The 144,179-nt window shown below is 41.6% G+C and overlaps 2 protein-coding genes across 8 annotated transcripts; both read right to left on the reverse strand.

The window, feature by feature from the left end:
* Positions 1-4,344: 4,344 nt before the first annotated feature.
* RNF146 (ring finger protein 146) lies at positions 4,345-15,445 on the reverse strand. 7 transcript variants are annotated; one of them, XM_059842133.1, is made up of 3 exons: positions 15,315-15,445; positions 9,678-9,834; positions 4,345-6,125 (listed from the first exon to the last, which is right to left on the reverse strand). In XM_059842133.1, the coding sequence occupies exon 3, from the start codon at positions 6,122-6,124 to the stop codon at positions 5,066-5,068; it is 1,059 nt and encodes a 352-aa protein (XP_059698116.1). In that variant the 5' UTR covers position 6,125; positions 9,678-9,834; positions 15,315-15,445; the 3' UTR covers positions 4,345-5,065. The 7 variants fall into 7 exon arrangements, with proteins under 7 accessions (XP_059698116.1, XP_059698117.1, XP_059698120.1 ...); XM_059842134.1 differs by lacking the exon at positions 15,315-15,445 and adding an exon at positions 15,149-15,303; XM_059842137.1 differs by lacking the exon at positions 15,315-15,445 and adding an exon at positions 14,829-14,987.
* Positions 15,446-37,813: 22,368 nt separating this feature from the next.
* On the reverse strand, positions 37,814-96,411 carry RSPO3 (R-spondin 3). The gene is made up of 5 exons (XM_059842163.1): positions 95,799-96,411; positions 64,498-64,689; positions 62,806-62,952; positions 60,383-60,580; positions 37,814-38,873 (listed from the first exon to the last, which is right to left on the reverse strand). The coding sequence occupies exons 1-5, from the start codon at positions 95,893-95,895 to the stop codon at positions 38,680-38,682; spliced, it is 828 nt and encodes a 275-aa protein (XP_059698146.1). The 5' UTR covers positions 95,896-96,411; the 3' UTR covers positions 37,814-38,679.
* Positions 96,412-144,179: the final 47,768 nt, after the last annotated feature.

A 144,179-nucleotide genomic window follows, 5' to 3' on the forward strand; every position in this document is an offset into this window, starting at 1 on the left:
GGTGCTTTTACAGGAGAAGCTTTGAGCTGCTGAGAAGCTTCTAGCATTCATTCACTATCACTGATTCAGGCTTTTAAATGTATTTTCGTGTCTTCTCACTGCTCGAGGAATCAACTACCCACACATGCATCTGCACATTCCCATATTCTGTACCTGTGCAAAGCTGCTGGCCTGGTTCTTTACACAGAATCTGGTTGAAATCTTGGAAGGCTATGATGTATCATACCCCTAAAAGGTTTGTCCTTAGGTGACTGGGTGATGTGAGTTCATCATTCTGGTAAGATGTGAGTGGATATGTCTATGTCTTTCTTCAATGCATTTTTACTGGTAGGGTATATTTGGGCTGATAAGAAGGTTTGGAACTCAGTCTCCCCTTCATGCCAGTGACTTATGCAGGTAATTGGATAACTTAGTGGGGAAAGTTTTCCCTTTAGAAATTAGAAACAGGCACAGAGTGCCTGCTTTAAAAATAAACATCTATGAGAGCAAAACCATACAGACATATCTGTGACTGAGAGTTTCCTGTGCTGTTGGTTAGGATGCACTTGTCTCTAAAACCAGCAGGGACTGAGATCTGAGCCAAAGAACTCTGTGGGAGCATGTAAAGAAGGAAGCTCTGGGCTTTGTGCCACTGACATGCCTTTTTGCTCTGACCAGGCATAACTAGCTCAAGATCATGGAACAAGCTCCCTTAAGAAAATAAGGCAGTATCTTGGATGGAAATCCATGTTATGACTTCTAGTGTGTCAGGAGTCCTGAGTTTTAGACAGTGAGGTTACTACATATATTTGAGGACTTGGGACAAATCAATGTTGGCAATTAGGCTTGGATTGCCTATTAAGATTCTGCAAGTTTCAAGCAATTTCTGTGATCTGCTGGGAATGTTTTGCAGTGTGGTTTTCACAGCAATGAATATAGCATGAAGCAACCAAGAGAAATGCTGAGGAAAGGGATGTGTTTTGAGTTGGCATCTCAGAGAAGATAAGGAACTTACCTCCACCCTGTTGATCCTGCACCTTTGCCTTAATATCTGGAGCACTAATGGAGGAAGATTTCAAATCTCTCTTCCCCAAAAATAAAGTTCAATTTTTCCTTTCAGGTTAGAGAAGAGACAGGAATGAGAACATGGGGAAGAGAGTAGTGTTTTGGTTTGTGCCTTTCTTTCCCCAGCTCCTTTTTATCCAGAAGCCCAGTGGTTACTCCTGTGTAGCTGGATTCTTTCCCATGCCCTAAAGAACTTCAAAACTATTACTTCAGAAGAGCAAATGCTTTAGTATAATCAGACAGCACTTGACTGTTTAGTAGTGAAGCTGTTCTGCTTTTCCTGAAGTTTCTCAAGACTCATGAGGGATTCCAGACTGCAGCATCACTGAACCTTCAAGGCACACTCCAGTCTATACTCATCCAGCTTTTTGAAGCAATAGCACATAATGTTGTTGTGAGTAAAAACAAAAAATGTTTTAAAGGGCAACTGATTATGTTGCAAGAATGTGCCATTACTAATACTATTATTGTTTTTAAAATTGATGTGAAAATTACTTAGAACCTGAGTAAGACCCTTGAATCTTTTTTTCTTTGGCATATTAGGCTCCTAAGTGTATTCTGTGTACCAGGTTATAGAAATTTGAGAGGGAAGAAATTGTAGGACAAAGGCAGAATCTGGTTTCTTTCACATTTTGAACCAGATCTGTGCTGGCAGTTAGTGAATGGTAAGTACACCTCTGGAGGATCTCTTTCCATTTTGATTTATAGACAATGAGCTTAATTCTCATTTCAGCAAATGTATTTCCCCAGCCACCCTCTCTGATTTGTATCAAAGGCTAATGTTTGCTTCTAAGAAAACAGGACAAATAATTAACTATTACACACCAAGACAAATTCAGAACAGTTTCAGAGAGGGTTATGGAAACCCATATTGCTGGTATCATAAATATACCAAGCATAGGTACAGGACATTCTGAAGAACATTACAGGTTGTGATCAAGGATTTAGTGAGTAGTCTTAAACCATATTCTCTTACTCTAAAAGTAAGTAGAGCCCTTCACACAAAAACCAGCCCAGCTAAATTGCTATGAGTGCTAGGATGAAAGTTCTAGACTGAGATGAAAACAAATCCCATTTTACCCATTTGAAAGCTAAATGCTTTATTTCACAGAATACTTTCTTATCATCTTAAAGTGACAAATATCTTTAACCAGCAGTTGATAAATGTTTGTATCTTCTTTACAACTATTAAAGATGTCAAGCTTCATCTCAGGGGTTTTTTTTCCCTTCTGAAGTGGTTTAAAAACAAACAAACACTAAATGCGCAAAATAAATTAGAAACATCAAAATTGATAGTCCCAGTCTCCTAATTAAATAGCATGCCAGCTTTTGTATTTCCTAGGGGCTACTTTGCCAGCTTCCTCCTCAGCAAACTAAGTTGCCTATTACATTGTGAAATGTCTGTCTTGTTTTTCTTCTGTGTACTGGGACAACCCAAGGGTTTAATGGGAGTATGGGTTCTGTACCAAGCCTGTGAAGGTTGGATACTGGAGATCACTTTTAGCAACACAGATACTTCTATCTTATTTGCTGCTGATAGAAATATATTTACCAGATGGTCAATCTAGATAAGCAAGGTGTTCTTGAAGAATGCTTGGGTCCCTATCTGATTTATATTTTTTTAGCCATGAAATAGGATTCCTGTATCTGTGGTTATCTGTTCTGGAAATGATGAAATGCTGTCGATTTTATAGTATTTAAATTTCCTTTCTCATTTTCCCTTCTGCTGCACTGTGCATTTCTCTGGCTATGTTGCACAAGTTGAAAATCATTTAGTGCATGGAATTACAGTCAACCACATAATGCACAGCCACTGAGTGGCTGTGGCTTTGCTAAAATGGACAGAGAACACATTTCCTACTGAAAGTAATGGTTTAAATATAAGATGGGAATTATCAGTTACTACTTTTCCCTAGCTTGATCTGGGGAGTGCATTTGCTACTCTGATGGCTGGCTATTAAGCTCTCACCAGCCTTACTTTAATTTTAGTGTTTCACAGCTGCAGTCAGCCAGCAGGAGCCAAAAGCAGCATCATGGGTGTGAGGCTGAACTCTCTACTTGGGTCAAAAACCCCAAGGATAATCACTGATAGAATTATTTGCAGACTGTTACAGCTGTAAATCCCAAAGCATATAGTGAGTCCTGTTCCTCTGTTTTCTTTCTTGCTTTTTTCAACCCATACTCTCACAAGAAAAGTTTGTGCACATAGCTGAAGTGTTCTTAGTAAAGGCTTTTGCAGTACAAAGCCATACTTTGGTTAGAGCCACTGTATACTAACTCAAATCAGAGAAGACAGCTAACAACTAACAGAGAAAAAAGCATTCGATCTGGTTTCCTTCCTGAAGTCCATGTAATTGGCATATTTCCTTATGGGACTGGAAGATGATAGTGAAAATCTGTGATCAAGAGCATTTATTCCTAACTGAGAATGGAGGAAATCCATTCTCACCTGCACTTTTGTGACCCACTGATCTCACCTGTAGGCAGCAGAGGAGGGGCACAACTTTGCCCAAGGTCAGACATGCTATCCATCATTACAGTAAGAAGAATGTTATAGATGTTTAAGTCTACCATTTTCAAAAGTCAGCCTTTTAATTCCCTTCAAATGGTTGTTTCCTTAAAGCAACTTTTGTCTTAATATCAGTAGTACTTATGTATCAGCTACTGTACCTTTCTATTCTGAGATACAGAACTAAGAATCGGAGTTTAATTAGCTTTATTTTAAAATAAAGTCCAGAATCAACTAATGCTGTTTCTCAATCTGAAAAAAAAAAAAGTTAAAGAACTGCCAGAGAGATGAATGACAAGCTGTGTTTCTCAAGATCTGGCTTCTAACATTCAGAAGTCTTTTGAAATGCAGCTCCTACACTGCTAATACAAGCACAAAGCTACAATTTCTGTACTGCCACCATAGTTTTTTCTATGAACAGATGAACAGCACCACAGTCCATAATATCCATGTCCTTTGTTACAGGGTCAACTTTGATAACTTACCCTCTTTTATCAACATTTTTGATGTTAAAATAAGGCTGTGTGTGATAATTCTGCCTGCCATCAACAGTGAAGTGAGTTAATCAGCTCTGTGGATGTCTGTGTGAGTATTAAGCTTGCAACTCAAGATTTTTCAGTAAAAGATGAGACGCCTACAGTGTTGTGTTTGAGAGACAGCCAGTGAGGGATGCAAGAATGTCAGGATGCCACTCAGAACTAGTCCTCCCTTCTGGTAAACATGGAAAGCTGTTTTATGATCGTTTTCTTTGAAATTCCTTCAGTGAAGTTCAATTAAACTGGAAACATATCTGAGATTGTTACTGATAAAATGTAGTTTTATTAAATTATAAATTCTGTAACAAAAACAAGACAGATCAAGAAAGATCTCAATAAACAAAACTACAAGGACTAGATGGCAAAGCCAGTGAAAAAGCCATGGAAGAATGCAAAGGTAAGGATTTGCAACACAAGTTAACAGCATTTTTACATTTCCATTGAAAGAAGGTAAATGATTGCTCTTGTCTAGTAAAAACACATTTTAACTCCAAACTCACATCTATTTTCTCACATTAAATTAAGCATCCTGCTCACACCCAACACCTTGCCTGATTCCACATAGCTTTAGTGTTCTTTTCGTACATCAATCCATGCAGAAAGTAGTAAGACACTTAATGCAACAGTCAGATAATGAAGACAATTCAAGTTGTACAGTAGATATACATTGGCCAAAAAGGGATAGAGTATCTTCAAGGGGAAAATGCTACAAAATAAACACAAGACATTTTCAAGAAAACTGGGCATTGCTAAACAGCTTTCAAACCATTAACAGGACAACCCAGTTTCCTAGAGTTAAAGAGTCTTCCAGCTGAGACATGTTAAAAGACTTAAGTTAAAACAGGCCAAATCTGTTTTCTCCCCTTCACCCCACCCACCCACCAAACACGCTGCTAGGTTTGAGTGCAATGCCAATGTGGACAGAAAATTTACAGAAAATTACAACTGAGTATTTTTTCTTCGCATGGCTCTAGATTTAAACTTCAGTGACTGTGCACTGTCCATCTGGCCTTCTAGATCTTACACTTGTGTTTGCCACCCCACCCCCTGCCCCTGGTCTGTCTGCTCCTGCCTGGCTTGCACCAGCACTCAAGTGTCTCTGCTGACCAGAGGACAGGTGTTGCTGAAGGTGGGCAGAAACATCCTCGCTGTCGCTGCTGGCATCCGATTCGGTCTCCTCAACAGAGGTGTCAGGGGCTGGCACCCTACCAGAAGATGATGATTCGTGGTCTTCTTCTCCCTCTCCCCTGTGACTCCTTTCAGCCATACTGTCTCCATTTATTTGCAACTGGGCAAAAGAGTTCTCTAGAGAATTGCTTGCATCAGGTGATGGCGTTGAAGGGCTCACGAGCTGGCCATCTAGTGCTGGTAGGGGCCTCACAGAAATGGATGCAAGAGGCTGCACAGCTGCAGCCCCTGGAGTCAGTGTGCTGTCCGCGCCGTCAGCAGAGCTCTCTCGTGCCAGGTTGACAGTGCTGGTGTCACAGTCCAGCCTCAGCCCAGCCACTCCCTTCTTTGGTATATCTATTATGTCCCGTTTTATTTTTCTGCGACGTCCATGCTCATTTCTCCTGTACTGAACCATATTTTCAAGGTCTGCCACGTATAAAAAACCAGCAATTAGCATTTCAGTGCTCTTTTTACCCTTGGAAAAGGCATCTTCCAACTCTCTGCTGGTACGTTCATCATACTGCCACCAGCCATTTCTACCTTCATAGTACCAAGCATATTCTCCATTGCCTCTGCTTGCTGCTTTGAGTTCTTCGGGTGACAATAAGGTTGGCTTGTCAAGGAAATCCTCAGGAATCTCCTGCCGGCAGAGTGCACATCGTTTCCCAAGCCAAGAAGCGCCCTTAACACACAGATAGCAGAAAACATGTTTACAGGGCAGACTTACTGGATGAACACACGTTTGCAGACAGATAGCACATTCAGGGACTTGCAGGGAAGGTGCTGAATTGGTACACGACTCATTTGTCTTCCTGTTTGTGGGAAGCATGTTGATTGAATGATCTATTTCACCACAGCCAGCCATCCTGCAGAGGATCAAAGAAATTTAAATCAGTTTATTTATTATGTCAACTTAAACTAGCACCTTGCACCACATTTCACCTCAACATCCACACAGTGAGATGTTTACTTCAAATTAAGGTAAGTTACTGTTTCCTGAGATGATGGACTACATTGAGTACTGGGAGGATTTCTTTTGCTGGTCACCAACCTTTTATCTGTTTAATCTGCAGCATGTTAACATACCAAGTCAGAAAACAAATTTTGGAATTCTCTCTGTTCATTGCCTGAAGTAGGGTTGATTAATGAACCTTCAGCCAGCCAGTTACTTTGGTACTTCCTCAGAAAATTTTAAGAAATTATGGTTCTTTCCTCAAGAGGTGATGTAGCTGCAAATTGAACTTAAACAATCTCTCTTCAGACTATAGGTGACCATCTGTTTGATTAAGGGACTTCCTGAACAGTATCTCAGACTAGGTTTATACAATAGAAAATAAGCATGACAGCAGTACCCAGCTGAAGAGTTCCCCCACTGTTTCTCAGTTCCCATGCACCATGGTACACTACCCTCAAACTGAGCTCAGAACAACCCCAGGGATGCAGAAAGAACCAGATTTGAAAACTGAGGTGGCCTTTCAGAAGATACCTTGGGCTCCTTTTTCTTAAACATCAAGTGAACTCCCTGAGATATGTGACTACCTCTCAAAAGGAATCACTGCAGACCAGCAGAAGCAACGGTGTATTGCAGAAGACACACAACTCTGATTTGACTGGCTTGTGAAGTAATTGCCTTTACTTTTTCTGGCCATATCTTATTTATGTTATTAAAGATGATTTTGTAACTGTAAGAGAATGGGGAATGCAAAACTGCATCACTTTGGCATCATGTAGGATTTAAGCAGTTGAAAAATTCTAGCTTAAATATGCAAATGCCTTCTCAACTACATTTTTGCCATGGCAATCTTTCACGGTCTGTTTCATGGCATTTTTTTTTTTTCTTTATTAACAATCAAAACCAAATACCAGATACCAAATGAGGGAGGAGAACAGGCCTTGGGGAATGGGGCCTAAAAAGGTGCCTTTTTTTATTTAAAATCCCCAAGAAACTTCAAGACTGATATTCAACAAAACAGCCTTTCAGTGAAAGTAGTCTTTGTTGTATGGGCAGCTAGGAATAGTTAATACAAAACTACCACAAGCATGTAGGCCAAAAGGGACCTTTAGAGTCACCTAGTCCAGTCTCCTACTCCACATGGCACTAACACCAATACTAGATGAGACAACTGTGGCTTTGTCTAGCTGAGTTTTTTTGAAATCTGCAAGGATGGAAATACCACAGGCTCCCTGGACAGCCTGTTCTAATGTTATACACATTTCTAACCAAACGTGTTACCTCAAGAGAAAATGCCTACTACTACTGTTAAAGCTTCCACTGTTTTAAAAATCTTATAACTATATGCTGGGATTAAACAAAAACCTATGCTTCAGTATCTATATTTATCTTTACAATAACATATCATGTGCTATTTACTTAAAACATTTTTCTGTATGCTGTCTGTTCCCTTCTATCACTAAAATTTCCTCTTCAAAGACCAATGCCTCTTTAATCCTTTTTTTATCAAATAATTCTTTTAAAAGCTCTAGAGCTCAAATACTTTTTCCTGAAGCAGCACAAAATTGTATCCATCTACGTTTCAGTTTCTTATCTGAATTTCTTTTTCTGAGATTAATGACCAATCTGCATAACAGTCCTTAAATCAGCATGCCAGATACACATAGAGCATTACTACCAGCTGGCAACTGTGATTTTACTGCACAGCACACACCTGTGAGAACCTGTGAGATCCATTCTAACCATGTTGTGAACAAATTGCTTTTTGGAAGCCTCACACTTCTGAGGACATATTTTGCGACAGATTTTTATAGCAAATGTAGGGGTTTATACCAAGAAACTTATTAGAAAAAGGGGAGAAGAAAGTCTGCTGAGATTTCAGAATACCACAAACACAACCCAACCATCATTTCACAACAGAAGAGCTGAAAGAGAAATCCATTTATTGATTAATTTGTGCTAACCACGGCTGAGGGAAAAGATCTTACTTTTCAAGTGCCCCCACAATGAGATAATACAATGCAAAAAAGCACAGCATCCGAGATTTTGACTTCCATGCTATAGTTTTACAAAAGGATGCTTCTCCCTGAATATCCTTTATAAAATTATCCTTTTCAGAGTGAAAGATTAAAACAACCTGTAGGTAAGTAGCTTCTACACCAGTCACCTATCATAATTAAGATTTTGGAGGTGATTAAAACGCAATGCAGGGATCAAAAAGGCAATGCACTTTGACAAACCAAATTGTGACATGAGCTAAACAAAAGAGAGTTTACCCTGAGGTAAACTAAAAGAAGAATTAAAAGTTCTCACCTGTTCATTGAAAGCAAAAAATGCTAACATTTGAACTGTGCTCAATAGGTCACCCATTAATTTGAGAGATCTTTGGGGTCCCTTACTAGACCAAGATAATAATGCAGGATATTAAAAAGGAATAAATGCTCTCTCTTGAAATTCCTATTTGATTTTTAATGATTCTAAGGAAAATGTTATGTATAAAACAAATAGAGCTGGAGGAGCAAAGCCTTATCTCTAAAAGCGCTACGCAGGAACATAAAACTCTGATATGATAAGCACAACTGCAGTTGCATGTGCTCAGAATGCAGGACAATTATGCACTTGAAGATTTATATCAACTACACGGATTCTGTCTCCCTTTTTGTTTTTAAAGCATGATGCTAATTTTTTTTTTTTTTAATTTACCTTCTTAGTACCAAATCTAGGTCATGGAGTTTGTTTATAAACTGGTAGAAGGATGTACATGTAGGTTTTTACTGAAGAGGTAATCCTTCAGAACCAAGGACAAACATCTTGGAATGCTATTCTGCTATGTTGTGGAAGCAACTTCATGGTACTAAGAATTAAACAAAACTGACCACACAGTATTTTTCCTAAAATTAAAAGTAATATATTGTAACAAGGTTCAATCGAAACAGGCTTTATATCAGAACTGTTATCAAATAAGAAAGCTCAATTTTTTGGGGATAGGGTTCCCTTTAAAACACTCCTGGCATCATGGAAAAATCATATTCTTGACTAAGAATAACTAAACTCAAGGAATAATTCTAAAAATAATTTTATTTTAAGTATTTAGATCCTCAATTCAGGTATAAATAAAGGACCAAAAAGAACCTGAACCCTGCATTTTAACAAGTCCAGCCTAAAACCGACTGAGACAGTATGGAATTAGTCCAAAATCTTGCAAGATCCCACCTCTTGTGGTTTTTACTGGTAATATTAAATAATACAGTTAATTTCTAAGTTATGGGGCGTTCATCAATACATAAAGTATGGAAGAGGTGATGTGTAACAACTACATGAAAAGACCCCAGGTCTTCTTGTACTCTAATGGAAGAAAATGTAAATTCACACAAAACCACTTCAAATTCCAGGTCAAATTATAACTGCAACTAAGCAGACCATTAAGGAGCTGACATACAAGTTCATTAACAAAACAACAGCTTACTTTTTCTTAGTAATTTCTACTGCAGCATGCCACAAGACTGATATGTCCTCTTTTCAGATGTCTCCAGCTAGGATGGCAGGTCCTCCTTCCCAAGTCTGGCTCATTCCTGACTTGTCCTGCTCAGTGGTACACTACAGCGTTTCAGCTTCTCTGCAAACTAACAGAAAGCAAATAATACCACCATTACAATGCTGTCCAGAGGTACAAGCAAGCAAAGTACAGTGCCACAGTTCTCTTACAGAAAGGAAATTACAATGCTTTTATTTACTTGATGTATGTTATTTTCAATAAAACTATCACTGGACTTCTGTTTCATTTTTTGTAACCATTAATTTTGATCCACAGTTTTTATTTTGATGTCTGGCTCAAAAAATAAATTCTTTCTTAAGCATTATAAAAGGAAATTATTTTTTACTACAGTAAGCTGATTGCTCATTTCCATATAGTGTGACCTCACAAAAGGAGTAAAAAACCAAAGTTGGGAGCATGTTATGTTTATGCAAATTTAATAAATGATAAATGATCTAATAAATGATCCCTTATATTTAGAAGTCACAATGGCTCCCTAAAGCTTTTTATAAAACTATCTATCTGTACGATACCATCCCAAAGGACCATCTAGCTATGCGTGTTGTCCTGACACAGACTAGTATCAGATGCTTAAGGAAAAAGCAGTGCGCACGAACAGCTGATTTCCCCCAGGTCTTCTCCGTATTTCAATGAGAAATTTGCCTCTTCATATTTCAAGGCTCAGAGCCTTGAATCCTCATCCTCTTTTACAGACATCATTGCATCCATTTAATGAATGAACCTCAGAACATTCAGCACTTTCTTCCTTATAAACCTACATTTGTATGCCCTCATACCAGCAGCTTATAAACAAATTCTATGACCTATATTTGATTACCAAGGTAAATAAACAACAAAAATTAATTAGGATCTTCCTCTGTTTCTTTAAAATGTCCTGATGGGCTCCAAGGTTCAACAATAGAAAGAGTGCATATGGTCTCTAAAAAAGAGGACAAGGATGGAACTCAGCCTCCACACCTCAGAGGTACTATACCCCACTTCAGGCTAGCAGATGATGTCAGTCGCAATATATGTGGTGAATGCCACCAACCAGAATCTGAGCCAAGTCACTTCACACAAACATAATAATCACTAAGTGCCACTAAGTGCCTAACAAATACCTTAAAAGTTCCTACAGCAGGGAAGTAGGAATCTGCAAACTCAGAAGGGGAAGAGAGACTATAACTCTTGCATTCTCACAACCTAATCATGAAAGTCTTGACCTAAGAGAACCACCTTCAGTGAATCCTCTGTAAAAAGCCAGATAAGCCACAGAATCACGTCTTCCTTTTGGTCTGTAGCTTTCTGGATGATTCTCAAACATCCTGAACTACAGTTTCCAGTTTCCTGTATATTCCTTATATATAGGAATGATTTGAAGTAGACCTGAGAATGTCACCTCTTTGATTTCAATTTGTTCAAGGAAAGAATAATTTCAGCATAAATACAGTGCAGAGAAGACATAAGAGTCAAGTAAAGTCAAGGAGTGATAAGTCCCTGAAAGAAGATGGAGCATTACAGTGTTCTGTGATATAGCCCTTTATCATATGATCGAATATTTATCATTAATATCAGAGAGCTCAGATGACTTCAGTGCATGAAGCATTACTCAAATATGATATTTTCTTTATAGCTGAGCTCCATGTAACATTTTGTACAGCTATTTTTAGAATGAGCTCCAAAGGAAAAATGCAAAAATTAACAAGCCTATCCCCACCTTTTCTCCCCTCATAGTTCTAGCAGATTTCCTTTATTCACACATCAATCTGCAAACAAGAGTGGCAACTGCGTTAGAATTGTGGCTCTACTAATCCACTGAGACAAGATACTATACTTTCTATGATCAAAGAGACAGCTGCAACAAGCTTGATGCTCTGGGTGTGGTATTCAGTCCTTCATCTTGGGAACTGGCATTCTGTTACTTCAATAGGTATCACCTGAAGCCTTTTATCTACTCCCTGTCATAATGCACTACTAGAGGCAGCACATCATAGAACCAAATGCTGTGTGGAGATAGCAGAAAAAGGCTGGGTCAGTTCTGAGAGATTTCTTAGTAAATAAAAATGCATACTTAGAAGAATCCAAGGAAGGCATAATTACACGATTGTGATAAGGCAACTTCCCAACTGCAGCAAAGGTCCTGAAAAGAACTAGTTCACACACACTGACATAAAATAAGCTCTATATTTCATGTCATTGCTACTTACTTAATAAGCCAGTCTTGAAAATTCTACTAAATAGACTGACAAACACTTGTGGTTACACACACACCCCTTCTTGGATGATGACTCCTCCTTTGAAGTCACCTGGGTAAGGGCTGCGTTCTATACTTAGCAATTAATTTCCTCTCTTTCCCGTACTATGAGGAGTTATGCTATCTGCAGCAACCTGCAGATATCCTTTCCTAAATGCCTGGATCCTACCACGTACTGATTTTGAAACTTTAAGATGCAACAGACAGAAGGACAGTGTCACTGATCAGGACCATTCCCATCCAAACTGGCTCTCAGCCAGCATGGAACTGTTCTCTTTGTCCCCTTGAAAGTCTCTCAGGATGCTTACTGGGAGAAGTCATGTCCACTACTTCCATGCTTTAAGAATTTGAAGTGGTGGACTTCCCACCAGACCCATCTCCCAAAATGACTTCAGGCTCTCCTTAAGAGTAATGTTAAGCTTTTACTAGATCAAGATAGAATGAAACAATTTCTAGTCAGCTCAGCCAACTGTGCTTGTTAAATTATGAGACCCAGTAAATTATCAGGCCCAGCACAATGTTTCCACCTTTATTCCTCTGGGGGAAAAAAACCCAGCAACAATTACAAACCCTTGCCCCAACTAACAACTAACCAACCCACCAAAACCAAAATCAGAAGCACACATATTTAGGAAGCCAGCTCCTATACATTGATGAAGAGTTATTCATAGTCTTAAGCTTCCTCTCTAAGTAAAATCTTAGCTTTCTAAAAACACACAAGTGCAACACTGGTGAATTCAACAAACATCAGCCTATTATATGAGTCCTACTTCAAATAACAGAAATCTAGGAATACTGCAACTCCATACAGATCATTTTAAAATACCTGTCACAAATTCATCATTTCCTCCCTTGAAAACTCAGCAGAGTTACAGTATTATTTCACAAGAATAAATGCTCTTCTGTAATTAAATACTTGGATTTTTTTTCCATCAAGCTCCCCAATTTTTAACTCAATTGGTGGGTAGGAGAGGAAAATGATCCCCTGAATTTTGCCCTTCCCACAAGTAACCATGAGTCAGACAGTGGGGGGAGAAAGAAGGTAGCTGTTTTATTTAATAGGAAAAATCACTCTCCCGTCTGACGGTCTGCTAGTGTCAATACACTACCAGCTCAAGGTACTGAGTCTCATCAGATATGTTTAAAACTGTCCCTGGTACTGGATAGCACAATGGATAAATAACTTCACTGTTTCCTGTGCTTGCCTACTTTTTTCTAGCTGTTTCTTAAACTTAGAATATTCTCAGGAATTGCTGATTGCGATGAGGCTTCAGGTTGCCTGTAATTCCTTATCACTGGCTATTGCATATTAGTAACCCCCAACATTTATGTCTACACTTGGAATTGAATCATAGAAGAATAGTCAAGTGCAGAACAGTCAGCCATTTCAGAATTAAAATGCTACATGTATTGAAAATGAGGTTGTTCCCTATGCTACAATTGGAGCACTGACCTTGAATTTTGAGCATATATCCTATTTCAATCTACTTAACCAAGAAAAATGTTAATTTCTCATTTAAAAGCAAAAGTGCACAAAAAAATGAAGCAGAAACCGGTTCAACTTAAGTCACCAATGCTTCAGAAGCTCAAATATGTACAGGGACATCTCTTTGTATATATAGATATAGACTTGATTAAGATGCACAGAAGAGAGGAAAAAAAAATCAATTTCAATATGAGGACTTTTCCAGGGGCTCACTATTCAATGGGCTATAAAAATACTGCAGTTCCAGCTCTTTAAATAAATGACAATTCAATTACTTCTAAATTGATGCAATATATTTTGAAGGAAAAAGGAACAAACTTTTTTTCCCACTCTGTAGAGATTTTGTATTATAGCAATTTAAACAGCTGGCACTTCGTCAGACTTGGAAAGAAACTACAGTATTAAACACACGAGACTATAAAGCAAGTTCTTGCAAAAACATTCTATATTTAAGATTTATTCAAAATTGCCAAATGAAGATTCAGATTTCAACGTGTCTTCAATACTATTTCACACTGTAATTTTTGGTACCACACTTCTAGAGATGCTTGAGAATCTATTTTTGAGTAGCCCACCATCCAGAGGCAGCAGCTAACAAAGCAAGAAGGATGTGATTTTTAGTATTACAAACCTGACAGAGGCAAAACGTTTTAAAGCTCTGCTCCCTACACCTCCTTGTAATTGTTAATACAAAACTGCATATTACAGACCAGTAACAAAACCTACAGTGTTTGTCAGGCATATCACCGAAAAGCTGTACTAAGATTAAAACCCCCCACAGTTTCAGTTTAAGTATTCCACCATTCCGATCGTCTTATTCGTACAAAACCCTCGCATTCAGTTAATGTTTTTCAGTGGCGGCAACACGTACCGCGCCAAAAACGGGACCCGTTTTCACATTTCACGCCCCCTTTCAACATTCCGAAGGGATGCAAAGCAAACACTTAAGCCGAGGCGGTCAAGCACAAAGAAACAAAAGCACTTCCATTAGGAACACTTAGTTACTTCTGTCTGGGTGCCCCGCGCTGCGCTCCCGTGACCGCCCGTGCCGCTCGGCTCACGCCGCCGGCGGCAGTGACCGAGGCCGGCCGGGCTCAGCGGGGACATCCGCAGGGGCGAAGCCACACACTGAAGCGCTGCACATCGCCCTGGGAATTAGAGCGCTGCGCCGGCTCGGACAGGGGATTCCGCCACGCGTGACGCCGCCACGGCTCACGCTCCTGACCTATTTTACTGCCCAGCACAACGAAACCCCCGACTCACAGAACCAATACGGTTGGAAAAGACCTCCGGCCATCGAGTCCAGCCTAAGCTCGGGCCCGGTCAGGCACTCTGCGCGCACCTCGCTCAGCACCGGTCGGGGCGCCGCCTCCTGCAAGGACACGGCTCCGCGGAAGGGGGCCTGGCCGGCAGGAGGGACCAGGAGGCTTTGCCGGCGGTCCCGGCTCTCCCTCCCAGCCTCTCGGTGCGGGGCCTTGGGAAGGGCTCCCGACAGGGCTCCGCCGCCGCGGCCCCGACACCCGGCACGTGACCCCGCGGGCGGGGCGGCGCCGGGCGACAACCCCCACACGCCCCGCCGCCAAAACAATACCGGGCAGGGCTCTGCCCGCCGGGCGGCCGCCCCTCGCTCGGCTCAGCCGGCCTTTTGTTCAGGGCACTCACCCGCGCGGGAAGGCCGCGGCGCCCGCTCCACCTCGGCCGGCGGCGGAGGGGCGAGGGGCGGCCGCGCAGGGGGCGCTGTCGAAGCAGCCTTTGGTGGCCGAGGCCGCCACCGCCGCCTTCCCGACCGCTCCAGCTCGGGCACGCCCGCGGCGGCGCGGGGACTCACCCGCCGGGCCGGCCCGCGCCGCTCGGCTCAGCTCCGCTCGGGGCCGCTCCGCCCGCCGCCACCTGCCGCTCCCTCCGGCCCCGCCGCCGGGACCGCGGGACGCGCCGACGTCACGCGCGGGCCGGGGCGGCCTAACGCGCCACTGTGACGCCGCCGCGGCGGGGGCGGGGCCAAGGGCGGGGCCGCGCGCGTGGTGCCGCGGGGAGGCCACGCCCGAGCCCCGCGGCGGTGCCATGGCGGTGTCATGGCGGCCCCGCGCGGCTGGGGCCCCACCCGGGCTGAGGGAAAGTGGAAGGGTCCGGCGGCTGCGACCCCGGCGGGTGCCCTGTGGGGAGAGGTGCCAGGCGCTCGGGAGTGCCCCGACTCCACACATAGGGGTCCCTTTCCCGGATCCCCTGCCCAGGTCGTGCTGCCTTGTGACGGGCTGACCGTGGCTGGACGCCAAATGCCCTCTAAAGCCGCCCTGGCACTGCCCTCCGCAGCTGGCTCGCAGAGGCTCGTAAGACGAGATCACTCACGAATTGCCGTCATGGGCAAAGGAATCTTGACGTGGGCAAATGATTTTAATACCAGTCAAATGAGAACGGGATCATGAGAAATAAACCCAAATCTAAAAACACTACCCTTGCCTTCCTTTCTTTCCAAGCTCATTTTTGGCTACCCACTCTTGATTTTTGGGACGCCGTGCTTCAGGAACAGCCTGCTCCAGCGGGTGCCCCCTCAGGGTCACGAGTCCTGCCAGCAAACCTGCTCTGCTGTGGGCTCCTCTCGCCACGGGGCCACAGATCCTTGCAGGAGCCTGCTCCAGCACAGGCTTCCCACAGGGTCACAGCCTCCTTTGGGCACCCACCTGCTCTGCCCTGGGATCCTCCATGGCTGGGGTGGATCTCTGCTGCCCCAAGGACCTCCCTGGGCTGCAGGGGCACAGCTGCCTCACCACGCTCTGCACCAGGGGCTGCAGGGGGATCTCTGCTCCAGCACCCCCTGGAGTAGCTCCTCCTCCTTCGTTGGGGGTCTACAAAGTTCTTGCTCTCACTCCCATTCTACTCTTCAGCTGAAGTCGAGCAGATTTTTTCCCCTTCTTAAATCCCACAGGCACTATCTCTGTCACTGATAGACTGAGCCTTGGCCAGCAGTGGGTCCCTCTTGGAGCTGTCTGGCATTGGCTCTGTCAGACACAGGGGAGCCTTCTGGGAGCTTCTCGCTGTAGCCCCCTCCCCAAGCCCCTGCCACTACCAAAACTTTGCCACACAATCCAAATACACCAGAGATGAAAGGGAGCCACAGTGTGTGTATTCCCTGGAGCTTTCTGACCAGAATAGTAGCCAGGCACACTTTCTTGGGATTCATTCCGGGTGGCAGTGCTGGGGGAGATGAACTTGCCCAACTCTGTCATGCTTGATTAATGTGAAGGCAGGTTGCAGTTGCCCTTGTTCCCACCGATGAGGCCAGATAGTGGATTCAGTGAGAGGTACAAAGAGTTGCTGGCCTTTCCAGGAGCATATTCTGCATCTCAGAGAAACTGTAGCTCATTTTTTGCCTGAAAATTTAGGTGGTTTGATAGTCAAGCATGTGTCTCATGCTTCTGTGCATTGCTCAGCCACGCTTGGGTGGCTGCAGAGGTTTGGCTGTTTTGGCAGTCACCAATAGGTGGAGATGGGCCTCAGCAACACCCAGATGTAATTTTGGGGGGTCAGACTATCCCAAAGCTGAGCTGCTCCTGTAGGTGAGGTGCAGGGAAGAGACCTATGCAACCTGCTGTTGTTAACTGAGAAACCTGTTGTACTAATATTTTAATAAAGCAGGATGGGAAACAACAATCCGCACATCATTTAGGCTGGAATGGTATTTAGATGGGGAAAGGGACTGCGTGTCCAGGTACTCATTGCACCTAAATGGAAAACTAAATGCTTCAAGGTGCAGACTGCCAACCCAAGGGCTTGTTAAAACTAAAGCTACTGTTTAGCTGCTCTTTTTGATTTTTAAACCCATGGAAATCACAAGTATCAGAAAACATAAGAGATGACAACTCTAAAAATACTAAATTATAAGTGTAGTCAGGATCACCAAAAGAAATGTTGCAGCCACAATACACAGAGTATCATGATATAATTTCAGAAGGCTTTAAGAGTAACACCATACTAAATGAGACAGTTTCACATGCCTGCCCATGAAGCATAACATCATCTCACCTCAGAAGGCTCCAACTATCTGCCCTTCTTGTTCTTTAGCCCAACATTTTATACCCCTCATGTTCATGCATTGCACCTGTGTGCTCTCTGTTCCCTTTAGTGATTGGTCAGCACACCTGGGCCCTCCATTTCTCATTGCTTTCAATGCTGTTCACCTGCCTTTCACAGATGTAGCCCACTGGGGATGAGGCTCGGCCACAGCCCCACTCCCAATTACCACAAACTGTGTACCTACAAAAAAATGCATTTCATTAAATCACTTATTATTTTCTAAAAGTTCAGAAAAGCCTGCCCAAAATTTGCGCTGGTTTTAACAAATGTGGCGTATTTGCATCCAAGGACAAGCATTTACCTGGTAACTTATGTTCTCTTTAGATAGTTCTGTGTGAGGCTGAGTCAAAGAATAGAGATTAGGGAAACAGAAAGGTCTCTTACTGGCAGTGTGTGCTCAGCAACAATAGCCTTAATCCTTTACTGAACCAGACCTTGATCCTTTGGAAGCTATTGAGGCCAAATTCCTGTCGGTTTCTGTTAGAACATGACCTAAAAAAAGAAAGCAGGCTTGTGCTCTTAAGGGATCTAAAGAGTTCACGCAAAGCTACTCTGATTCTGTGCAGCTTTGTAAGAAAGGCAACACCTTGAGAAGACTGTACTTAATAAAAAAGAAGTCTGTGACTATGTATGGAAAGGCTTGTGAGTTTCACTGGAGCTGCAGGTGGACTGAGAAAATGTGCTTGTGAATGAAAGATTTTAGTTTAGAGTCCATGAGTTACAGAGCAAGCATGGCAATCAAAGGAATGTCAGTGCCAAAGATAGTAACCAAAGAATTAAATGCATTGCACCTCACTAGACTAAGGGAATAAGGAGCATGAAGAAGTATCTAGTTGAATAGATTACAATAAGGGGATCAGTTCTAGTAATATACCTTCTAAAATGTTCACTACATGGTTATCAATCCATATTACCAGCTCCTGTTTCAGTCAGAACGGGTATTATTTAAACATCTTTTTTTGTGTTTCTGTTTTTGGCATGGACACAACTTATTCATTTCACTGGTGGCATTCTTTATGCCTATTACTTTGTACCTGTCTCTTACAATCAAAGCCACCTCAATTGTATCTTTTCTACATCTACTTGCTTCACATTTCTGTTGTCTGCTGTGTTTCTCCTTGTGTATTTTTATTGTGATCTATAACATCATCACTGTGAAATTTTTGTCTTTTGCTCACTACTAAATTATTAATTAATACAGTGGTTTGAATAGTAAAGATTCACCAGACTATTTCTTAAAGAACACCACTTTCTCTGCTAAGTGTCTGCAGTACCACTATTAATATTTTGCTGTGATGGTGGAGAACTATTAATCCACATGTGAAACATTTTTTCTGCTTCTTCAGATCTATATGATACTATATAAAACCTTTGCAGATGTGCCAACATCTTACATTCCTCAAGAGCTCAATCCTTGCTGCATTTGGTGCAGCTGAGATGAGAGGGGAAAAAAGCAGTTTCCTTCTGCTCTGGTTTTGAGTCAGTTTATATCAAAGCAGTTTGAGAAGTTGGTGTGGAGAACCTCTAAGCTGCTGCGAGTTAACACTATTGGCAGAAGAGTGGATGGTGTGTGGTATCGTGCCAGTTCCATGCTCCTGCATCTTCAGCAAACCCTCTGTAAAGTCCAGAGAAGGTGTTAAGTTGGCAGTGCACTGCACTTGTCTGGTCTTTGCAAGGGGCCAGAGAGGGGCTGAGAATCAAGTTACAATGTGTAAAAGTAGTAAAGACAAATCTTGATTATGCTTGACTGGCACATTGCTTTCTGAACCCCCTGTTGCTTATCACTCTCTGTATTCCTTTTCCCTTAAGCTGTCCTACAGCAGAAGATCCCCATGTTGCAGTGCCATTTTCATTGAAGTAATAAATGTCATACTGTCATCAAAAACTAAGATACACAAATTTTCCAGGATTACTTCTTTTTACAAATGATATTTATAGTTTTTCACAGTCCAAGACACAAGCTTATCCCTTGTGCTACGAGTGTTTTAAGATGGTGTCAGTGAGACAAAATGACATTCACTTGAACTCTCTTGAAATGCAATTGTGGTTGTGCCAATGATGTATGAAATGCAAGTTGATTGATGGAAATCCAAAGCCCCATTGGGTTTGCAAGTGTTTTTTTTCATTTTGACTCTCTAGAAACTGCTGAGGTTTATGCCTGTTTCAGCAATCTGCATTTACAGTCCTGCTGCACTGTAGCTAAACTGATTTACAGTTGCTCTTTGTAGATTCAGAACAAAGTGTCAGTTAAAGGCCAAATTAGTGTATGGAAATGCAACTACTATACCTCATGGAATATCTGTATTTTGCTTACACAATCTAGATATGTAGTAACTTCTGCCAAAAATGCTGTTATTTAACAGTTTTGGAAGGATTGTGCTGGTTAGTCATGAGAACAATCCCATTTTGCTTTAAAAACAGGAAGCTGAATGATGCTGAGGAGGAGGAGTGGGAGAAGAGGAGCTCAGGGCGAGTTCTTTTTCTCAGCTCTCTCAATCTGTTACTTTTGCTGTATCTGTACCCATTCTGTCTGTGAACTCCCAAGGAGAGATCCTGATTCTTTTGTTTTCATTTAGTGGCATTAAAAAATTCCACACAGCATACAAAACAAATTTATTTTATTGCCCCAGTTGGCAGGCAAGGTAACATTTTCTTCTGCCAATAAGTAAACATTGACTTTTTCCATTATCCCAGCTGTCAAAATCATATCACAGTATATGTTGCTGTGGAATTGAAGTCATCCATATGGTGATGCAGACAAGCAGAAAAATCCCACCACAAAACAGTTATTGCATTACAATACACTGTGTTTCAATCTTTTAGTTTTCCAGTCAGCGAGTTTGCAGGATTAAAGCCTCTTTTCCCAAAAGTAAATCTTGTGCCTCAGTCTCATCATCACTTGAATCCCTTTCTCTTTGACTTCTTCCCTATCAACCAGGGGAGCAACTAAACTCATTAAAAAGAAAAGTATTTTGGGATCTTCAAATAATGATGTTTACAAAACTTACAAGGTTAGATTTTGGTTTGTTTGTTTTTTTTTTTTTTTTTAATTTGGCCACAAGTTTTACATTTGTAGGACTTAAGTTATTTAAGTAACTTAAAACTGCACATAAAATGTCTGTCTGTACCTATAAGGCAGGCTTCATTTTGACTTTATTGAAGCTGAAATTTTTGCAGAATCATACATCTTCAGGAATGAAATCCTGAAAACTAGCTGGAGTCACAAGATTCTTGATATATGGAAAAACAGTTAATTGCAAGGTGCAGGTAGTGCACTAATGCTATATTTTAGTGAAAGCAAACTATAAAAAAAAATGTTGTTGTCATCTTCATCTTTAATTTTAAAAAATAGTGAATGAACAGTTGCAATTTCCTTTTGTATCACTAGATGGTATATGGTAACTGTGGGGAAGCTGAGCTCTTAAAAAAAATTGATGTAGTATAGGTACTGCTGTCTCTCCTGATCCAGATGTTGCACTGACCAGACTCCTTGCTTACAGAGGGAATGCCTGCAAAGCTATTCCTGACACCTAAAACTACTCCTTGTAGTTCCAAACCATGGCTCGGTTGTAGACAATGGCAAAACTTACTGAGTGATTTGGTGCTCATGTTTTCTGGGAAACTGCACAGTGCTTAGGCCTCAAACTCAGAATTACATTTTTGAAAAGGGGAACTCTATATTAAAATGCTTGAAAACACCCGTGCTTTATTGGAAAGTTCATAAAGTCTTCAAACATTGTGGATCTGACCCTCTGAACTACCTGCTGGTGAGTGCTCAGTAGGTGTAAAAGTCCATGAGGAAACAGAATCAGTGAAAGTTTAGGTTTGTAATTTTAGTTATAACAATATGAACTACCATATAGTTTCCATGCAAGGACCTACTTTTACACTAGAGGGCATATTTTTATTTTCTCAGGTAATATTTTTGAATGCTACATTATCACAATCAAACCAGCACCTCCTATAGTAATTATATATATATTTAAAAATATGCTAGTATAAAATGTTTGCTAGAATTTATAAAAGAACCAAGAACATTTTATGCTGTTCCATTTGGATTAACAGTTCAGCAGCTTAAATGGAACTATTTCCATGTAGATGCTATAGTAGTCCATGACACTGTAGTTTGAAAATTATCAGTTCAAAATTAAAACTTTCCTGGATGACTCTGTCCTCTGGGCTTTAGTTGTGTGAAAAATAAAATTTATAGACACAATTCCACAGTTAAATTCTATTTCTCCTGTTCTATAGGACCCAAAAATTTCTTAGTGCTTTTAAGAAAAAATGGTGTCCAGTTTTCAGAAAAAAAAGGTATCCAGCTACTTTGCTATTTGGTGGCTTGTACTTTTTGCTTTCCCTTGGTCTCTCATATGCTTAGACTCTGTGGCTTTCTGGGTGAGAGACCCATTATGATGGGCAGTATCATCTGAAGCTTTCATAGCCATTTCTTGCAGTGTCACCAGATTCCCCAGCAGCAGGAAATGCTGTGGAGAAGGACTCAGAGTGCAGGGTTCTGTTCTTCACAGCCTGACCCTGCTGGGCCCTTGCTCCCCTTGGTCTTCTCCACAGTGTGTGGCAGGTTCCTCGGGAGGGAAGGGAGTGAGGGACAGAGCCGTGTTGTGTGGTGTGTAATCCCCCAGCACTGCACCAAGGCAGTGAATGAGGAGAGAGTGTCTTTCTATGGCTTCACCAGACTTTTCTCCAAGAGCAAAAAGAAGATGGAGTTGTTATGGTAAAATCTGGGAAAGAAAGTAGTTTTAATCAATGCTTAAATAATTTTTCTAATTGCAGTTTTTATGACTGTCACCTTTTGGAGCCATAGAGTGAGACAGTTAATGCAAAGGTAATATTGCAGATGAAAGAAACAGTATCACTTGCTGTTGCATCTGTCTAATAAAGTGTTCTGAGACAGCATGACAGCATCACAGAAATTTCTTAGTGGCGTGAAACTTTGAGCTGACAGGAGTTCGTTGAGGATTTGATGCATGCATTAATCTGTAATGCTGTACTGCCTGTTGTATCTTAGTGCTTAACAAATTAATTAACAAATTCTGTAAGGGAAAATAACGTCCATAAGCTGTTAAAGGGACCTTCAGCATAGATTGTAAAATAAATAATACAGTCAAAAATTAATAATTTTGATAACCCACATAACCCCCAGGCCAGTACTTACACACCTTACATTTTGCAAGTTAGTTTCATTAGATCCATCAGCATAGACTGCCCATATGTCTGTGAATATCAGTGTGTGTTTAGCTGCCTGCTACCTGCAACCCGCTTGGGTTGGCCTGGGGTGCATGTGGAAAGTTTTTTCCCTTCTCCTGTAGAATGGAATGGTTTGAAAACATGACAGTGCAATTACCCCTCTGTAGATCTTCTCTGAGGGGCTGAGAGTGACAAATTTACATCCTGGTTTAATTTGCTGCCAGACTGGTTTAGAAATGGCATGAGCAAGCTGCCCTGATAGCACCATTTATCAGAAAGAGGTGCTCCAAGAGAAGATAAATTACTTGTAATCTCAAAAGAGAAGGGTGCATTTTCTACAGCCTAGAGTGCAAAGCCCTTTCCTTCTGTATGCTTAATCCCTTAACTTCAGCCATTTCCTGCTCATTTGATTAGCTCTAATAGTCCTAGCTGTGCTGATTGAGTTCATATCAGTTCTGTGGATTTCATAGGATGGCAAAAATTAGCTGCAGCAATACTATATTCTCTCTCTGGACCCAAATGAAGAGACCAAGCAAAGGAAAATGGAAGGCATGAAAGAAAAATTCACAAAATGATCACAGGACTTTTGGGATCCCAAATTTTCCAGATCAGTAGTCATTTTAACTAGCTATGAAATGAACTATAATACTGACCTGTTTCACTGAGATCTTATCAGGATTCATTAGATATAGTCATTTGAAGATGGAAACTACAAAGTGGTAGTATTCTGCTGACCCCAAAATCCTCTCCAGGTTCCTAAGTGTCAGTAGGCAATTCTCTGGGTAAAGCAGCTGTTTTCAATCTGCAGTTACATATCATTTATTGTGCATACAATAAATTATTGTATCTATTATGTATGCTTGAGTTTATATCTGCTTGGGTTTTCTTTGATGCATTTTTTCCTTCTCTTTGGTTTGGTTGATAGGATCTCAAGATGAAATTAATTTCTTCAGCTCATGGTGAGGCTACCCTGGGGATGACTCACTTGAGCCGTTGTGTGCACCGGTGCATAATTACTGATCTCACTGGAATTTTAAAAAGTGCTGTTCCAGGGCTTCTTGTTATGTGAATTAGGTCTCTTGGTACATCTGTAATGTTAGCTTGGAGTTTGTTTGTGGCTTAGGTTTGTTTTGTAATCCTGAAAAGCTTCTGATGTATTAATGCATCATTAATTTTCAAGAATATGTACTCTTTTAAAGGGCTAAGGTAAGGAGAGCAGGCATTTTGTTATTTCACTTGAAGTCTTCACATGACCTGCATTTCTAGAAGTGTTCTAATTTTGGAGGGCATTGAAAAGCAATGGAGGGAAAAGCAATGGAGTAAGATGTTCTTGCTTCTTGGCTTCTCACAGTGCTGATAAAAGCACATGAGAGGTTCATATTAGAAACAGATGAAGAGTCTCAGTTCCACCACTCTGTTTTTGGGTAGGATGCCACTTTGGGCTCAGTTCTGCCCATTTTTCTTGCTGAGTAGCACTTAACTCTAGAATTATTTTCACTGATTTCAATTAAGTTATTCAGTTGTATGATGATCACTTCTTTCCATGTTGTCTCTGCAGGGAATTTCTGTTAGGCTTTTAAAAACACATGTAAAGGAAATGGCTACACTATTTCCAGTGACTTTGAAACAAGCTCTGAAAAATCTCACTTTTGCATTTCTCCATTTTGTGGCACCATTGATCACCACTGCCTTTAGCTGTGTATTGCCTAATGTCACAGGAACTCACAGCCAGCAGAGCTCAGTGCCATTCCATGGAAGCTACTCACATCAGCAATGAGTAATGTGTAGCTTTTAAAGTACACACGTGTGTGATCAGCAAGATTAGTAGGTTGTATCTTCTAATTATATGAATTCCTGGATTTGTATGAGGGCTGAATTTATGGCATCTATTTACCTGGAGCATCAAGGCTGCCCCCATTATTCATTTTTACCAGGATGCTGCAACTATGTTATTCCATTGATCCTGGATTGAATTCCCTGCTGTTGTAAGAGGATATAACTAACTCCTTGAGTTCCAGTGAAGTGACACTGATTTACACCATCCACAGACTCACTTGTATGATTTCATCCAAGATTCCAACACAGTTGGATAGTGAAACAAAGTTGAAGTATAATGTAATGGCTTAAAGAATGAGCAGTAAGGCTAGAAAAGGTGACCAGATATGTATGAATGAGTGAATGGATGAATGAATGAATGAGTTAATTAATTAATAAACTTAATTGTGATTCATATTAAAGACTTGGCAAGGCTATAGATTTCAAAGATGAGGCTGTACATTTTACAGGAGGCATAATGCTCGGTTTGAGTTGAGATAATGAATGAATCTGTACTTCCATTTGAATTTCCATGGCGTGAAAGGTATGTGATTTTAATGAATGTGTGCAGTTGTGTACATCTTCACATATGCAGTTGACAATACATTATGCTTTGTGTTGTGTGGCAAATTTCTGTGATGCTTAGACCCAGCAAAGTAGATATTCTTTGTAGATTCAGGTTAATTAGTGCTGGTGCTTTTGGTTCCGCTTGATGTGATATCAACTAATTATGTTGATGGAGCGATTATTTGCACCATGTAGCTTACTACACCTCATTGCTTTCACCTCAGTTTCTAGTTTGCTGTAAAATAACAGCAGGAGGGATAAATTACAGAATTCTGCAGGAGAAGCAGAAGGCTTTGCAAGGTCTGCAGAGGAATATTCAGAACTCAGGGTATCTGGGTATGTGTGGTGGACAGTTAGCGATTGCCGAGTGTGTGCAGAAGCTGCATATTTCTGCTGAAAATGTTAGCAGTGATATGATTATTCCTTCTATAGTTCCAGTCTCTGATATTATCAGGCTTCATTCTTCAGTGAGGTGCATAGTCTCTATCATTGTTCCTCTTTGGTTAGCTGAAGAGCTGCTGAATCTTCTTCAGGAGCCCAGATTCTGTGGCATTGTTTTTTCATTATCTTCAACAATGGGATAGAAAGTTCTTGTAACTAAAATAAGACTGGGAGAAAACTTACAGCTTTACACAGAACAAGAACTTATACAGCAACATTCTTTGACTGATCACCCAGCTAAAATGCAGTAGCAGTCAAGATCTCTCAGGAAAAAATGAAAGCCCATATTGGAGAGGCGCCTGGGGTGATAGTAGACTGAAAAGGGCAAAGAACAGAGGACTCATATTTTAAACTCATTTAAAGTTGTTAACTTTGTTTAGAATAGAAAAACGATCCAGTTATGACAACTTAAGAACTGATGCTCTTAGTTGAGTGCCCTTAACTGTCTTTGTATAAACTTTTAAACCAAAAGGAGCAGGTCAAATCTGGGTCACATTGGGAGATTCAATATGAGTATTAAATACACTTCAGCCTCTCTGAGTGTCTATAGATGTGCCACCCATTTAAATTTGTGGAAATGTAGGTAGGCTTCAGATGTCTATGTGCATGTCTCTTGGACCTCTTGAGATACTGCAGAGTTCCTGAGACACCCACTGGGGGCTGGTACATCTAACACAGTGCCTTTGGGACACCCAGGTCTGCAGTGGTGTCTGAACTCCAGGCAGGCTGTCCCAGGGCATCTCGGATGGCAATCCGTGAGCTGTTCAGGAAGCTGCACTGAGCTCCTGGGCAGTACAGTCAGAAGAGCCACTGGATCAACTCACTGGATCAACTCAGTTTGCCCTGAAGTGACTTAGAAGGCAAGTGACAGCCATGTATCATTTCAGATATGACACAAGTTTTACAGGAGATATGCCCTTTTTAACATTCTGTTTGGAAGTCAGCACAGGCTTGATAGAGAATGTAAAATGGCCCCGGGCACCTACCTTTGGACAACTGCATTATTCTCCAGCCTCCACTACTCTGTTCACCAATTTAATGTTGACAAAATCAGGATTTTAGACATCTTATGTGTGCAGACACCTCCATGGAAACAGTGAAAATTGGGCATGGTAGTCTCAGTGTGAACCTTGTCCTTTGCCTCAGCCCTGAAACAGAGAGGTGAGAGAGGATGATTTGGCCAATGAGTTGTGCTCCAGCAGGTCACTGACTCCTGCACCAGAAGCTGCTCTTTTTTTCTGGGGATTGCTCTTGCCTGTACCCAAGCATCCATGTGTTGGTAGAAGCCAAGGGTTTTAAGGGCAGCTGTGAGCAAAAGAGAGGCTGTTGCACTGGTCAAAGCTGCAAAGGCTTTTGTGTCCTGATGGCAGATGATGAAGAATTGGATCCCAAGAGCTTGCACTTGTGTTCTTTCTAAAATATGAGATATACATAGAGATTCCCACTGTGTGATGGCAGCAAAGAGACAATGTATTCAAGGGGCACCAAAGTTTTCATCTTTCCACTGTCCATCTGTGAGCAGCAAGATGGAGTAATGCCATAATAGAATAATTACCATTGTATTCTTTAACAATGGGAGTCTCACTGATAGCTGAGCATATTTAAGTTATGTCATTTCTCATGATGCAGTGAAAGGCAGTACCATTGTCTGTCAGTATCCATAACTTTACAGGTAATTGTAGCTATGTATGAGCCGTGCTCTTGGTTGATTAAATTTGTTTACCCAATAATTGAAGGCTTATTGTAGTATAATTGTAATTGTAGTATACTGTGTTATTTCTGAACAATGGAAAAGTAAAGGCTAAAGGGTATCCAGTGGAACAGACTACCTCCTGCATGCAAATAAATTGTCCAGTTGCTGTTATAAACAAGAAGCATTGTGTTCTGCCAGACTTGCAACAAAGAAATCATTATATGTCTGGCCTGTGTGTTGAAGAACAATGATCTCTATTTCCAAAATTAAAACCATAATTAACCTATTATTATGAGTCCACAACACAAGAATGAAGAAAATGATAGTGTTAGGCCCCTCTGAGTCTCAGATCCCCAATTAGCAACCCCTGAATCAGTGGTTCAGACTTTTCCCACATGAAGATTGCTTCATGCCTGACTCTCTGTTGGTTATGGAGGCATCACCCCATGGTCTGAGTCACTGAAATTCTTCTCTCATTACCTACCTGCTCTGCAGAACATTGCCAAGAAAGGCAAAGTCTCATAGGGATGTACCTCAAACACCTTAGGAAGCAACTTAGGCTTTGTTAGTTACTGGAAAGCAGAAAATTATATAGGAGGTCTCACACTGGTAAATAGTTGTCACAGAAATTTTTTTAAGCTAATAAAAATAAGCTGAAATCCCTTCTTATGCCCTTTTTCAGACCTGCTTTTCACTTTCCTTTGGGTTGTGCTGGGAGTCTTGGTCTTGATCATTCTGTCTTAATAGAAATGTGGAAAATAGAGTTAAAAAAAGACAAAGGTAGCATTTCAATATTTCTGCCACAAAACAAGTTCTCCAAATTGCATCTGAGAATATACTGACGTGTGTGTACGCAAGTATTTTTTCACATCCTTATTACTTTCAGATGTTAAGGCCAAGATCTTCATAAGTCTTATGTTTCGTATGTGTTGTTAATGTGTCATTGAATTTAAAATTAAGACATTGTTCAGGTCATCTGGACACAGTGACAAATAATAAAAGTCAGTAAACAGTCTCCGGCTAGATCTTCAGTATCGCCTAAGCTTCTGTGGAAAATGAGTGAAAATATTGCAGCTAAAGAATTTGCTACATTATTTAAACTGGCCAACAGTGCAAAAGCGACTTCAAATTTTGAAATACAAAACTGCAGTGAGTCAGAAAAGAAAGAGAACAATTTTAATGTGACTCACCCACTCACATCCTATCTCCAGGTTTAAGGCTGCAACCAGCTGTGCATTCTGGAATACCCTGCATGAGTAGGGTAAAAACTAAAGCCAGATGACTAGGTCTTTTCTTTTTGTAATGAAAACTTTGAGGAAAAAACATGATCCAGAGCTAGAAATCAAGAAGTTCCAGGTAAAATAGGTTTTACTGACTTAATATTATGGTCAGATTTCCTATTCCATCAGTTGTTCATGTAGCTTCATTGTTCCTCTACACTTCTGTTTTTCTGCCTCGTGTAGTGCCTTTGGAGGGACTCCTTAAACCACTGCTTTCCTCAAACAGATCTTCCTTGTGCTCACATCAGTTCAGCAGCCACATCACTTTCTGCCCTGCACACCCATGTTTTGCTGGTGAGCAGATATAACTCTGCTCAGCCACTGAGGCTGGTGTCAGAGATCCCAAAACAAGTCTTCTTTTAGTAGGTGTTGCTTTGCTTCCTGGCCATGTGATCCTAGCTGCCTTAGTGTGCATGGCCTGAGTTGGAACTGTCACACAGTAGGAACACTGCTCTGCTAGGATGTCTGCTCCGAAGTGGGACACTCAGCTGTGAGCTCACCTGTCTACTAGTCCAGTGAAATGTCACTGTCCTGGATCTGGGCATTTGGAGTATAGGACTCTCCCTGTCCCTTTGTATGTGCTTGTTTTACTTGCAGGTCACAGCATATGCATGAAATAAATCACTTGCTTGGGTAGACAAAGACATTGATGCACACACCTGGAGATTCAGTGCAAGAATTCACTTTTTAATTCTGACTACATTAGATAGCTCTTTGCTCTGATTTCTGATGAAAGCTGCATTGGATCTTTGTTTTCAGGATGCACTTGGAGTGGGAGGACTTATTTTGATATCAGGAAGTCTGCACATGCTGACTGGTAGCTCAGGACCTGTCTGTTGAATGCCTGCTTTGCACACACACCTAATTTTTTTTTTTCTCTCCAAATTAAGGTGAAACTGGCCATCAAGGTGGAAATTTGCTAGGCCAGCTCACTACCAGTTTTACAGCAAGGTAGCACAAGTTTTTTTCCTGTAATAAAGATGGTAACATTTATGTTTTGCATTTTTCTTCCAAATTAGGAGGCTCCAGTGTTTCTTTGAATCACTGGGAAATAAGAAGAGTAAATTTTATTTGGAAAAGAGTAGGAAAGGTGTTATTCTTTTCTAAAATAATGAATGAGGGAGCTAGGAATGCAAACACGCACATCCTGAGAAAGGGTAAAATTAGATACTGGCTACAGATGGGATGGAAGAGATATGTTAGTTTTAGTGCTGGGAGTCTTGTGTTTTGCTTTCTCTTTTGCTAAATGCTCTCAGTGAGTTATATTGTTTAGTATATCCAGAAAGGGAGAAATTTGTACAGATAAAGAATTATTTATTTCTGTTTCCTTCAGCTGATTCCCATATGTAGCCATATCCCTTTCATCCTTGGCAGTGCTGCTGTATGGCTATTATCTCCTTCATAGGTAGGTAGGTGTGGGAACATTTTCTGAAGCTATTTTTTTTTTTTTAAGCTTTGATCATTCTCAATGTTTTTGCCTGAACAATTTCTAGTTATACCACTTCTTTCTTCAACTGTAGTACCTTAAGGGGACATTGTAGTTCAGCTGATTCTTCTGAGTAGAACAGAATTGTTTCATATATATTTCAGGAGGCTGTATTTCTGTATGTGTATCCCAATATGATGCTTGCTTTCTTTGTGATATGACCCTATTTGCATTCAGCTGTGAATTACCACTGCTGCCTAAGGGGCCTTTTCTTCTTACTCTCTGCATTTGTATGCTCCTACCTTCATGTGGTGCTCTGCATTCTCGCCTTTGATTTTCATCTTGCTGCTTTACAGAAGCCCACAGGAACCTTTTCAGCCTTTGGCCACAGTCTTCTGAGAGATTTCTTCTTGTGCTTAGCTGAGGAAAGAGACTGTTGGAGCTTCAGACCAGCTTCAGCAGAGCTTGTGCAAGGGAACTCATGTTTGTACAGACAGCTTTATAGAGGATTGTAAGTCACTGTTACTGCTTGCACAAATCGCATGCAAAGACACCTTGACTACAGATCTATGTCACTATATTAAAAAATCAAGGTAAAAACTGTTTAAAGCAATACACAGTGCTGTCAATGCATGCTTTAAGTAATCCTCTGAGTGCTTTGCATCGCCTGTTGCCTTATAGCAAGCACAGAATGTCCACTTTTCAAATTAATACAGAAATTCCTTTTGATACTGTCAACTGTTCTTCAAAACATGGCAGTTATTGCTCTCCTGCAGGGGGAGATGGCTGAACCATGAGGAGGATGCTTCTGCAGCTCCCCCTTGCAGCAATAAATAATACAGTGCATGGTGCTGCTACTGTGATTTTTTATGAAGTAACATTTCAGTAAAACTGGTTATAAAACACATAAAGTATGATTTATAGGCCTGAAATGATGACTATCCAGCATTCCTGAGTGATGGATTATTTATTCTTGTAGTCAGAAGACAAAGCTTTCTATATTGAAAAATAGCTGATACCTCTTTAATTACAGCCTAGGTACAATGTGCACATTGTGCTTCTTAACCACCCACTGACAGACACTAAAGTGCAGTGGACCTGCATTTCTTAATGTAAGAAATTGCTCCTAGGATCCTGCAGGACCCATGAGAAAATTGCAAAGAATTCTTACTTATCCCTGAGCAAGTCTGTCTCAGCTGAATAAAACTTCTAAGTCTTTCTAAAACCTTCATTCTTAAGATCTTATATTGAGATGGCCCCCTAATGGTGCACCAGAATTTCAGCTTAAGGTGCCCAGCTGACTTTCAAATAGTTACTTTTAATTATCATTCTTTTCTTTCCCCTGGGATTAATTTTGAACATATAAGTTTCTGGGTGCGTATGCTTAAGAAAATTTCTTGTGTTGGCATTTTTGTCTTGTATAAAAAAAGGAAAGCAAACCAAAACAAGAATTTGATATTTCAAGCAAGATTTCTACTGCCATGAGAATACTTGGTTTTCTTTTTCTTTTCCTCTAAGCAGCAAGTACAATATGTCTAGACTTTAGTAATGCATTTGGCACAGCAAATGTAAGGTTGTAGGAAACAGGCTGTGAAAAGAAACCACAGATGAGGGATGCTAATTACATCGTTTGATGCACTACTGGAGCTCAGATAATGCCAGCAAGGTAAAAGGATTCAAAAGGAGTAGAATATGTGCTCTTGCTCAAGATTATCTGGGAAGCTATCACCAAAAGGTACTCCAAAGAGGATTTGTCAGGATGGAGTAGCAGGTGGCTCAGCCCTCACTATTCATTAACCATAATGTAAACAACTTAATTAACATTCAAGAAGACTGTTCATTTGTTACAAATCTCATTAGGAAGTGAGCTGAGCATCCATAGTGAGGTGAATAATACATAAATAGCACAGTGTATTCCAAAGGTGTAGGAATGGGCCAAAGCTGTAGCCCATGAAGTCAGCCTCTACCCTTGGGATTCATCTCAAGTATGACTGCAAGAGACTAAAATGTGTGAATGGTCTCCCACAGGCTTTCAAGGTGTTCTAAACTATAATTTTGGCACATCTAATATGCTCCCTCTTTTAGATGTGTTCGATCCAAAGTGCAGTCTCCACCAGTCCTTCCGTCCCTGACTCCAGTCACACACATGGGCACATGAGACATCCAAACCACTCAGTCTTGTTCTCAGCAGAACTGGGTTAGTTATCCCACATGAGGAACATCTACAGAACAGAAGGCAGGGGCTGGTGGGTAGGAAAATGTTTTAGAGAGAAGTAACTAGCATCTGGAAAAAATATAAGCTCCTCACACTCTGTGAATGGTCAAAGTCACTCTTTAATGGAAGTAACAGACTTGAAGAGATGTTAGGTATTAATAATATCTCAGGTCTTATTACTGAACAGAGTGACAGCAGGACATAAACCTCTGACATGGGAGACATCACCAAACATGACCGAACTGTGCTCTTCAGCCACTGTTCAAAAAATTTCCTGGTTTAAAAACAGGCTGACACCTCCTTGCTCTTTATTTGGTCTCTGGCTTGCAAAACCAGATGCTTTTTTATCAGCTAGTTCAGGAGTAATGGGGGGGGCTTGGTGGGGGGAAAGGGCTGATAAAAGGATGACCATGAGTTTATTATTTTGGATATTACTTTTCCAGTAACTAGCAGGAATATGCGGTTATCCATCAGTGTCTCGTGGACATAGTTTACTCATTTTTAGTTCCCTCCTGCTGTGTGAAACTGTCAGAGAACAAAATTATTAGAGTAGCTATAGGACAGATTCTGTTGTAATTTACTCACTGGAGGTTTATTTTATGAACAAAGCATCACAGTGAAAAATAACCTCCTTTATTATTTGGAATTGTGCTTTTTGCCATGAGATGTTTTTCAGTTTCTACCATTGTTCAACTTTGACAGCAGACTAAACCAATACATCATTTCTTATGAAAAAAGAACACAGCCCTGAGCTTATGATGCTGATTTCCATAAGAAATATTAACCACATTTTCCTTTCTCATGGCAGCCTCCTTTATGAACTGCTATGTATTTAAACAGTACATAGATGATATAGTAAGGATTGAATCATTTGTAAAACCAGGTATTTCATGCTATAGCCTAAAGTAGGAATGGAACTACCCTTCTGTTTTTCAGTCACAAAAATTACCTCAAAATCACAAAAGCAGTTCCTTAATATCATGTTCTGGGGAAACACCGGAGTTTTACTAGAGCAAGGTATTAGTTCCTGTACTGCTTCTCCCTGGACAATGTCTGTATGAACATCTGTAGAACTTTAATAACCTGTTAAGACACAGGAGTACTGGAGTAGGCTGTAAATGAGTAGAGATTACTTAATGCATAGATTAAATAATAGTGACAACATGTTTTTCATCTTCCTGCTTATCTGCAGCCAGCCAGCACTCTGTTCCCTTCTCTGCATTAATTAGTCTCATCTGTGGTTTCCTTCTATATGCACATGGAGAACTAAATTAATTTAATCCCATTGCTTTCATTCTGGGATCATTTATCCTAGTGCTTTATTCCAATAACATGTGGTAGCTGTTACTAGTTGAATTTTGTTCACATCATCCTTTTAAAGGTGGCAGACCAACTTTTTTCTCTCCTGTCCTTGCTATATGGCCTCATATTTCGGTGGCACCTGCAGAATTTGTTCTGCTTCCACAGTAGGGACTACAGAAGAAGTTGTGCTGCTGATTTTATCCAAGAGAGCCTGCTTACCCTACCCTTCTTTCCCCTGGCTGATATTCCATGATTACAGGTGAGTCTGCTAGTAAGACTGTTTGGTTTCACTTTAATTTATATGGACATTATTAGCACTCTGAAACACTGTATAGAACACTATCAATAAGAATTTCCACATGAAAACACAGAAATTTCTGTGTCAAACCAATAAATGGGTACTCTTACTTCTTAAATGCAATTATCATTCCAGATCTGAAAAGGCAGGCCTAACCCACTAGTAGTATCACAGTGAAGTTAGGAAATGAAGATGTAATGCGCAGATGGATTATTAAAATGGTGAGTGAACAAATATGCTGACTTCACTTCTCTTTAAATTATGCCAAATTATTGCAAAATACTAGGAAAAATACAAACCCCCATTAACAAGAGGCCACATGAGAAAATTATTTGTGGATATGTAACAACAGAGTGTGCTTGCTTGTAAGAGTGCAAGGTCTTTAATGAGCAAGTTTTGTGCTAAATAACAGCAGTGGAGTCGCAGATCTGAGGCTGCAAATGTGACCAAGCCCTTGCTGATGGACTTAGGAAAGACTGAAGCTGCAGCTGATGCTTGCAGATTGTCACTTTGAAGAGTAGCTCCCATGATCAGCTGTTATGTCATCCTATGCAGAGGTTTTTGTTTGAATTTGTGCCACTTCATGTGAACTATGCAAACTGAACCCAGTGCTGTCTCTGCAAATAACAATGCATAGCAAGTAAGTACAAGTGTCATGGTAAATTCGTGCTGCGTCAGAAAGTTCAGCCTTCAATAAGTTGCGGATCCTAAAACCACAGAAAGAAAAAATAATTATAGTGACTCATGAAGGCTATAGAGGAATTCTTCTGAATTAATAACAATATTCATGTGCTGCTTTCCCGTCAGCACATCAACCACAAGTACACAGAGGCTGTTGGTAGCGACGCAAAACCTTCATTGTGGCGATGATGGTGATGATGATGGTCCCATTCTGCTGATAGGTTCTTTTGCTGCCACTTTGCTACAGGGTACAACAAAACCTGTCATTTATTTAGTGCATTGGTCAGCCTGACAACTCTGCTGTGGTGGCTCAGAATAAAGCTACTGGGACAAATTCAGTGAAGGGCTCAGGAGTTCAGTGCTTAAACTCTTTAACATTGGATTCCTGTATTCAGATCTTCAGGTGAGAGAACAAGCTACAGCTTGGTCAGACAGATCTGAAGTCTGGGACATGACAGTTGTTTGGTTTTCTCTGTCTGTTTGTTACTGATGACAATTCCTTGAGCAGCTTAACTGTCAGAAATAGCACTCGATGTATGTTTATCTACTGGCCTTAACTAATATTTAGTATTTTATTTCAGATATATTCTTTAATAATTAGCACACTATGAATTTGGCTTATAATTAATGTCCATTCAATTTAGGTTCCATTTTAAGAAAAGCTGTTCATAGTTCTCTGGGAATCACTTCAGATCAACTCTTAAGGTAATTTTGAGGTATTTTTTAACTGGAAAGCAATTGTCAGAGAAGAAGTTTTGCACAGATTGGGTCAAAGCTACTCCTATTACCTAATCAAATCTTCTCCAGTAAGGTCCTATGAGTTCTCACTAGCTCTTACTAGCATGTAAGATCATTGACTCTTGATTTTACACATTTATTACTGGATGGGCAAAAGGTGTTACTGCAATACACTTAGCCTACAAAAGTAAAAGGTGTTATTGCAATACACTTAGCCTACAAAGGTCCATATTCTCCTTCAGTTTCTTGGGAGTCCCAATTGAGTAGTTCACCTACCAGCAGGGTGGTCTACATTCTGTGCAAGGACTTGAGAAAATTTTAGTTGCCCAAGTGACTGGGACTTACTTCTTAGTGTTTCACCATGGCTATAGGCAATATTATCAAACATTTTTCTGTGTGGGAGGAAGCAATATGACAGCAACTTCCTTGTTCATTTCCAGGAAAGAGGTAGCATGTTTTTTCAGGTACTAATGCTATAAATTATTACTGGCATGGGCCAAATTCTGTTTACATTTTTATTTCTTGCTGAAAGGTAACAGCATTCGAAGTTCTGCTCTTGGTAAAACAGACTTGTCACTGCCTCTTGTGTAAGCAGAGGATTTATAATAAAGGTTTTTGTGACAGTGTATAACAGAGCTCACATTTGTATCCTAAATTACTTTCTTTTCCTTCCTCCCTCTTTCTTTTTCCTCAGTCTGTAATTCTTGAACTACTTGATACTGCTTTTCCAGTCTTCTGTTTATCTTTGCCAGATAAATGGCATTCCTTTGACTCCTCCAACTGTTGTAGTAGAGAATAACTGAGATCAGGGACATTTTGGGTATAGTATCTAGTTTTGCTTTTTCATTTTTTTTTAATTCCTCTCTGAACACTCTTGTTCATTTTTATAGATGTATCTAGTTTTGCTTTTTCCTTTTTTTTTTTAATTCCTCTCTGAACACTCTTGTTCATTTTTATAGATTTTGTTTGTGCTTCTATCAGAAGCTATTCTTCCATATAAACACCCTTGCCATTTAGCTCCTATATTTAATCAAAGCAGGGAAAAAACAATCCTACTGGTTAGTTTTAAGAGTTGCAGACAAATCTTCCCTGAGTGCAACTATTCATGTGGTCCAGCTGCTGACCTAGTTTGCTGAATCCAAGTAGGGATGCTTCATCTGGCCAAAAACCTGTCTTTGGAGGAAGTAAATTGAACAGTAAATTCTTTCTGAGCAGCTGAACATCCCTGTTTGCCCACCAGCACTGCAGACAGATGGATGACTGCAGCTGTAGGAGAGCGTTTGAAGCACTGGGTTCCCCTTTCTGTTGTGATACCAGCACCTCTCAGCCCAGAACTGCTACTTGCACATCCTCTGGTGCCAGCTTCTGAGTCTGGCAGCATGAGGATTTCTCCTTTCCTCTCTCTACTTCAGCATCACCCAGAGCCTCAGTGGTGCACACAGGTTCTGCACCTTCCTCTACTCTAAGACCAGCTCCTCCTCAGCTGCTGCCAACAAGGTGGGAAGATGCTGGTGGAGGGATTTGACTGCTGCTGCTTGGGTCAGTAGTGGGAGACTGAGACCAGACCACTCTGGAGGAGGGTATAACGTTATGCAATGGAGCTGGGAGCTCACAAATAGTCACCCCTGTTCCAGCCTCCCACTGCTAGGTGCCCCTCACAGGCATTCAGCACACCCTGCTTTGCTCTCTTACCCATTCAGACTCCATTGTGTGTGTGAGGAGTGTTACATGATGCTCATCTCTGTAAAATTTAGCTTTTCAGTCTTCTGAAAGACTGAAAAAAATATAATAAATGCATAAAATCAGGGACTGGTTACAGAAAGTTTTAATTAATTCTCATGAATGTAGGAGGCAAACTGTGGAAGCCTTAAACACCATGTGGTTAGACTACTGCATCTACATGTATCATTAGAGAAAAAGCTCTTACAAAGCAAACTGTAGGAGACCATCCTACATTGCTGTCTGGATGATTAGGATATTACTTGGAAAGTCACTGGCACCTGTCACTCAGGTGTCCTCAGCCTGAGAGACAGGCTGCAGTGTAGGACAGGGTCTTTTTTTAAAGTCAAACTCACTGTGAGAAACAGAAATCGTGAACAGGGAGGGGAACTGACTCCTGCCACCTGTTCTGGTCCACGCTCCACAGTGGGTGGGCTGCTACCCCCCGTGACGGCTGTCATTGGGCAAAACATGGCAACAGAACACAAATTGTGAGGCATGTTGGTTCCTCGACATGTTTCTGGAAAGGGTAAGTCCATTTCTGAGCAGCAACTCAGTGTATAGCATAACCTGTGTTTCACTGATGGGCTGCTCTAGCCTCTAACAAACCTGAATGGTACCACAGGATTTGGTTTGTCCTCTGAGCAGTGGAGATTTTCACTTCTGCTGTGTCAGAGAGAAGAACCAGAGTAGGAATTTAAGTAAAATTGGACAGAGGTTTGTAATTTGTATACATTTGTAAATTTATTTTCATGGATACTCTTTTGTTAGATGCACAGTGTAGGTGTAAGTTGTGTCCTCTTCTATCTGTGAAGCTACGAAATTATTCCCTTCCCCAGCAGAAAAAGTGACACCATCACTGTGAAAAACACATACTTACATGATCTATTTTTCTGGTTTTTATTAACTCAACGTTGTCTCCTACAAATACGATTTGTCATTCACCAGAAGATTTGAAATGTAGACTTAAGTTACACATAGGTATAAAAAGCATAAAACAGCACACGGTACCACTGTTTAGACCAGAAAACATTGTGTTGTCCACAGATAACAGCGTTATTCAAGCTCAGCTCAGTTTCCTTCTGCCTTAGGGATTCAGTCTTCAAAGCTGCAGATGCTTCTGCTTCTTATCCCTCAGCAGCTGAAGCCCTGCTGGCTTTCTCCTGATGTTTCTCACCCATGTCTGGAGCATGGACCGGGAAAACACGGGGCAATCCCATCCTGCTCCACCAGAGGTTGTAAAACCTTGGGCTCCTACTGGCTCTTCAGAAATGTTTTCCTCCTTCTCTTAATTATGTACAGTATATGAAGGGATACGATTTTCATCTTTGATTTAGACATATCTCTTGCCTCATACTTAAACAATAACTTGAAAAATATTTTACAAAGAAAAAGAACATTGTTCATCTGAAAGTCATTCATTATTATATTGCTATATTTTATACCCTATTATTATTATTATTATATACAAAATTTCTTAATTGCCTTTTACAGATGCATGGAAGCATATAATATAACAGTTTTAAAGGATCCCATCTTTAGATTTTTTTTTCCTTGGCTCATGTCAATCTCTTTAATAAACTATGGTTGCTTGGAGAATATAGGAAGTATTTGGAATGTTGTTTAAAGTTTAGCAATAACTGGTAGCATTGTCCATTTGCAGCCTGAATGGTTGGAACACCTGTCAGGGCGATCTGGTAGAGATAGCAGCATCATAAGACTTAAACAATCATGGAGGGCCATTAATGTGCAGTGTCAGCGGGTGCCAGGTCCTGTTCTTTGTTTGGGGCTTTCCTTTTCTTCGGCTGCGTTTTGTTGTTGCTTTCCCTCTGTTCTCGGTTTTGTCTTCGGGCTGCTCGCCCTTTGCTTTCCTGTCTTGTCTCCTTGCTTTCATCTTTGTTGGATTTTTTTCTCTTCTCCTCCCTATTTTTTTTCCCTGAAAAGAAATGATGGCACATTAGAAGATTTGCTCAGATTATTGAAATTTCTGAGTCCCTCACTTTGCCATAATCTGTGAAACCAGCCCTGTTTAGCACCTCCCATTAGGAGATGGACGCTAGTATTTGGAAATGTCTGATCACCACACCCACATCCCAGGGGATTCTTGGTATTGCAACATGAATCCCATGGAGTGTCTGCTCCAGCACAGGTGTGTGATGGTCTTCAGACTAAAATGTTTCTCAAATCAAACTCTAGATCATTGTCACAAAATTAGGCATTCAACTACTTTATTGCTTTAAATCAGGTGAGATGTTGAGGAATTTTTGGCTGCTACAGACCTCTCCAATAAAGCATCCTGTCCCCTTAGGAACATTAAAACTTTGTATATTGGCTGTGGAGATGATATACTAGAGTGCCTTTATACATGCACATGAGGAAGAAATTTTTTATGCTGAGTGTGGTGCAGCACTGGAACAGGCTGCCCACAGAAGCTGTGGATACCTCATCATTGGATCTGCTCAAGGTCAGGCTGGATTGGGCTCTGAGCAACCTGATCTAGTGAAAGATGTCGCTACCCATGGCAGAGGTGATCTTCAAATGCCCCTTCCAACCAAAACATTTCTGTGATTCTATGATTCTGTTTCTTAGCTTTACAAACTAGTGCAGGAATGACATTGGCTTGAACTTGTAAGTCCACACGAGCCTGAAACAGATTAGATTTTTGTCTGTGTGGAACTACTGAGCTGTGGAGCTGAAATTCACCTGCAGTTAGATGAATCCCAATGACATCTTCAAAGGAAACCTCTCTGGAGACTTTCCTGACAGAATATCATACTGGGCCCTATGCCTCCTTACATGGAGAAATTTCTGGACAAGTATTGAAAAACATCTGGCTAAACTCTCTTTTATGATATCTCAATAGTGATACTAATAAAAGTAATCTATCCTTCTTTGTTACAGAGAGAATACTTTTTGGTTTTAAATTTTAACAGAGATAATCCAGGCTTTCTTACACCAGTGAAGGGAGAGTTACACAAACCTGGCAGTAGCTCTTGCTGTTGAGGGTGCTAAATTTTTATAAATTTTGCCCATTCCTGCCTCAAAACCAAAGACAGTGGTTTTTGATGCTTCACTGAGCTCTGTGGGAGTATGTCACAATGAGGGAGTAGTTGCAGGGGAGGTGGCTTTGTTCTGAGAACAGAAGACCATCCAAGGAGGTTCAGGGTGTAGGTCAGATAAAGGAAGAGAGATTCAGAGGAGGTGAAGTGAATGCAGAAAGCAATGAGCAAGATCAAAATGTCAGAATATGCTCTTCTTGCTGTGTAGTTCTATAGGAATATTTTACACTTTCTCCATTCTTTACCACCACTGCCTAGGATTGGAGAGCAAGGGAAAGTTTAGATATGCACATTAAGTAGTGACCAATATCTGCCTTTATCATTTGTTATTTCTAGGACAGTAAAACTTTAAATGTAAAATGACACCTTAAATTTCAGGGAACCAGTTAGAGATTACCTGAATACACACCCACAAACCTGCTGAATCCCTCTCTGAATTTGTAAATGCCGGCTAAGATGCCCAGAGGTGAGCAGGGGAGACCTGCAGAACTGGTGTGGGAGGCTCAGAAAGAGCTGCTACCTCTGTGAGAACTGGGAGACCTCCATGCAGAAGTAAGGCTGCATTGTACCCAGCTGTAATGCTCTCTCTTACTAATGGATAAATGACAGTATGGGATTTCATTCCAGTGGTTTGTAAATACTATTGGCCCAAGATGAAATGTTATTTGAATGGAAACTGTCCAGACATTCAGTGTTTGACGTTACTCACTTGGTGATTAGCCAAAATCATTCAGCTGTGACTTCCCAGCCACAGTTCTTTAAGTATGTTGGAATGACATGTAATGGTTTCCCATTCAGTCATGGATATATGTATTTATATGTGTGTGGATATACTAAGAATAAGATATCTTTGTCTAGCTAGAGACTTATCTAAGCACAGCTTTACTGTTTCTGTTTTAATCAAACTGGTATCTTTACAAATTAAAAGGAAAACTGATCTCTGGAAAATACTTAAAACCGAGTCGTAATTCTCTTCTGCTCTGAGGATAGCTAGTTTGGAGTCCTCTGTGCAGCTTTGTACATGGTTTAATGTTACCACCTCCATTCTGCTGCCATTTGGGAAAAGATCTGCCCTCTAGATCCAAACTGTTATGGTAAAGCTGTTATCATAGAAGGGTCATCTTTGCTGGTTCTTTTGTTCCTTTCACTACTATTTTTAAAAATGAAAATTTTTATGTGACAGTGTAATGTTACTCCTAGTCAGTTTGTGTTTCAGTTTAGACCCAAGAGAAGATTCTACCAGCAGTTCTCTGCTAGCATTGGGATATAGCTGGAGCCCCATTTTTGTGTACATCGCCCTCTCTGTTCATATCCCTTCTCTCTTCTTCCCAGAGATTTGTTCCTGAATATTTTTTCTTCTTTCTTCTACTTGCTGAAACTCTTCATAGCAGCACATTGAACTGGATACCAGGTATCATGGAAATTCATTGAAAATTTGGGTATTTGGCTATCTGTGAAATGAAAAGTGCAAAAATTACATGGGCCATTATGTTTACAAGTTCATCTCTGAATAAGAGTTGGCCTTTCTGTACTTAAAGATAGCTTATAAAAAAAGATGGAGAATGATTCTTTGTTGGACAAATAGTGATAGTACAAGAGGGAGATGTTTTAAAGTAAAAGAGAAGAGATTTAGATAAGATGTTAGGAGGAAATTCTTTATCGTGAGGGTGGTGAGACACTGAAACAAGTTGTCCAGAGAAGCTGTGGCTGCCCCATCCCTGGAAGTGTTCGTGGCCAGTTTGGATGGGGCTTGGAGCAACCTGGTCTTGTGGAAGGTGTTCCTGCCCATGGCAGGGGTGATGGAACTAGATGACGTTTAAGGCCCCTTCCAACCCAAACCATTCTGTATTTCTATGATCTACTTTGCCTTTGAAGAAGATGACAAGGCAAGGCCATAATTAAAACTGGAATTCAGCGAAGAAATAAGCGATGCAATAATATGACCTGGAGGAATATTATTTCTCCTGGAATTTAAATTCCATTTACCAAGAATGTTCTTCTTAGAACGTTCTCCCGTGCCGCAGCCGGTATCATTTTAGGAGCAGGAGTCTCGCTGCAGTCTTTGCCCGTTCCCCGGCAGTGCTGCAGTGCCCGTGGCGCCCGCGCGGGGGCGCCGCGGCTCCGCGCCAGGCGGGGCTGGGGCGGGGGCGGCTGCGGCTCGGCAGCCGCAGGTTCCCTTTCCCGTCCCCTCCGGTCGTGTCCTAAAGTTCCCGCCCGTGCCCTTCCTGCCGCTCTGCCCTCTGTCTTTGCTTTATTTTGCCTGCGGGTGAACTTTCCCGATGAGTCACGGAATTCTTGCTATGATGCACTAACGTTATTAAGGTTTATTTCTTCTTATAGATTCAATGCAACCGATCAAAATTAAAAGTAGAAAAAAAATAGCCTAAGTATTTTTCGAGAGGAGATGAAAAATTTTCCAATAGAGTGTTTTGCTTATGAAGAGAATATATATAATATCAGAGAAGTATCCGTGAGAATCTAATACATCTCTGATATTATTGTACTATTGTATTACAAATGTAATACATTAATAACTATTGTATTACGAATGTATAATACTTGCAATATATATTCCAATAAAGTAATTAATTGGTGTTAAAATAGCTTTTATGTTGGAACTAAAGCTTTGTACAGACAACTCTACTGGAAGAATTGATCTGCAGGCAGTGTGAGTTTTCTGGTACACAGGAGATACCTTGCTGCTTCTAATAATAGCAAATTCCTATATTGATGAAAATCTAGTGACTTGCTATAATTTTGAGAAGTACAGTAGTTCAAATAAAATGCAGACATTAAATTAGTTTGGATAACAATAGAATTACATGTCTAATCAGATTCAAGGTGCTGAGTTCTTGTTAATATATTTTATAGCCCCAGGTCAAAGAAATTCCTGAGTCTGTATTTACACAATCCATGTCTGAATACATCTATTTAAACAAGCCAGGGTATTTCAGAGAAGCCTGTGCATTATCTCATCAGATGTGGTATTTCCACTAGATCTGTAGCAGTATTTTATGGATTAGCGGGAGGACGCTTTGGCCATGACTTGGGAGGCCTTGGTACTCAGAAGCACTGTATGACAGACAGTTACTTAGAAAATCATGGCTGGCATGGATTAACTAACACAGGTGACAGATTTCTTATGCTTTAAGCATTGTCACTTAGTCCCACCTATTATATTCAGCTGAAATTATTACAGGGGACTTAGGTGCTAAAATCCCAAAACACCATAGGAAGACATAAAAGCTGATTGTGCAAACTGCTTCACTTTGATGGGGAGGAAGTATTACAGGGTAGGCTTCATGGAAATCCCAGAGGGATGAGAATCTGGCCTCAGACATTTGTGATGATTGTATTTCTTTCATCACTCCCACGAAGACATTTACTATGGGAGAGCAAAAGGAGCAAGAGGGTCATGGCACTGCTCCTGTTGGGATTGCAGGCACTGATGTAACAGGCCCCTCTCTGGAAGGGTCCCACTGCTTCTACTGTGACTGTCACCACGGACCACAAATCCTCCCCACTACACTGTAATAAGCTGAAGAGCTGCAATAAAAGACCACAAGCCACTGCTGTAACGTGCCACAGTGTTCTTTCACACCCCCCACAGCCTTGTCTGACCTCTTGGTGCTTCCTGGCTACTGGAGCACTGTCAGCACTGATGCTGCTGCACCAGTGCCCCAATCCCTCTGTACCCATGAGGCACAGGGACAAAACCTAAAGGTTAAGTGCCGCTACACTGTGTTGCTCTCCTTCCCACCTGTCCACACCCTTCTCAGAGGCATTTTTAGTCCTTAGACTAAAAGTCTGTCGCACTTTCCCATCATGTGTCCTGGACAACAGCAGCATGTCGCAAAGAAACCATGCTGAGCAAAGAAACCAGGAAGATAAGCATGCCCCAGGCTCTGAACTCCCTTACTCTAGCTCTGTCAACAATACAGTCATGACATATTATGCAAATGAGTAGATCATTCTCATTTTCAAGAAAAGTGACACATTTTTTTCTGGAACATGGCCTGTAGCGTGTACTCACACTACTTGCCAAGATAAGATCTCTCCAAACCCCCGGCTGCCCAGTGATGCAATGGACTTTCTCCTTTCATTCCCAAGCCACAAGTGGCTGATTCATCTGGTATGTCTTTTTGAAGTTTAAACAGCATAACTGCATAACTTTTTTCACAGCAGTCTTTTTTTTTCCTTTTCTTCTTTAGCTATTGTGGCCCAGTTTTATAATCACTGGATTTCTGGGTAACCAGAGTGTGAGGGTCAACAACTTCAGAACAATCTAGATGCTACATGACTTAGTGCATTTCCTGGCCTGCCTTACTGCTGCAGCTGTTCCAAATGCTGAAGAGAATATAGGTAAAACATTTAACAGAGCTAAGGTCCAAAGACATTCAAGGAGCAAGTAACTTGGCCAAACCTTGGGTCTCCTGCTGTTGAGATGCGTAACAGTAGCCTACCTGGTTTCCATACCAGTCTAGATGGATACAGATCTTAAGGCATGTGTCATATCCATAGTTCTATGTAGTGATCTTTGATAATCCAAGATACCTGGACAAGATCAAAAAGTGGGCCCTTGGGAATCTCATGAGGTTTAACAAGACCAAGTTCAAGGTGCTGCACCTGTGTTGGGACAACTCTCAGTGCCAGTACACGCTGGGCAGTGAACAGATGGAGAGCAGCCCTGCTGAGAAGGACTTGGGAGTGCTGATGGATGAGGCTGGGCATAACCCAGACATGTGCTCCTGCAGCTCAGAAAGAGAGTGGTATCCTGGATTGCATCCAAAGCAACATGGCCAGCAGGGCGAGGAGGGGATTCTGCCCCTTCTCTCTTGTAAGACCTCGCCTGGAACACTGCATCCATCTCTGGGGTCCCAGGCACAGGAAGGACACAGACTTTTTAGAGCAAGTCCAGGGGAGGGATGCCAGGATGATTAGAGGGATGAAGGCCCTCTCCTATGAGGACAGACTGAGAGAATTGGGATTGTTCAGCCTGGAAAAGAGGTGGCTTTGGTGAGACCTAATTGTGGCCTTATAGTACCTAAAGGGAGCCTACAAGAAAAATGGAAAGGGACTTTTAAAGACAAAGGCAGGTAGTGACAGGACAAGGAAGAATGTCTTTAAAATGAAAAACAGTAAGTTAACAGAAGATCTGAGGAAGAAATTCTAGAACTGGTTGCCCAGAGAAGCTGTAGCTGTCCCATTCCTGGAAATGTCCAAGACAAGGTTGGATAGAGCTTCAAAAAAAACTTGGTCTAGTGGATGGTGTCCCTGCCCATGGCAGGGGATTGGAATTAGATTATCTTTATGGTCCATTCTAATCCAAACCATCCTGTGATTCTATGATGATGCTATACCTCAAAATCTATTGAAACATATGGTTGAGCAACTGTATTATGGGACTTGGTGACTAACTTGTTCTTACATGTCCTATCTCCTCTGAAGAGTGGAAATACTTCTCTAGATGTAGACTTTAAGTGTCTTTGTATGAGGATCCTTAAAGTTTGTTTGCCTCTGAAAATAGGATCTGGACTACCAGATTGCATTCACTTGAAAAATGTTCTTATTTACATTGTGTGTGCTAGCTTGTCCTTGCAAGAACAGTGCTGAAGGAGGCACATTAGCAGGAATGAGAGTGTTGTTTCCAAATACAAAAATAGCTGGGGCCTGCACCACAGCTGTTGGCATGAAGCAGGCAGAGAGAAATGGGAGGAGGCTGACCTGATTAGTTACACCAAGACATGATGTCGAGTTTTTCACTGCTGTGGGAGATAAGGAGAAAGTTGTATCCTGTTAGGTGTATGGGAAGTCAGGAGATATAATTTCTTCTGTGGATGGTTGGGAAATGACACTTCTACACTCATGAGCTCATAAGCAAGGTTTATGGAAAGTCCCTGGCTTGTGATGACCTCTTGCAATAGAAACTGGTTGGATGTGCCTTTCCAGTGCCATAGAAAAGATATTGCCAGTGCCTGAAAATAGAATATCCTCCAGTCAAAGAAGCAGCCAGAGAAGGAGGATTCCTATAATGAGTTCTGTTTGCTGTTTGTGGAGACATTTACTGCTGCCTCTTCAAACAAATGCTTGTGGGGATTTATTCCCTTCATGCTTGTCTGTTGGGACCAAGGGAATTTGCTAGCAGCCTTGTTTTAATCAGGATTAACTGCTAACAACACCAATTTTGTAATTACATAACAGTTTTCATCTTATAAGAACCTGCAGCTTATTAAGTCTGAACACAGCTTCCAAAGACAGGAAAGTAATGGCAATTTAGCAGACCAGAAAATCGCTCCTCATTCCTTAGGACAGGAAATGACCTAGACCATCCTGGTGTTTAGGAAACTGACATTTTCTTCTTTTGAGACTTTTAATGGCGACTTCTGAATGGGATTGGGTTTTTACAGCTCTCCTAAAAGAGGGAAAAAGGTCCATGAGTATCCAAATTCACTTGATGGACCTCTTTTAAGATTAGGAGAATCAGGAACCAGTACAAATATTGGGAATAATAGTGATCGGTACCAAAAGCCCTTACCCTGTTGTTAGAGCATCAGGATATTGAGTAAAATCTCTAATAGCCTGTTTTCCTTTTAGTCACCAATAATCTAAGCCCTCCTGTTAGCTTGGATTGAGGTCATAAATAAAGTCCTTTTTAGAGACTTATTTCAGCTGGAGCAGTCTTTTGAACAAACCAGAAATAAAAATGTGATGCTGCATTATGTCAGAGCTGCATGTTTAGTCTGCCACTCTAGAAATAATCAAGAAAAGTTATACATGATAAGAGACAGATGCTAGTGCCTCAGCAGACATTTAAACTCTTTCTAGTATAATAGTAACATGGAGAAAACCCCCAAAGAAACTTGTTTCTTTGGTACTCAGATTTGTGCTCAGTGTGCTCTGAAGGGGGGGATAAGTGAGGAAAGATGTTTTCCTCAACTTTACTTAAACTGATTGCCTCAATGGAACCTGGTAATTCAGGTGATATTTATATGACCCCAATACCTGGGTGCATCTCCAAGGAATGCCTTTTTGCATTATCGACCATGGCTCAGAGCTGGGCTGTACTGGTGATTAGGTACAGATCCTGGACGCATTTAGCAAATGCTGAACCCAGCACTTGAATCAGGCCAGCACTTCCTGCCCTGGTACTGTACACCAGGAGCAGGGAGCCTGGGCATCTTCCACCATTTCATTTGCTGGTATAGGTGTACCTTCCCCCTGGAGTCCTCTCCTTACATTTTCTTAAGTTTTCTGATATGCCAGGAAGGTAAAGGAAGATGAGGAGTCAACAGGATGCCCCTCTGGCCCCTCTCAGCACGGTTCACTTGTCCCCTCCACTCTGAGCATCGTTTGTTTGCGTTTCTGCCTGGGGTGATGCTTGTGCTGACAGGTAGACAGGAGTCCCTGTACACCCCAGGCCAGCTGAACAGCTGGACCAGCCTGTCAGCAGCAGGTAACACACAGGGGGACGGCAGCTCCTGATGGATCCTCTCAGCAAATCCATCAGCACAGAAGCGGGCTGTTTTTACCAAAATTCACCAGAGGCCTGATTCTGACCTCTGTGTTGTACTTGCTCGAACACACAGGGGTCACTGAGGTTGGTGTTTGGTGTAACTGAAGGGAGAATTTGCTTTCAAGGATACTTTTCAAGCCAAGGTGTTGAAAATTGACTGTCCCTTTCTGTTTTGTGTCTCCAGTGTGTGTGTGCTATTTCAGCTGGCCAAAACATTGATCCTCCCCTCTCTAAGTAGTGTCAATATTTCCAAATACATTTTCACATTGATTAAAGTGACAGGTCAGACTTCTAAATTTCATATGGATCAGAGACTTCAAAAATTCCCCCTCTGAAAGGGTGACATGAAATTTAACTTTGGCCATCTCCATATGTTTCTGAAGGATTTTTCTTACCTATTGAGAGAACACCTGGCAGTTTATCGGGTGGAGAGAAGGACATTGGGATCACCAAGACTCATGGTCTGCCTCTGAAAAAGGCTTAGGGAATTTATATGCCAGAAGGATTCAGAATTGAGCTCAATGAAGCCTAGGAATCTTGGACCAAGTTGCCAAAGGGATCTCAGGTTTTCAGGCTGTTGAGTCTTTGTCAGCCTGCCAGGTGGGCTGCCAGAGGCCAACCCAATGGACAAGCTGAAAGGATACTAGGCAGAAACCTAACACAAAGGCAAGGTTGTTTCAAAAAACTGCCTGCTTTCAACTGGGGCTTCATTGAAATCAGCAAGTTTCTGGGAAATGTGATGACTCTGGTAATCTGGTATTTTCCATTTCTTTGGAAAATCAATGCCTATAAAATATTTTAAAAAGTATTTCTGAGTGGGGTTTGTGATGGATATGCACAAAAGGAACTTGAATGCAAATATTTTAACATTGCCCATAATTCTTCAGTTTAACATGAATCACAGATAGGAGTTGTCCATGTGAATTTTATCCAGGCTATCTTGCCTTCTTTTATTTTTTTTTTCCTTCACCAAGAATGTGATAAGTTTATTCTTTTTAAATTCCTCTGAGGATGATCTTTGCATTTAGAGCTTTTTGTAGTAACACAGCTTTGCGCACTGAAGTGAGCAGCCAGCTTTATGAGTAGCTGGAAGTGGAATGTGAAGAATGATTTTGCCATGTGACAGTGCATCACTTAGAATACTTCACTAACTGACTGCCATGCCCTTGAGATGGATGCAGGCAAGCCCCTGTGGCCCAAAGGCTGGAGGAGATGCAGCCCCCACTGAGATGAGAATGCAGCCTCTCATGAAAGAGCACCCCCAAGTGCTAAGGAAGCTCTGGAATCCCTGATCCACCTCTACCAGGAGATCTGCCCCATGTCCTGTCTCACACAGATCCTGCCATCAGTGCACAGTGGCCATTCAGCACAACTTGCGTGTTTTATTTTTCGACTTGGCAGGTGCCTTGAGAGTGTTACAGCAGTGCTGGTAAAATGGTAACACCCCTAGGTGTTCCTCTGGTGTGTGTGCAGCCTGAACAGCAGGGCTGGTTACAGGAGCTGAACTGCTGGAATGCAAGAAAGGTTCTAAGGAACCTGGTGCAAAAGTTCAGCAAGTGATATTTTCAGTACAACGATGTATTGCACAGAGTCAGGATTCTCTGGAAGAAATTGGGACTGTGGGGATCAGCAGCCTCTCTCTCCAGCTGCCTCCTGCCTCCAGGTGAAGAAGCCCACTGTACAGTAGTCACCAAATATGTTCATGTTTCTCTTTCAAACTCAGTAACTAATAATTTTCTTGCCTGCTCCAAGAAATTCTGCTTCAGCCAAAAGCAGAAATTGCTCACTATTTCTACAGATTTAAGCACCACCTGCTTTTGTTAGCAATTCATTTGACATTGTTTTAAGAACTGAGACCAACCCTGTAGCCACTAAACCAAATAATATTTTGCAAGGGTCTGGAATGGCATACTCAAAAACAGTTTACAGACACTGTAAAGATCTCAGGAGCAAGAAAACAGCAAATAATTGGTGCACACATACTGTAGCAAGATACTATAAGGAGCAGGATGCTTTGTCCAAGGGATTCAGAACAAACAGACTCTTACTCCAGCCTCAACCAGAAACTCTAAGAAATTACTTGAAATTGTTGTTGTTGTACTTTTGAAAATGTTATCCAAGATGTCTCTATGTCCAGGAAGTTAATTTATGTGCTATAAGAGTTTCTTTCAGATCAAAACCAGAGATTCCATCAGCCTTAAGTATTCACAGAGACAAGACTCTTCCATCTCCATGTTACATCTTCCATTGTGTCACATTTAAACTTGAAAGATTTATGTATCATAGCTTTAGTTTAATTTAAGACCACTATGGAAAAAAAAATCCAGCAACAAAAAATATACTGTGTCTGGGAATGCAATTCTTTTTCTCAGTGACAAAGACTATTTTTTCTTTATAATACTACTTTTAAATTACTTTCTCAGGTTCCACAGGTGTAAAACAGAGGTAAGAGTTCCTTAATTTTAGTGTTTTAGACTCGATGGATAAAAGCCACTACTGCTGCAAATCAGAGCTGCCAAAGTGCACAGAGAGTTCTCCTTACTTCAGTTAATGTTTTGGACCAAATGTCATGCTTCAAATAGAGAGCTCAGGATTCTTTTTAAAAAAAATTATTGTTTCCATGCTCATGCTTAAAGGTAGCAAGGGCTGGATCACCCACTGGAATTCCCCACCACCACTCCACATCCATACAAGAAATAAAGTCAGTTCTTCTGGATTTAAACTAAATACTTCTGGTTTAGCAATGCACGTTTCTGCTTAGGCAATAAACATCTGTCATCTGCCATTCATTAATATTAATTATAAATGGTCACTCGCTCATGGGATCCAAGTCCACCAGCTGAGATTTTTCCAACTCTGACCTTGTGAGGGTTTGTATAAAAAGTGCTCAGAAGGGTTCTTCAACGCTCGAGGCCAGCAATAAGTGCAATTTGCAGAGTGTAGCATTTAGATTGTGCACTTAGAAAAAGGGCAGTCACAAGGGGTGATGGGGAGTGGGGGAGGGAGGGGAGGAGGGAGTACAGAGCCTGAAATGGAGCTCCTTTAAATGCTTAAGAGTTTTAGCCCTTTCTGCAGGCTAATGACAGGGAGAGGCATTGTCCATAATGAAACCAGCCCATCCATTAAACATTACTGTAAATGAAAGGTTGCATGAATTAAAGGTTGTTCATCTCATGTTTCAGGAATGTAGCTGTGTTTCATGTCTGAAGCCTGTTTTCCTTTTAAATGGAGTTCTTCAGATGACAAATGAGAGAGAATTTCAGAAAGCAAATGGGCAGAAGTAAATACACGCTCAAGAACAAAGCAGAGACATAACTGTAGCTGTAAATCTTTACACTGGGGCTACTGTTTGCTGTAGATATTGGGGAGGATTAGATTAGAATTGAGAAATTTCATTACTGGGTCATTTTGCTTGTAAAACAAAACAACAATAGAAAATCCCCACAGTTAATTGTCTCATTCTGACCCTAATGTTAGCTGTATACGTTTCTCTCATGGAACACCAGTTAATTTTTTAGCTACCATTTTGAATTTCAACAAACTAAAAATAGAAAATTTAGAAAATGCTTTTTCTGAATCTTGCATGGCCACCACATTTTTAAATGTGGTTGGGTTTTTGAGTTTTTTCTTCCGTTAATTTTTTGTTAGTGCAAAATTACTTCAACAAAGTAATTTCAATTACTTCAATTACTGAAAAATAATATTTGTTTGCATCTGTCCTCGTTTTATTTTTTTTCAGGCCTAATCATAGAGCAATATGCCCCTCATGGACCATATCTGCATCTGCTCTCAAAATAGACACGTTTCCATTGGCAGAGAGTTCCTACCTTCTATCTCTTGTAAATTAGCAAGAAAATCCAGCCCTCTACTCTTCCTGTAACAATTATTCAAAGCTGGTGAATGCAAGAGAAACATGAACAGATATCTCTGCAATGCAAGTGACTAAACAGGACAAAAATGATGAAAAGTTGATTTCAGTTCTTTGACTCAGGCCCAAATGAAAGTCTGAGCTTGGTAAATGACAGCAGGAGGCCTTATACTGATGTCAGTGGATAGAGATTCTTGGATTTGTGCTCTGCAAATAGGCAGTATGCTGTCTTTTTGTGGGAGTTTTGCAGAAAGCAACAGGCAAGAAAAAGTTTTATGGAAATTTTGCCATTTTATAAATGCTTATCAAAGAATTATCTAGTCCCTTACTGGTCTATGAAGCTGAGCTGCTATACTTAGGCTGGCTCTGATGATTGTTTGTCTAACCTCTTTAAAAATCTTCCATAGAGATTCCCACAACCTCTCTCCCGATCTTTAGGATCTCTGAGAATAACACTGGGTGTTATCATCTCATTGGGAATGTTCTAAAGCTTCCTTGGACCTTTACAACACCAGGTTATCGCAGCAAGTGTTTAACTTCATAACTTAACTTCATACCCTTTTCAAAGTGATGAAGGTGAAAGGGAGCTGGGAGGTGGCAGCCGAAGCAGACCAAAGGCTACATCAGGTGTCAGAGCTGGCTGGGAGAGTGAGCTGAGAAGAGACAATGAGACTGGAGATGCAGAGATCTGGGTGGGGAAAAACAAACAGAGCTTCCTGGGTGGGGAAGAAAAGGCAAATATCCAGAGAGATGAGGAGAAACAGCAGCCAAAAAAGTGCTCCTTTGTTTTCACTTTGTTACAAAGGAATGCTGAAAATCCCTGCTTTATGGTTAGATCCACAGTACTCTGAAGTCAATGGGATTTCAGTGGGTCTTGGATCAGGCCCTTTAAAATGAGGGCAGCTGTAACACAATAATGAATGAGTGCCATGCTGCCCATGACTGCAGTGTTATAACAGCATTGCTATACATGGAAGTGTTCCATAGCCCAGGATTTAGCTGATTAAACAGTGCTGGATGTGTCGCCATTAGACTTGAAACATCCACAGCCTGATTTACTCTGTAGCTCACATACCCCAAATGTTTTGCATTCTTGGACTAAATTTGATAGATGCCCTATCAAACTTCTCTCTTGCATTTGTTCCTCTTTCCAGGATGCTCAGGTCAAAGCAGTGAAGAGTTTAGGTCTCCAGGTGGTCAGAGCCAGGCGGGCCCTGCTCCCAGCAGCCACGTCCCTTCACATTTGCTTTGGAGCAATATTGTCCAAATGTGAGAAAACAGCTTGATGTGGGGTCTGCTGAAGCGTCAACAGAAAGAAGTTGTGATGGTATCCCACTGTGGCACACATCCTGGAAGCGCCTCATTTCCTCTCCCAGCGGTGACAAACGTGTCCCTTCCTCAGAAAGTGCTCCTTACGTCACTAGGAGTTAGGGGAAGGACTTCAGTAGCATCAGCTCTGAGCTGTGATAGAAGGCCAGGGGGGTATGTGAGGACGTTCTGGCAGAGGAAGGAAGGGATGAGGCATAGGAGAGAATGGTGAAAATAGGAGAACGCTGCTCTTTTGCACATTGCCTCTGCCCTGCAGCCCTGCAGAGAGGGGAGAGTGGTTGCAGTGGTTTCCTGTGTGCCTCTCCCTAAAACGATGGGAAGCCACCGAAGGTGAAGGTGCCATGAATAAGTTGTGCCACAGTTGTTTCCAGCTGTGCCAGGGAGGAAGATCAGAGACTAGGCAGACTCCTGCCAGTCTGCATAACACAACTGGGAGTTTGTTTAAGGGCTCTGTTTGACCTGCCCTCTTCCCCAGTCGTATCTGCTATGGAGGGAATAGCCCCAGCTGGTTTGGTGGCAAGCCAGAAGGTGGGCCTGGACTTTGTGGGCAAGGAGCAGACCTCTGCCTTCTTTTCTTTCACAGAATAGACACAGATGTGGGTTTCACTTTCTGAAACTGGAGCTTTCAATCCCAAACATTTTTATTCAAGAGGGAATAGTTTAGGCAGGTGCTAGAAATTTAGTGCTGAATGAATACCTGATGGATACTTTGCAAGGGGGAGGAGGAAGGGTTCTTGAGGGGCTTGTATTCCCTTCAGATTTTCCTACAAAGCTCAGGCATCTAAAATATAGTTAGCTAGCCAATTCTGGAGCACAAGGAGGCACCAAAAGGGAAGATTAGAAGAGAAAAAGAGCTGATTTCTCTCCCTTATTTGGTTTAGTGATCTGAGGAGGACAGCTTTCACATTGTTCACATTTTAATAAAAGAATGCAATCAGCTTTTTTCTGATTCACTTCCCTTACAAGAACAATTGACCACATACTTCTGTCTCAGCTTTGACACTATTCCTGTTAATATGAGGTTGATGCTTTTTATCAACAGCATGTCCAGCACCTTTTTTATAGCATGCTCCAGAGGAGCTCAGGGCATCTGAGTTGCTTCCCCACTGCTCCCAGGCTCCCCAAGATAGGGAGGAGGCAGAAGGTGGCAAGAGAGGAGCTAGTAGCAGGAAAGGAGAACATATTCCAAGGAGCACAGAGACAGTATCAGCCCAGCACCCAGCAGGGCTTGAACTAATTTTGATGTCTGAGGGCACAACCATTTTCACCTGACTGTTCATCAAGATGCATATTATTCAGAGATCACAACCTTGGCATGGTGCATGTGTACAGAGGGTGTGCATTCATGTGTAGTACCATATACACAGGGGCACACAGTATGGATGTACTACCTGCTTGTGTGGTTCATGTGTGTCTGTCAGAACTGGGAGGTTTGATGAGAATTTAATGTTCACAGTAGCACAAACAAAATAACTTGTCATTAAATTACACATTACTGCTAATTAGTTCAGATTTGAATGTCTCTGTTTGCAGGTAGTAGCGTAGTAAAACTTTCAAAACTGCCTATGATCAAATCTTGAAAATGCTACAAGGTTAAAAATATTTTTTTCCAGCATTTTCAACCCTTGATTTCTAGTCAGTGTATTCTCTACTATTAGCTATTTTGGAATCACAAATCATTTTGACTCATTTTGGCCTTATTTTTCCCTCTGAAGCCTGTTCAACCAGATCTCTTTTCTAGGTTGTGCCCATGTTTTCTGGCCAGTGGCAGTGGCAGCTGGGTGCTGACCGTGCTCTGCCTCACTTGGGGTATCCTCAGGATGCCATTTCCCTTCGTGTTGCAGCTAGTGGATTCCCGGGCTCAGCAGCCTTACTATTGGAGGCTGGAAATGTGTTAAAGTTAAAGAGTCAAAACCCTTGCAAGGAAAGGAAATGAGAAGCCCTCTTGGCAGCAACAAATGGAAAATAAACAACCAAACTCTTCACAAGACAGATTCCTCAATTATAGTAACTCAGGCTCGCAAAGGCCAGAGCTAGGGCCCATTGGCATATGCAATATGTAAACACAGGGATGCAGTAATTAGCTGCGTGCTCATTTTGAGGTTTCAGAAGTCCTGTGACCTGCCATGGAGTAAGGTCATTAACCATAACCACACTAGTGACCTTCACACAGGACACCCCATCTCTCACAGTTACACGAGTGAACTCTGTACTGGGATGCCTCCCTGGCTCACATGCTCCAGCCCTCTTGTTTTAAATGCCACTGAGCTTTATGTGAGTGAGAGGATGTGACTTGAGGAATGGACTCTGATAGGAATATCTTACTTTCCCACATAGCCATGCTTAGGACTTAAATGTGATTAAGTAAAAGTAGTCAATACCAGAGATATTTTAAATTGTAGTCTTTTTTTTTTTAATTCAGAAAAATATTTGCTTAAAAACAGTACTCCTAGGAATCACTGAAGTGGTGTGGACCTCCATTCCTCCATTGCCTTGGGAAGAGACTTTTATCTTTGGAGTATGGAGTGTATAAGGATAGACTATTCATTTGAATAAGTAGATGTACAGCCATTACTACAAGTTTATCAACACAATGAAATGCTGCTCTGACCCAATTTTGCCAAGACTAGGTAAAATTAGTATTGAACATGAGTATTTTTCAAAGTTTTGTTTTACTGTGGCTGACCTGTGGCTCCCCTGAAATGCACTCATCCTGACTGGACTCCCTCCTCACACCACAGCCAGTTGAAGACTTCTTCAGACATTATCTGATTAATATGTTTGGAAGCATTATGTGGACTTATAAGAGGTGGAAGAACTAGTACAAAGAAACAACAGAAATGAGTTGAGTCTCAGTTCTCTAGGCTATTTAATGGAACCTGCAGTTTTATATTCACATGTATGTCATACAGTATAGAAGTTATTATTTTAATTTATTTACACAAAATTTATGTACTTCCTCACTAAAATTCCTTAGCAATAAATCTTGTTCCCTTAGCTCCCTTCTGTTCACAGGTCTGCATCTAGAATTCAGCTCCTCACCTCCAAGGCATTTCTCTCTCTCTTATTCCTGCAGTAAACTTAAAAAGAATCATAGCATAGTGTCTCTATTCTCCTTAGAGCTTAAACCATTAGCTGACAAGCTACCTCATCTCTGGGGGGTTGTAGTCTTTTGAATTTTGACTAAAATTATCCCTCTTCCTCTCATAACAGTATCCTGCTTTCAGACTGTACAAGGTGACAAGTGCTACATTCCACAATGAAAAAGAAACATGCTATTCTACATTCACCTTCCCATGTCTTCATGTCTAATGCTTGAAATTTTGCCTGTCAGGAACAGGAACTTTCTTTTCTTTGGTTTGTATTGGCACAGAATGGGACACAGTTAAGTTAATATTGCTTCTGTCCTCTGAACATAGAAACACCACCAGGGTGCAAAAATTCAATATAAGAACGAGAAACAATTAAAATGTATTTATTTGCTTACAATAATGCAGCTGTGTAACCAATGTCATCTACCTATTGACTTGCATAATACCCAGATTTCTAAGGTGTCTTTCTTGTTCATAACTAATTTTAATTTTGGTGAGTTCTTTTATTATGTTCAAACTGATCAAAACATATTCTCTGGAAGTACTTGAAATTGTCTGATCGATGGGGGGGTTTAATTTGGACTTAGCAGAAAGTCATATGTTGAATATTCTCTTCTTGGCAGAATTAGTCATGAAAACATGCAATTCTTGCCCCACAAATACTTTTTGTATGCAGAATATCGGAATTTCAGAATATTTGTCTTTCGTCCAATAAAGTCAGTCTCATACATTTGCAGACAGTAGTCCCAAGGGACCTGTGTTAGGCCAGAGCACATTTATTAAGTCAAAGAAATAATATTGATGGATAATTTGCAGTGTTTGAGGAGCTCTGAAAGCTCTTTTGCTTTTCCAGGACATCTATTTGCCATTTACAGACACGGCTACATGAGAAACGCGTGTCTCAATTTTTATCTGTCAATGACAGGTAGGAGCCAAGGATGTGTTACATGTGGGAAGGTAAAAGTTACAGTATGCTGCACTGGGTGAACAAAACAAAAAGTGTGAGGGAAAGAAAGGAAGAAGAAAAAACTGGAACTTAATATCACATAGTCATGCAGACTTGAAAGAACACAACATCATGGGATTAAAAGAGGAGAATGATGAAATAAATTACAGTGAGTTTTGGATGGGACTGAACTACAAAAGGGGCCTGTATGTGAAACAAATGGGAATTACCATGTCAGATCACACTGGGATCAACTAATTTAGTGCTAAAATAAGTAAAAAGAATATTTTAGGCTAATTGAGCTATTTGTATCCTCATTATTCCCATTTGTTTGCATCTATTCTGAAAATATTATCATCTTCTCACAGTGAAACATCATTACATAGCCAGTGAAGGGCGAATAAAGGGTTGCAAGTCATCTCATCAGCTCCAATGACACATCAGCAGATGGAAACAAAGAAAAAAAGCCCCCTTCATCTGCTTTATCTCGTTTTGCCTGGTTGTTCCAGAGACGTGTCCTTGCTGCTGTGCGATAGCAGCGCCCTCCCTGAGAAACATCCTGTCGCTGACCTCAACGTCTCCAGCAAAGTCATTGAGGCATCTGTGACGAGCACACCCCGTCATCATGTGGTCTTTGACCTAAATCCCTGAGCCACAGACATCCATCCAACATGGAAACAGCCAAGAGTGACCGAGCTGACCCTCTCTCCATGGTCATGGAGAAAAGATTAGCAGCACTGCTGGTCACTGCCGGGTCTGCTGCAACGCTTCAAAAGCCAATGCCATGGAAGTTCAACTCTAAAGCAATGCCTGAGTGGCCACGGGAAGTTGTACAATACAAAAGAGCCTTTTCAATATTTCTCAACAGTAAATACAAACTTATTGACTTTCCCTTTCCTTTCAAGCGTTTCTGTTGTCACCTCCTTCTGCACTCACTGACAGGGCACAGCTAGCCTTGAGAACAGAGCCTGGCTTGCTTTCTTGGGCAATTATTCTATTGTTCAAAGGGGAATAGAAATTTCTTTTTGTGTAATAAGGGACAGTTGCAGTAGGGAAGATATGTTGCCTGGAGATTGACTTGGAAAGCTTTGTTTCCCCATTTCAGTAGGAGTAGAAGGACAACTTATAGCTTAATTCTTACCTTCCTAGCCTGTCACCATAATTCATCCCTTGAAGCTCTTTGATATTCCTCAGTTTTATTAAGAATTATCTTTAAAAAAAAAAAGGGGGTCTCAGACACAGGCATACAAATCCCAAGGGCACAGTCAGAGTGGGAACACAGGTTCCTCATTTGAAGGAATTATCTACTGAGCACAATACAGGCTAGAATATGTGACTTGCTCAAAAGAAGAAAAAAAGCCTACCTTTATGCATATTGCAGTAAAGAAGGAAAGAAAAAGATTCATGATTGTGAACAAATTCTTGTGGCGCGCAGTATTTTTCAAGTATGGTTTGGCTCAAATCCCATAAAATAAGAATGGATAGCAAAATACGTGAATAGTTTCTTCTAAAGTTCTTATTACACAGGAACAGCAGGCATTTCTCAAAGAGAAATGTCTTGTCCAATCTGAAGTGTTTGCCAAATTGCTATAAGCAAACACATAATATCATCGCCTCAAAAAAAACCCAGTTTCATCGTCCAAAATTACAGTTCAGTCCTATATTTTCATCTCTGTCAGGATTAGGCTTTGGTAGGGAAAAAAAAAAAAAAATGGACTCTTTTACAGTGGGCTAATGAGAGGCTGTTTTAAGTTGTGCCACTGTGTAGAAACAGAACTAAGCATGGACATTTTGAACATAGAAATCTGTAGGATTTCTAATGGGAATCAGTATAAAGCTTGTCTTGACTGTGACCATGACACAGGTACAGCTCTCTACCTCTTCAGGACACTGCCTGACCCAAGGAGGAGGAGGTACTATCTATGCCCTACAGATCAGTAGAGCTACCCAGTTCTTGGGTGAGGAGGAGTCACCTGTAGCTCTCTGGTCCGTAAGATCCTCCCTCTAACTATAGAAGCAGAATCAGAGAACATGCTGAGTTGGAAGGGACTCTCAAGGATCATCAAGTCCAACTCCTGGCCTTGAGCAGGACATCCCAACAGTCACACCATGTGCTTGAGAGCATTGTCCAAAAGCTTCTTGAACTCTGCCAGGCTTGTTGCTGTGATCACTTTTCTGGGGAGCCTGTTCCAGTGTCCAGTCACCCTCTGGCTGAAGAATCTTTTCCTGATATCCAACCTTAACCTCTCCTGATGCAACTTCAGGCCATTCCCTTGGGTCATGTCACTGGTCAGCACAGAGAAGAGATCAGTGTCTGCCCCTTCTCTTCCCTTCACAAGGAAGCTGTGAACAGCAAGGGGATCTCCCCTCAATCTCCTCCTCTCCAGGGTGAACAGACCAAGTGACCTCAGCTGCTCCCCATATGGCTTCCCCTCAAGGCCCTTCAACATCTTTCTGGCCCTCATTTAGATTCTCTCTAATAACATGATTGTCCTTCTCATGAGGTGCATCTCCAGGGATGAGCTAACCTTCAAAATGGTTACAAGATCCAAGCTCCTTGTGTTTCCCTAAATCATCTGCAGCAACCCTGGCCATCATTTAACACGGGAACAGCGGGTTGTTGCTTGGTACCAGCAGCTACTGCTGCCTCACAGATGTTCACATGGAGGGGCAGCTGCTCCACCTCTTCCACTCACCCTCAGAAGGGGTGGGAGGAAAGAGAAATAGATGAGATGGGGAAATGGGAGGGACAGAGAAAATTGAAGGAATGGAGAAAAGGAAATAGTCTATAGTTCCTCCAGTGTCAATCACAGTAACTGCCCTGAGGACAGATCAAGTAACTTCCCCTCTGCAAGAAGGGGAGAATAATCAAACAACAGTATCTACTGTGTGGAATTTGCGTAAATTATTATTTCATAGACTTTTTAAGCATCTCCCAGTCTTAACAAATGCGATGCCATTCCCTCACTGTCATGCTGGGGAGTAAGTCCCACAAGCTGCCTTGCATGGGGGGACAGTTCTGCTGGCAGTCTTGCTTCTTGGGTGAAACCAAGCAGAGTTTCCCTTGTCTGCCATGCAACGCTGTGATCTTTCTCCCATGCTGGAACTCGATGACCCAGATGCAGATGTCAGGATCAGGTTGTGTTGTTCAGCCAGAGCTAGTAAAAAGAGTTCAGGCTGGGAGAGAGGCCACAGCACTGCATTTACAAGAGTTAAAATCTTGTAGGGAAGCATGAAATGGGAACTGGTTTGTAGGAATCCCTCTGTTGAAGCACGAAACTTGGCTGCCTGATACCCAACAGACAACACCCACCATGACATGTTTTATGATGGATCTGTTTGTTCTGAGCACTACAATGCAACTTTTCATCTTGGCAACTCTTTCAGCAGACAAAATTGGGAGACAAAGTGTCTTCCCTTCCAGCCCACCCTGTCCTCTCTAGATCACACAAAGCACATTTTTTGAGCAGTGTTAGGATTTTATTTACTGCAGGCAAAGGCACAATTCTCTCCAGCCCAAAAACCACCACATCAAGAGCAGCTTTGGTGAAGCCTGAAATCAAGGCCTAAGAATTCAGGTGTGAATTATAAAAAAGCCACCATACCAATCTTATATTATTATGATGATAACTTGGTACCTTTTCCTTCCTTCTGACATCTCTTTCTTTGTACAATACATTTTCTGCTCTCGGTTGTAGCTGGGCAAGGATTTCCCCTTGCTGATGGATGCTGGATGATCTCTTTGACCCTTACTTCATTTCCTCTTTTGAAACCACAAGTTTTTCCTTTCTTCATGCAAGGGCTCCACGGACTCCACTCACTAGTTTCGCAGTGCACTGCAATAAACATAGAACAAACTTAGCCTGACCAATATACTTCTGTATACAGAATACATATGATACATTATTTTCATTCTGCATCAGCCAAAAGGTGGAATAAACTAATGGAATTAATCAGTTGTGGGTTGCAGCAATGAATTGACAGAAATTGAACTGTTAAGGATATGCAGAACAAAATAATGTCAAATGATTATGACAGTTACTATTTTCTACTCACTATTTTGTAATTACATTCCTGAAACAAGGCAATAACAGCACAGCTGGTCTCAGTGGAATCAGTTACTGGGGTTTGTTCTGACTTTGCTTTGGTTTGATGGAGCTGTAAGCCCTTTTAGCTTCAGTGGAATAGACTTTGGTCATGCCTGTGTGAAAGGTGAGTGAAGCCATTGGGTCAAGCTGCTGCAGCTTGTCTCAAAGACAGAAATTTGGAAATTGATAGTTATAAAGGACCAACTGATATCAAAAGATGGTACACTGGAAGTCAAGTGTCTTTGTCCATCTAAAGACCCATCATCTGTAGCATACACAAGCTAGAAACAGGCAAAGCAGAGGAGAATTTGGGTCAGTGTGAGGCTTCAAGCTTTTCAGAATGGTGCAGGTTACCCTTTCTAAACCAGAGTGATGTGAATGTGCATCCTGTACTGTTTGGAAGTCAGAAGGTGTGTCATTTCACGCTTATCCAAAGAGTGTAAACAAAAAATGGGAATAAACTTGGAAGGCTAACAATATGCTTTTATAATAGCTATCCTTCTATTATGCCATCTTGCTATCTTTCTCTTGAAAAAAGATAGTAAATATATATATTTACTTTAAGTCCAACTATGTGCTTATTGTAAGTCACCACTGAAGAAGGAGAGACTTCCAGTCCTCTATAAGGAGGAATTAGCAAGTCAACATTTTTCCAGATCAAGAATTTACTTCTAAATTTTCTGGAACCTAGAAATATAACAGACTTTAGGCAATCTTTGAACCTTCCTTCAGTGGATTGTCATATGGGTCTTTTTTTTCATGTTACACTGGAGCTCTTCTGCTAAAATAATTGGCTTTCACATGCACAAAAAGGTTCTGGTTTTACTGCATAGCTTTAAATGGCTTTTCCTCTCGGAGACTGACTAATTGTTATAGCAGCTGAGTCTACAGCAGTTGGAAACAGCCATCAAGAAACAAAAATGATGCCTTGAATTTCTTTCAAAGATTAAAGTCTTTTCTTGAAAATAAAACCATAAAAGCCTACACTACCACCTGACCAAATATATATTTGAGAAGGAAAACACCAAACTACTGCTCATTATCTTTATTCCTGCATTACTTCCCCTCCAAAACACTTGATGCTAGAGGGAGCTATGTGCATGGTGCTGTGGAGAAGATTTCCATCACGGCCAGACTGTGCCTAAGTGCTCTCTGGTTGCTGGTGGCTGAAGAGGTTACAGCTTGCACTGCAGCTCATGGCCCTCAGCCACCACAATAAACAGCCAACGTACTAAAATAAGCTGAGCCCTGCCACAGCTTCAGTGTGCCCGTGGTGGGGGATGCCAACTGCAGCTGTTCACAGGCAAACATATCACTTGTTCTTCTTTCATTTGGAGGGATGGCTGAGGGATGGAGCAGACAGTTAGATGTGGTGACATCCAAAGTTGCCCTTGTGTGAATAATTGGAGCTTTTGAGTCAGAGGCTCAAGACACAAAAGCAAGTCTCTTCTCCACAGCCAGTGAGTCACAATGACATCAACCTCACTCCTTCAGTGTCAGTGACACCCTATTTGTAATCCTCATTTTCTGAAATCAGGTGATTATTGCACCATTTTGGAGATTGGAGGTTTTTTGGGGGATGTTTCCTTAATATATTAGTTTTTAGCCTTCACCTTTGAAAAGGTAAGCTTCAAAATGTTCTTGCATACATGCTTTGAAGGCTCAGGTGGTACAAGGGAGCTAAAATTAAGCCATTAGTATTTTAATATTTTTTAAACTACATGTGAGATCTGACTCAGGGTTTTTGAAGCTTTGATATTAGTGGTGCTAATTGCCCTTAGCATGAAGGCACAACCAGGTTGGTGCCTCTTGTGAAGTGGCAGACTTGGGAAACACCTTGAGTGTTTTGTGCTGGGGAATGCATCTTGTAATGAAGAACATTTTCATTTCCCTGGTGTTGTAACTGACCATGCCTTCTTTAGATCCCACACCCCCTCTGAGAAAACGAGGCAGGACATGGGGAGCAGACTCACCAATGCTGGTGCACTCCATCGTGTGGTTGTTGGCTTCCAGCCCATCAGGGCACTTTTCAAGGCACTTTCCACTGTATAAGTAAAACCCACTTTTACACTTTGTGCAGAAGTTTCTGGTGAAGCAGGTATCACAGTCAGCTTTACATTCTGAAATGCAAACAGTAAACAACAGCGTTGTTGCTCTTTGCCATGAGCTGCCATGGGCTCTCTCACATAAACCAGAGTCACGCAATTCTAGCAATGTCAGACAATCCTCAGAGGAAGCAAATTATGTTAGGTCTTCTTCCTGGCTGGTACACATGGTGAGGCCAGCCACAAGTGACCCTGGCAGGGGTGAGAATTTAGAAAGGATGGCCTGATGCTGAACAGCCCCACACTGCTAATCTTCTTGGAGACCTATGCAAATGGCAGGCAGAGCAGAGCACATGAGAATAACAGCACTGTGCTGTTTCTGCCCTACCCTGGCACCACATAGGTGCTAATTAACCCCATGGGACACAAGTGCTGGGTCAGCTCCCCACTCCTATGTCCTGTCTCCAGGAGATAAAAAATATTCATCCAGAAAAAAAAAAAGAAAAAAGAAAAAAGAAAAAAAGCCAGAATTTAGAATCTGCTTAGGAGTGGTTTTGATCAACATATCATTCTTTTTTTTTAAATGGTTCCCTGATGTTCAAGCAGATGTTCTGTAGTACTTAATGCATTCTCTATATGACTACCCAAATTGGCATTGTTGATACTTTTCCCAGTTCTCAGAAATTTTTAAGAGAAATGCATAAAACCTTATGTATGGCACAGCTCATGTTTGATATGCAAGGCCACACACTGCTAAAAAGCGAGCAAATACTTTGCAGTGTCAGGTTACTCTGTAAGACTTTACTCTGGGGTCCATTCACTAAATAACTTTTATTACCAGGTAAAAACTGGGAGGGTTTCTTGGCCATCGCTCTTATGTTTTTATATCACCTGTGGGATTATAAACAGTGAATTCAACAACAAAAAGAGGAGTGGGGAGGACATTGTGGTCTTTTCCAGTTCATTTATGGTTCAAAAATCCGTAGTGGGGTCAAAATGTTGCCTGAGCAGTAAAGAATAGAGTTGGCTTCTCTGTCCCCCAGCCCGGAGACAACACATACCAGTAAATTCCCCCAAATCAGGCTGAAACCTGGCCAGCTGAATCCTGGCCAGCTTCTACAGGCATTCAGAGGACTACAGTGAGCATGAGACAAGCTATAAAGGGACCAGAGCAAGCCTGGTCCAAAGCATGACACCTGCCACCTTATTTCCTTGCTTCAGGGCTCAGGCGAGTAAGGGCAGTGGGTTAAACAGCTCCAGCCACCAGGATTCAGCAGCCCCCTCTCTCTATTCAGAGCTGCCGGCGTTCTCTTGCTTCTGGAGGGCACTGGTGCCCACCAGTGCTTCCCCCATCACATGGGGATGCAGAGGAGGAGGAGGAGGCCATCACCTGGGTCCTAGGCAGGTCATTAATGCAGAGCTGGGATTCCTGAGCTTTATGCCATTTTTGTGGTCTTTAACTTCTTGCTTGGGTTAATATTTACTGCACTACTATAAAGAACTAAGCAAGCAAGGACAGAGCCTGTCCATCTCCTTCTCTGTTGACTTGACTCCGAAGGAGACGCAGCATTCAAGAGAGAACAAACAAATCCACATGCTTCCCCTTTCCCCAGCACTTACTTGCACACTTATTAATGTCGGGATACCGTGTCCCATAGTATCCGCTTGGACACGAGGAAAGACACACTCCAATCTGTTTCATGCCAATCCTCTCCAGAACAAAGAAGAGCCTGGGCTTACATGACAGGCATCCGTTGTAGTCAGAGCATGTAGCACACCCTCCTTGGCAACCCTGGCTCACGTTAGGATGCACTGAGAAGAAAAGAATTTAAAAAAAAACAAACTGTGAGAAAACTATACTTTAAACAAGACCATGAAATAATGGTTCCTCTGCACTTGGGAGGGTGGACCATCCATCTCTCTGACAGCTCCTAAAGATTGCTTCATTTTTTTCTTGTGTCTCCTATGACCTGACTTGTCATTTCAGAAATTATTTCATCTGCATAAAAATGAGAAGCTCAGCTGACATCTTAGCATCTTGAAGAAATAGCCAGCAGTAAATGATCTTTGAAATAGATGATATGGAACAGCAGCATTCTAGAGAACATTAATTTTTCTCTTCCTTATTTTCAGGGGCTTTTTCTGCCTTGTGTGCATTTGGTTCAGCAGATAAATTCATGTTAACTTATTCTTTCTTTTCCTAGTTGGATGATTAAAAATCGATCTAGTGTATAATTTCCTTCGTTGTTATTTTCCTAAATGCCACTTTATTTGAGTTCTGCTATGCAGGAATATGCCCGAATAAGATCTGATGATACCTTGCCTTAAAAAAAAGACACAGGAGAGCCATCCTTCTCACCCTCCTTCTTTCCCTGGAATGTTCTCTCTGGCATGTTTTTAATCTCTAACAATTACAACCTGATGTTTAGACTTAACTGTGGCATTTACCCTGCTCCAGTCTCAGCATGTAGCATAGGTAGGATTATATTTGCCTTTCAATTGAATTGTTCTAATTCTCCAGACAAGGAAGGCGAAATTTATTACACACACTGCCTAACTTCTTTAGGGGCTTGGGGATAGCAGGAAGGAGGATGCTGTTGCAGACAATCTTTTCAGTAGCAGACATTAATCTGCTGTGTGATACAATGAAGTGTATTACTTCTCAATGGTAGAGAATAAAGTTTTGCATCTTCCTGTACTTGAGAAGTTGTTACCTACTTTTAATTCCCTCTTGCTTGCTTTCTTAAATAAACTGAAACTAAATAAATAATGGAACATCAAGAACTCCAGACTCTGTGTCCCCTCTTTTTTTGGCCTTGTCTTGCATGAAAAAAATGGTCATCTTTTAAAGTGCAAACTTTAATCTCTCAGCCTAACACACCTGGTTATATTTCATATATAGAAGAAATATAGTCCTCATTTACATTTGTAACTTGTATTTCTGATTACTTTTGGCTTCCTGTTCTGCCTTCTCCTCAGGCCAGCGATAATTTTATAAATGTGCACATGCATGGTGTGATTGCCTATTTTAGTGCTTCGATTTTATTTTGATCTGCAGACACTGCTAAATAGCTTGCACACACAATTAACTTGATTTTTTTCAACTCCTTTCTGTGGAGCCCTATGAGGCAGACCACGAGTCCGTATGAATCCATGGCTTGCATCATGAGGGGCACCACTGCCTGCTGCTCAGGGCAGGGTTGCCTAGCAGGGAAGTTCAGGAACACCTCTGTACTTTGTTCACTTACACTCTCAGCAGAAAAGACATGTCCCATGAATGGGAAAAGCACTTTGCTGGGCTCTGAGGTTTCAAGGACAAGTCCTGTTACCTGAAGAACCGCAAAGGGAATTCAAGTTCACTCTTCTTCTTTCAGTAAGAAAATGAGGAATGAGGGTTATTTCTCTCAGTAGGGCTGGACATACATGAGATGTATAAACTTTGGCCTTGCTGTGCACGAACAATTTCAGTAAGAATACAAGAACTCAATTCTCTGTGCGTACTGAGACACTAGTTTTGTAGCATTACCTAGAGGAAAGTGTGTTTACAACGAGGACACAACACCACTATAAGAATAAATGACATTCAGCAGTGAGAAGTTGCAACCCCAATTCAGTTATCATACTTGCTTTCACTAGACTCTCAAAATACTGAGTACTTAATAAATATGACACTTTTTTTTTTCCTGAAAATATTCTAAAAGCACAGAGCTTATTGATTTTGAAATTAAGAGCCTGGAAATTTTTTTCTTTCTAAAGTTAAGTAAATGAAAACATCCTTATCTGTCTCTCCTCTGTCTTGTGGCCCTTGTATGAAACAGCTTTAAAAGGCAGACACAGTAATGCAATCTAAGAAGCTGACATTATTTAAAAACTATCTGTGACTTTCCTTCATTAAGTCTGACAGTTGGATGAAAAAGCAGCTGAAGTACAAAATATTTGTCATCAAAGCTGCTGTATAAAATATGGATGATCACTTTTGACGGGAAACATATTATGTGTGAGCACCTGTGACACATCATTATGAATAGATTCTCTTGACAGAGAAAACATTATGTGCAACTGCTCTGAGGTCAAGATGTGTGTGTGAGCCCAGACAGGCAATACTTTACTATTGAAATATGATAATTCTCTATAGCTAAGGTCCATTACATGGCCAATTTCCATCTCCTCTTTAACTCCAGAAGTACTAAGTATAAAATAAAATGTACTCATAGCCATTTTCACAATTTCTGCCTCTTTTCCTGAATTCCAGATACATCTCATACAAGTAACACAGCAAAAAAGGAAAGCATAGCTCCAAACGGAGAATGTTATTGCTAGTGTTATGGAGCAAGGAGTAGGATAAAATATGCAAGTCAAGCTCCACTGATTTCATGTCATGTTATAACTAAAAGTGTGAAGCAAAATATACACCAGTTCTTGGAAATTCTTAAAGAAAAATATCACTGAAAAGTCAGAATTAACATTTTACATGAAGCACGGGTGTTTTCTCTTAAAAACTATTAAAGAGATGCGCTTTTTTGATTGTCTTTTACTGCATTTGGCATTTCTTTGAGTCTTGTATTTGTGTAATAAAATAGTTTCTCATTTGTATTGCAATAAGGGCAGAACTGTATTCCGGCCTAGGCAAGAATCAAGGCAGGGAGGGACAAGCCACATGCTCCAGAAACTGGCATTCTTTGACAGCACTGGGCTTTGTCATTGAACCTGGAAGAAAAAAATTGTGGAGCAAAAATATTTGTGCCTAGAGAATGCGATAACGTGTTTGAAATTAGGCATCTCCAAGCTCCAGCTGAAAATCTCACTCTTGTTACCCCTCAGCCTCCTCCCTCTCTGGTTCAGATCCAGATGCTTTCCATATCCTTGGAATGTATGGGCCAGTCCTTCCCCTGCTGCAAAAGCTGGGTGGGATTGAAGGGATTCCAGAATTCATTCAATCTCCTGGGTACAGAACTGGCCCTTACTCTTCCTCTCTCATTGCAGCAAATTGTTAGTACCTGCCAGTCTCAAGTGCTTCACCAGCTCCAACCATAACCCCAAGGAAGCATCCAGTAGTTTTACCTCTTTTTTTAACCAGTATCAGACACAGAGCTTGGAGTTTAAGTGGTGTGCCACAGGAAGCTGGAAACATAAACCCCACCTAGTGAAACCCAGTCACGGTAGACCAGGTGTAAGCATTGCTCCGAATTTCTATACTAAGGTATACAGTAGAAATGGGTAAATAATGTATATTCATGTTTAGAAACACTTTGACGTGAAAAAGCAGGTGATAAAGCACTAGGAGAGCACAGACCACTCCTGTCAGCCACAAATTATAGATGTGGTAAGAGGGATGAAGAGACATTCAGTGCCTTGGCAGAGGGTTGGGCACTGTGTCCTTGCGGGTTAGACACTGGCTGCAGAACCAGGAGGTATGGAATGTAGCATAGCAAATATGTCCAAGACATGTTCTTGCTATGTACACTTGAAATCACTTGGTCTTTGGTGCAGCACTCTCCATTACAAAGACAAAAAAAATGAAATGTAAAAAATTCTCACCAACTTTCAGAACAGACTCAATGGGAATGAAATATTCTATGCATGACCCTACTAACCATTGAGTGCTCCACTCTCTTGTATCCAAACACTTTTTGAGCACAGTGAAATCACAGACTCTCAGAGATGGAAAATGCAGCATAGCAGTGGGCAAAGCAAATGGTGGGAGCACAGAGACCCATAGACAAGTTCTCTCTCAGCTCTTACACAAACATGAGCCAGAAGTGTTACAAACTACTCATTTGCAGACTCATGACTGGCTATAGGTCCAAAATCTATCCCTTCTTTTTTTTTTTTTGTAAAACCTAAATACTGCAGATTAGAGAAGACCCTAAATGGATATTGAAATATTCCCTTCTCCTGTCTGACTTTAAGCTCTTTTTTTCCCAGAGGCTTCTTTTTGTGCAAGCCATTAGTCCAGATATTAGTTAAGTCTCACTAGCAAATGAAATCTCAGAATATTTTCCAAAGCCCTACTCTGGAAACAATGAGTTATAGTCTCTGTTAAAAGCAGAAAGTTAAGGATAAGGAGCTGAGTTTGAATCTGAACTTTTGTGGACAAGAAACTAGATTTTGACCGCATGTAGCAAACAAATTCTGAACCTTTGCAATTGTATTTTTAAATCAATTTTACTGCATGTATAGATTAAAACTTAGGGGATCAAAAAACCATGGAAATAAGAAAATGTGGGAGAAATCCAGCCGGGCATAGGTTCTGACACCCGGGGGAAAGCACAGGGTAGAAGAATAATTTTTGCCCATTTGCCACAGCTAAGGTGCACTGTCTCATCACCACTCCAACAACAAGATATCCCTTTAGAGGTTTGCTCTTGAAATGGATGTGCTAGGCAAATGGAATCCATCCCTGCTGCTGCTCCTGGTTTCTCAAGCTTGCGTGTTCTCACAGGAAATATTTTCACAGCAGAGCTGCTCTGGAATTCAGCCTTCCCAGCTGGGCTACCCATTGCCAGGAGAGCCAGACCCCACCTCAGCTTTTACCACCAACCCGCACCCGCACGGACATGAGCCCTTGTGGTGGTGCGGATTTGGGATGGGAAATCCCATGGGTTCTCGTGTCGTTCAATTGCTCTGTGTGCTCACTCGTCTTCCTTTCTCTTTCCCTTGCCTGGTGAGAAGCAGCTGCCTGTGGTGGTGGCCTGAAAACAATACTTCATGTAAAGCAGAGCTACTCTCAATCATGCAGACCGTCCTTTAGGCAAGCGCAAAGAGCATTTGGCAGTCAGCTCTTCTAATGAGAAAGTCATTAAGGAATTCAGTTTGCAAACCACAGCGTATTTCCTCACTCTTTCTTGGACAGGGGTTCTTTGTGTGGAAAAGCACTAGAGGTGGGACACACAATGAAAAAGGCTGAACTGTCCTGCAGGCAACCGGCAGCGCAGAGCAGGGACAAAGCCCAGGAGCACTAGGACAGCCCTGGGAGAGCCACTATGCATGGGCTTGATGAATGTGTATTATCAGTGCTAAATAGATTGCCAGCCTGGGCCAAGGTGAAACCTGAGTTCGGTCTTGCAGGCTAAGCTCTGCTTGATCACTCGGCCTTAACTCACCTGCAGGGAGCAAGGGACTGGATGTGCTGTGGTGGGGGAGCAGCTGGGGAAGATAAACCTGTACATGGCAATTCCTACACTGGGTTGGCAATAAGTTTTCTCGGATGCAACTGGATCGGTGGTGATAGCTGAGGAATGTGGACTCTCTGTTCAGCCTCCTCTGGGCCTGCAGGAATCTGAGGCACTCGCAAAAGAGGCAAAGAGGAAAAAACAGTCCAAAAGTCAACTGTTAATGTCTTCTGCTTCTCTTTGTGATTTGATCTTCACAAATATTTTAGGACTTTTTTCTGAGAGGGTGGTAACTCCTCCAGAGATTTGCCTGACTTCTATTTTCTATTTTACTTCAGAGTATTGCTGCCTTCTGATACAAAACATGTAGCAAAGAGGATTCCCAAGTGTCTTCCTATGTTTTGAAGGGAAAAGATCTTATACAAAACAAAAAAAATTCCCCAAACATCTGCCTGGCTTGACAATATTTTTCTCTTCAAGAGGCACTTTATGTCTGAGGGAATAGAAACCAACCTATTTTATTCACCAAATGTCAAGAGTTCTAAAAAGCAACAGAAATGTGAGCATGGGACTGTTCCACAGTCTCAGGGAGTATCCATAACTGTTTTGTAGTGGTGTCGATGAGCAAGGAGGCCCTTGGCCCAAATGGCCAAGACCTCACTGGGGATTGCCTCATCATTATTAAACACATGTCTGGCAGAGTGATCCTGAAAATTAAGTACACTGGCAGCCAGAACGCATTTCCCCTGAATTCGGTTAGAAAGAGGATCAACAGGCTGAAAAATCTCACCAGGGGTGCAGAGTTTTATGCAGTCTCCTAGCATCTTCAGCACAACAGAAATCAACCACAACAACCACAAATGGCTCCTTGTCATTCCAGAGAGTTTTGTAAATAAACTGAAAAATTCTTTTCATGGAGAGAGAAGGGAAATTGATTTTTTTTTCCCACATACTGTGGAGCACCACCAACATTCAAGCATCCAGGAAGTTTAACCAGTATAGGAAGCAAAGAGGATTCCTCTTGGCAAGAGGCAAGAGAAAATTGCCTTAAACAACCTGATAGTGATGGTGATGGTGATGGTGATGGTGAAGGCAATACTTTCTCACATCAACTTCTAAATTCTGTAAGCAACTACAGATATTTCTTTTAGAGTCAGCTGTAGTTGTTTCCAAATACCCAGCCTTCAAGACTATACGTTATTAATTTCCTCTAAAACGTAAACTCAATTACATAATCTCTATCTTATTGTCTAGATTAAAAAAAAGCTATAGTAGAAGGGTAAGTATGTGATCTATTAAAAGTAGTACCCAGTAATTGTAGTAACCTAATAATTCTATAACCAGCTGTGTTATGACAGTTGTCAGATTCAGCTACTTGCAAATAAAGCATCTGTGCTCAGATAAAAAAGGAGGTGTGACTTTTGGAAAGAGATTATATTTGATGCACATATAGACAGTATTTTAATAATCTAGTCCTTCAAGTTCCTGTCATGAAGATCCCCAGATGATTTTATAGGGTTCATATAGACACAGTGCTCTAAAAACAAAGTTGTCAACAGCACTGTGACTCCTTTGACTCTTCAATCTCTCCCGTACAAGAGATGCATGCTTCTACTGAGTAAAGAAGCAAAAATATAGAGTGTACCGGCTCATTCTTTGATATGTGTGGTCTTTCTGCTTGATGGTAACTTTCCATCTCCGATTTTTGTGTTTGTAACAAAGGTTGTGAATGGTCAGGCTATCCTGGTGGCAGCAGAGCCTGTACCCCCCACACCCCATTCACTTCTCCTGTTTTGTTCTCTTAACATACTGGAGACTTTGATTGTTGCACATTACGCAGATGCTCGTGTATTTCCAATCTGTATAAGGATCACTCAGCTCATACTGTCAACATTACACAACTACAGTAGCATTTGCAAGTTTCTCATTTCCCACAGGGTCTTTTGAGACCAGAGTTTTTCTCTCAAAGTTTTGTTTCAGAAACCACAGAAAGAACAGCAGGATGTAACAGATTTTACTTTCCATGCTGGGGACTAGGGAGAAGGGTTTAGACAGCAAAAGCCTGTAATCCCATGTCGAAACTATGATTTTCTACTACCATGTTTACAGCATTAAAAAATTAATAAGCCAGACAGCAAGCCAGCCCTCTGCCTTGGCGGTGCTCAGATGTGCCTTTGGTCAATTACTTAATATCCTCTCAATTTAATATATTTTCCTAAGTGGAAGTGATCAAAAGTTTGTACTGAATGAAATGATTTCTTTCTGTGTAATGATTAAATTCATACCATACTGAAGCTAACTGGAAGCCCCAAATACGTTGCTTGCAGTGGAACTGTTCTGGACTGACGCCTGCAAACATTAAAATGGAACATGTCTCTTTAAATTCAGGACTCACATCAAAATTTCAAGTCATAGTATAGGTATTAAGGAGTATCACAGTGCTAGAAAATCTCTAAAAATTGTGTTCTACAGCTTGTAACAAGGAAAAACTCTGATCTCACATTTTCATGAAGGAAAAAGGCTACCTTTTTCAGGCTGACTGGACCGTCCATCTGCTAGTGACACAAAATAGTGTCCAGAATTCCAAGTTGAAATTAATTATTAAAATAGTGCTTGTGTGACACTCAGCAAATGATGATCCAACTGTTTTTACCTTTCCCTCATGCCACTGGGACTCATGCTATTCTAAAAGAGAAAGAAGTCAAAAGTTTCTGACTGCAAAACATGAACAGTATGATGTGAAATCAGAATAAACTCTGGTGGAAAATAGACAAGAGTCATCATCACCAGTCAGCTTGAACTCATTGACAAAAGTCCTGGGCCCCCAAAGTTGATGGTAAAACTCCTGTGAAGAAAACAGGGTGAGGATAATTTGTTAATCAGCATTAGTATAGTCCATGGTTTGGAGCATAATTAACTGATTTTTAGAGGGCAGTGTAGTGTGACTGGATGGCCTGTTTGGATTGGGATTAAGTAATAGGACGGGTGAGATTTAAGTAGTCATTCGAATCCTGAGAAACTGACTCAGTTCAACAGCTCTGTGTGCCTGGATTTCCTAGAGAAGTAACTATGAATGGCACGTAGTTAGGGCTTGCTTTATCACCCCTTCTGCGTGCTGCCCTCCCTTTGAAGTCTGAGCCTTTCCCTCCCGACCAGCTTCACTGCCGCACACACTGACCCACATGAAAGCAAGTCGGTGCTCACACCGAGCATCGCTCACTTCCCCAAACCCTAATGCATCTGACATCACTGCAGTGACACACAGCAGGCAGCTCACTGCTGAGCTACAGCTGTGCTGCAAAGGATTTGAGCTGAATTATTGGGGTGCTGGTGACGAAATCAAGGCTATCGTCCGTTTTGTGCTAAAGCAGAGAAACAGCTCATTTTCGTTGTGGCAGTAGGCCACCAATTCCCTGAGGACTTGCACACCAATCAGGCCAGGTGATTGGAAGAGAAAATTAATTTAAATTAATTAAAATTTCTGTTTGGTTTTTGGCTTTGGTTTTTGGTGGTTTGGGGTTTTTTTAATTGATGTAACATCTGCAATAGCATGTTTGTTATCCCAAATCCAATTAACAGTATAATGCCGGCACATCAAACTTTGTCAAAATATTTGACAAAATATTTCTATTTCTGAAGAGTGTCATATTCTAATGGAATTCTATTCCATTAATAATTGTCTGAGTGGCTTTAATTTAAAATAGCAACAGCAACATTTTAAAGGTGATAAAGAATTATAAGATACAAAATTTCAATTTAAAAGCAAAAAGAAATTCTACAGTAAAAAAAATAAACTGAGGCCACCTATTGACAGTATTAGGTAAAGAAAAACAAAACCTCATAGCCCAATAATTATATATAAAATCAATAATGAAATATCTAGGAAACTTTGGGTTAGCGTTATAAGACTTAATAAACATTTTATAGTAAGACCTGGAAAGCAAATGATTTTGAAGCCATTTTAATGTTTCTGTACAATAGCAAAAAATTTGACATAAAGTCTAATTTGTCTTTAAAATTTGTCCATAGCCCAAAAATAAAAAAAAACCCTCACATTTGGAAAGATTAATGGGCAAATGATGAACTATAAATTTTAAGGATTACTTTTTTATTTGTCTAATATATTGTGTAATATCACTGATCCATATCAAAAGTGACATCTGACACTTTTTATGCACAATTGAAGAAGTGGTCGTAAAAACATACTTTTGTTGAAGTATTTAGTTGGTAACAATGGTAGGACTCACATCATTTAGGCTGGCTCAGAGCCTTGCTCTGCACATTCAAGTACAAATTTGTAAGACACATCTTCCTAACCAAGCTCTTACACAAGAAAATGATCCATTTACTATTTCCTGGCCTGCTTTTGCAGGTGCCAGATGCCTTAACCAGCTTGTAAAATATCCTTAGCACTTTGCAACATGCTCTGTTGAAGAACATTTTTCTAATAACTCCAGTAATGAGGAAGAAAGGACTGTTCTGTTCTGTTCTGTTCTGTCACGCTGTAACTTAATTAAGCTGATGCAGAATGATAGAAATAGAACCCATTATTGCAAATAGAACTGCCTAATATAAATTATACCAACAATTAGTTAGGCTTCAGTGAAAACCCAACATCCCCTAGATATTAGAAAAACATGAAATCACAGCAGATATTTTAAAAGTATCCAATATGATGAATATTTGGCAGCTCAGCTAGTGGCTAGTGGCTTGCCACTGGGTTGGGCTGCCATGAGACAAGGGCTCGGATGTGAGATGACTGCAACATCACCACTCAAAATGCTGGGCTGCTGCAGAAAAATTGTGCTAAAAAATGTCACAAGCAGATGCCAAAATGGAATAAGTGAAAGGAAAGACTGAACTGTGCCCTAGAATGAAAATATCCTCCTTGACTGGCTTCCTGACCTCCTGGACTTGCACGAAGGAAGTCAAGCTGTTTGTCTCACAGAGGTATAAAACTGCAAGTACCCAAAAAGCATATGCTCCTGGTGACAGCAATCAAAATCATCCAGGTCTGAGGTAGAATGAAGGACCCAGTTATCAGCTTGTAATCAGTAGACCACCAGAGCTCTTCATGATGTTATAAATCAGCAAAAAATACTATGATGGTGTCAGTTCCGCATCTCCAAAGCAAAAATATACACAGTCCAGCACACATGAAAAAGAACCCATGAGGGAAAAGATAAAAGGTATAGGTTAACTTTCAGCATCTAGTTACTTTGTCTTTTGCTAACAATACCACTGAGTTATATGCCTTTGAAGAAAGTTAGGGGTTCTTGGTCTTGAAGGTTGATAAAGTTGGCTGGTTAAAGTCCCTTTCTACCATTGTAAAGTACTAGAATCTGTATTTTCAAATCTAGGGCCTCCAGTGAGACAACTAATGTCCTGCTTCATTCCTGTGTATAAACCCTCATTTTCAGAATGGCTGCAGAAGGTGCAGGTGGTCAGAGGTCTGAAATTGAAGCTATTTATTCAGGAGCCCAATCAAAGAATTGCTATTTCACTTCTAGAGCCAAACTTTAAAATTTTGGCTTTATCATCTTTGGGCTTCAATTTTCTTCATCTGCAAAGGAGAAACAATATTTATCTCTTAGGATTGCGAGGTGTTTAATTCATGGATATTTACAATATGTCCTCAGCTTTGGCTGAAATTTCTGGCTTCTTTGCACAAGAAAGCCTTCGTGAGAGAGTCTGTTTCTGGCACTACATTAAACCTTGCTTTATAGAGGGTTCTCTCATATACATCAGATTGTTATGGGCACAACTATTGAGTCATGGGTGTAAGTGTGGTAACAATTTATTGTAGTTATTCACACAACATTTCCATGCACAGATTTCAAAGGCGGACTGAGACAAGTTGAGAAGCCAGTTCTTTTAACTTTCTGATTTCTGCTCTGTGACTGAAGAGATTAGATTATTGGAAAACATGCTATTAGCACTGGCTTGCAGCCAAAGGGTCTGCTATGGATTCTGCAAGGGGTGCTGTGCTCACTGTAAATTAAGGAAAAGATCTGGGTAAGTTACTCCAGCAAGCAATGTTCCCTTTGGGAATTGTCCACAGCAAACGAGAGCTGTGGTTGGTGAGCAAAGAGAAACAGGGAGCAGAAAAATAACAAAAAAGGTCAGAAATTTCAGGGAAATAATAGGCTCTTTTTCTCCTCTATTCTGAGCACTAAGTTAACAAGCCTTAATGTTTCTTGATCCATTTTATTCCACTTTCTGCCTACCCAGACCAAATTGGGAAAAAACCCCCATTCAATTACTATGTAAGCTCATGATTAAATTCCTCCCCATTTGAAAAAACACATCAGCATATGGTTACCTGCATGCATATGTTACAGACCCCTTGACTTCAATTAGACTTGAATACCTGATTAAAATTAAGGACTCATTCTTGAATGGAGGCTCTTGTGCTTGGAGCAGACACTTATCTTCCTGAAGTAGGCAAAAGCCCAACTCCTAACATACTAACTTTGAAAATAACACCTTGAACGTCTCAGTCATTAACTAGGTCAAAGTTAAACATTTCTATTTTTTAGCTTCTTACCCAATAGCTTTCGGTAATTGTATATTGCAAAAAAAAAAAAATCAAATATTTTTAACATAATAACCATATCTTCATGGTGTCTCAGAGAGCAAAGCCATTATTCTTTTTTCTTTATTTTTAGAAGATTGGAAAAAAATTCTCTTCCCTAATACTGCAGAGAAAAGCATAGCTGTGTGAATTCAAAAGACTTATGTAAGGCTTCTAGCACTACTTGATTAACTTTTTAAAAGTAATGTTCATGCATTTTAAATCATTGCCATTATATTTGGGAGTAAGATTCCAACAGTGCTTGGAGTCAGCAGCCCTATTCCTTTGTGTGTCAGCAAGAGACTCAAGAAAGATAATAATTACAGTGCTTTTTTAATATAAAAGTGTTTGACTTTTAGATTACTAAGTAGTTTTATAAGGGGCTACTAAGCTATATCCTCACAGGAAGGCAAACAGATTGCTTTGATTCCAGTAAGACTCAAACCAGTGTCTTATAAAAGGAGAGACTCAAAGCCTGCTCATTAATCTCAAAAGTATCTTTTTCAGCTCAAATCTGCTGTTTGCCTTATAATACTTTCCATACCAACATCATATGTAACACTCCATATGGAAAAAAGCCAGTACCACAAAGGTGTTCTCACAGAAAATTAGAAAGAGGTGTTCAAAGGCAAGCTAAATAAAAAGGAGGCCAAATGATCAGGGAAAACATTTACAAAGTTTATCACATACATGGGAAAAAGAGAATAAGTACAATTAATGCAAACTATCATGATTTCAACAGTCCTTAAAACCCCTGAGAAAATTATATAATCGCATAGAAACAGCATCAGTAAGATTCCAAATATACGTGCAGTTCTGTAGGACTTTTCACCCTGTGGTCCTCAAAGCACTTTACAGCAATCAAATGAGATGCAGCTCCATGATGTCAGTAAATGCTTTAGGGGCCATATTACCTTTGACAACACATGTTTGGAGAAGAATGGGAAATGCAGTGCCTGTCTGCTGGCTGCTATAACCAGTCTGAACTGAGACATTTGGGGAACCCCTCGGGTTGAAGCTGTGACTATTGCCAGCAAATCCAGATTTGTTGCTATTGGTCTTCCTCAGCTTTGTATCGTAAGGAGGAGGCACATCCATCTTGAGTTGCCAAAGCAATAGTTCAGCACCAGGGATTAAGAAGGGACAGTGCATCACCTCACTGCTACTTTTCCACCTACGAAGATCTCTAAGCTTTGAAGGGTCTTGTTGCTTCATAATGCTTGAGAGCTGCTGGTTGCAGGCAGAGCACGGCAATGAGGGAAATTGGGATGTCCTCATGTCTTCACTTCCAGCAGGAACAGTTTCTTGGTCACAACATAGGGAGAGCTCTGTATTAGACCCTGCCCCAATTCTCCCATAACAATTTTGTAAGCAAAGAACAAGTGCATGAATATTTATCACCAAAAGGCTTTCACTGGCATCAAACAGGGGTGTGCTCAGACATGCTGAGGCCTCAGTCAAGCCTGCTCTTAGAGATAAAAAAGCATAGTAAAATCTGCAACTAGCTTAGGGGGCTGTTTTCTCAAAAACCAGCCTTGTCTTAGCACACTTCACAACAGCAGTTCTTTGTCTAGGCAGCAAAAAAAAAAAACAACAAACCAAAAACCAGGCAGTCTGTTACAAAACATTGCCCCTAAAATATCTATGCTATAATGATACTGGAAGTAAGGATATAACTGGTCGATGGTTGGAAATAGGCATCAGTGAGACTGCATTAATTAAGATAAAATTCAGAAAGCCTTGGTAGATAAAATCATTGCCGCAGTCTCAGGGAGGCAGTATAATCTCAGTCACATGTATGTTACAAATCAGAGGTGAGATATCTTTTAAAAAGCATACTGTAGCTTAGCCATAAACTATTGTGCCTGGGAAAGGAATAACTGAGTGGATCCAAGAGTTTATGCTGAGCACCTTCTGACATCCCTTGCTGCTGTGCCCCTCTCTAGGGGCACTGCTGGCAAGATAGCCTTTTGTTAGCATTTTGATGGTATCAGCTATATCATAGTTTTCTTGCTCACAGTGGGTTTTGTTATGCTTATCAATCTAATTCTAACATTTTTTTAAAAAAAGAGGATGAATAATAGTAGATAAAACAAATAAAAGTGCCATATTTCTAATATAAGGTGATGATCCAATATTTTCTTTGTGATTTGAGAACTAGTTGTTTCACAGGAGATTTCAGAAATTAAATAAACTTTAATTTCCTTATAATGAATTCCACATTGTTGCCTTATGAAGAAAATTGGAATTTTATGTCTAGTAAGGTTTCTATGTAGCATATCTGCTGAATGAGGCATCAGTGTAAGCTAACAGATGGTAGGAGACTTGTTGATGTTACCATTATATATTTGTGCAGGATGGAGAATGGGAGAATATCAAGAAAGTATCCTTTTGGTATCACAAAATTTTCTCTTATTGTGTCTTAGCCACATGTCTAATCCACTAGCTTGCTAATGTTCCTGTTTCTTGAAGAGACCACTACAGCTTTTCTAGAGCATGAGTACCTCTTCTGCTTGGCCTTCTGAAACTCTATAATATGCACACACAGAGGTAGAGAAGAAGAAAAATTCCCTTACATGCTACTTTCTTCCCTGCTGTGACAGAAGCCACCAGAAGCTCTGTAAGTGACCATGATCAGAGATGGGAGTACCCACCAAATCAGCACATTCCTGCTCAGTAGCTCATGCCCAACCCTCCCAGTTGTCCAGGTTGCTTTAAATGATTTCTCCAGCTAAGATCTAAAGTCACTTATAGGAAATGGTGACTAATTTTGAAAGGTTGGATATGACTGAAACTGAGTTGAAAGAATGAGCACAGATTGATGTCTAGGATAACCCAGACACATTATCCAGGCATTTTATTTAAGGTAAGGGAATAAGGAATGGGAAGGAGACTGGTGGCTTCAAAAACTAGACAAGATGCTAAGAGGTCTGCCTTACATGCATTATTTGTGAGTACCAGACATTTCCACCCTGGGAAAGCATCATAAGCAGTCTGGATAAACTCCAGGCCTTTGTCTTGCAGGACTTAACTTGTTCAAGGTGGACACTGGAGTCAAATATTGTATCCAATTTTTACCCCTTCTCTATTGCAACTAGCACACTCTACTCACTGATCACTGATAATAAATAGAGTAATTAAAATTTTAAAAATCTGTCTTACCAACCTTTGTTATAATAGAAAACTCTGCTATGGTGTGCCCATGCATTGACATATACCTGCTGTTCACTGTGTTCCTAGAACACCATTTATTTTTTTAAGCAAACAAATTGGCTAACAGGTAGGTGTGTTTATACTTCTTCATTCATCTCAGTTGGTTGCAAAAGCAACATTTTTTTGTTCTCAAAATTATGTCCACTGGAAAGAGATTTCTGCTAGAATAACTTCTTAAGTATTTCATAATAAGATCCAGAACAGTGTTAGTGTTCATTCTTTCTCTGCCACTAATATCCCACTGCACAAGGAACATTTAAGATACTGTATAAACAGGATAATTTTGGAATACAATGGGAGTTTAAAAAAAATTCACCACACCAGTGCTTGTCTTTTCCCCTGTAACACATGACAATTCTTGATACACTTTGAGGTGGAAGGGGACTTGGTGGTTTGGGGGTTTTTTTAGGGGTTTTTTTTTTTGGTTTTTTTTTTTTTTTTTTTGGTGGGGTTTTTTTGGGGGGGGAGGGGGAGGTTATATTTTTGGGGCAGATCAGAGAATAGCAAAGATGTCTTAACAGAGACTCTGAGTGCTCTTCATATGGATCATTTAAAATGCATTAGTCAGAGTAACACACTCTGCTTGTTGCTGTCTGGAAGATTTGCAAGCATGGTACACACTCTACAGAATGCTGTCTCTGGGCTGATATTTGTAATGATAACACACTGACACTCAAATTACACTGTGTTCTGGTTGCTGCCTTCTGTCCTGCCCTTTCTTACAGGCAGCCTAGAGGTAGGACTTTCATATGCATTTGTAAAGAATCTGTAGCTGCAAACATTAATAAGAGCTATCACTTAGAAGCAGTTACTTACACTAATCTCTAATGGATTCTTCTAAATATTTACAGTAGAACAGTTGTCAGACCAAATGCTGGACATTACTGGCAACTTGGCAACTTCCCAGGAGCCAAAAAGGAAAGGGAAGAGAGAAGAGAAGAGAAGAGAAGAGAAGAGAAGAGAAGAGAAGAGAAGAGAAGAGAAGAGAAGAGAAGAGAAGAGAAGAGAAGAGAAGAGAAGAGAAGAGAAGAGAAGAGAAGAGAAGAGAACCTACTTGTTGCATTCTTCTGTGGGGCTTTAGTGAAACAGGTTCTGCATTCAGTAGCTTGGGGGCACTGAGTAAAATGGTCCAGAGGATTGTGCAAGCCCCAGCATCAAGTTGTGGTTCGGTCATGTAAAACTGCCTCTATTCTTGTTTATCTTGGGGAAAATTACTGTTTGACTGTTTGCTTTGCAGACACTGAAGTAAATAAACTGTGTGAAAGGCCAATGGCTGCTAAAAGAGGTGGAGGAGCTCCAAATTGTTTGGGGTTGTCAGCATAGCACCTGCTGTTCTCTTGGACAATCTCTTGGCTGGTAGGTCTGGAACCTGCAATATTTCCCTGTTGTTGTGGCTCCCTGACACAGGTTGATATGGACTTTAAAATAAATGAATACCCTGAGACTGAAAGAATGCCCTTGGTGGGCTTCATCTCCTCAGGCTCTGAAGTTACCTTGGCTCTGGTGAGAACAGGGTGCGTGGTGTGAGGCAGGTGTGGAGGAGCAACAAGAGGATGGGCAGCAGTAGGAGCCTGTGGCTACTGGGAAGGACCTATATGCCAGCAGCTGCTGGCCAGCAGATCACCCACCAGGCTGTCCAGCTGTGTTTAACAAGTGGGGTCTTGGGCAGGCAGGAGGAGGGGACAGTGGCTGCATCACTGCTTCACAGCTGGCAGAAGTGCTGGTACATGGGAGGGGGGCCTGAGACACGAGGTACTTGCGTGTCTTGCTATCCCCCACTGTGACACAGCAGGTCTGTACTTACACAAAAAGGCACCAAGGATTGTTATCTTTCTTTAGAAAAATTTCCATTGACTCGAAAATGAGAGCCTTGCATGAGTAAGAATCTATGAATTTACCCAGACATATAAGTTTTCTGTAGCATTTGCTATTGTAAAAGCCTGTCCTAATTTTGAGATGTGTGAGTGTCTCTGTGTGTGTCTGTGTGTGTGTGTGTGTGTGTGTATGAATGCATGTATGAGAGGGAGAGAACTCTCACTGCCTACAACTGTTCTGCCAAGATAAACTTTGGAGCATTTTATAAATTAACTCTCCTCTGTGTGTTTATTTTTCTTTTGGAGATTCTAAAAAGAGACTGTTCAACCCATCTTATTAGGGGCAGCACATTTTTTTAAAGAGAAAAATAAGTTCCGACTCTGCACTGGAAAGTATTTGCTATTTTCAGCAAAAAGTATTCTTTCCTTCTGACCTGGCATATTAGATAAGATTTATATTTCTGACCTGACATTAGGTAGTTAAGATTTATTCTTCTATATTAACTTTACTGAGCTTGCAAGCTATTCATTTACAGCATAGGGAATATATTTATGGCAGAAGCAAAGAAAGTTCACTACAAAGTAGTAAAATATGTTATTAGGAGTGTCCTGTAGACTGATGAAAATTGTGAGTACCCTTGCAGCTGGCTCCCTTCTGACTCTTTTTTCCTTCTTTGTTATTTCAACTTTAAAACTTGAATTTGAAGTCAGTTTCAATGGCAAATAACTTAAAAGAGTCCAGATGATTCTAATATATCCACATATATGTACATACATTTAGGCTGTGATTGAGAGGTGTGGGGAAGGGGATAACAAGTGACTTGAATTCTCTCCGTGTTTTTCTGGCAATGACCCAGACATAAGTAACATTGGACCTCACTCTCCTGCCAATATAAATCAGGAGGAACTCCACTGGGGTATAAGGCTGGTGTGTGAGTGAGCGCTGAATCAGATCTGGAGCTTTTCTCTATCCAAAGGTGTGGACCCAGGCAATCTGTTAATGTCCAATTGACTTAAAGAGGGGAACCGCAGACTATGATGGAAACCTGGAAGTACTTCAAGACTCTATAGGCAGGTTGGAAAGGTTGGAAAGTTAGAGGCCTCCTATTGAAATCAGTGGCAAAACCTCCCATTAACTTCAATAGGAAAAGAATCAGGCCCTAGAAATGTCTGGAAGCCAGAGAATTGCATGGCTCAAGAAAAAGGTAATAGGAGCTGATGACTTGCACCAATAAATCACCAATGCAAACCTGGCCATGCTTGGTTTAGGCTCAAAATTGCTTTCATCTGATGTTTGTTTGAAACTTTTTCATTGTAAAACCTTAAAGAAGAACTGGCAGCTGAGAGAGCTGTCTGAGCACGAGGCTGCCGGCTGGACAGGGTGTGGTACCTCCTCTGCCCCTGCGTCATCGGACAGAGTCCATCTTAAAGAGAAGCAAGAAGCCCTGGCCTGCCTGTCGAGACAGCAGTGCTCACACTCTCCTCTGAACCAGAGGATTTCTAATTCAGAAACTTTCAGACTAACTCTGTAAATCCACTTAGACTGAATATTTTGGGGGAGGGGGATTATGGCTCCACAGCAAGCCAAGAGGAGGAGTAGATATTTCCATTTGTGGACATTATTTAACTCCTGTCACTAGAGAGAATAGAGATGTGCAGAGCTCTGAGGAATTAAATGTGTTGGAGAAAGGGCTTGGCATAGGGAAAGTTGGGACCATCAGGAATTACAAGAGCTGGGAATTGCTTATAGAGTGCAGTGAGCAGAACTGCACATTGCAGTTCAGCTGAGGAACTCTGCTGCCCATCCTGTCTGCAACAATGCAGCTGAGGACGAGGATTCTACTTCTGAACAAACTCCTGTTTGTAAGTTGTACTGAATCGAGGCCAACTGCCCTGCCACACATCTTGACCATCCCTGACAGAGTGCTGGGGAAAAGCACAATGTTGTGGAGGGGGCTTTCCTCCCCCTCAGTATTTTTGCAAACAGTGCATTTTTTCTGCTGGTCCCTGAAAGGGAGAGCAGTAGACAAACTGGATGGATAGTTTGGTATCTGTGCTTGGTCAAACAGCCATGGACATGTTTGATGTCAGCTGATGCATTCAGAATAGCTCACCACTTAAAAAACTTCACATTTCCTATTCTTGCATTTGATAGACCTCAGGGCTGCATTCTGTTCCTCTATACAAACCTTCCCATCCTTCCTTATATCTGACATAGGCTCCAAGAATTCACATCTTTCTGTATTTGCAGACATTCAAGGCTTGTTTTTGCAATCTGTCTCTGTAAATCAAAGTTGTTCACTACTTCTTGTCTCTCACCAAGAAACCTACTGCTATCATCAAGTCATTACACCACAGCTCAAGGGCATCCTTTCTCTTTCCACTGTTTCTCCCCAAAACCCTGGTTTCAGCAATGCAAGTTGCAAAAATTTGTAATCAAAAGGGGAAAACTATGTCGAGGAATAAACTTGCTTGTAGAGACAAACTGGGGGGTGAGGATGAGAGAACACTAAAAACATGTTTCTTTGGGGTGACACTAAGGAAAAATAGAAGTTTCTAAGACTATGAGAAAATAAATATTTTTTTTAATTGATTTGACAAAAGTCACATTATGGTACATCCTGTATGTTGTATGTATGATTGCATGTGAATTCTGGTGTCTGTTCTGGCTCAATGCATTCACCTGCTAGTTCTCATTTCCAGTCAGCTTGGGTTGGGTTCATGTGTTGAATGGATTATGAGAAGGACATGGATCATACATGTATTAAATCTGGCAGGCTAATGGAGCTGATCTAGACTTATTACTTCCTCTACCACTTGACACTTCAGAAAATGCAACATTTTGTGTCCATTCCTGTTCTCACTTATTTAGCTAGTCTGCTCTGCTGACTGTTCTTATTCTGTGAATTACTTCAGGCACTACTTTGAGAGATAGTGCTCAGGTTCAATATATGTAGGAACAAAGGGAAGGCAAAGACGGAAAATGCTCAGGAATACACAGTGCTGGGCAGAATGAATAAGTACAGCATGGAGAAAGCCATAAAATATTTCTTCTACACTTTTAATTGGCAAATTGCATCAGTTCTCCGACAAAAGACAGTGGAATACCCTCATGTTCTGTACCAACTCACAAAGTGAATTACAGACTGCATTTCTGCTCCTTTTCTTGGTGATTGGCAACAAAAACCTCCCACTTACCATGTTTTTTTAGTAGCCTGTATAAACATTTAGGCTGGATTCAGTGCACATGCAAATTTTATGCTGGCAGGGCTCTGTGAGATACTTGCTTCCTGACATGAGCTGTAACTAGAAGCAGAATCAGTCCCTTAACCTTTGTGACATGTTTACTCTGCCTAAACCATCTCCCATTCAAAACAATGCAGAGGCTCTAATTGAAAACCTTGGGTTAGTATGGCATGTGCCTGATGATTGTGACATTTCTGTTTGCTGATAAAAGAGAGAACAATTGTCTTTCCTTGCATGCACACCAGATGCAGTTACAGAAGTGTACCCATACGCATGGCCAACCCCAGGAACATCAGCAGCAGCACTGCTGCATTGCCACAGTGGCAAGGAAAGACCCTTTTCACTGGAAACACCAATCTTCCCTGCCCAGAGCATAATCTCTGGAGCATCGTCCTCCTGCCAGGTGGTTAAGTAAAATTCACAGCCTAGTGATACAGGTCATTTGAGAAGCAAGAAAGGTTTCATAACCAAAAAGGGAAGGGTCCATATAACTTTCTGGTACAATTTTAAAGATGACAAGCTCATCAGAAAGAAAAGAAGGTCCCCTACCAAACTTCCCAGGCAGTTTTTTGTTGTTGTTGTTGTTGTTGTTCTTTATTTTAGCATTTGGTTTAACCGACATAAAAATTTTGTTTTCCATGACCAAACAGATGATAAGAACAGTGGGAGAAGAGATGGAGTTTTCAGACAAACCAAAGGAGTCAAAAACTCTAGCTGAGGTTATCAGCATGAATTTCACCTATATTTTAAGACAATCTCAAAGTTAAAATACTTTAATTCTTTCTTGTGTTGAAGTGAACTTTTGTGTATGTATGAGAATGCATATATACAGATATATATATTAATGTGCAGGGGAGAAGGGAGAGATGACAATGCATAAGCATGAGTTTTTCCAATTTTAGGACAACAGCTGTGGGGTCAGGGGGTTCCAGGGAATTAACTATATAAGCCAGAGAATGTTTCTGTAGGAGTTAAGGAAGATGAGATGGAAGACTCTACTTCTGAATAAACTCTCTTATATTCAGTACTGCAATTTCTGTGACTGATCTCTTTTGAACAAGATGTGCCCAAGGTCTCTGCACACTTCCAGATGAAAAACACAGGCCCTTTTTCCTGTTCCCAGAAGTAACCACAGCCAGTCATGGAACCAGACTAGAAGGCTCAACCAGCAAGTATCAGAGATGAATAACTTATTTTTCAAGAAATTATGCAAGGCTTCAAAAAGGATTATGGATTGACTTTCATAATGCTTGGTGGTCTTTTAGTGGTAGCTATGGTTAGAATTCTCCTCTCTCACATAATCAAGAAAGTGTGGAAATGCAAGGGAAGCCTAGGCTTTTGATTAATCTATTTTATCCGGGCTCAGGTGTGATTTATCTTGAGGGAGAAATGAACTTCTCTGCTCACTGGGTAGCTGGAAATGATGTGATTTCAGAAAGATGTGAATAGCAGCCTGTCCTCATCTTGAACTGGTACAGTTCACAGCTTTGTGGCCAGCCAGTTCCTGGCAGAGTAGTAAGATGCCCCCACTCTGATCACTCCCTACTCAGTGCTTCTAACCTCCATAAACCTTGGGAAGACTTGTGTTAAGCAGAGCATCCAGGTACAATATGTAGATACCTCATAAATGAAAACCTGTTTGAAATTTTCTCCATAATTTTCACATTCATAGAGTGATTGAGACGATACAACCATAATATATGTCACTGCTTGTTAGATATACTGAACTCAGAGCTAGTAATGTGGCAGCTTACTTGCTCTATGTTTGAAGGAAGCTGGGGCTTTAAAGCAGGATTAGTACCTTAGTTAATTAAACAGATGAAAAAACCCAGTCATGGAAGAGAATAAACACTTTCAAATCATATTGATTTTGTAGATTTGTAGCAGAAATAAATTATGCCAATGGAGATAAAATGCAAAATTTTTGTCCACAATCTGTCTAGGGGAACTTGTTTTTTATGTTTATCTGTTCCTCAAAATTACTTTGGTCTATTGTTCAGAAATAATGCACGACCTAAGCAGCAATGAGGATGCCCTTTTGCTGACATTCACTTGAAGTTGAATCCTACTGACAGATTTTTACATGTCTGAAACTTCTCCTCAATTGGTAGCTTAAAAAGCACATTTAAATAATTTCATTCCTAAAGTTGGGGCCTTGATCTTAAAAATACTTGTCTAGGACATAGCACAAGTTATAAATTCTACACTCTCATCCAGAATTCTACTTTCCCTTTTAATACGCCCTCAACTCCGAAACTTGTCAATTGCCCAACTCTTCATAAAACATAAACACAAGAGACAAATGTGTGATTTCATTTTGGACTGCAAAACAGAAACTGTTGTGGGGTTTCTTTTTTTTTCTTTTGCACAGCACAAAATCATGTCATTTATTTGCCTTCCAGGCCTTCAGGATCTTGCTATTAAACATCTGCGGCCAGTATGCCCAGCACAAGAAGGTCTCATTTCAGCTGATTATTTTTAGTTCTGTGTTATACTAAAACTTTCTGGAATCTTCATCCATCCCCATGTGTTTGCGAAATACTTGCACTTAACATCTTCTGACTCCCATGTTTGCTCCCACTTTTCTATTTGGGAGGGCTAGCTCTTCCCTCAGCAGTAACATCAAGTAATATAACAACTCATTATAGCAACTCATTATTCAGTGGCATAGAAAAAGTGAAATTAATAATGAACATTCTAGGAAAAGGAAACAAGGTTATGAAACACTTGCCGACACTGGTTTGTGTAATCTTCATAAATAAGCAGCTCAATAATGCTGGGCAAGTGTGTGTGGGAGGCTCATTCTGGAGAAACTGGCTGTTTTCCTCTCTCTGACCAGTTGAGCTGTTATGATAAAAAATGTTGTTGCTAAAGAAACCTGTAATAAATCCTAATGGGAGTATTGCATGTGCTGATAACATACATAAACTTTGTAAACATATTAAAGTGTCGGGTTTTAGTAGCTCTGGTTCGTGTGGATGTTCGTAAAAGTTTTTCAAGGAATGCAATGGAAATCTTATTCCACCAGTGGGCTGCTGCTACGATTCAGGTTTACGTGAGGAGCTTGTCTTCCTTCCCATTGAAACAGAGCCTCACCCTGTAGGGAAGCTGAGTTAAAATATCTCAAGCCCTACCTCTGCTGTGACTTTCCATGAAAATGCTATCACCAGTGAGGCTCTGTATGGAGGTAGTTGTTTGGGGAGAAGTGGGGTGGATAAGCTGGTGCTTGGTAGAGGATTTATGCTGTTTCAAACATCCCTGCTTTGTGTCGTGATGTACTCCATTTACACCTCCATCAAAGTACAGCTGGGAGCTCTGAGCAAGATATTTCAGTTGCCTTTTAGTAGGTGAGAAGAGCTGGATGCCTACAAAACGGGGGAAATCTATCACACTGAACAAAGGAGCCTTAACCTGGTCTGAAAAGATGAGGTCAGAAACTGTATCAAATCCTGGATGTCCAGGGAATTCGGGTGCCTTGGCACTACTACACCGCACTGGAAACCAGTACATTCTTTAACAAAAGAAAGGAGAATTCACTCTTTTCTTCTGAAACATACCACGAAAGGAGCAGCAGCCTTACCGCCCCTTAACGCATCCAGAAGCTTAGCTGCTAAAACATTTGGCCAGGAATGGAAAGCTAAGCTAAATTAATTCTTCCATATAGCATGACTTTAGCCCATCTGTATTGATATGCTCTAATAAAGCGATGTTTTTTCACCTGGATTTGCATGTAATCTCAGGTCACCGCTCGCACCAATTTTAGTTTGCACAGGAAACACAAGGGCTTGGGGGCTGGGTATGGAGCAGGAATGCGTGTGACTTTATTCCAGTGTCGGTAAGCAATCATCTGCAGTACTGTGTGCTCCATGTGGAGGAACTTCACATTGATACATTTATTATTTGTTGCTATTTATTCATTGCATTTTTTTAACACAGGTTTTCTTTAAAAGAAAATCTCAGTCACTGCATGAAAGGACCTGAGCGCAGACTGATGTTCAGATAAAAAAACATCATGTTAGAAATGACAGAGCATCTGAGAAAAATGTCCATGTGTTGAGGGTGAGGTGGAAATTAAGCATTATTGAAGGTGAGGAACTCATATTTAAATCCTGTCCCAGACACACCTTAGGCACCTTATGTCCAGTGCTTGGATATGAGCCTTTCTGTGTTTGCTCTTGCCCATTACAGGAAGCAACAGGAATCACACATCGTTACTATCCCAACATCTATAAATGACCTCCTGTTTCATTTTACAGTGCCCCAAGATCTTCTTTACCCTGCAGTAAATATTAAATGTCTGAAATCCCATCTAGGACCTCTCAGTTTTAAACACAAAACCTATCAGGATGTTATACTGACACACATTAAGAAGCTTGAAAGGATAAAATTTATAGCAGCACTACAAGAACTTGGTGTAAACCTGTGGTTTGGAGTTTTACTTCTATTTAAAAGTACTACTATAAGCATTCCTTTATCCTATTCCTCCCAATTATTCTATTGTGTGGAGCCAAAATATCAGTGCAAGACTGGGGTGCTGCTTCAAGCTGGCAGGAGATCAGTGGCACTGCCACAGCCAAAGGCTCTCCCAGCTCTGATTCCCCATAGGTGAGTTCTTGCCTAGGAACACTGGAGCAAGGTGTGTTTTGTGGCTCCTTTACTTCAGTGGCTGTTATGTTTGTTTACAGGAGTAAGTAACACTAACATTTTAAAATGCAAGGTCAATAGCTCATAATCTAGAAACTACAGCACACAGAAATGTTTATTAGTCGGGTGTCGGACAACCTTAGTACAATCGTTCCTTAAGTAGCATTGCTCACCGCACTGCTCTGTACTAGCAACAAAAATAAGGTTACTCATTAATAAAATCTGTTGGATTTTATTATGACAAAGCATCTAATTTTAATGATTCTGTTGTCACCAAAAACTCAGCTATTCAACTATTTATAAAAGAGTTGGAGCTCTCATCCTTTTTTTTTTTTGAGAGACATAGCACGTTTTGCATGAATAAATGTTCTCTGAGTGCTTTTTTCTGAAGCATTGTTTGTGGTAATAGCAGACAGAGTTTTGTATAAAAACGTACATGGTTTCAGCTGCCTTTTGTCATCTGATAAGATTGCTTTGTTCAGAATTATTTCCGTAAAAAAATTGGCAATGTGATTTTGAGTCGTTCAGACTCCAAAATTAGAAGTGAGACAAAAATATTTTTTTATTAGCTTTTATGTCTCCTCCACCAAGCTTTCGCAACTTCTAATTTAATTTCGAGCAAAAGGGACAATTCACTGCAGAGGAAAAATCGTTCTTGATAACATCCATAGTTTTAGTGGAGGAGTGTTGTTGGTAGTCACTGTCTATAAATGATTGAGTATGAAATGACAGACAGCTTGTTAATGTTAGTGATAAAGTGCAGTGGTGCAGCCAGCACACTTGCTTTGCAAACCAGAGAGCAAAATGAGCATGCTAAGTGAGAGAAAATTAGTAAGTCTGATTTTTGAGCTCCAGCTCAGATTTTATCAGGTGTAACTTCCATGGTCTCCAGTGAAAAATTTATAGCAAGAAGAAACAGCAGAATGGAGATTGGCAAAGGCTTGGTACGTTAAGGGCAAAGCTCAAAAGAAGAAATTAGTCTCAGTTAACTTGTTTGTCTTCGGTTGGCTCAGTAGGTGGAAGTAGTAAAATAGTGATGCTTTTCATATGATTAAGAGAGAGACTGCCTCCAAGCAGCTTAAGTATCATAGTTTTGAAAGGTAAGAGGCATTGTTTTATCCTCTTTAGGGGCTTTACATATTTGAATCATGCAATTTTGCAAGTACTTTAGTATGGGATTTCTTCCAAACTCAAAGTGTATCCTGAGGTCCTGTAGAAAAAAGCTCATTCCAGCTCTAGCATAGCCCATAGGACTTTCTCCACTGAAAGTAAAAGAGGTTTTAGAGTAAGCTCTAAAACCTTCTTACTAATAATAGCAATATTTTATTCTGTCTGCAAAGAGAAATAGGACTTTTCATATATTTTCAGGTATATCATCCTACATCAATGTCTTTGAGAAGTTGTGGTAACATGTATTTCAAGTTTAAAACATGTATCTAAAGTCTAACATGAATTTTATATAGTAAAAGAAATGTCTTCAGCAGGTCATAGGAAAAAAATTGAAATTATCACCCTTTCAGATATCAGGTATGAAATGGGAGCTGGTCAGTAATGTCCTTTAGTCCCTGGGGATAACAACACTTATTGTTCCACATATGCTGGTATGATCAGGCACAGATTTTACACACATACCAAGTTATTTTTTAAAAAATAACACAAGCAGTCTATCCCTATCATGCCTCTAAAGCTTTCAGTTGTTGGTAGCGATTTTCTGATATTTTAAGATATCTCTACAGTGAGATATGTTCACAGTTTACAACAACACAATGGAATAACTTCTGCTTCCAATGACTGCAATAGGAATTTTACCATCTATTTCTAAATGGACAGATTTTCATCCAAAAAATGAGAAATATAGCTTCGTTGCAAAAAAAAAAAAAAAAAAAAAAAAAAAAAAGACACACTTGTCGCCATCAAAGTATTTACCCTCACAGTGCTAATATGAAGAGATCAGAGAAAAAATTATCAGCAGCATACAAACACTTTGAAAGAGAACTAACAGTAATTCAATCCTGCCCAAGGGGGGCTGCTTGATGGCTGCTTGCCTGGCTAACTTCTGCTTAAAACTTGCACTGAAATGCAAAATTATTTCTTTTTCAAAAATTGGTAACAAAATCTATATTACATACCAACTCTGTAGTACTGACATCTGTGACGTGCAAACACTGAACGTACATGTAGATATCAATAATATGTATAGGTGGGGAACTATTAAAAGACTTGCTTCTACAGTGAAGTGTTATTTTAACTAATAATGTAATTCCTTTTTTCTTCCTGACATTCTACCTCCATGTGAATTACACCCTGCTCAAGAGTATAAAAATACTGAAGAAATAATTTTACCAGTTGGTATTGTGTCAATATTTTCCCAGTTTGTTTTAATTTATATAGCTATCTATACAAATGGGCTGTTAAACACCTCCCGAATTTTGAGTTTGTAAGTAGTTGTATGCAAACCAAGCCAGAGATGCAGAGTGTTTGCAGACTGGAGCCCTCCACTAGTAATTGTGACCAGAAGCAGATGCTGGAAGACCTGCAGTCCCGCATCAGCAGAGGAATGGACAGAGAAGCAGCGGAAGGCAGGGAGGAAGGAAGGCAGGAAGGCAGGAAGGCAGGAAGGCAGGAAGGCAGGAAGGCAGGAAGGAAGGAAGGAAGGAAGGAAGGAAGGAAGGAAGGAAGGAAGGAGAAGAAAGGAGCACTGGGTATCCTGGACGTGCTATTGTAGTGAAAGGCAGGAGGCAATTTGATGGGCTACCAATAATCATGGGAGCTCTACATCCAAATTGCATTTCTGTAAAGTTATATACAGATTATTTTAGTCACAAATGTAGGAGTGTAGTAGAAATACAGAATTTTCTATCACTTTACTTATTCTGGATTTCCAAATTTAGTCCATGGCTCACTGCTAGTCCACAGGGTCATGGCAAATGGTCTGCCGGTCACTCACGTACCCGCAGCAAATAATACTTCATTTCTGTCTACTAGAAGGTCAGTGAGAGAGGTACATAACTGTCAGTACTAAGTTTCGGGGGTTGGTAGTAGTCTGCAGAGCCAAAATATTTTGGAGCTATTGATTTGATCGTCCTTTTTATTCTAAGCAAACTGCAATCACTGGCCAATACACAGAAATTCTTATTTATTGGTATGCTAGTCTATACTCAGTTGCATATTACTCTGTCTTGAAAGACTCAAACCAGCAACTTTGTTAATCTTGATTGCTCTTATCAGAATAAAACCACAAATTTCTCTGCTAGCGGTATGTTTGCTTTTAACTTTTATTGATTGTGTTCTACGTCTAATTCTGGACCCAATCATCTGTCTGCACTTTGTTGTTGACTTCAGAGGAGTTTTATCTCTCCACAGCCAACTATATCTTTACTACTGATCATGGGACAGAAATTCAGGACTCCCCAGCTAGAAAATTCAGTAGGAGTTTGGAGAGCAAAAGGATTGCAAACTAGACATTTCTCATAGGAAGAATTACTTTGGTAATAGGTACAAAATAAGTAATGCTTCAGGACCAGATCCTTCTGATGGGATAATTTAACAAATGAACTTCAATTTATACCATCTGGGACTCTGGCATGGTGTATTCTAATTTAGCCAGTTCAGATTTTATAATTACTTTAAAATATGTAAGTCTACAATATAATACATGGAGTGGAGGGCTCTGATAACAACCAAAATAAAGTAACATGGGCTCACTGACTGCTTGATGGGAAGTTATTTGTACTATATTTAAAAATAAGTAGGTTAAAGAGAAATTTAAAAACATTTCCCTAGAAATGTGCATATGATTTGTGACTAAAGGAGACTATCTGAGCAAAAGAAACAGAAATCCAGGGAAAGTCTTCCACACAGTAGATTATTTTGACAGGTGCCGTCTTTATCTGCACACTATAGTTATAATAAAGTTGCACTATTCACTAACAGCGATTCATAGGTTTTTAAAGCTAAAGTGATTAGTGCAAGTGATCACTTTTATAATCTTTCATAAACACTCATTCTCTAATTCTTTGCTTCAAGCTAAGTAACCACTATTTATACCAAACCATGTTTAGCAACCAACTGCATTTGAAGACCTTGGCCAGTAGACGATGTATAGCACGTCCAGGTGAGGTGTTCTGAAAGGCTTTTTGCCTTCGCTGCCAAATAACGAGCCAGATTCCCATTCCGACCCTCTAGCTGTGGTTTTCCAGCCACTTGTTCCGCTCTGAATTTATCTTAACTCCTGCATTTTAACCATAAAACTTTGAGCAAGTGTTCAGTATCTTCTCCACGGTGTACCAACCAGCTAAATATTCCCGGCCAACACTTCCGCCCCCATTTCCCGAAAGCTGCCCCGCTGTGCAGGTTGCCTGAGGACGAACGAGGTGGGACGACGCTCTCCTGGAAGAGCACAGCGCGTCTGCCCCGCCGCTCGGAAGCGGCGGCCGCCCTGCGCCCAGCGCTGCGAGCGGCCGGGGCCAGGAGGCAGACCTGCCTTCTCCCGCCGAGAGCGGGGCAGCTCCGGGCCGAGCCGAGCCGAGCCGAGCCGTGCCGTGCGGCGGGAGCCGAGCACCTGCAGCAGCGGGCTGCCCTCCGCGGCACGGGACAGCAGAGGTCGCCGCCGGCCCGGCGCTGGCCCGCCGCTCTCCAGGTGCCTGCCGGAGCGAGTCCGGGAGGAGGGGGCCCCGCTCCGCGACCCGAGCCCCGCGGGGCCGTCCTGCCCCCCGAGCCCTGCCGTGCCCCCAGCCCGGGGCTGAGCCTCTGCCGAGCCCGTCGGGGCACCCCTACGGCTGGGGGGCAGCCGCAGCTTGCGGGCCCGCGGTCGCCAGGGGTTAAAGGAGTGGGTGGGAGGTGGTGGAGGCTGCGGAGCCCTCCCTTGCCAAGGATAATAAACCGGATGCCCTGACATGTTTTACTTAGCCCTTAGTGCTCCCTCGCTGTGAGGCCGTGGGGATCGGAGGGCTGGAGTCCCGGTCTCTCTCGTCCTCAGCTCCGCTTTAGGGGCACTTTAGGTGAATCAAAACTTGTTTGCAGGAGGCAGCCCATACAAAGGAGGCTTTCAAGGGCCAGCCGTGCCAAGCAGGGCAAGGGAGCGAATGCTGAGCAGGAGAAAATTAAAATAACAGTACCTCCCCTCCCTGAGGAAGTAACTAAGTTACTTCTTGCTGATGAAATGCAGGGGACTGTGTTTTATGACATTTCCTCGGTGTCTGCAGCTGTCAGGGAGAGCAGACAGGCATGAGCAGCCCCTCCGCGGTAGGTGCGCAGAAAATGCCTCCTCTCCTGAAACAGCGGCGGGTCCAATTCAGGCGGGGGTGGCGAGACCGGGTCGGGGGCAGGTCCCGGCTGCCTCTGCCGCCGCATCCCGCCTCATCCACGGCTCCTTGCGGCAGGGTCATGGCAGAGCTCCGGCCGGCGGCACTGCCGGAGGTGTCACCGCAGATTCGAGCCCACACCGCACCCGCACGCCGGAGCCAGAGACCGCCTGAACGTGGCAGCGCCCCGCGACCTGGACAGCGACTTCCCAAGGGGGCAAGCACTCGCTGCTGCCTCCCTGTTCTTTCTTCCCCGATGACGGGGGGCTCTCATTTCGAACCCTCTCAGGGGGCAGGGAGCTTCTGCCAGCACCCTGGGCACTACACCTCGCCCCCCCGGCCTGCCTCTGCCCCGGACCCGGGCGGAGATGGACCGGGGCCGGTTAAATCAGAAGGGATGGACTCGCCTCATCCCATGGGATTAAAATTTAAAAATTTAAAATTTAAAAAAAATTCAGGGGCCACGGTTCCAGGACGGTGGCAATGGGTGACTAGTGGCCAGCCGAGGCTGAAAGCCAACGTGCCGGACAGAGCCGCGACACCCCCAGCCCCCCTCCGCATTGCCGGGCGCCAGGCTTAACCTATAGCGATAATCTCGACTGCCCGTTCTTGGGAAGGGGGCTTCTTGACCGGGATGGAGAAAGGCGCTTGGGGCATACCGGCAAAAAGTTACCTGTCCTGTCATCGCCCTTTCCCTTCCGAAAGAAGGAAGACCTAAGAAAGGACGTTCCCTTTCACCAGACATTAAAATGTAAAGCATCAGACGCAGGTCTTCCCAGAGCCCGGGCTGCTCATCCCGGTGAGGTGAGAAAGAAGAGCAGAGAGAGGTCAAAAATCGCTTTCATCCCTCCAGCTGAATGAAACTGCCCGCAAATCCGCTCGGCCGCGCCGCTGACGCGGGATTTAGTTCCCAGCGCACTCGGCCGGGCACCGGGGGCACGGAACCCCCCGAACAGGTGAACATCACAACGAGAGGAACCAGAAGTTATCAAAGTATAAATCTCTTCGCACTTACTTCTTCCCTGTCGCCGTACCCTGGAGGCGTGCTGGCTGCCAATGTATTCCATAAAGTTCAAAGTGATAAAAAACCAAGAAATCAGTCGCAATTGCATAGTAACCCTTTGAGAGTTCGACTTCTCCTTTTCGTCCTTTTTTTCTTTCCTTAAAAAAAGAAATAATAAACCGGGGTGGTAGGCGGCAAGGGATGAACACAGCAGCAGAAATACCTGCACTGAGATCCAAAGCTGGGCTTGGCCGGCTTGATGTCTTTTGCCTTTTTTTTTTTCCTCTTTTTTTTTTTTTCCTTCTTTTTTTTTTTTTTTTTTTTTTTGGTCTTTCCCTTCCCCTTCGCTTTTCCTATTGCACTTTCCAGCAGTCTGCCCCGCTACCTGCCGCAAACCTCAGAGGGCAGTCAGCAGCGGAGAGGAGCCGAGCAGCCGCCGCCGGGGTCCATGCCGGGCCGGTGGCCGGCAGCATGTTGTGAGGGTGCCGGGGTGCGTGCGGCTGTGCGCGCCCGTGTGTGCGCCGGGCGGGCGAGGTGCCGACAGGACGGATGGATGGATGGCGGTGGGAGAGGAGTGTGCGAGGGCGGGAGCGGCGGGGGGGCAGAGGGAGGACCCAGCCCCGCCGCCGCCGATCCGGAGCAGCCGCGCTCTGCGCCGCGGGCACCGCCAGCCGCCGGGCGCAGGTGGGCCGGGCCCCCCCGGCTCTCCCGCCCGCCGACCAGGAGCCCCCGGGCTTCATGCGGGAGCTGCTCCTGAGCGGGGCCCCGAGGGAGAGGCCCCGGGGCGGGGCGCGCCGGGAGGAGGCGAGCCCCAGCGCCCCGGCACGGCGAGAGAAGGCTCCCCGCTCCCGGCAGAGCCCCCTCGGGCCATCGGCGCCCGAGCATCCTCCGGCAGCGGGGCCCACGGGCGGCGGGGCTCTGCAGCCTCGCTGGCAGCCCCCTCCCGCAGGTCTCCGCTCGCCTCCCGTCCGCAGCCGGCCTTGCCGGGGTCACGGCGGAGATGCCGCTGCCCCCCGCGCCCCGGCCCCTCCGTGGGGAGGGGCGCCCCCACTCGCCGGGGGGACGGGGCGGGATGATCGGCCCCTTCCCTGCGGAGGGGGACACGGCGCGGCACCCTCTCTTCTCCGAATTTGCCCCTTACGTCGCGGCTCGCAGTGGAGGTGGGGAGATGGGAGTGGGGTGCTGAGGGGTCTCCAGCCTCTCGGGATTTTCTCCGTTGTGGCCTTTCCCCACTGGGCAGGGGTTTTTCGGGGTGGCTTCTCCGGTGGGAAGGAACAGAGCAAACCAGCGTGTCCTGTCCCCACGGCCGGCTGGCGGCAAGCGACACACGGGACTGGCCCCGGGCTGGGGTGGAGCGGAGCCGTGAGCCCCGGGGTGACCACAGCAGCCTCTCGCCCCGGGACCGCCGGGACCCTCAGCAGAGCGCCGGCAGCAAGGGCTCAGCTCGGCTGCACCTCGGCGAAGCGAGGCAGCCTGTTTGACAGAAGGGTATCGCGTTTCTTTTCTCCGGCAAGGGTTTCCTTTTGGGGTGAAGGGGAAGGCTACAAAGGGAGTGTGAGGTTTATGCAAGGTAAAACTGGCGACTTCACTGAGCTCTCTCTCGCTTGCCTTCTTATCTCGGGTGCCTATCGCTGGAATGAGAGAGTGAGCCGTGTAAAGCGGCTGATCGCATCAAGAGCCTCAATGGTGTGAGGAGCGGCCACTCTTATTTGTAACTGTTTTCCCCACTCTCTCCCCCCGCTGTCCCTCTCAGAGCTGTTAAATATCGGCACCATAAAATGTGGGGGATTTAAAGGTCTGTGGGAGGCTCCCTTTGAAAAGGACTCTGGGGAAAGTCTTTCTAATCCAGGATACTTGAGCCGGATGGGGTGGGATTGCCAGAGAGGCATAAAATAAAAATCATTCAGCAGACAAAACTAGGGGCTACCCTGACATGCAGAAAGTGCATTTGTCTCAATGTTTCATTTCGTTGGAGATTGAAACTTCTTGTGTGCTAGTGTGTATGTATAAATAGCTGAGCAAGCCAGGCGAGTGGCATAAATAAACAAGGCAGTGGAGAAAGGATGGGACATGTATGTGAGCCAACCTGCAGCTAGCCAGCCAACTCACTCGAGCAGCATTAGCACCAGTGGGCAGAGAAAGCATGTCAAAAAATAAACGCTCTGCGAGAAACATAAGGAAAACATTAAACAAATGGGGAGTGCACTCCCTCTCCTTGCTCTGACAAAGCACGACTGAGAAACTCTGCTCACTGTCTCTACAGCCCCTTCCCTTCGCTGTGTCCTTGCTCCAGCAGAGATGCGTGGGACGGATGTGTTGGGAGACAGCTCTGGGGACTGCATGGGTCACCCAAGAGCCTCAGCAGAACTGACTTGTGGAGTGTGCACCAACCCAGGGCCAAGCAGTAGGGCAGGCTATGCATGAGTGGCCAGCAGCGGGGGGGGGGGGGGGAGAGGTGGTTTATTTGCTGTGGAAGAGGGGCAGAGGCATAGACCGAGGAGAAAACAAAAGCTGTGCCTTGACTCAAGACAGGATCCAAAAAGCGACAGGGTGAGAGGACGCCAGGAGACTGGTTGCCTCCACAAACCAGCCCCATTAGGGGGGAAGGAAACCACCCGACAACAATAACAAACTGAACCCATAAACAGTTACTGCCTTTCTGCGATAAAAGGGGAAGATTTATATTGTTGAAATGTGTGGAAGGAGCTTGTTCCAGAGCAAAACTCTGGCGTGCAATTCTCTGTTTATGTCGCTCATCCCGATGGATGAGATATCAGCGGCAAAGTTCAGGCTGACATCAGCCCTGGGGAGGCAGAGCCAGCCAGCAGGCTGGGCTGTGCAGGGCTGCACAGCTGTGCCTGGGCCTGCGCTAGGTGGACGATCGGTTTTGGGGTGATCCAGCACGCAAGAAGCCTCCCTTCACCAGGCCAGGAGACGTGAGGAGCAGCAGCAGCAGACACTGTGGAGGGAGTTGGATGCAGTGTTTCCTTGTGAGCGAAACAGATGAATCAGAAACAGTTCCCAGGGTGGTTCAATTGCCGCTCTGTTTTGGGGTTTATTAAAGAGGGTGGGGAGGGAAAGAATGGCTGATGGTCTGCGTGTTGCCGGAAAGACAACTATGTCTGTTTTACTGAGCTGCAATGAAGCCAGCAGTAGGAGTCTGTAAAATCAGCTAGGTATTGTTTTGCTGTGGTTTGGAATTATTTTTTTCTTTTTTTAAGGAGTATAATCCTTTCGTCAAAGAGTAATAGCGTGTGGTGTTTTCACTGTCGTAATTCCTGCCCATCCTGTGCAAAATCCCACAGCTAGAAAATCTTGATTTCAGTTTTCCAAATAGCTAATGCATTGTATTAGAGAAAAAGGTGTCCTCAGGATCCTCAGATTATATTGCAAATAAAATATTAATATTCAATTAATAGCTGATATTGTGTTTGCTTAAAATGGCACTCTAGTCATAAAAACTAGCCATGTGAACAGGACAGCTGAATGCTCACCCTTTGTCATTCTTCTCTAGACTGGAAATAGTTTGTGTAAGTGAACAAAAGAGTCACTAATTTGCCTTTTCAACCTGGGAAACACAGTAAAGGAATAAAGGATTGCTTCTGATATATAACTTGAAAATGAAGCATACTGTGTCATAAGAATATGATACATATTCTTATTCTTCAGGTACTGATCAGGGTGTAGATGGCATAGGTCAGACTCCACCACCAAGGAGTCATTCCTGGTAGCTTCCCCACAGATCTGGGTCAGTAATGTCTGAGAAGGGAGAAGGATCGGAGGACTGGAGCAGGAGTCCTGAGTAACAGTTGCAAAACTCCACGCATCTACTATTTGTTAAACACCCACAATATTCTTGGCACCACACAGGACCCCAAATCATGACAGTCTTTGCTCCAGATTTCTCTTTTTCCGAACAAACTAAGGGTAAGCACAGTTGGCAAGGCACACAGAAAGACACCAATATATAAGAAATTACCCAGAACCCACACACACAGACGCACACAGACACACACAGACACACACACACACACACACACACACAGACACACACACGTAAGTATTTGTGTTTCTGTGTGTGTGTCTTTTCTGTGTTTCCCAATCTGACAGTTGTTACTTTTCTCTGTGTTTCCTAACATAACCCATTTGTTATTTAGCCATTTTCATTTTAGGAGATTAATCTCCTGTAACATCATGAATATTCTCAAAAGCTGTTAATATCACAAACAGAAGATTGTATTTGAATAATCTAAGTATACTGAAAAAAGTGAGTGATGAAAAGTTTAACTCACAAGTTGAATTTAAGTATACTTTTTAAAAAATAAACTGATTCCTAAAGATCCAATCCCAATATTCTTAATAATGGCTTTATGTTTCAGATATTTAAAATATCTAATGGCCGAACACTAACAACATGTGCAGCAGAGAACAATCCGACACTGGCAACAAATAGACTAGATGACCTAATTGATTTTTCCCATCTCCGACTTGTGCAATTCTGTCATTGTAATAAAATCCCACTGTAATCAAAGTTTACAGGATCAGGTCCTAAATTAGCATGTCGATCTGGACTACCCCTCTGTCTGGGTCAGGTCCAAAGCCTGCTGCTGTCAGCTTGACCTTTTATCAGTCTGAGAGAGGTTTGGATCTGGTCTTTGGGATCACACCGGAGGAGGGATGAATTGTTGTTTTATTGTAGGCGGGGAAAAAAAAAGGCGTTTTTGTGGGAAAAACACACAAACAAATTTTGCAGCACAAACCTTCCAGATGCAGTTCAGTTAAGAAAGCCCAACAGGAAGGCCTCAAAATGAGAAGTTTTTGGCTCAGAGGAAGTTTTAGCAGTTAATACGAGGATGACCAAACGGTGCTAAGTCATTGTTTCCCTGTATTCATTTATCAGTTGGTCTTCTCTTGGACTTGCTATCCAATTGTAAAACTCTTGGGATGCAGACCAACTTTTTGTTCTGTGTTTGAAGAATCTGTGCCTAGAGCAACTGTGTCTGCAAGAAAAAATCTCAGCATTGCCATGCAAGTATCTCTGTATTTTGGGTGCAAATACTCATTCTAGAACAGAAGCAATTAACATAAATGTTTTTCTAATGTATGTTAAATTGAAAGAAACCCCAAAACTTTTGGTGTAGGCTAACTTCAACCACCCAGAAGGCAGTACTAGAATAACTGTATTGGCTTTAATTCATGCATCAATTTGCCCAAGTCTGCTTCTCCTGTGGTGACAGCCCATAGGGTGGAACTATCACTGGGTAAAGCTGGAGGATGTGAGTAACCAGCAACAAAGGTTCACTGCCGTCTGACACATCCATTTGTCTAGGCATTGATTTCTCTATGATTTCAGTATTTGGGAGGAGCTGTTTTCTCACTTTGGCAGTGTTTCCTGTGAATTTCTTTGGTGTTAATGTCCATCTAAGCAGATTCCACATTTGCCCAAGTGACTTGCTCATTCCTACTTCCTGGACTCCATTGGTCCAAGGGTTTGGGAAATATCTGGCCGAAAAATGAAACACAAAAAAGGTTTTCAGCATATTCAGTTTCCTGGTCTGGTACACCATAAGGAAATGAAAAAACCTGACATGTAAAACAGTAAGGGCAGGGAGTGTCTCAAATAGGTCAGTGAAGCAATCTCAGTGCCATAGGTGAGATTACAAATGTAGGGTTCCTCGGAAAGGCAGGGACAAGGAAACAAGCCCATTTCTTTGTGTGTGTGCTCACTCGGCACACGGCGTGGGTGACGGACAGGTTGCCTGGTGTTCACACAGAGGAACAGGTGGGCATGAAGAAGAGCAATGGTGCACAATGTTGGTAGAGCTCATGTGCTGCAGTTCCAACTGTCCTCAACAATGCCATCCCATTGCCAGGATATACTGAAGCAGCTCAACTCCAGTGGCCTGAAGCCATAAGAGGTATTACAGGGTTGTAGGAGTTGTAGCTGAGGAGCCGGGCAGCCACTGTCCCAACATGAGGAACAGAGCATTCAGCCAATGCTTACCCTGCCCTGTCCTTCACTAAACATCAGTAAATGTGTCACTGATACTTATTCCGTGGGATGTTTCTGTATTAGTCAGATAGTGCTGAGCAGTCTGGAACTCTTCTGTACCCAAATGATCTCATTGCTTATTTCAAGTGAAATAAGTAAAGTGAAATTCTGGAAGATGGCAAAATGGTAGTCCTGAAGAATATTTATTCTCTGCTTGACCCTGATGCACTGGTGACATGGTACTCTTCAGAAGGACTTTTAAGCTCAAGCTGATATCCATCACTACGTCTGGAGAGTTTGAAGCATTTGGATATGTTGCATCAGTTCATATTTTGCATTCAGTTCATCAGAGCTGAAAAAAGCCCTTGTACTTCTCTGAAGAGAAGTACAGACATTCCCTAGTGAGAGCCTTACCCTTTTTGTGTACCTTCCAGCATATTTCTGACCGCTGTTCATGAATGGAAAGAATCACATCGTGTTTTACTTCTGAACTTTACTTCTCTTTTTGCATGAGGCTGATGACTGGTCCTTGAATAACAAGGATTAACTGACGTGGACCTTCTGCTAAGCTAATATCTACATCTAACTACTCCGAACAAATTACAAATCAGCCGTCAGACAGCTACAACTTGAAAGCCAAGTTGATGCTTGGAAAACATTTTCAATTTAGGAGTAGCAAATCCTACATTGTAGGCATATGACTTTGCAAGTAACATCCAACATTCAATATTTAGATGTCTAAACTCTCCAAATAAACTGTGGCAATAGATGTTTCTTCTAACCTGCTACCAGAATCGACATTCATCCTCAACTGAGAGCAAGCAGGAGCTAGCAATAAGGAAACACTCAGCCCAGCTAGGATTTTCTGCACAGCTAAATATCCATTCATGCCTGAGTCAGCCAGCCTCCTCCATCAGGGGAGAAATTAAGATATTTTCTTTTTAAAAAAAGTCGGTTGTGTCTTTTTCTAGAGTTCCCTTTAGCCCAATGGCAATGAAACTTGGCCACGATGTGGACCCACGCTGCATGAGTACCTTCCATGGGAGTGTGATTCCGGGTGCAATTGCACCCCACAGCCTGAGCTCTCAGTTATGTGATTCTTTGGCTGAGGTTGCTTCACAGGCTGCTTTACTGCATCTGTGCCACCATAAACATTCTTGGTGTCAGATGATAAGAAGGAAATGATTTTAAGGCACATGAAGGGAAATCTTATTTTCTGTCTCTTTTTTGAAAGTATGCTTGCACATTTCACATTAAATGGAAATTTATTAGCAGAAACTGGTGTCTTCTGGCTGCATATACCCTAACCACTAAGAAAAGTCACTATTGTTACCATTTGTACTTTTCTGTCCCTGTTTTGTAAACAAGCTTTTAGACACTGCTTGATGAGACGGGCCTGGTTCCACTGCTGCCTGGGTCTAGATCCTCAGTGAATTTTGCTCTGTTTGGCCCACAATCTGCTCACGCAAGAGTCCTGCCTGTGCTAGCTCTGGGTCTCTGCAGGAGCTGTACTCTGAGGAGCATTCACCCCAAACAAGGAAGGACATTGTGAATTTAATTAGGTTCTTCCAGCCTCAGCTGCTGCTGAAGATGATTCTTAAATCACAGCTTTCTGCACAGCTATCAAAATCCCTTTTGGAGGAAACCTCTTGTACCAATCTGCCTTGATGTGCCTGCAGAGTTTACATACACTGATAACATTCAGAGCATCTCAAGGAAGACTTTCATTGTCCTTACATTATGTTGTCCCGCCGACCTTCCATCTAAGAGTGAAATAATATCTCCAGCTGCCTAATCTGTTAGTTACTTATCTTTAATAGTTAACTGTTTGGGAGGGTTCTAGTACCCCCAGGCTCATAGAAAGGCATCTAGGGTAGCACTTTGCAGCAGGACTTAATAGTAAGGCTTATTAAGGACATTATTAAGACTTTTTAAGGACATTGTTAAGAAATGGTGTATTCCTGGACAAAATATTTATTTATAACGTGTGGAGTTAAGAGGGGGTTTTATTTGCGGCAGGAGCTTCTACAGTTGGTACTGGCAGGCTGTTTAGCCATGGGGTATGCATTCAAGGAGCACATGTATATGTTTTTCAGGAACTAGAAAGCTAATTTTGCACTATGGAGTCAAGCAGGGCATATGGTAGATAACAGTCCCCTTTCACATTCTAACACAGGATTGAGATTTCTTAACAAAGGCAATAGAGTTGCAAAACAGCATGACTTTGTTGCAGCTAGTAATTAATGAGGTGCTAAAAGTGCCTAAACAGAGGATCGCAGACAGAGAATGCATGACTCAAGAGGATAAGAAGCCCCCATCATTTCAAACAACAGTGTCATTTAAATAAACAAGCAGCAAGTCGCTGGGCGTGTGAGGTGGGAAGGGAGCAGCAGGCAGCAGCAGCATGCTCTGTCAGCCAGCACTTTTCTGCCTGGGAGAAACCAGTTGTGCTCTTCCAAATGCAGCCAGAGTCTTTAGGTGTGAAACATTTGTTTAATCCCTTATTGGGGCGCGGGGGAATCACACACTCATCGATGCTGCCGCTTTTCTGGTGGCATGTTAGTCAATGCGATTTATAATCAAAGAGCAGTAATTGCCCTGAAGGCTGTTACCAGCGACATGCTGTGCTACCTGGCAGGCTGGTTTTTTGGTTTTTTCTCCCTCATAACAAATATAATTTTCTGTGTTCTCAGATGAAATTTAAACCACTTGGTTTATGCCTTCTTATTTTATGTTTTCTTTTTTATTATTTTTATTTCAACAAGCTTGGGAGAATTTGTGTCATTCTGCAGAACACTCCAGGATTATTATTTATTTTAAGCAAAACTAATTCCAGTTCAAGTATTATAGGAAAATAGTAAAGGTTTATAAAGTGTTTTTCCTGCAATGTTTACTTTCTTTCCAACCAAACATTTATAAATAGATTGAGAGAAATGTGGCAAAGCACCAAAGTCATCCACTGAGATATTTCATAAGAAACTATAATGTAAAAGTGGAATAAAGGACCACTTTTGGAAGTGATTGTTAGTGAATTCTTTTTGTGGGGAGGGATATGATGCAATATGTCATGTTGACTCTCTGGAGTCTATGGCATAGTGATCCAAATTTATTCCTGGAGGTACTGCCGTGCAGTACGTGTGTTATAGTCAGACTGAATTTATCTGTACATTGATGCAGCAAGAGATAGCAAACTTTGGGTTTCTTCTTTCCTTTCTTTCGTGGCTTTAAAAACCTAGCAACTGAGAATCCATCATATGCTGGAAAGTAATGGACCTAGTTAGTAAGAAATACAGTTTCTTTATTTTCATATCCAGGCACAGTAAGTTCACACTTTTTTTTTTTTCCCTTACCCAGGTATTGTATTTTTTTTTTCCCTTACCCAGGTATTGTATTTTTTCATCTTACTTTCTGGCAAAGAGAGAAGGAAAACTGTGCTTGTCCTGTATTGCCTCTTCGTTATGACATATGAAACTTATGGAATGTATTTGATGTTCTGCTTGTTTTTCATTAGAAACATAGACATTAATGCTTTGAGAGACTCTGTGTCTTGTTTCCACTGGGTTCTTTCTTGAAAATTCAGTTGCTTATTCTGTGCTACCTTTTCTTCTGTTCAATATCTCATTACCACCTGTAAACAAACCTGTGCAGCTGCCCGGAGTGGCAGTGGGAGCACTAGCAGATACAGAGAGAGGATCCATTGGTGTCTCGTGTCCTGCACAACAGCACCGAGAGAGTTTCCCCAAAAGGCTTCTAATGACCTAAGTGACTCCACTGGCCCTGCTCATTTTGAAATGGGTAACCGATCCTCATTCTAGAAAAAAAAAAAAAAAGGCATTTGGGAACATCAGACGTTGCAACGCTGTGTGGGTTTGTTTGAATCCCCAGGGGCCAAAGTGAACAAAGGTCCCGTTCTACAACAGGTCCCCAGAGACACGGGTCTACTCCGACTCAGCACTGCAGCCCAAATGAAAGCCCCCTTACTGCATTTACTTGGTGAAGACAGGAAGGCTTTGGTCTCCTTTTCAGAAAACATAGGCATGCACAATTAGAGCTCTATCACCTCTCACTGAAAAAGAAGATTTACCTTGATTTTCTGGTGTCAGTGAGGCACTAAGGTGCTCTGGTCTGTGCGCTGCAGGGGCTTAGCTCCAACAGGCAGAGAGCTCCATTGAAGAGAGGCTGCTGGGCACAGAGGGATTCTTGCACTTGGAGAGAACTTCGCTGGGACTACAGGGAGTTTCTGCAACAAAAAAGGAATCTCCTGATTCAAGCTTTTCCTTAAATATACTCTAGAGGGAGTCAAATCTAAAAGTTTATTTATCTTTAAAGTATTTCAATTGCAGTTCCTTCTTTGAAAAGGTACTGTTTGTTTCCTGTTTATTTATTTTAGACTTGCTATTAATACAGCAATTTTGGTTGAATGCTTGTACTTTTTCAGATCAGGTAGGTGCTAATAGTACTTTAAGAGGCACTACTCAGAGTGATATGTCACTGTCATGGCAATAAATAGCCCTTGAAACCAGCAGTCAGTTTTATCTTTGAAGGAAGAAGGGCCCCAGGAGACAAAAGCAGAAAAGAAAGTGAAAGAGTTTCATATTCCAAAGAAATTGAAGTATTGCTTGTATCAAAGTCAGTTTTCCTACCATAATTTGTATGACTTCAGTGTCTGCTGACACCAGGTCTATAACATGAGAACTTCATTGTAGAGACATAACTCTGAAACGGATATCCCATCAATTGCACACTAGTGTCTTGGAGGAGGGCTGTGGCCATATTCTATTTAAAAAAACAAGTCCACTTTTAACATCAATATGTAGTTTGAATATGCAGCTTAATTTACAGTGATCACTGGACTGTGTTTTATGGAATTAAACCTATATCAAAGGGCGAGGAGAGGGAAGACTGTGCCCCTTCAAAAATTATTTTGGGTGACAGTGTCTCATGGAGCAGATCTACCTCTCTTTAACCTCACTTAGCATACTTATCCAGTGTAGCAGCAGACAGGAAATTTTCTGCTTTTATTTAGCTTCCACTGTTACAGCTGCTAAATGTCTCCTGGCTTTCTGACAACAGCAGAAAACAAGCATTTGTCAGAAAACCATGAGTTCAATTTCTTCCCTTAGAGGAGAGAGCGTGCAATGCTCATGAGGTTCCCCTCTAGAGATTCCTCCACAATCATTGAAGGAATGACGCCCACTGCCTCACAGAAAAGACTATCTGGTATCTGGAAACCCAGAAACTCCACAAATTCCCTGAGATCTAAACACTCAACAGAGATAATGAGTGGGAGGCTACAGCTAGCAGTTGAATTTCAACCTGGTTTCACTCATCAGTGAGCACAACCTGGTGTAGCTCGGTGAGCAGAGCCCTGCTTGTGCTGAGCTCTGTGCTGTGAGGGGATCTGTATTTTTTCACGGGGGAAATGAGAAGGATGTGGGGGGTATAGTCATGGAGTTAGAATTGATCTGACCACATATTTGCATATGAACTTGTCTTCTCAACTGCTTTTGTAGTCAGTGGAGAGACACAGGTATTTTATAACTCATTTATTTGTCTTGTGATAGATGTCTAAATGAGCTGACCCAAATAGTGTCTTAAAATATGTAAATGCCTAAAGTTAGATGAAATAATTTCCCTTCTGCACTATTGTGTATAGACAAAGGAATGTGTAGAGGCAAGGTCAGGCAACTGATAGAGTATGAGAAAATAAACCCAAGCTCATTGACATTTCTGACTTCCAAAATCATTTTTGTTAGCTTTGTTTCACCCAGGCTTGAGGCACCCCTGGAAAGCACCACTCCCTCCCTCCCTCCCTCCTCTTGTGCCTGTGTCTCCTAGGGTGATTAGAGAGCTCGTCTGTCCTGTGGGAAATCCATGCTCATGTCCCTCTTTGCCATGACATTTGCTGTGGACTCTGCAGCAAAAAAATGAAAGGCACATCTTACCTAATGGTTTGCATCACATGGGCAGAGGCTTTTCCAGCCCATCATCTGCAGCTTACTGTCCGTGTTCTTTCCAGCTTTCCAGGTCCATGGTAGCACATTGCCCAGGTCGCTCTCGCTGTCCAGTTCTCTGCTGAGCAGCTGAGAATCCCTGTCACTGCAGGCTGAAGGATGTCCCTTCCTCTGTGGCTGGAAAAGTCCCAACTGATTTTGGAAAAAGGAAATAATTGATCAGAAATCACTGGTTACATCAGGGGAGAACCACCTGTGTATGGAGAGAGGAGGAACAAAGGTTTGATTTCCAGTTCTCCATATTCTAGAAGGTGCCTTACCCTACCTAACTCAATCCAACCAAATGCAATCCAATGCCATCCAATGGTTCATGTTTGGCTCTGGCTGGAAATACTTCAAGCTTTCCTGATAGCATCAATGAACACAGCACGATTTTCATAAGAAACTTTAGCTTCAGTGCATCCTCTTTTCCTACAACGCTGCTACATTGAAAAATTTGGTTAAATTCCTCAGCAGTATTTTTCCTTTAGTTCTTTCTAACCACAGCATTGAGCCTCCCTTAGGAACAATGTGGGCCATAGGGCTGGTGGATGAACTCTGGCTGTGTTTTTCAAAGAAATCAGATGTATGAAGAGGAAACCAGGGTTAATATGAAACATTGCCCTACACCTCGCATTGGCTCAAAGAACACATTTTTCTTCTCTGTGTCTTTCTTTCTCTCTTTCTCTCTCTTCCCTATTTTTTCTTTTCATTATTAAATGAAATGGATCAGTTTTTCCAAAGTTTACAAAGAGGAAGTGCAGATTCTGGTGTCACTGTTTATGTGCAGAGATTGACTGCTGCCCATCACATTAAAAAAACCAGCATTACTAGAACATTATAAAAGGATATTTTATTCAAATTTGATGCCTGGCTGCTGCTTTGGCCTCATCTATGCTTTTATAACTAAGTGGGATATTTCACACTTTTCATCTTCAAAGCCCTTTATAAATGTTTACTTGTTAGTCTTCACAGTGACCTCAAGAAATATCATTTTTTTTTGTCATGTCCATGAAGAAACGGGAGACAGAGATGACATGATGAAAATTTCATTTTTCTTATGAGTTGCTTCCCAGCAGAACTTCTGTTGTGATACTGGTGGTGGGAGATCTGGTATGGACAAGGCAGCAGCAGCCACCAACATGCAAACATTGCAATCTGCCCTGGGCTATGAATAGAAGATACATATGTTTGTTGGATTAGCAGTGATCAGTCACAGCAGTGTTACAACTATTCCTACCTATTGGTGGAACTGCAGCAGTGGGAATGTTCTTTGGACTAAAATCAGTACAGACAAAGCAAACGAGATTTGCCCACAACCAAGCTTATTAGGTATTGCAACACAATTCTTGTATAAATACTCCCATTAAGTTCTGCTGGAATTATGAACTCTTAACTCAGGATGCACTGGAAGTCACAGTTAGGTTGTGGAGAGGTGAAAACAATAGTGCCAGTAATTCAGTTTAAATGGCTTTTCCTGGTTGTTTTTCTTTTTTTTCTTTTCCCTCAAAGAAATTGCTGATCTTGAAAGCAGATGCATCCAGCTCTGTTCTTCTTCCTCCTGTGGAGGAGTGTGTTGCAAGCACTCTTACATGGCAATGGGGTCTGCCTCCCACAGGGCCTTGGAGGGCTGAAAAGGCAGAGATCATGTGGCAAAAATCAGGGCTATTGAGCAGCTTTTGAAGGACAGTGAGTAGCATTAGCTCCACAAGATGCTAATTAATGATAGAAATGCAATGCTGTCATCAGAAGTACTGTGGCCCAGATTTGTACTCTCTGGTGATCCAGACTGCAGAGCTGTCTGCCTCGAGACAAGAATTTCCACATATATAAAAACCTTTAGGGATAGATAATTAACTTAAAATTAATAAGCATTCCTCATCCAGATTATTTTTGAGTAATCATCCGTTTCCAACATTTTGCCTTCACCCAGTTTAGTTAAAGAGGTGAAGTCAAACCCATCCAAGCCCTATATAAATATTATTTCATTTCTTAATACTAGCTCATTTGAATTCACTTAACAGCTCTTCTTGACAACTAAAAAGGCATTTTAAAAGAGGTGGAACTACCTCACTAGTTGGGATTTATGCCAGCTATTAAAACCACAGAGAATGCTGTACTGGGGCAGATTACGTTGCATCTGCCCTCCTGGGGATTCTTGTTCCTGCCTCTGCAGTGCCTTTTTCAAATTACTGCCAAAGACAAACACTGCAATATTCACAGATTCAGGGTTGTTATGTCTCTGCAGCACCAAAAGTTCCCTGGTTCAACTAAACCACTTACACACAGAACCTTAAGAAGGTCCTGTCTCCTACCCAGGATTAAAGAGTAAAGTTCTCAGGATTTTTGTCCTTGCTTTTCTGACTCATTACCACAACCACTGAGGAGCTGTCCTGTCCTTTGCAAAATCTCACACGAGCAATAATGTTCCCTGGCAGTCAATGCCTGTGTGACAGGGAGTGGCACAAAAACACAGAACTAAACTAAACTAAACATTCTTCAAGTTGAAGCTGAAGGAAAAACCTAAAGAAAAAAAAAAAAGGGGGGGGAGGGGGAAAGCTTAACAGACTGAAGTCTTGCAAATGCCATTCTTACTTGTGGCATTAACTCTTTGTGGTGGATTTTGGTAGAACTGGGTCCAGAATGGGAATAGGATGGGTGTCAGACAGGATTCTGCAATCCCACCCAGTGTTGGTCAGCACTAACACCTGCACAGTTTAGGTTTGTGGTGGGCAGTTAATGTGGCTGGCAGGGTAGCTGTGCTGTGGTTAGAGACACTATGACAAAGGTTTGTCACCCAGAGGTAATCTCATGAGAGTAGGGCTGTGCTTCTTCCAGTGGGATCCAGAAGCCAGGTAGCTGCTTTGCTTGAGGATGACCCCCGAGCTGGGAAGCTCTGCTGGACCTGGGTTGTTCCTGCAGGGAGACCACTTGGAGAGCCTTGTGCTGAGCCAAGACACAAGATGGTGCAGAGCTTCAGGCACAAGGTCACATGAAGACTTTGCTGAGCCTGGCCTTGTGCTAAAGCTCTCATCTCTTCCCAGATGCCCAGATACTTATGGGGCAAGAGTGTGCAGAGGTGGCTCTGTTTTGGGATGGCTGGTACTGCCTTACAGAGCCTGAGTTGCCTCTATGTTTCACATACTCTCACTCATCTCTGCCTCCCTGTGTTATCTGTGCTTCATTGAGGATCCCTGCTCTCCTCATCCCCCACTCCAGACAGCACAGGGTTAACCAAATTTGTTGGGCTGACTGAGCCTAAATCCTAGTTTTTCCTGCAAAAACAGGCTGCAGGAAAGGCTTTGGTAGAGATTGGTCTGACTATGAAAAGAGGTGTCTATCTGAAGACTAAGAATAAAGGTGCCACCCTGAAATGAAAACCCTGGAAAAGACCAAGAAAACAGGAGAAATACATCCACTTAATGATGCCCCAGACTGTCTAGGTGGCAGCCTGCTGGGGCAAGCACCCTCGATTAATGGAGTAACCTCTCACCCCTGGAAACTAGTTTAAATCTTGCCTTAGGGTAATAAAGGAAAATTGCATCTGATGGTGTCAAATTAGTCCCTAGTGGACTTTTCTGCACATCACAAATTCACCACAAATTTCACGTAGTCTGTCATGATTGGCAGAATCTGCTGGGGAGAAGTTTAGGATGAGAATAGCTGAGGTTTTTTAGGCTGGAAGTCAAGAGTCTTTTTGCAAATGGCTTTAACACTATCAGACCTTCACTGTCAGAACAAAGCCTCAGATTCATCTCCCACTCCTCAAAGCAAGGGAAACAAATAGAGGAACTGCCATCTCATGACAGAATTGAACCATTATTCTCTTTCTTGGCTCTAGAGCCAAGGTGGTTTGTCAGAGACAGATCTGGCCTATCCCAGATCAACATCAATGTCTCATTTGTGAAAATATTTGGGGTTTCCACCAGCCTATAAGAGATAAAAATAATATAATCATATGCTAGGGTCTAAAATAATCAAGCCTGCTAAAAAACGGTGGACTTGGCATAAATAAACTGCAGATTCTCTTGAAATGTGACCATTTCACACATACTGCACTGTGTGAAATGGCAGCTGGGAGACTCCCTAAGTCTGCAGGTGTACATCTGCTTCAGGCACAGGCACATCTCTGTATCTCACACTTGCTCTGTACACACAGAATTTGAGGATAAACAACTCAAAAAGCCTATCCTGTGCATTAGAATTTTGAACAAATTATCTCTAAAGAAATAAAATTACCATTTTTAAAGGCTTCAAAGAAGATTTACAAGGGGAGGGGAAGAAATAGGGGGGGAAAAAAAAGAATGCAGAGGAGCAGCAGGAAGATGGTGTCTGCAGTAATTCTCATAGCTAATAGGATGTCACATCTCTCTTCTCTTGGTTTGGTACCTGAGCAAAGCCACCTTTGATGGAGCTGCTGAACAGTGAACTGGAGAATTTAGTGAAAATGAAAGTCCCTTCATTCAACAGTGTAATTTGAGAAAAAAAACCTTTTTTCGGCCACTGTGAGAAAGAGACAGTGTGCTGGCCCACATGGTGTTGGAGCAATAACAATACCTACTGATGCAGTCTGGTGTTACCATACAGTGCTCTGAAAATACCACAGCCCCTGTTTGTGCTATTGCTGGATGTCCTTGCTGCCAGTCGTAGCACTTGTCAAACTGCTGCTTTCCAGATTTATTGGCTTTGCTCATATCCTGTTGAAAATCCCTAATAATGGTGTTGAATTGGATATAAACATGGGCTTAATGTCTTTGAACATGAAACTTAAGCACTTTGCAGAGATTAGCTGAAATAAGCTGCAGTAACATGTGAGTTTTCTTTTAAACAACAGGAGGAAACACTATGCCTGTTTTTATGAACAGTCTTACTTGACAAAACAGAATTTAGAAACACTGATCTACCCTGTCCTGCTGGTCATTTTGGCTGAACTCCCCCAGGATGGAGATAGCAGTGGCCTGCTGAAAGCCTGGTGTTTCTCTGAGCCCATGATGGGGATCTACGTAGGCTGGAGGATGGCTGCCAGTGAGCCTGCAAGTGGGCATGGGCTAGAAGCCATTACTCTGGAAGTTGGGATCATATCTGGGGGTGTTGGAGCATGAGGACAGCACCAAATCCAGCCCTTGACCTGTTGTGTGCCCCACAAGAGGGCAGTTTCATGGACACCTCTGACAGTGTGGCCAAGTCAGGGATCTCTGTTTTGCTGTGTTTTCTGCCCATCCTTCTTCCCCAGCCCGCCGGGATGCCCTGTCATGTCATTTTGTGGAGACCTCTCAGCATAGTGCCTGTACCTACTGCAGGGGATGGCTACTGAATAATTCAAGTGAATAGCATAGTGGAAAACATAAATTAGAACTTTTTTCCAATATATGCATGTGTAATGTCGTTCTCTAAATAACTAAGAAAAATGCAAATAAGATAACCCTTATGAGTTCTGTCTGAACAAAAGAATTCCAGTGTCCATTCCTACCTGTTCTCACTCTTAGCATCTCCATTTGAATGATTAATACCACAATTTTGCATAAAGCTTTGCCCTAGAATAGTCTGTTGTATTGCAGATCCCTAGCTAGCTCGCTAATATGAGCAAGTGCTAACACTTAGATCTATTTTCTGGTGGAAGTAAGTAGCTGGATCAAGCTTTGAATGAAGTGAGTTTTTGCAGTTTTAAAGGCTGTCTACAAAGCTGAGTTAAGAAATGCATTAAGATGAAATACTCAGGCTTGAGTCATAGAATCACAGAATTACAGAATCACTTGGGTTGGAAAGGACCTTTAAAGGTTAGCTAGACTAACCCCTCTGCAATTAGCATGGACACCTGCAACTAGATAAGTTTGCTCAGAGCCCCATCCCCATTCCTGGCCTTGGAGGTTTCCAGGGATGAGGCATCTACCACCTCTATGAATCACAAAATCATTTAGGTTGGAAAAGACCTCTAGGTCATCAAGCCCAGCCTTTGATCACCACCTCGTCAACTAGACCACGGCACTAAGTGCTATGTCCAGTCATTTCTTGAGCAACTCCAGGGATTGTGACTTCACTACCTCTTTGGGCAGTACATTCCAATGTTTAGCAACCATTTCTGTGAAAAAATATTTCTTGATGTCCAACCTGAACTTCCTCTGGTGACTTCTGAACAACCTGAACCTCCCCTTCCCCTCTGGGTAACCTATGCCAATGCTTCACCTCTCTCATCATAAAAAATGTCATCTTTATATCTTCTCTAAATATACCCATTTTTTAGTTTAAATCCATTACCTCTTGTCCTGTTGCAACAGGCTCTGCTAAGAGGTTTGTCTCCATCCATCTTTCTTATAAGCTGTTTTCAGATACTGAAAGGCAGGAGTCATCTTTTCTCCAGGCTGAATAATCCCAACTCTATCAGCCTGTTTTCATAGGAGAGGTGCTCCAGCCTTCTGATCATCTTCATGGCTCTCCTTTGGATCTTTTCCAAGAGGTCCACATATTTCCTGTGCTGAAGGCCCCAAAGCTGGACAAAGTACTCCAGGTGGGGTCTCAGCAGAGCAGAGCAGAGAGGCTGAATCACCTCCCTTGACCTGCTGGGCACACTGCTTCAGATGCAGCTCAGGATACAGCGGGCCTTTTTGTGCTGCAAGCTCTCATTGCCAGGTCTTGTCCAGCTTTTTATTCATCAGTATTCCCAAGTCCTTCTTAGCAAGGTTGCTCTCAATTCATTCTATGCCCAGCCTGTGTTTCTGTTTGGGATTGCTTCATGCCAGGTGCAACACCTGGAACCTGGCCTCAAGCAGTTCCCAGGGGCCCACCCCTTGGGCTTGTCCAGGTTCCTCTGGATGGCACTCTGTCCTTCAGATATGTCAATCACATCACTCAGCTTGGTGTAGTCTCAGATTTGCTGAGGGTGCACTCAATCCTATTGTCTATGTTATTGATGAAGATATTAAACAGTGCTGGTCCCAGTATGAGTCCCTGAGGGACACCATCTGCAACTGGACATTGGAGAAAAAAAGTTGGTTTGTACCTCACCCTTCTCCTTGACAATTGTTACCAGTTTGTGAGTCTTGTCCATCTAGGGGGTATGCTTTCTTTCATCTTCCTTTTCTGGTTCTTGTTATTCCTTGCATCCCTTTCCAAGTTTAACCCCAGCTGCACCTTGGCCTCCCTGACCCCATCCCTGCACAACCAAGCAGCAATCCTCTACTTTATTCCAGAGTGCCTGTCCCTGCTTCCCCTGCCTGCACATTTGCTTCTTTTCCTTTATTTTGACCATCAAGTCATACCACTCAGCCATGCCAGTCCCTTGCCATTCTTGCCCAATTTCTTGTGCATGGGGATTGAGAGCTCTTGCACTCTTGCCCTGTAGTAGAAAGACACGAGATTTCCTTTGTTGTCTCAGTATCTGTCTCCAACCCATAAACTTTCATTCTGCTGCTCTTCAGGGGCAGCTCTTCACACTCTGTCCACTTCTGGATCTAGAGGGTAACCCATTTGCCCCTCCTTCCTCTCCTGTCCTTCCTGAACAGCCTGTAGCTATCAAAAGCTGCATTCCAGTCATGAGATTCATCCCACCAAGTTTCAGTTATGGCAATCAGGTCATCACTTTCTAGTTGCACTGTGGCTTTCATCTTCTCCTCTCTGTCCTAACTTGGTGCTGGAAAGGCAATGAATGAAAAGAGAGGACTAAGAGCTGAAATATGTTCAAATTGTTTTAAAAATAAGCCTGTTTTCTAAAGTACTCTCCCAGTTCCTGTTTTTCGTAAAAACTAAAATAATTCCCAGAGTGTTCTGAATTAAAGCCTCCTATACCATTTGTCACTTTTTAGGAGTAAAGTTAACCTAGAATTTTTCTTCAGCTCAATTTCATCTTCCATATAAGCAAAAGAGCAAATGATTCTCAGCACGTGCAGAGATGAATAGAGACATGTTCATTCCCTGTCACACATAACCTGCCCCAACCTCTTCAAATAATGCTTTCATCAAAAAATACTGGTAGAGGGAAAGGTCACAGGATGTGATGTACAATGGGTAGCTGAGGACAACCCAAGATGATGTCTGGGCAAGATCTGACAGCAGAGGAAGGATACAGATCTACACTTTCATTAGTCATGGTTTCTGTACAAATCCGTGCAGAATTTTTTCCTTAAAAAAATACATCCCTTAACTATTTTAATCTAAACCAGCACTGTTAGCTAGTAAAAACAGTGAGGTCTCATCTTTTTGCTGTCTACTCGCTAACAGCTTAAATTAGACTTAGAAAATTCTTTCTTCTATGTATGTCTGGGCATAAATAACACCATATGTTCAGCAGTAGTTTAAATAAAATATCATTCTTACCTTGACAATGACACTGCAATTTAGGAGCCATGGCTGCGATCACAATGCAAACACTGAAGTATTCTGCCTAATCTTTATAAAATATTGTAATTCTTTCTTGATGCCTTTAAACTGCATTATAAATATAGCATTATATTTGTGAGGGGAAAACCCCATGATCTTCTAGTTTTGTGCTGCCGATATATACAAATCAGAAAATTTAAATGCCATGAGGAACAACCCACAGAGTGAAAAACTTGTTCCTAAGAACATATGGACTTCACTGGCCTCAGGAAATATTTGAAGAGTGAACACATATTTCATCAAGATTTTTGAAATCCCAGGGGTGAGGAAGGAATGAAAACATGACAGACTAATTTAAAATGGCAGGTATTGCACTTTTCCTGTTCAACACTGGAAATCAGATACCTAATATTAACCAAAGTAATTATTTTTATTACTCCTATTAAGGAGGCTAACTCCTGCCATCTCCCAGATTTCTGAGAGGGTTTGAATTTTTCCCCTCTGCAGAGGTGGTTGTAGTGCCCTGGCTGGGGGCAGATGCCATTACTTTATAGAGTGATGTCTGTTTTATCTTCCCAGAAGACTGTACCTGGAAGAGTCTGTTCTGTGCAGAGGGAGAAATAAACTCTCACTGCTGGACCAGAAGCAAAGGCAGCAGCCTTTGAACCCAGCAGGGGCAGACATTTCATTTGGGAAGGATGGGAGGCAGCTGCCCTGCTGCCTGTTCATCCCGAGGATCACCCCTGCTGCAGCCTGGATGCTGAAGGCAGTGGAGGTCAGTATGCTCAACACTGCACCATGGGGATCTGCTTTCCCCTCAGCTCTTCTGCTATCCCACAGCTTGACTTCGGGAAAGTCATTCTCCTCCCAAGTTTCCCTCTGCCCTTTGTGGGGGTTATTTAGATGTCAAGGAGCCATTCAGATTGCTCATTTTCCTATTCAAGGCTGAACAGTTTTTAAACCCATTTCCATAAATAAAAGTGGACACAACTTAAAATTGTTGATAGGCAGTTGAATTCCTCCTATTCCTGAGTGCCTTTCACTGCCTTCTTCAGGCACTTGCCTGCTCATTGAACCCGTTTTACTTCCAAAGTTCAGGAATGACCCTTTAAACATTTAATTCCTGCAGCTGAAGTGTCATTTTCAATGTTAGATATAACCACCTCCCTTTCTCCCCCACTCTGGTAAAGCAGAGTTTATATACAGAGAGATAAGCTTTTTAACCTTCTGACTATATGCAGAAGTGATTTGGGTAGTCTGACATAAAGTCTGATTCCAGGGAATTTTTGCAGTTGTTGCTGTTGTTGTAGTCTCTCAGCACAGGCAGGTGGGCAGAGAGGATGGTAATGAGAAATTTTCTACCAACCTTAAACCACAAGATTTTCAAAGACATTGCACATGTTTTTCAGGCTACTGCATGAAACATTCCCTTGAGAGCCAGATGGCTTGGATTTACTGCTGCTGGCACAGGGTACGTGTTGCACTCTAACTAGATGAGTTTTACCTATAAATCACATGCAACTTACCTACTTTTGCCTTTGCAGCAGAGGAATGGGAAGCCTGTACCTGGTGATGCATGGCTGATGCTTTCTAGTAGCATGTAGCTGAAATATTGCAAAGTTGGAACATTTTACAGAGTTGAGTTTGCTGTACTAGCATTCAATGTGGCAAAACACTGTCACCACTTCCGAATTTCTCAGATGTTTTCACAAGGTTGGTTTTTCTCAGGTTCAAGGGCACATGGGTCATGTTACTGTCGTCGGGGGAAAGAAAGCTTTGGTGACAGAGTCCTTCTCAAGACTGCTCCTTCATCTGGGCTTGTTGTGTGGTCACTGATTTCCCCAGAGGAGCAGTAAACCAGGGAGGCTCTCACACGAGCGATGTTCTAAGTCTGTTCCTCCCGCTTTGAGGCCTTTACTGCTGCCAAACCCCACTAAGAGGCGTGCTAAGTGGTATAATGGCACTGAGCATCACTGGGCACAGACACATTTCCAGTGGTTGTGGAGAAATGAATCTGCCTTGGTAAGAATGAATGTGTGCTGTGAAAACCCTGATAAGAAATATGAGATGCTAAGATACACCAGGCTGGCACCAGTTTTCAGTGATCATATTGGTGGCCATGTCTATCAAACAGCCAGCCTCCCAAACTCCACAAGCAAATGACATGGTGTCTCTTGCAGGTGGCTTTCTGCCCATATGAGAAGATCTGCACATGCTGGAAGAAGAAAGAAGAGGTGAAGAAGAAATATGAGAGAAATTAATAGACAAGAAACTTCACTGTGTGCACCAAACTCCAGGTTCAGAGACGTGAGCCCAACTTCAGCCCTTCTACCAGCATCTATGGCTCACCCTCCCTGGTTTTCAGCCAATACACTAGTAAAGGGAATTAGAAATATGGACTGATAATTACTATTCATAAATAACACAGTTCATACAGATCTGAGCTTCGGTGCCAGATGTCTGGGCTGGCATTGGATGAGGTTCTCCAGGAACAGAAAGAGCGTCACCACATTGGTATGGCACAGGACCCAGGCAAATGAGTCTGGGAGAAGCGGCTCAGTGCAGTGCTGCACTCTGCTGCCTTTTTTGTTTCTGGTGCTGTCACTCATGGTGCTGCATGAGGCACTGAGAGTGTGCTCTGAGAGAATGTAAGGACATAAGGTCTTATACGGATTATAGCTGCCATTTCCAGGGCAGAACTGTAGAGGAAGCAGCCCTCATGGCTGCCAATGCAAAATCAGTGCAGGACTTTAAACACTCTTTTAACGCTCTTTTCTGTGGGAAGCAGAGGGATTTGTTTCAACATCCAAATCTTAGTAAGTTTTTGCCTTTCCACACTGCTCTGTTTCATGGAATGGGGAGGCTAGAGGCTTGCAGGCAGCATGTTGGTTGTAGGTTTGAACTCTCCTTCCAGAATAATGTAGACAAATAGAACACGGTACGTACAAAAATAATCCTCTCCTTTTTTTTAAAAAGAAAGACATGTCTGGACAGGAAGCATGGCTAGCTTTTCCCTCTCTTTCTCCATTATGCCAAAGACATTGCACTGTGCTCCACAATCCTGCACTAGAAATGCATGGTACTGGAGAAGGGAGAGGAATTACCAAGAAATTGATGAATAGGAAGGTAGAGATTGCAGATAAATGAAGTGGGTGTTTCTGACCTCACCAGCCTTTATCTGCACATCATTTATCTAGACTTTCAATTAGCCAGCCATGGGTTCAGAACTCCCAGAGCAGACTCATGCATCACTACTTTTAATCTAGCAGTATTTATGAAGTCAGGCTTTGTGATGTGTAAGTCACTGTGCTGCTTCCAAGACCACTCAGCCACTTTTCAGTGTCATCCAGGCTAATAAAACTTGACAAGATAATTCTGATTCCCTGAAGGAACAAAATGAAGGTCTCTCTTATGCACTCCTGGCATATTGGGGTCCAGAAGGTTTATTAATGACTTGAACAATGCAGTAATTTACTTGAGGTTGGCGTTCACCAATACATCAACTCCATATTTAAGGCTCTTCCTACAAGATCAAGATGTAACAGAAAAGCATAATGCAAAATAGTGATTAACCTTACTAGTGAATAAACTCATTTTGCTGGTATCAATTTGTTGAGTTGATTGTGTTGGCTTATTTTCCCATAAATTAGGATTATGCAGTTCTGACATTGTCCATCCTTGTGGTTGCTACCTTGAAAGGATAACATTAACAAACTCCAAATAATGTGTTCATGTGTTGGAAGAAGGGTTGCACACATTTTAGCAAGATAAAATGTTCAAATCTAGATGAACTGGGAGGACTGGGATCTGGTATTGTCATTGTGGACCCATAGCCAAGCACAGGAGGAGCTTGGAAGGGAGTAGAGAAGCAGGAACTGGCTCCAATTCCAGTCAGACATTGTGGTCAGTGTCTCAGTGCTTCTCACTATGCTGATCCTCTGCCTCATTTTGTCAGGGCTTTTACATTTTCTGGGAAAATTCCAGCCTTGCAATCATCCTGTGACACCCCTTGGGAAAAGAAAAATGACACAAAAGCATAATAAAAATAGCTGCTACTGTATTACATGGTAGTTCTCCCACAATTAAAACCCACTACCCAGATTCTGGATTCCTCATGGAACAGTAACAGTCCTCAACAGCAGAGAAATAGTTATGTAGGTGGGAAGAAAACTCCAGAGATACAAAGCTATTTATATCAAAGAACACTTCCCTCATGAACGAAGGCTTTTTGCTGCCCCCGAAATCCAGTCCAAAAAACTTCCAAAGCCTTTGATTGTTTTCTCGGCACGTTCTGCTGTAGCATGTTTAAATTCTGCTTTATGATAGCACTGGTCAGCAAGAACATGAGGTGGGTGGCAAGAAGACCCAGTGCAAGATGCACTGTTTCTGTACAGGTGATAGAGCACTGGGGTGATGACAGCACCAGATTTTGTTTCTGCTGGCTAAAACTTTATTTCACATATGTTTTGCTTTCTGCTTTAACTAGATGATGATTTCATTTATTTGATTGCTATCTTACGAACCCTATAACATCTTATATTATCATGAATCATCTTATATCATCTGCCTGCAATGACACAGCCCTCCCACGGAGAAAAAAACTGCCAGGTCAACCTGGATTCATACTGGTGATAGTGATAAGTGCCTTGTTGACAAAAAGCAGAAGAGGATAAAACAGCATGAGCAGAAAACAAGTTTTAGAGTAAAAAAATGTATTTCCAAGGGTCAGGCAACCATGTTTCAAAAGTGCCAGAGCTCATTTTGATTGGTAGAATTTACTGTCGTGACTCAAATCTCAATTTTTGTCGAAGTTTCAAAGTCATAGATCCATGGTCTATGCCTTGCTTGATAAAGGGTAAAATGAGCTGAGATCAGACTTTTATATTACACACATGGTTGCAAACTAACAACACCTTGCTCTGTGTTTCAGAATTTTGTATTTAATCCATTGTGAAGCTTTTGATTCCTGTGTGATTTTAAACCAGATCTTTTAGCCTCCAGAAAAAGCAAGCATATGTCTTCTGGCCAAGCCTTTGCAAGACAGAACTCTTGGTCTAGTAAAATACCACTAACAGTGATACCATTACATCCTTTCACCCACAAGGTGAGATTTGCTTTTATTCTGTACATCTGCAGCAGTGGGTTTGAAGCAGCCCATGGTGGTTTGCTCATCCCACTATGCTACATTTCAGAATAGTTATGTCTTTCATTTTCATGACCAATTAGTGTTAATGTCTGCAGGAAAGCTTGGATGACTGGAGCTAGCCCCGAGGGCACCATATCCCCACCTCAGCTGGTTAAGGTCATGCAGTGGACTCTTATTAACCTACTCCTCCTGAAACAAGGGCACACCAGGGAGCAATAACAAGGTGAAAGAGGTTGATATTTTGGCAGGTACCCCTGACCTATTTACTTTGGAATAACTTTGGAAATAGTACCTGACTAAATTAGGATTGGTAGGAATAAATTCTGCCTTTTATTTAGCACTGGCTGTGTGACTGAAATTGGTGGGAACAAAGCACTCCCAGGAACAGGGATTTTTTTTCCTGAAGCCTCATCATTTTCTTTGTGTGACCAAAGTGAGCAAAGCTGACATGAACAAGTGGCTTCATGAAACACAGCTTTTGCTGGAAAACCCCAGTTCACAGCTGTGAAGTATGCAGCTGGCTTTCAGATTGCTCAAGTCAGGCCATTGCCAAGGGGCACTGGCTCATGGCACATGAGCCAGTGCCACCCTGGCAGAAGCAGGGATTGAAGGTTGCTTGATGTTGTACAGTGCTGTGAATCCACAAATCTTGTCACTGGGAGGGATCAACAATCAAGATAGCCAGTGCAGGAACATGCTGTCAAGGAGAAATCCTTGTCAGCCCTTGTTCATCAACAAAAGGATGGACACCCACCAACCCTTATGTCTTGCCTCCTCTTCCCATGATACACAGGGGAGACCAGAGAGCTTCAATTCCTTCATCCTCCCACAGGCTGAAGTATCTGACCCACATTTACTCTTTCTCATTGCTGTCAGACAGCACAGCCTTGTGTTTCTGAAGCTGTAAGAAAGGAGTTGATTCATCAATAAGCATAGGCTGTGCTGATTTGGCTTTTCCAGTTGCTGTCAGCCATGAGTATTACTCATGCCATACCTCCAGGATCATTTGAATCTGCTAGGAATCCAGTCTTCTGCTGCTGAAAGTGGAGCTCTCATGCTGTCCTGTGGTCTCAGCCTTTCACAGCCACAGCCCTCCCTAGTGCTGTTTCTAGCACTTGTGTGGGCCTGTGGTGGGCTGGATCAAAGAAGGTACCCCATGGCTAACTAAAGTCCCTCACCCACTCCTTTGCCCATGGAAAACTCCATACTGATATAAGCAAGTGCTACCTCAGAAGTGCTCGATCTGTCTCTGTGAAGAGTTTGGAAAGATAAATGTCTCAGGATACCAAAGGAGGAAATTCAAAGGGCAGAAAGGAACTTCTTGATCCCTAGCAGTCGTGGCATTTGTGTTAAGCTTGTTTTCAGATTATCTCCAAATGTCAAAAATGGGGTAAGACAGATCCATTTCAAAATACTTGTGGCTTCACAACACTCCTGTGTACAGGACAGGAAAGGTGCACCTGCTTAGTCCACACTGCATAATGCTGTTTCATGTAGTGCTTCAATGGTTCCTGCTATTTGAGAAAACTATACTCAAGTGTCAGGAAACCTGATTGAAAATATGTACAATGAAAACTTCCCAGGGTAGTCTGTGAAAAAGACAGTGTAGCTCAAGTAACATCATACGTTTAAAACTGCAAAAGACACTTTGAAACCATGTGTTGTGTAATGGTTGGGGTGCTAAATCATGTGTCAAAGCTGAGAGATCTAGTTTCTCTGAAAAGTGCTGATATTTTTTGATGCTGAATAGAAGCTGTGTTTAAAAGAAATGATCAGAAAGCAGAAGTCAGTTTATGAGACCATTAGTGCTTCAGATGTGGTTTGTCTACTTAGCAGCAAACCCAGCCTGTAGCAAACAGATCTTGGACATGAGAAACGAATCATCTTATCTGTGCCCAAACCTCACATAACCATTTGCCTTGATAGTAAAAGTAACCAGTGATTAAGTTCCTGCAACAGTGAAGTTGGTAAAAAGTGATGTGTCAAAGAAAGCTCACTGTGTAATGGTTGGTGTCTTTCTCTTGGAAATGAAGGCGTACTGCTGCTTCCTGGCCAAATCTGAAATGCATTAGTCATTTCAGTGATTTGAACTTCATCCAAGACTTCCTCAGAACTGTTCTTAATAATCTGTCTGCACTGTCTTGCTCTTGGCATTGCCCCAGCATGTCCCTGCAAATCTGTTGCACCTCATATACCCGGTGTCCACAAGCTCAATCAGTATTTATCTGGTAGTTCACTAAGAACTGTCTATGCTATGATGAGCTGGACCAATTACTCCCCATTTCTTAAGAAGAAAGTTCATTTCCGTTCTGAAAAAATGGAAGCTACTGAAACTCAGCTAGAGACAGAAAGACAAGTAGAGCTGGAATGGCAATTAGCAGCATTGGGACAGAGGGATTTAAGCAGGTTTCAGTCAAGACAATCCCAAACTGGGATTCTTTGACCCCTGTATGGATAAGAAGGAAGACCAGATTGGAGACGCCAACGGAGAAAAGCCGAACACAGCAATCTAGAGACCACTGTCCTAATGGGGCCATTAACAGCTCCAGATCTTTCCTAGTACTGACAAATCACTTATTCAGGTGTAAGATATTCTCTGAGCTACACTGAGATTTTTTTACATAAAGCTTTAGTTGACTGTAGGACCTCCATTTTCTTTGTTTCACTTTTGTCCCTAGCAAGTGGGACTCAAGGCAGCCTCTAAGTAGAGAAACCACATCACCAGATACATAAAAAAGAGTTTACAGTATCCAGTGGTGCGCAATGCAGGCATTAGTGATAGAAACCCTGCAATTCTTGCAAGTGAAACTGCAGGATGCACTACTATAGGTATATTGATCCATATGTTTTTGGGCTTTTTTAACTCACTTGAGATTTCAGAGGAAATTTGGGTTGAGAGCCCAGTGTATAACTTCAGTCTACTGGCTGACCCAAGATCCCTTTAAGACCCAAGCACTTGCAAAGTGCACAGATCTCACAGCAGCTTGTGATGAGCTGTGTTCCTGCAACCTCACTTAGCATCCTGTTCCTATTAGCCCAATTTTCAATGGCTGCTGGTGCAGTGGTGCTGGGCAATCTTTTTCGTAGCAGAAATTTCAAGGTTCTGTGTTGGAGAATGAACTCCTAGGATTTTTTGGTAACACACATATTTCCTCACTCTTCATTGCACTCTGTCATCAAAGCTTAAAAAAGGCCCGCCAACAGGTAGATTGTTCCTATCAAAGGCCTACTCTGAGCTGAGTTCAGCTCTTCAAAGTATTGTCAGCATTATAGACTAGTAATGAACGAATCACATGGAACAAACCACGTGTACCAATATGACAGCAATGTCACTACAGTCCTTTGCAATTGGCAGCATTAAACTGTTATAAACCACAAAGCTTTAGCAATCTGAAGGTCAGTTTATAGGGAGATGTTTAAAAACGACCATCTATTTCTGGCTTGATGTTTTCTTCTGATTTGTGAACCCTTATCTGGGTTGGAGCATGCCCATCAAGCAACTGCCTAAAGCCTACCCCAGAAAGCATGGCAATGCAGTCCTGGCACTCTGTTCCAATACTGACATTCAGCATGAGGAAATGCTGTAGCTATTAAAACCTGCTGTATCCACTTGTAATCTCTGTGATCTCCTTAACAAAGCCAAGCTGCCTTCCTCAAATGCCAGTACACCTCACATCTCAAAATATGCTCCGAGGCTCAGAAATGAAAGCTGGATTAATGTCAACAGTTAGAACAGGTCTGTAGAGTCTGTGTCTTACCATCTGTTAGAAAAAAAATCCTAGACAGAAATATGGAACATAACAAATAGGAAGGAAATGTTGCTAAGTTGGTGGGCTGAGAGTACTTCAGCATAGGCATCTGGAAAGGAACAGGGTCTTTCCCAACACATAATGAAAACAATTTAGGGTAGTGCCACTTTATACCACACTGTGAGTCACAGGATATATCCTTCTGAGTCCTAGCACCTCATGTGAGGTATGCACATCTGGTTGCAGTAATGAGAGGATGGCTTTCTGCAGTAGCTGTTCAAATCCACACTCAGCTAACCCAGATCCCAGGGAACACCTGCACTAAATTCACTAGGAGTGGCCCATCCTAAGACACTCTGCGAAGACATGAGACTCTTAAGATTTACTCTCTACACTTGAAAAGCCTATCACATGACCTTTGTTTAAGCAATAGTACACACACAGTCCAAATCAGTGTTTAGTATAAGGATCTGGGTTCAGGGACCAAAACAAAGTCAGTAGCCAGGAGTCAAGCTGAAGGTCAGGGGAAGGGCTAGCAACAACAGGCTTCAGTTGTCAGCCAGCCCAGGAGCAACTGCAAGTTCTGGCTGCTCCTTCCAGCCAGCAAACCGGGGTTACTTTAGCATGACCCAAAACGGTTGCTTATTCAGTCACTCCTGCCAGGCCTCACTGGCAGGGAGGTCTGGTCCAAACCTAGGACCCAGAAACACGCTCTCAGTTTTCATTTGAGAAAATAAACAGAGATAGGGTTTCAAACTGTGGGTGTTAAACGCCCATGAAGAACTTGCACGGTACAGGTCATCCTCCCTTCTTGGCTTGAAATATTCCACATGAAAATCTGGCAGACCATATCTAAGCAACAAACACATTTGTCCCACTGTGGGATCTATTTTGAGGCAATACTTAACCAAAGGAGGACTCAGCCTGAGGAAAACATTTTTTCCCAATCACTAGTGACTTGAGAAGCAATTTGCAAACATGCCTAATGTCGAGAAAAATCTGCTATTAAAGTGAATGCCTAAATCCATGGGCATCAATGGAAGCCAATTAAGAGCAGACAGAAAACACATTTGACAGTGTCTCCCACATAATTCCCTGTGTTGGAAACAGCATAGAAAGATTAATATCCAATAAAGCTAATATGAAGAAATACAGAAAGCTATCATCCTTTCAGCTTCTTGCATTTTGTAATACTCTTCTTGCAAACAGTAATCCTGTCAAATGTCATTCAGTTTTGTAATTTTTTTTTTTAATGGCAGGATACTTGAACAGTCATTACTAATATCTCTTGGTATGCAAAGCATGACCATGATACAATGCAGGAAAACTTCACAATTCTGAGAGCAAAATGACTACATGCAAACCTCAAAAAACTTTTCCACTTATATATAGATTTCTATGAATTAATTTCTTTAAAAGAGGCTTGCAGATTGTGGACAGTATTAATGTGCTCCTCTTGAGTGGAAATTGAGTGAGGATATCAATTACATCACAGTACAACATCTTTGGGAAGCTAAACTAATTTGATTGGCTTAAACTGGAATCATCCCAGAATTGTATAAATATATCTGAGAACAGAAATTAGTATCCATCTTTCCTTTAGTTAGGGAAGTAGCTCAGGAAGTCTCACTGAATCTGATGAAATATCTATTTGTGTGTAGCACAACTGATTTCTTAGGCTTGCATGAATTAAAAATGCCACTGAGGCTTATTATATACTAAACCCCAGGTTTAATAAATGTTTCAAAAATGTTTGCACTTCTCATGTGACATTTTGATATGCTGACAGAATAAGTATCATGACATTTTATGATATTGCAATTTGTAGGAAATTAAAAAATAATTTTTTTGCAGTTTTAAATTAAATCTAGCAGCATGAATTCTACATTTATTACAAAGGATAAATACTCTCTTTTTTTCCCAGCTTTATTCATTAGAGCAAGAATGGACTAATTTAGAATAGGTGATCTTAAGTTTTATGAAAGGTTGTGTATGGATTTACTTGTAGCTCTGGAAATGCCCAATAGAATGGAATTGCAAGCAGCAATATAGAATCCAGCTTTTTCAGAAAATGTGTAGTTAGAATATCATATTTTCTTAGGACAATTACATGAGCAAAAATTTTGGTGGCAAAGCACATTCTTTGCTTCCTTTCCCTGCTCTCATTACCTCACTGCACCTTGTCATCCTGCTCTGAAGCTCATGACTCTCTCAGGTAAGCCAGGGAAACCTGCTTCCGAGTCCATACTATAAATCAAGCTATTCTGATGTTAGCCCAATTTTAAAAAAAGTAAATAAAATTACTTAACAAGAAAAGAAACCCCCAAAATTTCCACAGACTTGTGGTTGCTTTCACAGAATCACAAAATATTCTGAACTGAAAGGGATCCACAAATAACATCAACTCTTAAGTGTGGGGATTGAACCCACAAACATTGTCATTTTTGGCACCACATTTTAACCATCTGAGCTAATCTCAGAGTCTTTCTTCCATATATTTCTTTTTAAAAAAGACACTGTGAATTCCAGTTAATGTTCCAATTTACCCTTTAAATTCATTTAATTTCGTTTCGTTTTGTTCCGTTTCATTTCATTTCATTTCATTTCATTTCATTTCATTTCATTTCATTAAATTGTTTCATTGTTAGCTCTTTCCTTTCCTCCTCTTTTTTGCTAGACCAGATCAAGAGGCCCTCATACATATGCTGAGATTGAAACACAGTCATGTGATAAGAACATAAGTTTTTGTTCATTGGGATTCCTGGTTCGTTTGCTGCAGAATATGACAAATTTGTAGTGAAAAAGAGGATCTCAAGAAAGGGACAATCTCACAGTAAAGGAAGTCACGTGCTCTCCCAGACAATCTTGATTCCACCACAGCAAACTTTCCTGCCCAGGGATTGGCAGAAGTTTTCCATATCATAATTCATTGCAGCAAAGATGGCACATTAGCTTGCAAGATATACATTCTTTGGGCTTTCTCATATGTATGGAGTCCAAACACTAATACATGGAAGAGAGAAATCTAAGCCTTTCATAAATAGCTCTCCATGTTTTGTCTGGGTTTTTTTGGGAAGTATAGTGAGATTTTTACTTTCTGAAAGCTTTTTTCCAAGTCTATAGTTTAGGAAGTATTCAGAAAACCACAGTCTAGCTGACAAATACACTATACATTTCCAATGTATTCTCTGCTGTTTGGCTACTAAACCCACCATAGAAAATGTAATTCTGTTTAGTAGTGTGACCCTCCTTCTCTCCAACAAATATGAGTCCTTTCAGCACAGGCAGGGTTCACTTTCTTACTTCAAAGGTTTTCTAGGCAATTTTCTAAGGTACTGAGCTATTCAGAGCAGTGGGAAAAAAAATCTTACTTTTTCATTTAAGTGTCAGTACTTTTTTCTGCATCCAGTTATAAGCATGAGATTTATTGATATTTTGTGTTAATGCAATTTAATTTTCTGGTTTCTAATTTCCTGTCTTATTTGGACAAACTATAATATTTTAGCTCTTCTTTCATGCTAGAAATCAGCCTGTTTTATGGCAAAAAGCTTCCCTGGCAGTTCTGCTTTCTGTTAATTCCAGACATTATTTTGGTTCTTTTCTTGCTGATTTTTCTGGTACAAAATATTTCTTCTGTCACATGCAATTTTACTGTTTGTATCTCAAAAACTCTCTCTCAGGATATTCAGTCTGTAAGCATTTGTGGGGAAGAGCTATTTGCTACCATGAATTTTTGTCTTTGCTCTTTTAAACACACACAACTAATTTCTTATTCTTAGAATATGGGAAGAACTGATGCCAAGGAATTTCCCCGGAGAAGGGAACTTATTCTTCTTTGGCCAGTCTTGCAGCACTCCAAAATTGTATAAATCCATTGAAGACAATGAATGACTTATTGATAATTTGTATGGTGATAATCTAATACATTTTAGTTTAATTATTTTTATAACACAGGGAAGGTTGGTGAGTATGTATTATTTTAATCTGTCCATATATTTCATGTTAAATACTTAAGGAAGAGGGATCCAGAAATAAATTTAGAGGCTGGTTACCCTAGAAGATTCTTTTCTGCACAACACCATTTTTTCTGCCTCAGATTGAAAGATTTATTATTTTCTTTGCGGTTGGTAGAGTCAATCATTGTTTAAACGTTTTTTAGGAGGCTTCAATGTCTGAAAAAACCCAGACAATAATGATGATTTATACAAAGTGGAAAACTAAAGGGAAACAACTCCCAACACTTTGATAGAAAGATTATTAATGATATTCGTATAGTCTCTTGTTCATATTGCTGTGTGCATGTTTTTGATCAAGCCTGTTTTATTTCCCTCACTATTTCACATATAAGATGATAAAAATGGCACACCAAATTGATATTCGCAGGACAAAACCAGGATTTTCCAAAGTTAGCTTTGCTCTTTTCAGATCTTGTTGTCCGGTTCTGTCAAAAGAGAAAGAAACCTCAACAGACTTGAACACAACTTTACAATCTGCCTGCTGTGGGCTGTGCCAGCATGCTGACTTTAATGCTTCTCTTAAGGAGCATAGATTCACTAAAAGCAATTATAACCACATGGGAACATTCAAGGCAAGCAAAGAAGGGAACGAATTAAAAATAAAAGAACATGGAAAAGTATCTTGCACAAAAATCAATGGCAAAAGCAACTAGTGTTTTGTAGGAATGAAACTGTGCAGATATCAACCACATCAGATAGTGATGAAAGGACAGCAAGTGACATTGCCATACAGATGATGTGGAAAGAAGTCCAGCCAAATGATGTTTTCTGGGTGAAGCCAGCAGCAAACACAATCATGCTGTGCTGTGCTGTGCTGTGCTGTGCTGTGACAACCTGTCACCCTTGTCCCACATTTATCCTTTATTCTCTTTAATTGTAAACTAGGATGCCTCAGCACACCCAACCTTTTTGGTCTGCTTTAGGCATTTGGTAGTTCTTGGGATCTGAGTTTGGCTATCTGCCCAAGACTACCCAGGTAGCATGGGTGAAAGTGGAAACAGATGAGGAAACATGGTGAGGAAACATAGGCCTTTCCTTCCTTTGGAACCAATGATGGTCCATGCAATATCCGCGCCCTTCCAGAAGTGGACATTTGAATGTTCCATCATCAGAGGATGGACTGGAAATAGTCCAGTGCCTGCTGCAGGTGTGAAAATGGAAACACTGTGAGAAAAGTATGTATCTTAAGAAAATCAGAAAGTCCAGAAAGCCCAAGAAACTCATGATCTAAGAGATTTTGGGATCCACAGGCTGGACATTGCTTGGCCTTCTTCATCCAAAGGTGAGGAAACGCCTATGTGAACCAGGTCTGTGCAAAGCAATGTCTTTAGCCATTCCCTCTCATGACAACTGTAATCCTCCTCTCCCTCTCCAGAGAATGTATGGTATGTGATGGCATTCAAGTGTGAGCATCATTGAATATTCTCCTGCCTCCAGAAGGTTCTCAGTCTCCTTTCCATCATCAAAGAAAAAGCTCTAAACTGCAAAGGAGCACTTATGGAGTTCCTTCTTACGCTGTTCATGAATATTTAATTACTAAACCAAAAACTTAAACTGTTGCCAACTAACTGATGCATTCCAAAAAAAACCCCAACCAAACAACAACAAAAAAGAATTGTAGGAACATAAGAGAAGTGGTGTCATACTTTTTTTTTCAGTTAGGGAAAGAAATGAGACCCAGAAGGATACCTGAGCCACAGTGTTGCTGAGAAGGGAGTTTAGCATGGAGACAGAACATTTAAAGTATTCTCCTCTCCAACTTTCCACATTTCATAGTAGTTGCAATGGAGAGATCGGTGTGGAATTAACTGGCTTCTCCCAATTCCACACAGATCTCCCTAATCCCCTTTGTAGCTGTAGACCAGTGGGGCCTGGGAGCTCCACTTCAGGCTGTCAGATGTGAGTAGCAGGAAATATCAGTTTAAAAACCCTGACAGCCAGCATACAGACCAAATAGACTCGAAGACCCAGTCTTTGATTTCATTAAGGTTTACTTACCCATCTGTAAGGTAATGAGTTTTTAAGTCTCAGGCTGATCAGTGGAAATATCTAAAGACAATAAGAAGCAGAAGAGAAGACTTATGGAAATACTTTTGAAATGGAAATGTGCTTGTAGTACTAGGAAGAGAACAATAACTTTTATGGCAGCTGGAAATTCCTCAAATAGCACTTAGGACTTTCAAAATTAGTAAAAAGTTCTCCTTAGACACTACACACAAAATCCTAGCTCCTGTAATTCAGTGGGAGTTTCATCATCAGTTCTAGTGGAGTCTGTATTTCAATGCACAAGTATGAAGTCATAGAAGTCAGAGATGGAAAAAGCTGCTTAATCTTCCTTCCTTCCTTCCTTCCTTCCTTCCTTCCTTCCTTCCTTCCTTCCTTCCTTCCTTCCTTCCTTCCTTCCTTCCTTCCTTCCTTCCTTCCTTCCTTCCTTCCTTCCTTCCTTCCTTCCTTCCTTCCTTCCTTCCGCCACTTCCTTCCGTCACTTCCTTCCGCCACTTCCTTCCGCCACTTCCTTCCGCCACTTCCTTCCGCCACTTCCTTCCGCCACTTCCTTCCTTCCTTCCTTCCTTCCTTCCTTCCTTCCTTCCTTCCTTCCTTCCTTCCTTCCTTCCTTCCTTCCTTCCTTCCTTCCTTCCTTCCTTCCTTCCTTCCTTCCTTCCTTCCTTCCTTCCGCCACTTCCTTCCGCCGCTTCCTTCCTTCCTTCCGCCACTTCCTTCCTTCTTTCCTTCCTTCCTTCCTTCCGCCACTTCCTTCCTTCCGCCACTTCCTTCCTTCCTTCCTTCCGCCACTTCCTTCCGCCACTTCCTTCCGCCGCTTCCTTCCTTCCTTCCGCCACTTCCTTCCTTCTTTCCTTCCTTCCTTCCTTCCGCCACTTCCTTCCTTCCGCCACTTCCTTCCTTCCTTCCTTCCGCCACTTCCTTCCGCCACTTCCTTCCCTGACTGAGAGAGGTCAACTCAATCCAACTGACAGCACACAGCAGTCTCCAGTAGCCCAGGTTTGACCACTGTGACTTTAATCTGTTTTATACCAGTTCAGCATCATACCCTACAAGGGACTTTTTTCATCTTTTTTAGGCTTTATGCAACTAATTTTTCACATGGTCTAAACTCTGTTAAAGAATACCCCAACCTTAACAATCAGAATGCAAATGGAAAAGGAAACCCAAGATGTTCTCCAGCTGGGAGGAGAATGATGTCTACCCATAAAATATAGTTTGAAAGCTGAGCATATTTGGTCTGTATGATTTAAACTGATATCTACAGTCAGTCAGGTTTTCTAAAAGGGGCAGATAAGTTAAGTGGACATGAAAGTCAGGATATTTTTGTTAATATCTTAGCAACTTTGTGAAGACAGTTGAGCAGGTGATCTAGTAAGGCTAAAGAAGGTGGAGCAAAGTGCCAGATATATAAATTTATTAAATTAGCAGATCACCTGCAGAGATATTTTCAGAAGAGTCAAGGGCCCTTGCACCTTTTGATCATGAGCAGGTCTGTTAATCTGTGAGTGCTTTGTGATTGTCAGCTGTGTAATGCCTCTGAAGGTCAGGCTATAAGACACTGAAGAAAAGGCCTGTAAATAATAAGCTTCTTTCCTTTTATGCCTGTTGAGAGCTCACTTAGTAGGAAGCTTCAGGAAACTTTTTTTTCTGTATATTTATTCTGTTTGTTCTAATTTCTGCTTCGTTATTTCTAGCCATATGTCTCGGTACAGTCTTCTCAACCCCTGGTGATATAGCACAAAATCTTCCCAAGGTGGTGAAGCATAAGACAGATGGAAGATGGATGGTGAAAAGGATGCCCTCAGAGGTGGGTGCAAGCACAAGAGGTGACAGTGGCTCCTACAGGGCCCCATGGCTGCATCACAGTGAAGGTGGGATGCTGGTACCCTCTGGTGTCATTCCTCTACCTTCAGAGGTTGGCTCATCCCAGCAGTCTGCAAGCAAGCTCAATCTTACTTCCAGTCAACTGAGACAGGCAAAGCTGGGCAACTGCAGCACATCAGAAAAATGAGGTTTTCTTTCTTGCTTGCAATTTGTGATGCTGAAGAACATGAAGGAGGGCTTGTGTAACAACAGAACCATGCTGCACTAATGTATTACCAGTTCTCCTCTGTCCTCATATCATGTCCCTCTTGCTTCCAGTTTTTAAACCTGATTGTTTTTCACAAACTCCATGGGTTGGCATGCAAGGTGTGTGTGGTACCTACAGATGGATGCTTACATGAGGAATAAATCCCTAGCTTCTTTTTACTGCCAACACATTAAATTAAAAAAAAAAAAAAAAAAGACACTTTTTTGGGTGTAGTTAACAGATCTACTTTAAAATTCTAGTTCAGGAAGACATGATAAGCGCCTTCCAGGAGCCTCTTCCTCTAACTGCCTGAAAGAAGAGTTAGGTGACCAGCTCAGATGTACATCTACTCTGCTGACACACACCTGAAGTAAGAGGAAGCCCTACTAGATACCTATTAAGGAATCTATATACCCAGGTGATATTTTAATTTGGAGGTACTGAAATAAAGTCTTACAAACCTGAAGTGAGCTAAAAACTAGGAATTGATTTATTTGGTCTAGACATTCAAATGTGAAAATTGCACCTTTCAAGATTGAAGTGAAGAAATGCATTAATCTTTTTACTGTATTTTAGTTTTTCTAAGAAAAAATCCTATAGTTTTATCCCTCTAGGGCTACATCCTATATCTACAGACCAAGACCTAAGGATCTGGTGATCTGAAAATCTGTAAAATCTTAGATAAGCTCTAGAAGATGCAAACCAGATGTTCATCTCCCTCATCAAATCCTGGAATTAAATTCATCTGTAAATCTGTGTTTTATCCCCTGCCATATGGGAGGGGTATATTGTACAAAATATAGAAGAGAATACAGGTCTAGGTAGAGAAGAAAAGTGCCTGGTAAGAGTACTTTGCCTTGGAAAAGGAATGCATTCATGAACATGCCACTTGCTCTCTAAGGTGGATATGTGCATTTTGCATACACCTGTCCAAGGGCCTGAACTACAGCTTAGGGTCAATAATTTCCCAGTTTTTCTTTCTTCTTAGGAGCAGTTGTGTTCTATGGAGGTTTATAGTTTAATATATACTTGTTGGAGAGGCAGATCATGTTCTCCAAAGCTTCCTGCCTGTGAAAAAATGGCATAGCACTTAATGTAAAATACTACTTGTCAAGAACTGCATAGCTAATCACACATGATCTCTCCCTTTCCCAATTAAAAACCTACCTTTAAGAAATGTGGCAATAAGCAGAGGCACATGGGCTGCTTGGCACTCTGCCTGAAAATCCTTGCAGCCAATGAATAATGATTACACTACAGGGCATCTGCTATCCAGAAATGGACTGTACTGTCTCCCAAACCTGCTATTTTGTCTTTGGACACAACACAGTGGAGGTGAATGTATTTTTTCTTCTGGTCACAGTGAGGAGCCAGATTTTCATTTAAATTAAAGATATGATTAAACAAAGTCAAATAATACATAATGTTAGCAAAATATTACCATATATAAACTATTTTGTTTCAGATTTTCTAGATGAAAGGTAAGTATTTTGCTATAAACTAGAGCAGTTCTAATGGAAAACTATTTTCCAGAGGTCTTCTAGAAAAAATTCAACATGGATAGAGATTAATGGCTGACAACCCAAAGCAAAAGTTTCAGGCACGTTAATAAACACAGAGAGCTGTTGGGACAGGTCAAGCCATTGCAAGCACTCTTCTCCACCACAACAGGAAAAGTATTTTAATTTTCATCAGGGTCTTAGCTGATAAATCAAAAGCCAAGCCTTCCTCTCTTTATAGGCAGAAACATCCAGAGAAAGTATTGAAGGGTCCTGAGGAACAAAAATGCCTCCAGAAGCCTGGGTGGAAAGACCAAGACATAAAGAGTTGGAACAATTATGAATTTGAGAGAATGAAGAAAATAACTGCTTTCCCGCTTTTTGTTTGTTTGTTTGCATGTTTTGAAGCCATGATGCTTGTGACTTGAGTTTCAGCCACAAAGATTTTCTTTGTCTACTGAGCAAGGGAAATAAAAAGGATTCACAATTCTTAGAACTTCAAAAAGAATTCAATATCATCAACTGAACTGAAATTTAGGAATTTTAGCTATGGACAGCTAAGTCCAATCTTTTGGAATTAGCTGGGTTTTGGCAATCAAGTAGAGTTTAAGAAGCAAAAGATTGCACATTAGGAACTTGTCAGTAGGGGAGCAACATTAATAGAAACGCTGGCTCAAGTCTCCCACATACTAAGAGATTCAATTTAAAGACTTGTGGATATAGAATATAAACCTATATATAAGCCTATGTGAACATAACACATGTAAAAATAAGCTGGCTAAACCTGGAAAAAGTTTCAGAAATTTTGGAGTTGGTGGATTCAGCTTTACTCAGAAATTCTAAAGAGAAAAAATAAATATGTATTGTGAGCAAGGCTTCATTTATGTTTGCTTCCCAATGCCTTAGAAAGTGTGTTAATTTTAGTCAGGTTATCACAACTTGAAAAGATGTACAAAGGTGAAAAGGATCTCTGTTGTGTTGTGATAATGATTAAGAAGTGAATCTGCAATCATTTATGCATTAGCTGCATCTTTTTCGCTGACACCATGAAGGTCAGAATATGTAAAACTATGCATAGCTGTAGACATTGGCTGGATCAAAGTCACAAAGTAAGCAGACAGCTTTGGAATCGTGGATCCAAACTTCACTTGGCTAGTTTATACCATCTTAATTTTTTTATGATTTTCATAAACAAAAAAGGTTCAACTGATCTTTCAGGGTTGGACACGTAGCCCTCAAGAAATTATTGAGGTTTTGTAAGTCAATAAAGAGAGTTACATATTTCTTCATTTGTAACAAATATTGAAGAAGCTGAAAGGATAGTCCTAACTTTAATACATGAAATGAAATTTATCCTCTGGAATACAAGCTAATGCTAAAGTAAAAAAAGCATGTAAAATGGTAGAACTGTTTATAGCTTTCTGATTCTTTTCCTTATGGGGAAAGTTGCTTCTTGCAATTGTTTTCTCTTAGCATCATTCTCTTATTATATATCAACCTTGGTTCAGGCATTTTGATACTATTGTCCCACATCAAACTAAACATTACTTGGCAACAGGCAAGGACAAACAGATAGGCTTACAATTTGTTTTTATAATTAGCTACTGTGTCAGTGTGAAATCTAGGATGCATGTCCAAGGTATATGATCATGAAGTGCCGTGCAGGGTTACCTGCTAGGCTCATTCTCAGCATTAACTAACACCATGAACAAATGGGCACATAGCAGGGTGTGATCTTGGCCTTGGCAAGGGCAATTTCAATGATTACAATGTCTCATTGCTGGAGCTGCTTCTAGACATTTAAGGGGAGATGGACCATGGCAGGACTCCTCAGAAAGTTAGGATCATCCCACGGATTTCAGATCGTTGGCAATGCTACTTAAGTTACAGGCAGAGACTTTCAAAATTTCTTTTTCTGTCAGTGGAGAGAGAAAAGCTCACTGCCATTGGCAGATGTCTAAAGTTAGGGGGGATGAGTGAAAGCACAACTGTTTCCAGGCATAGGCAAAGTGGCATGTATTGCCTTCACATCTTTCCACATATATTTCCATAGAAGGGTGGCTCACATAAGGTGTAATTGAGCTTGTGTTGCTACAATTCAGCCCTGCCCTGCCCTGCCCCCCCATGAATAGATGCTACCCATGATGCAAAAAATTCAAAATTTATGGGTTACATGCAGATCATCCCCTTAAAGCATCTCCTTATGTAGACTGAAAATTTTACTAGAGGGGTCTTCATGCATGGTAGAAGGAATTGTATGGGCAAAGAAGAGACATGACAGTGCTGGGAACAGATATGATGGGAGCAAATAAGCTGGTTATTGGTACAGCTGCTACTCTGGGAAACACCACCCAGGGTTCTGGCACAAGAGGAACTTTAGGACCTTCTTAGGTCCCCAACAGCCCACTAAGACAATTCACCACTAAATAATACATCTGCTTAAGCTGTGTGAAGCTACACTGCAGTTTTTAAATATGTTTCTGTTTGATAAATGCATTCTGTTTGATAGAGGAATGTGCTGTGGTGGGCTATTTGACTCTGTTGATTTCTAACGCCTTGCAAGAGCTTAGGAAGTAATGAAAACACATTTAGATCTATATGTATAGATGAGTTTGTACATTCATATTAAGCAAAAACTGTACCCTGGATTTGATAATTTCTGTGAGTGGAATTTCTGTTCTTATCTGACAGAGGTTTTGTACTGTATTGAGCTGTGTGATTGATACAACTGGGAACATCAAAAGACCAGAACCACATTGTTCAACTTCACCTCTAGAAAAATTTGAGATTAGTTTTGTATTTTGTATTTTGAATCACTCATGACCAAGTGGTTATGTAGATGTTTTACTCTGAACACATTCTTCAGAATGTTTAAATATCTTTCTTTGTCAGGGTTTTGTTTATATTTTTGCTTTTGTCCTCTACCATGAATGCATCCGGTCAATATTTTCCTGATGGCAGAACCTCTCTGTGTAATGTGTGCATTTGTTTTCTTGAAAATGCAATGAATTTGAGACACTTTCAGTGAAACAAAGAAGTGTTCTGCAAATTCTCTTAATTCTTGACAGCTCTGCCCCAAGGACAGGACCACTGGGCTCCCAACCTTGGGCAATTGTTTTTGTCTGAGAACAGTGAACCGTCAGAAACTCCTGGTAGTGCTCAGGAAATGTGCTGATTTCTATAAAAAATCTGCAGGATAGAGAAAGACATGATCTGGGCTTAACCATTATTTGGCCCAGTATTGATCACACACTAAATGAAATCTTGTGCCATTCCCCTCATCTTGTTTTCCTACAAAGCAGTAAAACTGTTCCTTTGTTGACTCCATTCACGAATATTTTTTTAAAAACTCTAGACTAATGACTTAAAGTTTCAGATCATTCACTCTGTCATTTTGGTTCACAGCATGATGCAGATAAGAGGTAAGGTGTTCAAATACTTCAGTGATAGCAGAAGGGTTGCAGAGAACCCAGGCCTGTTTCACTGGGCTCAACAGAGAGCAGAACATTTCCCTGGAGCTTATAAAAGGACTATACATCCTGTGCTATTGTGTATCAAAACATACATGTCTGTGTTGCAAGCTGATTCAGGTAACTCAGCTATTTCTCTAACCAGACACTTGTAGCTCCCTATCTTTTATTTCTCTGATCTAAAGCAGCCATAACTTGCAAGCATGGATTTATCACAGAGGTGAAAGGAGACAGTTTTAGTTCTCTGAGCCATCAGTCTGGGCAATATGTGCCCCTGTATTCCATCAAGCAGCTGTGGCCACACAGTTGTGCAGCCTCTCCATTCAGATTAGAGCTTCAGCTACCTCTGTCTTGAAAGCATTTCCCCTCCAGGACACCACCCCAGCTGCCTCTGGGTGTAAGATTTGAACAATAAAATGAAGACAACTTCCAGGTAGTTTCTATATTCTCTTGTCCCTCCTTGCAGAAGGGATTTGGGCAATTTGGCCAAAAGTGTCATAAAAAAAAATTAATGGTAAACATTTTTCTTTTCTTCCTAAATGGCTCTAAAGGGAAGCAAAAATGGGCAGCTCAGGGATTGCTGCACACTGTGTCAAATGACTGGAGTTTTATGACCTCAAGAAGAGTGGAATATTTATAACTGCACCTACTAGCCTGAAAAACAGGGTTACTGCTAGTGTGATGTGAATTGGTTGAATTTTCAATATTGAAAATTTGGCGTCAGAAATGGGGGGGGCCAGTTGTAGAGAAATACACCTCTTCCAAAGCAAGCATTGTCCCTGTTCTTACAGTATAGAATCACCACAGGCAGGCATCATCATGGTTAATGTGTGCTAGAGGGGAAAATTACAAAATTCCTACTTATGACTGAAGAACAAGGATATGGGCAGAAATACTTTTATTCAACTATATTGAATATTTATCCATTCACTGTCCTGTCAATTTGTTAAAACAAGCCCACCACAGCTTATTGCCACATCCCTCACTGGAATGACGTGTATTAAACAGAAATACAGTTCAGAATATATTTTGAAAGCAGACTTTGCAATGTCTGGTATAAATTTATTATCTGGTGTTCTTTTTTACTTCATTAATTTCACCACATTCATGACAAACTGGGTAAGGCAACAAAACAGTGGCAAAATAAATGGGGCCTTTACAAAATAAGATGCTGCCTTGCACCTCTATTTGAATAGAACTGGCCCACTATGCCTTGGGTTATTCCAAAATGTCTAGACTTTCTTATTAAAGATATCCCATTTTCTGGCTTTTGCCAAGATTAATAAAAACATCAAAACTTGCATAAAATGGCAAATGGATGCAGTAGAGGGGGGGAAACTAAAAACAAACTCCTTAACCAAACCCCAACAATTTACATCAGTGCTAAGCAAAATAATTGAAATTCTCGAGAACAGATGTTACTTGAAATTCACAGACACAGATCGATGTTTCAAAGAGCAAAGAAGTTTATCATTTAAAGATTGTGTTGGAATTCAGGAGATGAGCAACTACAAGCAGAAGAGATGCTATATTAGGATTTGGTGAGGCTATATGCCTGGATTCATAGATGGCAACTCCTCTGTACCCATTAAAAGTTCTTTAAAAAGTTACAGGCTGTGTAGGACATTCAGAGTCATTTTCTGTGGTCATAGGCAAACAGCACAACTAGTTTGCTGGCATTTCAGATTTTCTGCATCTTGTTTTAAATTCTTTAGATTCACCGTACTATATAAAAATGTGATAGTTTGCATATAGGGATTTGTGGTTTTGTTCAGATCTGTGGTCTTTGCATCCTGGAAGTCTTGTTTTGAGACCAAATCTGGTCATTCCAAATTGATTGCACAAAAGCTATAGAGTAGGTTATAATTTCCATGGTGTGTGTAATATGTGGTGTAGCTGATTGGGCACTCAGAAATTGTGGTAGACCCTCCAGCTTGCTAACTTCCTAACTCAGCAGATCACAAGCTTTTATATGCATATATGTCCCGTAACAAGGATGGTGATGTTATTACTGTAGGTCTAATTAGATATCCTTTAATGTTGCTTTCACTCAAAAATCTTGGAGATGCATTTCATCCGGATTTGGTTCTTTTCCAGATTTTTTAAAAAGGAAATAATTATTCCGTATTTCCACCACAATTTAAAAAATAACGCTAAATACTTGCAGGACATTGCAGACTGAAGGGAATTAAAATAAAACCTCATCAGGAAAAGGAAACTTACACCAAGTTACAAAAAACAAAACCAAAACCCTGCATGAGTAATTGGATCCCAGAATGTAATGAAGTGTTGGCTGAACGTTGTGCTACATACCAAATACTCCCTTTAACAAGATGAAATCTGAAAACAGTGGAAATATAGATCAGAGTTTCAGCTCAGAAATGATAGTATAAGAACAAGGAGCTGTGTTTGAAATAGGATTCCCATTTGTATATATTTTTAAGTTAAAAATATTTTTGAAGAAACCTATTTTTTGTGAGCAACTAGAATCCGAATGGAATAAAAGCCTCAAATAAAATCTACCAAGGGCTTAAGGGAACTGGCACATCACATTAGTAGGACAACATTGTTTCTCCTAAGACAGTATTGACATTAGGTAGAAATTAGGTGGAGAAAGAGGAGATAGAAAATGTTATTTATACTCTGGTTATAAATTTGAGTTGGACAATTTTTGATTGAAATATAGTCTCTCACAAAAATAAAATAAAAATTAGAAAAGTTTGTTGGTAGTCACTGGATCTATTGATAATAGATACTCAGTTTGTCATAACTCTGGAAAGAGTCAAAGATGGGATGCTGCATGAATACACTTGAAAGAAATGTTCTGCTTTTCCTCTCTCCAGCTCTGGAGTTTCCCATACTGTATAGGACAAGAATGGATTGAGCAGAAAGGGATGCTGGACAAGATTGCTATGCCCCAGGCCTCCCAAGGTGTCAGCAGAAAGGCCACCAAGAGCTTAACACAGCACAATTGTTACTTGATTAACACTGACACCAGAGTGGGATGCTGAAAGAAAAGCAAGGGTTTAAGTCTCAGCTCTGTAAGTGAGAGCAGGAGCAAAGGAGAGGGAGAACTGCCCTGTGCATTCTGCTCAGAAATCACTTCCACACCTCTATTCCAGCATACAAAGTTGCTCACCAGTACCAGGGCATTCCACTGCCCTCTCTGTAAACAGGAACTTCAGTATCTTATGTCAGTGTCAGGAGATAGAAACAGACACAAACTTAGGGAGAAATACCTGCTTTAGGTCCAGGTTTACTTTAAAAGGACCTAAAATTCACTGAGGTCTGAAATTTCACTGTATTAACGGGCTGTTATTTAAAGCTTGAACTGCATTTTTTAAAATAGAGACAAACACCAAGTCAGAAGAATTTGAATTTCTCCTCATTGTCTATTCTTGTCACAAGTTAGTGATATTCGATTCTTTGATTCTGTGTAGTTACAGCCATCCCAGGAAGAGGAATTTTGCCATGCCCTTTGCTTAAATGTGGCAAATTAAAATATTTCCACTGAAGTGATTAGATCTCTGAATTTTACTGCCTGGTTATGTGGCAGCAATGCTTCTTTTCAACAAAGAACAAAAGCAATTGAACTGCTTCCTGCACACTGCAGGCCTTATTTCTTTATCAGAAATTGCCCTTGATTTGATAATTTTGAATTTAAACTTACTATGATTGGGGAGGTCAGATGTATAGGCATTGTCAGACATCCAGGGCTCAATTCTCCTAAACATATGGGAGCATCCCTTCCTTTCCCCTGCCCATATCATAAAGGTATTCATGCTGTGGTCCAGAAATGTCTGATTCTCTTGAAGATCCTACAGAGGATCTGCCAGTCCTCTGTAGCAGATATCCTCTCTCACACACCTGGTGTGACACTGGTCTCAGGAGTCACACTGAGTATCTGTGTACGAGCAACTGAATCAAACACATTCAGACATTTATCACAGGATTTTCAAAAGTGTTTCATCACTCATCTCCTACTAAAAGGGGTTGCAGATTGATTTGGATCATTATCATCATTAGCAACCTAAATAACTGGTCCTAATACTCTAACCTGTCACCATACAGCAATTGAATATCTTGCATAATGGCTGGCACACATCCACTAGATAGCTTGCCAGACACCAAAAAAGGTGTAGAAGAGTATGTATGGACAGGATAAACCACAAGACCTGGAAATCAGCACACAGCTGACTATGTTTAGAAGATGGTTTTATTGCCATATAAAAGCATTATAAATATCCATTAGTAACATCAGCCTGTTATCACAGAGATAAAGAATTATGTATAAATTTGACTGCTTTTCAATTAACAAACCTGAAAGTTTTAAACATGCTTTTAATATGTTCTCACTGGCTGCCAAGGCTGCACCTCTGCAAAGTTTCTTCCTCACCATTTCTCACTGATGCAAGTTTCCCTTGTGCAGGATGAGATGATGCCTTGAAGGTATAGGCATCTTTTGAAGAGGCTGAATGAAGAAACTGTTCCTGTGTACTGTCCCTGATTTCTGCTACCCTGATCTGCCTGCCTTGGCCCCAGGGATGTCAAAAAACCTGGGAGCACTAGCCAGGCTTCAATCCCCTTAGAAATGTGTAAGAACAGTTGTAGAAAGAAGGGAACAAATAATAGTCCACAAAACCACAGTAGAATCCCTTCTCTTTTGTTCTTGCAAGACATTTTTACACTGAAAAATGGAGCCATTTACACCACAGGAGTAACATAAAGCAAGCAAAGTCTACCACTTGAACAGAGAGATCCTTGCATAAATGAGAGACATGCCTTGTTTCTGCACCTTGTCCCTGTAACTCAGATTTTACCCCATATGGTGGCTGACAGGTTGTGCAGTGCACTGCAAAGCAAGGGCCAGCCTGTGTAGCAACATTTCCTACCATCACTGCTGCTAAATCAGTTTCCCTCAGATGAGGATGCCTAGACAGAAGAAGGAAACTCGGTGAATTTTGTCTCTGTGATAGGAGAAGCACTTTCCCTCTCCAAAGAGACCATTTTCCCAGCTGGCATAAAGTCACTGACTTCGCTGGAGCTCACCCAATGTGACACAGATCAAGAGCTGGGCCAAAATAGAGATACAAACATTCAGATGAATAAATACTTTAAAATGTTTGTACCTAAGGGAGAGAAACTGAGGAGAGAGAGGATTAGCTGTGCTAGAGGTGTTGAATGTGTGGATAAGCGAGAGTCACTATTAGGCATCCATCCATACCTTTCAGGCTGTGAATAGGGTGTCTCTCACCTCTGGGTTTTCTTCTCTCTTTTCTCCTCCCCCCACCACAACATGTTTGGTATTTGGAAGGTTTGAAGTAATTTCTTCCTTTGGCCTCACCTGGGATCTTTGCTGTCCCAGAACCTCCTCCTGACCTCAGTGTTGTGTTTTCATTTAAAGTCGGGGATGTCTATAAATGTCACCAGTACAGGGCAATTAGAACTTTGAAAAGAGCTGTAACATAAACCAGCATTATAGTGAAATGGATACTGCCTTAAGCTGCCTGAAATTCACTTGCTGTTGGAAAGACAATATCCTGCCATTCTCCCATGGTGGCCTTCAATTGAACACATTTGGCTGAGGGTTGACCCATTATTAGGATAAGTCTCTGCATGGCTTGAAACAATGAAGAAACACAGGGGGAGAGAAGACAGCAAATTGGGCTGGTAGTTAGCCAGCACTAAGCAGAAATGTGACACTGGATTAGGTCTTTATAGCTGTCTGTGGTGCTATCTGTGAAATCCAATGCTCTCCTTGTTTCCCTGCATTGCAGGCAAAAGCATGTGGCTAGATGTTGAACGAAATCCCCCATTCCTTTTTTTTTTTTTTTTGGACTAATAGCCCCTAAAACATACCTTTTGTAGCTCTAAAAATAAACATTCATTGCAATAGCAATTTTGCTCCCTAGTACGGTGCCTTTTCCTCATATGTCATTGCACTCTGTTAATTTATGATGTCTCTGGGTACCTCTGTCCTTGTCCCTCCAGCGCACACGCACTGCTTTCCCTAGCTGCTCCAAGTTGCTATATATAAACTCTAATTCTGCCTAAATATCAGATCCATTAAAGCTGTTCAAACACCCTCAAAATTCAACACACTCTCTCACCATGAAGGGGAAGGAGAAAAATTTTCTGCA

Source organism: Haemorhous mexicanus, chromosome 3 (genome assembly GCF_027477595.1).
Source record: "Haemorhous mexicanus isolate bHaeMex1 chromosome 3, bHaeMex1.pri, whole genome shotgun sequence".
Lineage (NCBI taxonomy): Eukaryota > Metazoa > Chordata > Aves > Passeriformes > Fringillidae > Haemorhous > Haemorhous mexicanus.

Coding starts and splice junctions, on each gene's coding strand:
- RSPO3 (XM_059842163.1), bottom strand. CDS start 95,895: ATGCAATTGCGACTGATTTCTTGGTTTTTTATCACTTTGAACTTTATG. Junction 60,581..62,805: donor GATGGAGTGCACCAGCATTG/GTGAGTCTGCTC, acceptor TGTTTATTGCAG/TGCACTGCGAAACTAGTGAG. Junction 38,874..60,382: donor ATGTCAGAAGGAAGGAAAAG/GTACCAAGTTAT, acceptor ATTTCTTTTCAG/GGAAAAAAAATAGGGAGGAG.
- RNF146 (XM_059842133.1), bottom strand. CDS start 6,124: ATGGCTGGCTGTGGTGAAATAGATCATTCAATCAACATGCTTCCCACA.